A 126,421-nucleotide genomic window follows, 5' to 3' on the forward strand; every position below is an offset into this window, starting at 1 on the left:
CTTATTAAAACTATTCCAAATTGATCTGAAACATTATGCAATTGGCTGACTTGTGGGAAGATTTCAATCCTGTTATATTTGTTATTTTTCTCAATTTCATGATATCTACAAATTTTAAAGCATACCATGTTAGGCTTCTTGTTATTCAGTTGCTAAGTCGTGACCAAATCTTTGTGACTCCATGTACTGCAGCACGCCAGGCTTCCCTGTCCTTCACTGTCTCCCAGAGTTTGCTCAAGCACATGACCAGAGTCAATAATGGTATCCAACCATCTCATCTTCTGCCGCCCCCTTCTCCTCCTGCCCTCCATCTTTCCCATCATCAGGGTCTCTTCCATTGAGTCTACTCTGCATTAGGTGGACAAAGTATTGAAGCTTCAGCTTCAGCATCCATCCTTCCAGTGAATATTCAGGGTTGATTTCCTTAGGATTGATTGGTTTGATCTCTTTGCAGTCCAGGGGACTGTCTAGAGGCTTCTCCAACACCACAGTTCGAAAGCATCAGTTCTTCGGTGCTCAGCTTTCTTTCTGGTCTGGCTCTCACATCCATACATGACTACTGGAAAAGCCATGGCTTTGACTTATATGAACCTTTCTCGGCAAAATGATGTCTCTGTTTTTTTAATACACTTGTCTACTTTTGTCACAGCTTTCTTTCCAAGGAACAAGTGTCTTTTAATTTCATGGCTGCAGTCAGACGGCCTACAGTTAATTTTGGAGCCCAAGAAAATAAAGCCTGTTACTGTTTCCATTTTCCCCCCCATCTATCTGCTATGAAGTGATGGGACTGTATGCCATGATCTTAGTGTTTTGAAAGTTGAGTTTTAAGCCAGATTTTTCACTCTCCTCTTTCACCTTCATCAAAAGGATCTTTAGTTTCTCTTTGCTTTCTGCCATTAGGATGGTATCATCTGCATATCTCAGCTTGTTGATACTTCTCTTGGCAGTCTTGATTCCAGCTTGTGATTCATCCAGCCTGGCATTTCACATGATGTACAAACTCCAGGAAATGGTGAAGGACAGGGAGGCCAGGTGTGCTGCAGTCCATGGGGTCACAAAGAGTCAGACATGACTGGGTGACTGAACAACAACTCTGTATAGAAGTTAAATAAACAGGGTGACAGTATACAGCCTTGACATACTCTTTTCCCAATTTTGAACCAGTCTGTTGTTCCATGTCCAGTTCTAACTTTTGCTTCTTGACCTTCATACAGGTTTCTCAGGAGATAAGTAAGGTGGTCTGGTGTTGCCATCTCTTTTAAGAATTTTCTACAGTTCATTGTGATCCACAGAGTCAAAGGCTTTCGTGTAATGAAGGAAGCAGAAATCAATGTTTTTCTGGAACTCCCTTGCTTTCTCCGTGATCCAACAAATGTTGGCATCTTGATCTCTGGTTCCCCTGCTTCTTTGAAACCAAGCTTGTATTATATACATCTGGGAGTTCTTGGTTCACATGCTGCTGAGGGATTTTGAGCATAACTTCACTAGCATGTGAAATGAGTACAACTCTGTGGTATGTTGAGCATTCTTTGGCACTGCCTTTCTTTGGGATCGGAATGAAAACTGACCTTTTCCAGTCCTGTGGCCACTGCTGAGTTTTCCAAATTTGCTGACATATTGAGTGCAGCACTTGAACAACATCATCTCCTAGGATTTTAAATAGCTCAACTGGAATGCCATCACCTCCACTAGCTTTGTTCATACTAATGACTCCTAAGGCCCACTTGACTTCACACTCTCGGATGTCTGAGATGTAATCACAGATGAAATCCTTAGCCATTTCAAGCTTGTTTCTTCATCTGTGAATGGGGCTGATTATGCTTACTGTGAGGAATGAAGGTGGAGATGTTCACAGAGCAGCCAGTGCAGTTCTTGGAACATTGTATGTATTCAGTGTACTTTAGGTCTTATTAATTACTCACATCACTGACATCAGAGTTCAGCAGGAGTGAGAAAGACAGATACCTGTGTCACATCACTCAAAGCTACTCTCCTAGGTTTATGTATATTCATTAATAATGGTCCTGTTTTTATTTATTTTGCTCACCAAGACTCATTGGAGAACTTATAATTGCCTTTCTTGAGTACACTGTCTGACATTATTTATTTACCTAATTCTTCCCAACTCACCCCCAAAACTTATTTTTTTAGTGATCCATCCATCCAACTTTTTCCAAGACACTTTAACTACCACTCTTATTTCTTTTCAGTTCAGTTCAGTTCAGTTGCTCAGTCGTGTCTGACTCTTTGCGACCCCATGAATCGCCGGGCCTCCCTGTCCATCACCAACTCCCGGAGTTCACTCAGACTCACATCCATCGAGTCAGTGATGCCATCCAGCCATCTCATCCTCTGTTTTCCCCTTTTCCTCCTGCCCCCAATCCCTCCCAGCATCAGTCTTTTCCAATGAGTCAACTCTTCGCATGAGGTAGCCAAAGTACTGGAGTTTCTTTTAAAACCTCAAAATACCTAATGAATTCTACCTGGTAGGTAAGAGCATATGAAGTGATTTATTGATACTGGTTAAGATCCATTATATACAGGTAGAAACCATCAAAATTGTACAGGGAACGATGAAGAATATTGACAAAGACAGTTTTACAGACAAAATAACAACTGGAAAATAGTCTTAACATACACAACATGTAATTATGAAAAAAACGTAGAACACAAATTGTTCCACAAAATAGATTCCAAGGTTATTTAAAAGTCTGCTATGCAAACCTTAAGTTGAAAAATGTTCAATGGGGTTATATTGTTTTAAAAAAATTAAGTATAATGTAAAAATTAAGTTTTTTTTATCCCTTACTGTAAATGGGAGAGGAACTGAGACAACTTTTTACCCCAAATCTATACATTTTGAAAAATAATTTATATGTCTAGCACAAAGAAAGAAAACTGAGAATGTTTACAATTCTGTAAACTATGCCTTTCATGAAATGCAAACTGCATCATTTTTTTAAATTGTGCAATCAGAAATAGACTGTTCCCTTTACGGTACAATTGTACCTCAGTTGGCTTTATACCTGAGCACCAAAGCTGAAGTTCTAAAATGCCGTCTTGGAAAGCTATTCTGAAAATGAGCAAGAAATCAAAACTAGACTGTTACTATCCAGAGAATTAGGCACCAAGAAGGAGAGTGTCTCCTTAGAAAGGCAGTATTAACAACAGAGAAGATTCTGTTAATTAAGCAGCTGACAGATCTCCTTGTGAACACAACAAAGGAAATCCACGTAGGATGATCCTCCATAAAGTCCTTTGTCTTCTACCAGGAACTGTCGGAAAACCATTTCTGGCTGTTCTCGCTGCTTGACTATCGTCAGCTAGGAAGAAAACAACAAGGCAGCTAGTTATAAACATTTCCTGAATGTGGCTCAATTCTGCATGCTTCAGTTCCACCAGAATTACATGTCTGTTGTTTATGAGGCCTTGGAGGAGGATAGGAAAGTGCCTGTTACCCAGAGTGGAGAGAGGCATTGAGTACAAAGCCACAAAAATCAAGACATGTAAGTGGCAACAATGAAACACAAGCAGAATGCTGGAAATGGCTTCACAATGGCAGTGACTCGCGGAACCTTAAAGGACAGGGTAGGATTTCCTTAAGAATGTAGATTTCCTTAAGGATGTGGGAGTATGGTGTTAGCATTCTACTGGGGAACCACATGCCAAATACACAGTCCTGGATGGCAGGTAAATTAGCACACACTTCTAGAAGTCCATGGGAGGTGATGTGTTTCGGTTTTTGTAGGAAATGTGATTCAATGAAGCTGATGAAGAACAACTGGCTATGGTGCATAGCATTCACTAGGGGGATGAGGGAAACTAGACAGGGGGCAGCTGGAAGCATCTAAGGTGGGAGACAGTCAAGACCTGAATGAGGCAGTGTAGCTGCAAAGGAGACAGATGGAAAAGATAATGTTCTTAAACTACTGAAATTAATCTTAAAATATTCAAAATAATTTTATACTGATTACATGTGGAAATGGTAATATTTTGGATAAGTTAAAACCTTATCAAAATTGTTTTTCATTTTAATTGTGGCTGCTACAAAGTATAGAATTAATGTGCAGCTTACATTACTGGACAGTACTGCTCTAGAGGGAGAGACCCATGGGGAGGAAGCCCAGAAAAAGGTAGTTTGTCATGAATTCTCTCAGCTCTTCTGCTGACCCACTTACTCACTTGTATTTCAAGAAGTTAAAGCAAATAATCAGAAAGGTCAGAATTTGATATCTGTTGAGCTGTGTGTGTGGTTAGTGGAGACAGATGTGCAAAACACTGTCTCCATCTACCACCTGTATAATTAAGAAGAACCAGGGCATCATCTCTCACTTCCTTTTGCCTGGTGAAACCACCCAAAGTGCCTGCAGCTACCAGCTTCACACCCGCTACGCCGAGGAAGGCACATTCCGTATCGGCTGGGTGCAGCTACTGTTTCGGGCTGGCTAATTCCACATGGATAACAGACACACGTGACGTCTTGGCTGGTCCGTGCCAGGCCCTGGGAGCTGACACTGCAACAGCAGTGTGCAGAGTCATATTCCATCTGATGAGGGGAAAGAAACTAGCCCCTCCCATGGGAACATCGCCAAGGAGTTGAAAGTGTGCATCCTGGTGAGCCTGAAACCAAGGCAATTTTCTCAAAAAGAGAAATTTACACAAGTAAATTGTCTTCTCCACCTTTCCCCAGGTGCCGCTAGGACTCTACCGTTGTCTGCTATGGGCAACACCAATGTGGGTCTGGCCTCAGTGAGACAGCTCAGGCTGAGACTGGGCAGAATAAAAACACCATGGAGGGAAGGATTTGAGGCCCTAATTTCCTTAGAATTTAATTTTTCTATGGAAATTAATGGAAGTTCATATTGCTCATCTGGGGGTACTGCCATTCATTTATTTAGTTTTTGGTTTACATGTAGTGGTCACTGTAAAACCTTCTCTGATGTGTGCATCTGGCCATAATCTGAAGTAGGAAATAGAAGAGGGGATGAATTTCAACCTTGGAAGAAACTCATCTTTAAGGTAAAGGAATTAATGTCCTGCTCTGGCATTTGAGTCTCTACAAAGCTGGATCACCCAGCACTTGGTGGAAAGTCTCAGGGAACTGCATTTATAGAAGTGGTGGATATGGCGTCTTGACACGCTGGTAGTTTTCTCATGGATACACCACCCACGTCAGAGGAGAAAGTATATTGGGAGGGACTGGGAATCTGTGTGTTATTCCCCTCAGTGTTTCCACAGGGAGGGACACAGCTCTGTGGGGTGGGGTGGGGAGGGGAGAGAACTATAAAATGGTCACTGCTGGTCTCCCCCGCAGGTTCCTGTGTGCCCTCTCCGTGGAAGGATTGGTTAATCCAACTGGTCTAAATGGGATATTCTCTGGGCCATGTTACCAGTGCTTACAGAATTACTGTACTTCAAAATGCATTTTCTTCTTTCACATTGCCTGTTTCACAGGGCACAGATAAATGGCGGCAGTGATCAGGATGGCCCAGAAGGAGTATGCTGAATGAGAGAGCGCCATGGGTATAACTTAGGAGAACGCAACTCGTCCTAAGGGGCAGATGAATGAAGAGAAGCCAAAGGAAAAAGGTCAGTGAGAAAGAATCAGGAGTATGATGTCTTGAAAGCGGACAGAAGAGAAACATTGAGGAAAGTAGTAGTACTCAATCCTGTAAAGGGGTTGAGAATAACATGTCTTTAGCAGTTTGGCAGTTCAGGGAAAACTGGAGCTGGGAAGAAGGAAATTACAAGCAGTTATTAACATTGCAGGAAGCATGGTGGTAAAATGCCTGCTATGTTTCTAGTGTTCAGTACAAAGTTTGTGGGATAAAAAGGAAAAGGGAGCAGCATCTTGGAGAAGCAGCAGCTTCAAAGAAGGAAGATGTGACAACAGCTTGTAAACTGGAAAGGAGCCAGTGGGGAGGGAGTATTCTAGGAAACACAAGAGGAAGGAGAGATATTTTGGAGCCTGGAGAACCATGAGCAGGGCAGGACTAGAATTTCAGTAAAGCATTTGATTTAGGTAATCTGGGAATACACTGTGATAGAAATCTTTTTTTTTTAATTCTCCCACAAATGTAAGACTGTGCCGACAGTGAGCTCTAAGAGGGCTGATTCTCTGAAAAACTAACTAGCATAATCGAGAAGGTAGCAATGCCTTCTCGTTTGATTTTGCTATCCTTGACCCTTTTCTCCTCCTAGTCAATCTGGACTCTTTCAAAGATATAAAGACTCTTTAAGTGTGTTTCCATTTCCTTTGTATGATCCATTTTCAAAGGCTGGAGAAGAAGATGTAAAACCAAGTGCATGGACTGAACAGCCAGGCCGGGCCCGTGTCTGTTGTGACCTAGCTGTGCGCCCTGACCAGGTGAGCGCACTCCTTTTCACGTCTGCTAAGCAGCAACGGCAGCTGAGAGCCTGCGGGGGACCAGGCATCTCCTGGATTCCTTCAGCTCTCACATTTCTGGATTTTAGATTTTCAAATTCTTTGAAACCCTGAAAATGTCAAGGATTTTTTCAAACAGAGATACATTTGCAAGTAGCACATAAAAAAAATCATTTAAGCTAAAATTAGTATTAATATTATATAACTTCTTATATTTTATTTACTTATCATATTTGGCGACTACCTTAGATATTTTAATAACCAAAGCTGACATGACCTTGATAAGCAGATCAGGGAGCAGAGGAGAGGAAAGGGCTTTCTTTTTTCCTGGAAGAAGGGGTTACTGAGCACAGGGGTGATCACCACGTTTAGTCTGGCTCCTTCTCTGCAATTTGGGGCCAGCTGTGGAGATGCAGCCACTAGGACAAGGGTGGATCGTCCTCGCTGTGCATGCTGAACACTAGTTCTGGTCAATCTGTGTGGCATACGACCCTAAGGTTTCATCACATGTCTCCAGGGTGTTCAGAGTGTTGTGTGAAGAACATGTTTAGTTTGAGCCTTCTCTGCCATCTCTAGGTCCTGCCCTAAAACTGAACCCAAGTAGTGATGTAAAAACAGTTCTGGAAAGGTTTTGTTTACCCAGATGTCCTAGAGATTATAAAGCTCTTTATTCAACTTTCCAAAAGTTCTACTAAAGTTGACGTTTGCGTGCACGAGTATCTATCATGGTAAAGAACATTGATATAAACTGACATAATATTTATGTTTCGGGGGAACAATAGCCCCACAATGCCCTGGTTCTTGTAGAGGCCTGCCTGCAGCTGAGTGTCCTGCACAGGAGGTTGTACAGTAATAGACCACTGTCATCTGTACATTCCAGGCAATTCTACTATTGAGCTTCAAAAGGAAGACAGGGGTGAGTACTTGGCACTTAGCAACAAGGCATAATTTTCCTAACAGACATTTTAAATTCTTTTACTCACACTCAAAAAAAGCTTGGAAGGACTAGGATAACAAAATTTTTCAGAGATAATAAATCAAAAGCTGTAAAAGTCAAATTTAACAAATGCTTTTATACTTCTATAATTTTAAGCATTGAAGGAAAAGTCATTTCAAAGACTTAATAATATCAATTGTTTCTAAGTTAATACTTAGTAAGATAATCCATAGTTAATGCATGGTGATAGTTATTTTTGTATGTGTATGGTTGACAGGTAGGTAGGTGTACTCAGAGATTGTGAGTTTTTTATCAGAAATCATGTTATAAAAATATAGGACATGCATTTTAAAGTCTGTAAGGAAATCAAAACACTTGAAGAAAGAAGAAAATCTCATTTTTACCTTCATTGAATATGGCCGCTTTTGTTGGATAATACCCATTATCATTCTGAGTGTTTGTGAGTATGGATTTCCCAACTCAGGCAATAATGTCTAAATTTAAGGAAAATAAAGTTTAAGTTTCAGTACAACTTATAACATTTAGATAGAAGCAGAATGAGATTATTAGAATGTAAAGTTAAAAAACATCCTTCCACGCTGTTGGCTTAATTCATCTACCTAAAAACCAAAAATGTGAAATAAAAATGCATTAAAAATGATTCATACATATCAGCATAATTTGACACAAACAGTATATGATTGTTGCAAAGAATGTCAACTCACCATGATATTAATTCCTTTGCAAGATGGATATTTCAAGGCTGTGTTATGAGAGAAGGATATACCTCATTCCTTCAGTGGATCAGTGGCAGGATCCTAAGGCATTAACCCCAAGTGGAAAATGCCATCCAAATACCACTATCCCAACATTCAGACAAACCACCAAATGCTGACTTCTCAGAGGGAATGTGGCCTCAAATTTCCCTGAAATCTGGGTAATGGTATATAAAAGATAGCACCCACTGCATGCGGCCCCCGGAGGACATGAGAGATCTGGACTTAGATTTCTTTCATTAAGACAGTAAATGTTAATGCTTACTTCTAAGCAAGGAGATACCAAGAGCTAAGACAACATCTGTGAGTTAGTCACTGGAAAAGTGAACTGTCCATTTTACCAAAAAGTCACACATCCCAGGAAAAAATCATAGCCAATATTTTTCACAGGAGTTGTTTAAAAAAAAAAAAAAAGGGCAAGAAATTCATTATTTATATTCACATTCCACACCCTCTATGTATTCTCTTGACATTTAAGACTATTTTTTAATTTTATTTAAAAAACAAACATAAAATAAGTATACTTTACGTATATGTCTCAAAGTGCCAACTGCCTCTAAAAAGAAAGCAATATTTGTTTTTTTGTCTTACTTTTTGAAGAAGGTTGAGAAGAAATATGGAGACATAAGCACAAACCTAGCAATCTGTTGCTTTGTGGTGGACAGACTTTGGCTACTCCATATCTATATTCAACAAATATGCATTAACATTTATATGTGAAATTTAAATTTAATGTGAAATTTAATATTTAATATATGACATAAAAGGAGGCTTCCTTAAATTTTATATAAACATTCTTCATGCTCATAGTTCTTTGCCCACTGAACTTTAATTTTTAAGAAATTGCATTTCTAATCATTCTTAATTTCAACCACATGCAAACATCTTACTATTTCTAAATCTTCATCTTAAAATGAGCCTCTTAATGGATACCTTTAACTTCTTTAAAAAAATATTTTTACATTCATAATAGATATGCAGCTCTTTAAACTGACCACGTTATCTATTTAACCTGAAATTTTAATCCAGACTTCTCCTCCAGATGCTATGTGTCTACCTTCATACCAGAAATTAAAGCCTTAAGCCATCTGCCAAAACATGAGTGAGGACTCAGGGAACAAATTCTCTGCTGCATTCTGCATCTGAATTCATAGGGAATCCAGTCAAGCAGAGGAAGACAACCATCACAGCAGTGGGGCTCACACGATGGTTTGCAAATAAGGTATGCAGTCAGTGATTCTCAGAGTATGCTAGGAAAACCAGAAATTATAGTTTAAGAAGAACATCATTTGTGTTCATTCCACATCAAATCTAAAATCTCTTTTGAAATAAATGAAACAGAAGGGTGTATAACTGTTTTTGTGGGGTGGTCATATCTGTAGCTAAACGTGTACGACAGCTTCCAAATCCTTGTGAATATGTAGTTCAGCACCAGGGACGAGCCCAGAGCCTAAGACCAAACTCACTTCCCACCTCTGCCACTTACTACTGAAAGAACTTGTCTCTACGCCTCTCTGGAGATGTCTAGAAAATGTTGATACTAGTATCTATCTCACCAATTTGTTACAAGAATTAAATGAAATACTGTGTTTAAAGTATTTGGAGCACAGTGACTAACAAATAGGAAATGCTCTGGTAGTGTCAGCAGTCTCTATTAAAGTCATGTAATTTGGTTGTCGGATAATACTTTATACAAACAACTTTATGCTAGCTAAATTGTTATTCATTAAAACATGAAATTCTCTTATATAGAACTACAGACCTTATTGTTTTCTCTATAATACATGGTTGCATATGAACAAAAAGCATTTAAGAATTTATTACTGCAAAGCAAAGAAAAAAAATATACCTACCATATCTGTGTTGACATGTGCAAGAGATGGCACGTTAAAGATTCCTTGAATCAGTTCTGGTGGGCTGCTTACTCCCAACCATAAGAACATGTTTAGACCATTGGCCAAGAGGAAGATTCCTTCTTCTGAAAGACGGGTCTCAGAGCAGCGAATAGCAGCAGGTAACGTGGTGCTCTTGACATCCAAGGTGTGCTGCGAGGCAGAGGCGAGAGTCAGAAGGCCCTCCTGCTTCCTCCTTCCTCTCCTACCTTTTCCCCCTCCTCCCTCCCAGCTCACTTCAATGAGTCCTTGCTCTGCGCCAGGCATTCTAGTCATTAGACAGTTATCCCCACCTTGTATAGCTAACCATGTTTTGGAGGGAAGAAAGGACAGCAGATAACCTAAGTATATAGAAATTTAGAAGGTGTTAAGTGCTGTGAAGCAGGGCAGTGGGATAGAGCACACTGGTGGTGTTAGTTTTAAACAGGGGAGTCAGAGGTTTGCTAAGAAGGTAACATCTGAGCCGGGGGCCGTGGGCATTCCAGATGGGGGGCATCGGGTGTAGAGGGCCTGAGGCGCAGGACTGTCTCAGACGTTCAGGGGTCAGAGAGGAGCCCAGTGTGGCTGGAGTACAGAGAGAGAGAAATAAGATGAGTCAGACAGAAAGCAGGGCGGGGCCCAGGCGGGAAGCAGGTCGGCTTCTCCTGAAGTGGGAAATCCTGAGGTGTTCTGAGGGGCGGAGGGCCATGAACCGACAGTTATTTTAACAGCGTTACTCTAACTTCTGTGCCAAAAAGTGACAGGTGCCAGCAATCAGGCTTGTTAGAAGAGGCGACTCTGCTGGGAGTCTGGGTGGTGACAGTGGGCGTGGAAAGAGTGCTGACGGATGAGATGTGGTGGGTGAGGAAGAAGAGAGCCAAAGGGTGAGCGTGGGCCTTTGGTCCTGAGGAACCGGAAGGAGAGAGGGTGACAGACGCAGGGGGGTAAGACTGCAGGAGAGGAGGCCCACCGCGCTCGGGGGCGATGCCCGTCACAGCTCACGGAGACGGGCCCCAGATGCTCCAGCCAGCGCTGCGGAGCTCAGGGCGGTGCCGGCTGCGGACTGGAGCTGGAGCCTCGGCACAGACTGTGGCTGCTGGCCTAACGCAGGTCAGACCCCCGCAAGGCTGTGTGCGCAGACAGCAGAAGGGTCCCGGGGCCTGAGCCCTGGGGGCCCGCAGGGAAAGCAGAGTAAACCAGCAAAGCCAGCCGCAGGAGAGGCCGGGGAAGCGGGAGAGCAACCCGGGAAGCAGGTGAAGAGGGCGCTCTACAGGGAGAGACTGTCAGATGCCGAGCTCACAGCAGAGGACTGCGAGCTGCCCACGGGGTTTATTGACAGGTTGGGCACCGCGACTTCGGTCGGTCTTAGTGAGACGTCATGTCCGTGTTCCCCAGGGTCCTAGCTTCTCTGGCGGAGTCCAGTTTTATCCGAAAATCAATTATTTAAACGTACGTTAACTCTTCCTAATTGCACTACTACTGAGAGCCTGGGCGTGAGTTTTGATCCAGGAGTCAGAAACCACCCCTCGCTGTCCCAGCTCTGACCCCTCAGCTATAACCTGCTAGGTCTCGCGGGGAAGGAGCCTAGGCACGTCAGGGCTGTCTTCAGTAAAGAAGCAGAGTACATCACCAGGTAAATTCCCTGAGGGCGCCTGCACAAGGCTCATCAGAGCCATTCTGATTAAACGTGGTGACTCTCAATTAATACACTGTCTAAAAACAAACATATCTGTGTTTATCAACGTCCATACAGATATAGCAGTTGCCTTTCATGCCATAGTAGATTTCTTCAACTGAAGCTGGGCTTCCTGACTGTTCAGCCTGCCTAATCCGTCAAAGAGGACCTGTCTGGGCATGAGGGCAGAGACGCAGTCACCCGACAGCTCCGTGAGCTGGAGCGCCCCGCCCCGAGCCCGTCTCAGGCCTGCGAGGCACGTGACACCGAAGTTTCTGGTTAAGAACAAACGATGATTCTCTCCCAGACGTCTCTAGGAAATGCGCCACCACAGCACGCTTCCTACTTACTATGGGCAGAAGCTGTGGGTAAAAGAAGAGCTGCGAGTCGGCCACGCCCATGGTCATGACCAGCTGCCTCTGGTAGGCCCGCTCGTCTGTGGAGATCTCGGGTCTGCCGAGCAGCACGCAGTTCTTCAACAGGCAGTTCATGTACACCGGCAGGACTTTCATGGAATCCGGCAAAATCAGCTGGAAGAGAGAGACACTGGTTTCAGATGCTTGTGCTCTTTGCTGAGAATCAAGGCCCACTGCGCTTTACCTGTAAAAGAGAAACAAGATTTGCTCTCTGAGGTTGCAGAGAGGATGAAACGATAACCCAAGTGCAGCACCTAGAGCAGGGAAAGCAGCACAGGGCAGGTATTCAGAGAGCGGCAGGTGGCTATCATGCTCTCCAGGGCCCTGGAAGCTTGGCACAGCGTTCCTCAGTACAGCTCACCGCGGGGCATGCCTCTTACCAGCTGTATGCCTCGCGAAAACTCCTTATCCTCTCGTTTCCTCCATTTTCTCTTCTAAAATAATAGCACCTCTACTTCACGATCCTGGGGTGGTTAGGAGGATTAAATTGTTTCTGATTTGTGCAGTACTTATAGTAATGCCCAGCACACAGTGTCATACACACGTTTATTAAATGAAATGAAATGTATAAGTTATTTCCTAATCTCTATTACCAGCTTCTTTCTACCTCTTGAGTTCAAGAACAGCATTTCCAGCTACCCCTGCGATCTCTCTTCCTCTGTGCTCTTCCTGCAGCTTAAACTCACAGTCACAGACTCATCAGACACTGAAGGAGGACTGTGTCACAGGTTCTATCAACGCCTCAAGGCCTCTGCAGAGGAATAAGCCACAGTCCACATGCAGATGCCTAATGTGCACTGGGGATGATATGCATACAGACAGATAAACCATAATAAGGGAAATTCAAATTACAATGCCGTTCAATATATACATAGAAATTAAAACAGGAAATGTTTTGTGAATTTATTAGGTATGTCACTAAATGATAAAAGGAAAAAATCAAACTCCTACAATTCTACAAACATGTTTTTCCTCTTATGTTTCCTGTTTTAGATACTAGAGCTACTAGATGAAACCTGATTTCATTTTTTCTTTACCTTCAATTAGAACACAAATTCTCTCCATTCCTTTATAATCCACCTTTATAACCTTTAAAATCCACCTGTACCTTCTTCCTCTCCACCCTCTCTTTGGCTTATGTGAGCTCATTCTGACTTCATTCTAACTGCCTCCAAGTACATACCATAATGCTCCAAATAGTAACACAATTCTAGAAACATGAGTAAAAAAATTACAAATAATTTGCCTGTGTGTTTAACCTTACCAACACAGTTTTACAAATATGGCTAAGAATCAAGACAGACTGTCATTTCTTCCATTTATAGTAGGTCAATGAACAAAATATCCAAAAGAAAAGCATATACAGTAGATAATCTGCAAATATAAATATCTGGTCTATAAATTCATGATTTTTTTTTAGCTTTCTATTTTAATGATGAAAAAAATATTCCCTTAACAGAATACACGCTGAAAAGAAAATTTCCCTTAGGGCTCTGTTATTAATAGTATTTATTCCTCAAATCCCTTTATCATCGCTTCTCATGATCTTCTAAGTAAGGAATATGTAAGACAGAACTTTCTAACTGGTTAAGGAAAATATATTTTAGAAAAATTCTACTTTGCAGTTTGTTTTTCCTCTCAATTTTTATCTCCTTTCAAAAAAACCAAAGACAGATAAACGCATGTTTCCTCATATGAGGAAATGCTCTTAGAATTTCTTCTCTAGCATAAATTTTTTTTTAATTGAGAAATAATGTTTAACATTATATTAGTTTCAGGTATATAACATAATAATTGATACTTGTATATATTGTGAAATGATCACAATTCTAGTTAACATCATCACCATACAAAGTTACAGAGTTTCCCTGTGATGAGAACTTTTTAATATTTACTCTTGGCAACTTTCAAACATGCATTAACTGGAGCAGCTATGCTGTACATCATATCTCCATTACTTCCTTATTTTATAACTGGAAGTTTGTACCTTTTGAGCCCCTTCACCCATTTTGCCCACCCTCCACATCTCCCGGCAGTCACCAGTCTCTTCTCAGTATCTGAGCTAGGTTTTTGTCTTTTAGATTCCCCATACAAGTGAGACCATATGGTATTTATCTTTCTTTGACTTACTTCACTTATTTAGCATAAAGTATTTTTATTTGACAGCATTTGGTACTGGAATATGTTTTCAGCCAAAGAAAATTAGGATTAAAAAAAAAAAAATTACGATCCAAGGATACAGGACACAAACCATGGTCACTGGAGCCAAGTGGCCCCAGGGCTATTTCTGGGCTAATTACCAGTTAGGCATCTTACCTGTTATGGATTAAAAATGTTCTTAGATCCCCATAGAGAAGCATGTATGTACAGTTTTTAAATATTATCTTGCAATTCACTGGCTGTTTCTCATTAATCAGGTCATATTAAGACAGTTTAGAAATTTGTTGCCCTAAATACCACAAAGAGTTGAGCTTGGCCAATGATGACTCTTTCAGGACTAAAAAGTCTGATTAGAGGAGACTACAGAGGGCAGGAGGAACAGAACCAAGAATAAAAGTAAGAAGGAAATTTTGTGATGAAGAAAATTGAGTTAGAGTGAAAGAAAACAGTCAATGTTTTTGAGGTAGGGAAGGAAATGTGGTAATGGATCAGTACTTAAAACCTTTCCTTGCCTCCCTGATCTTCTCCATAAATAGTGAAATTACTCTCGGGAAGAAAAGGTGTGAGTGAGGAGGGAGTGCAAATTCATATGAGTCCAGTTTGAATTTGGAGAATTCTCTGCTTTGGGTTTTGAAGTAACAGATGTGGTAATGGAAAAAAAAAAAAAAAAGGGGGGCAAAAAAAAACTACTACTTTCCAGTTAAGGTGATGCGACTTACCTCCTGAAGTCAGTGTACTCCCATATGATGTAATATATTTAAGTTTGGGACAGTGAGTTGTTATATTTAATAAAAAAGGAAGCTACATTGCTTATGTAAGGTTAAAAGCTTGTTTTAATGTTGTTTTAAATTATATGTCTTAACCCAGCATCTATCCTATGACTTGCAGAATGGGTGCCTCCTTAAATTTTGTGCCTTAAGCTCCTCTTTTGCATCAACCTTGTGCTGGCCCTGGCAATTCAGTAAAAGCCTATCTCCTGAGGTTCAGTACATATAATGAAAGTACACAGCTCCTTAACAGTCTTGCTTGGACTAAGGAAACTTTGGGCTCTGTAGTATTGAATAAAACAGAATTCCTTTACAAATTTCCCCATGGAAATAATTTCTTGCAAGTGAACTATGGAAAGACCACCAAATTTGAAGTTATATTCTCTGAGAAAAACCTCGTCTAGCCATTCTGTTAAATAATGGTGTATTTTTAATATATCATTATTACTAACAGTATTATCATCTCTACATTTTCCCTACTCCCTGATGGGTATAGCTGAAATGTGCTAATGGAGAAAGAAAAATCTCCAGAAGAACAGGAATAATCTTTATCTACTTTTTTCAGAAACAGACTGGCATCAGAATGCCGTCACTCCAGAAATAAACTGTGCAAACAGATGATCTAGTAGTAAAGGCAAAGCTTATAACTTTAAACCAGAAGGAACCGACCAGTTTTATTTCTTCCCTTAAGCAGGCAACAGATTTGTTTTTAATGTAAGGTTTTTTGAATCCAATTGTTGTAGCAAATAAACTTCCTTAGAGCTCACTGGCTGTACCTGTTCTTCTTCAGCAAGTCCTCCTGACGTATGAGACACTCCAGACACAGAGCAATGTTGCCAGAGCTCCGAAACAGTGAGACTGGAGGCTGCAGTGGTCCTCGCTGGCCTGCACCCAGGAGCTCCTGGGAGGCTCTGTGTAGGATGCTCCGAAACGGGACTGACGCTGAGTTTACTGAAGAGGCAAACCCTCTGACTAACAGATCTAAGAGTTGCCTCTGTGATTATCAACAGGAGATGAAAGAATGGATGGCTACTTTAATCCTTCTGGACAGCAAAGGAATTTCTGTAAAAAGTCCAAACTAATAATAGTCTTTTAATTTCCTGCATTACCCAGATTATGAATTTGGCCCCCAGATGTATCTCTACTATTGTTGCTGCTGAAGGGTTGCTTTAGGTGGGGTTTCAGGTGTCACTGTGGACAAGAATTAACCAGAAAGTCTCCCACCTGTTGCTGTCTTCTTTGATTCTGGGTTCAGATGTTCAATACACAGCTATGAAAAATGGCATCTAGCTATGATGGGAAAGATTATAAAGAAGAGAACCGATGCAAAAATAAGTGTGGGCCTGAGGTTCTGCCTATTTTTTTTTTTTTTGTCTTTTATTTTCATGAGTCAGATTTATTTAAAAGGTCTTCTAAAATTTCAAGTTATTAGCCAGTTTTTTCCAAAACTCTTCATATCTATTATTAATTTTTTGTTTTTTGGCTGTGAGCATGGGGGTCTTAGTTCCCCAACCAGGGATCAAACCTATGCCCCCTGCAGTGAAAGCATGGAATCCTAACCACTGGACTGCCAAGGAATCCCCTAGTATTAACTATTAAATACAGAGAATTTCAGAATTTATAAATTTTATGTTTATAAAATATAGATAAATCATTTCTGCCATTAGCTCGTGTCAACTTTGATTGTTAATATATCCAAAAAGTATTTAAGCTTCCCCATTTCACAATGTAATATTCATCATCTACATGCAAAAGAAAACCTGATTTATACTGACATTTCTTACATATAATATTTTTTTGTTTTACGTAATATAGTGGCTGTCAGCACAATATGCACACACATTTTGAGGTTTCTGCATGTTGTAAGGCCACTAAGTTTTTTTCATGTTGGCTGTAAAAATACCATGGGCTTCCCTGGTAGCTCAGCTGGTAAAGAATCCACCTGCAATGCAGGAGAGACCTGGGTTCGATTCCTGGGTTGACAGCATCCCCTGGAAAAGGGAACGGCTGCCCACTCCGGTATTTTCGCCTGGGGAATCCAATGGACAGAGGAGCCTGGCGGGCTACAGCCCATGGGGCTGCAGAGCCTGACATACCTGAGCGACTTTCACACATAAAAATACCATGGTCCCCCAGTGGCACCCCAAGTGTTCTCGGCTGCAGTTCACCAGGCAGCATCTCAGTGCCCAGACAACAGCAGCCTCGGCAGCAGAGCGCGGCGTGAGCAGGTCCCTGAAGACAGCGGGTGACTTACCTGGCTGGCTGCAGAGGGACTAGCACAGTTCTTCCGGTAACAGGCCAACATGTGGGCAGTCTGGTTAACCAGAATTTCCCGAATGACCTTCAAGGGTTGGTGTAGAACGGCTTTAAAAGCTGTTTGCACAAAACAATTAAGAGGGCATAAAAGGTTTAGCTCAGAAATGGATCCCTCCAAATATAATCAAAGAACAAATTGCTATTATCTTCAGACCGCTCAGCCAGGAATAACAGCATTTTAAAATGTTAAAGTCATTGGGTAAGGCTCTCCTCTTGACTAAGTATGATGGTTTAGCCAGTGGAAAACAACAGCCTACCTATAACAAAAGGTGGGAAATCTGTCCAGATTCGTCCTCAGAAGATTAGACACAGGACTCTACTCAGAGAAAAGCAAGACCAGTTCACCATCTCTGATGTTCTGAACTCCTATGGGCTGGACTGCTCTTCCAAAGCTCAGTGTAGAATTTCAGCTGGGGTTTGGGGCAAGGAGGGGAGGAGCAGCCAGGAAACTCCACCTCGGGCCCCTACCACTTCCTAATTATCTCGGTAAGGCTAATCCAGTTCAGTCTCATGTGAGGGACCCTATTCTTCCATTATCTGGATGTGCCACAGGGCACACTCACACACCATCATGAGTCTCAGGATCACCTTCCTCAATTTCAACTCTGTTGCCCTGGGAAGGACTCAGTGTTCTCCTTATTTGTCTAGACTTAGAAATGCTGACTCTTATTCTTTACCTTCTGCTTTTATAAATTCCGAGTTTACCCACCAGAAGGCTACACAATCCCAAGACCTGTTAGCTACTAACTCGGTTTAACCCACAAGGCTGCCTGAACCACTAGGCAAGGTACTCTGCACCCCAGGATTGGCAGAGAGTTACCTGACTTGGCGAAAAAGTTGATGAGGGCGTCTGTCTCGCAACTCTTATACAGATCGGCCAACTGGGAGCTGCAGTTCAAGCCCAGGTTGTGAATCCGAAGTCGTCTCTGACCGCTGACGGTTGTGTAGAGCACGGCACACTGCAGAGGCAACGTGTTTGCTGGTTAGCGTGTCCACCCAAGCTAGCCTGGTCTTACTTACATGCACAGGACAGTGTGCACAGCTCCAAGACCTCTAAACCCCCCAACAGGCTTTTCCTATTACTGCTAAAGACTAAACAGCACATAAGGGAGGAATGATGGCCAGCGATACACTGGGTGTCCATGCAGCATTTCGCTGGTTTAAACTTAGGTTTTAATGGGGCTGTTCACATGCAAATACCTGCTTGCATTTCCACAACAAGGCTACACTTCCTAGCTTAGATTTTATTGCCAGGGATTCAGGTCCAGAAATAATACCTTCACATTATCATAGTCCTACTCCAGGCTCACTTCACCCAAAAAGAAACAGCTAGCTCTGGTGACAGGTTTTATACTAATGATAAACGTATACATTTTGGTAATGCGAACAAGTAACCATTTCCCCATTTCTGTGATTTTAAAGTACACATGAGTTACTAGAGTTCTTCCTCAATTTGATGTCTACCTCTCCCTTCTTTGAGAGTGATACTGTTGTCTGAAAACTGACCATTAGAATTTCTCCTGTTTTATGTCAAAGTCTCCATGGCTTCTAGTTAATCCTACTTGCTACAAAGCCATGTCCTGTGGACACCTGCTTCTGATATGATGACCCGCCTCAGCACGGTGTCCGGCACATGGCAGGGGTGCAGCAAACCCAGGAGGCTGGGGACTGATGCCTGTCATCTGACCTCAAGTCTGCGGGGTCTCATGCAAAGGCTCCATAGACATCATTAGTTAAGAGAAACTGCACAGGAACCAGGGTGTGCAGAATAAACCACAGAGCACTCCAATCTAGTGGCTTCCACCTTCAGAGAAACGGAGCTGGACTTCCTTATGGACAGACTGACACAGCTGATGGTCTTGGGAGTCTCCCCAATGATCACTGTCAGTAACAAATGAAGCAAAAGACAGGAGTCCGTTCTGAGTCACCTGAATCAAGGCTCCAGTGTCCTCACTGAGCTTGTCATCATGCTTGAACTCCACAGTCACGGCCTTGTCACAGTCGATGGCTGCCATCTCTACGTCGGTGGTGTTGTTCATATAAATGCCGCCAAAGAAGTCAGTGGCTCTGAAACCTGAGGAAAAACAGAAATTTTGTTTCTCCTTATTTTACTGTCCTTTTCTTTGTTGGCCTGTTGTTAGTTTCAAGAGGAAGCAATTATACATCAGAGACCTGAAAAACAGTATAAATGAAAAGTACCTGTGCTGGTACGAACCCGCATAATAGCATCAAATCCTATTTTCTTCTCAATATCATTTCTGAGGTCATTCAAAAACTGTTGGCTGTCCAAGTGCATCTAAAAAATAAAGGACGATCATGTCCACCAGGTGGCAGTAAAATACTGAAAACAATTCTTTCTTAAAAAAAAAATTCTGATTAAAACCTAGTTTATCCAGAAATCTTAAGGTTCTGAAAGCCCTTTCAATGTTATTTCATTTGTAATCTTTGATCTTATCCAATCCCTTAGCTAGTTTACAATGTAAGTATGTAGCTATGCAATTAAAAATAACTGCATTCATCAAAATAAAGATGATGAACATCTGTCACATTTGTTGGGGGATCACTCGTTCCCACTCCATGTTTCCATGTGGAGGTATACACATCAGAGGCGCCTCCTCACCCCTTCTCAGGTGAGGGCAGGTGACGTCTGAGTTTGGGACAAGGAGCCGGAGGGCAGAGCTCAGCCTCTTCTGCAGCCTCTGGGTGGGACGGTGGGGGCGGGCAGCCTGCAGGAGGCACGCATTGCCTGGCCCTCAATATTGGAGCTCGCAAGGGTCAGGGTCCACGGGAGACGCTTCTGTCTGCGCCCACCCTGTGCCTGGTGGTGTTTGTCTCACCACCAGAGATAGACACCACCAGATAGACACCATGGAGGGGAAAGGCGTAGCAAGCAAGTCCCACAGACCTGGGTCCCTTCCAGTGCTGACATTCTGATCACCTCTTGACTCAGTTCAGGCTTGGAAGAGGGGGTATAATGAACTGACCCCTTCAAACCATAACAATTTAAAACAAAGCATGGTCACTTTAAAAAACAATCTTAAATATATGGAATATAAAGTTTTATACAACATATAAACATTTAATAGAAAATATTATTTCCCTCCAACAAGGAAGCTTACATTGATATTCAAACCTGAGGCTGAATTGAGCTCAGTCTGTTGCCATAACTTAGGAAGCAGGAAAGCAATTTTTTTTTCTGTAATTTTTTTAAAAATTTCTTTTTGATTGAAGGATAATTGCTTTACAGTATTGTGTTGGTTTCTACCGCACAGCAACCTGAATCAGCCGTAAGTATGCTTACATCCCCTCCATCCTAAGCCTGCATCCCACCCCGTCTAGGTCGTCGCAGAGCCCCGGGCTGAGCTCCCTGGCCGCACCTCAGGTCCCCGCTGGCTAGTGTTTGACACACGGTCGCGTGTGTATGCCAGTGCTACGCTCCCATTTCGTCCCGCCCTCTCCTTCCCAGGAAAGCTATTCTTAACCACCGGTCCATCCTTTTCCATCGGCTCCAGAGTTCACACTTGTCGGTTGCCCACAAGGGGGCGCAGCTCTCTTAAGTTCCGAGAGGCAGGAGGAAACCCGGGGAACAGACAGCGGGCATTTACCTGGAAGCTGTTGTATTTGTAGAGTGTCCCCCCCGTGAGCTGAGGCACGAGCCCCAGGGAGGCCACGTCCACGTACTGACTGGGGAAGAGGAAGAGGGTCACGCAGCAGCCGTGAGCCACGCAGTCTTTGGCCAGAGAGTCGTAGACGTTGGTCTGAGGCTGGAAAAGTATCTGAAGAAAAGGACGCACAGAGGGGGAATGAAACCCACGGAACGTTTCTGTTGTTAGTTTCTACTGCGTTCTCCCGGCCGAGGAAGCAAACCGTGGTGTTCCCCAGGGTAGCGGCTGTGCGTCGAGCGCCTCGTGTGCCAGGCTTGTGCCACGTGAAGTGCACGCATGTGCGTGGTGTCATCTGACCCCCTGATGACTCCAGGGACGCTGACGCCGCTGCCCTCCCTGTACAAGCCGAGATGAGGCAACTTGTCTGGGGTCGCATGGCCTCGGCTGGACACCTGCCTCACGGCTCACCCTGCCCCCTGACTGGGTCCCAGGGCAACACCTCAGAGGGTTTGAGCAAAGCGTATTCTGAGCCCCAGGCACCTCAGGACTGCCGTCCTAGGGGGCTGTCCATCACTTTAACCCTCTACCTGACCTTTCTGCATTTTCTCCCATTTCTCCCATCCCCGTAACAGTCTTACCAACCAGTGTCTTACATGGGTTATACATGAAGAAGCTTGAGATTTTATCTTAATGTAGGTCAGATATCACTTTCCCTAGGAATATACCGTTTCCTAAATTATTTATAATTCACAATCTTCCTTACAATGTACAGTACCCTGGATTTATACATTTAACTTTGCCCCCTTTCCTACACAAATCACACATGCCCTCTCTCTCTATTCTCTTGTAAGAACTGACATGACATTTCAAAGGGCAGCTGTTTACAAATACCTTTTCTTTGTCTGTATTAATCATTTTTTTGTCATCTCTGTTTTTGAGTTTCCCTGGTGCTTCTGCAGTTGGCAAAGAGGAATGGAAGATGAACAGCTTCCCAGGACAGTCTGCTGCCTTTGAAAAATGAGAAAAAAAAAGACTTCAGTGGGAAAGTTTTATTGTAAGGGACTCAGAAAAATAAAATATAAGTCCTTTCTATGAGTCGAGCACTGTATACATCTCATTAATCCTCACAATAACCTTGTTTGTGCCTTATATAGACTGGGAAACGGCTCAGGGAGGCTGAGAGATCTGCTTCAAGTCAAACAACCTGTAAATGAAAGAGACTATAAATATGTACGTATCAGCTGCACTGTGGGGCTTGCAGAACCCACAGCCAGGACAGAAGCCAGGCCCCAAGCACTGACAGCACGGAGTACCAACCCCTGGACCACCGGGAATCCCCAAAGAGCCAACACTTAAATGTAGGTCTCTGTACCATGATGTTTTAAACAGCTGTTAAAATGATGTGTCCAACTAAAAATACTTTCTCCTTTAGGTAACACAAGTCTTTCAGAACTAGGTGAATCCCAAAAGTAGAAGTTTCGATTCCCAGGATCCTGATGGAATAGGAGCTCTTCTTTGAAACTGTCAGTAAACACAGATGACACCCGCAGTGCTACCCGAGGAGGAAGGCGCAAGGATGCAGTGGTGCTGCGGCAACATGAGACAGAGGAACCAGCTTTCAGGCAAGAGGACAGAAGGAAAAAAATGTGGGATCACGATGACCCTGTCGACCTGTAGTCCTTGGGAAGTAACAGAGCCCAGGTGGACGCCATGAACATCGACTCAGCACTGAGATTTAAAATCTTATTTAAGGAGCTGAAGCAGAAGTAGCCTATGAGCAAAGCTTACTGAAAGTAGTTAACGCGGGATACTGCCCCCATGCAGTCCTGCCTCTCTCCAAGTCGCCTGGGCACATCACTGCCTCGAAACGAAGACAGCTGTTCTGATCACAGAGGTGGCTTTTCTCCCTGTGATGCCTGAAGGCTTTCCATTACAGGATAAAGTCCACATCCCTTTATCTGGGCGGGAAGGCCAGGAAACAGTGGGATGTGTTGCATCAACATTTGCTGTGTGCAGCTCTGCCCAGACCTTCACACACATTTCTTATTTCACGCTGACAACCTGGGGAAGAAGGTAGGGCTACATGTTAAGGTCAGGAGAACTGAGGCCCATCCAGTCTGGCCCAGGTCACACAGCATGGAAAAAGAGTTTCAAGGCCCTTTGGAGCTGAGTCTGAATCTGTTTTCCAGTCTAATCTTCTTGCCCTGACCATCCCCTACACTGGAAGTTCTAACCCTTCCTGCTTTCCTGGAGTACACCATTATGCTTTACACACCTCTTTCTCTTTGCACTGTCCCCTCTGGCTGGAATACATCTCTCCCTTTCCGTGACCTGGAGCGGTGTGTGCAAAGATGGGGTTCAGGGGCACAAGCTGGTGTGCCCAGGTCAGCTGCAAAATGTGTTGGGAAGTTATTGCTAATAATAAGGTATGTGGGTTTGTGACTAACTTCCTCAAAAAGCAAATGAAGAGAACTCAAGGTTAGCCCGGTCCTAATGCGTCTCACCACGTGATATTCTGATGTGCTGTGTGGACTGGGTCCCAGCAGGAGGGTCCCCGCTGACGGAGGGGAGGTAACCCAAGCCCCGCCTCATCTTTGCTGTGGGACTCAGTATGAGCAGCAGTTTTACTGTTGCCCGAGACTTCTCTTGGAAATTACTGACAGACACAACATGAATGAGGAGGAGGGAAGGCGTCCTTCTTGTGAAGAGTGACGAGCATGGACAGTGGCCCTCCATGTGCAGACACAGCACAGGAGACGCAAGCTGTCAACACTCCGGCTGAGAGACACACGCTAGTTCCAATAACTGAATCCTAGTAACATTTCCAGTGATACTGATAACAACACATTCAAGGTTTTGAAATTCCATGACTAAATTTTTTTTCATTTTTGCCACTTTTACAAAAGTATTTTTTTGTCTTAATTCAAGTAGCATAAAAGGTATAAAACCTTTCTTAAAAGTCTATCTTTTCCTTGACTTTTCTTGCCTTACCTGCCCAATTTCCCTAAGGAATTTATTATCAAAAATTCTTCTATCCATCTAGATCTTTGCTACCCATGGAAGGATTGTAATTTTATACCACAGGAGTTAAGATCAAGAGTATAGTTCCTATCTGCATGGGTTTAGAATCCCAGCCATTCTATTAGCTAAATGACACTGGGCAAAATATTTAACTTCTCTATGCCTCAATGGGGCTTCCCTTGTGGCTCAGCTATTAAAGAATCCGCCTGCAGTGCAGGAGACCTGGGTTCGATCCCTGGGTTGGGAAGATCCTCTGGAGAAGGGAAAGGTTACCCACTTCAGTATTCTGGCCTGGAGAGTTGCATGGACTGCATAGACCATGGGGTTGCAAAGAGCTGGACACGAATGAGCGACTTTCTCTTTCACTTTCATGCTTCAATTACCTAATTATATGACATAGGAATCATCGTAACTATTATACAAAAATACTGAGAGAATTCAATGATCCAGGACATGGTGTTAATCATAATTACACATACATGATTGCCTAGTTAATATTACCCATTGAGTAAAATTCTGAAGGAAAAAAGATAAAGTATAATATTAGAGAAAAAAATTAAGAAGCCATATTTATCTTTTTTCTTTATATATATAATGGCTACTAATTTCAGACTTATAATTGCATTAATCCTTTAAAAAATCTTTGATAGGTAGCAATAAAAGAAAGAGCTCCTATGGCTTCATATGCTTTATGTCCCCACAAAATGTTATGTTTCTGCCAGAATCTGGTTGTGCTCACATGAGGGTATCATACAGGATTAGACGAGTGACACGTCATTCTCGTTATGATGGAGACAGGTTGAGGAGGGCTGACCTGGAGAACCCACTGTTCAAAACTCAGCTCCAGCGTCCTTTCTTCCGAGAGAGGTTTTCATCGCCTCGGCAGGGCTGCCTGCCTCTTCCTCTCTGCCCCCACTCTGCTTTGTAGGTGAGGCTTTTCTGGAATTCATGACACCTCATGTATTCCGCCGTCGTCCAGGATCTCTGGTCCAGCAGAAGGCAGGCCTGCGGCCCTCCTCGCATGTGTCTTCCCTGGCACAGCGCCCTCCCTGCGCCCACCTCAGGTCTGGCCCCTCACCCCACAGGTGCCCCATGCTTCCTGTGGAGGGCAGCTGGTGACACAGCATCTGGAAACCGAACTGAAGCGCTTATGAAGACGACTGAGGTGATCCCCGCGTCCAACCATGTATTTGAAGCATAACCGCCACTGAAGCGCTTATGAAGACGACTGAGAGGTGATCCCCACATCTAACCATGTATTTGAAGCATAACCGCCAAAGGCCAGTTCCCTCCAACTTTTTGGCTAACTCTGTTTATCTCGTTTTATGGGAAAGTGAAAGCTAACTCAGAAATCTGTTCTGAGGCCAACTTGAAAGACATTGCCAGCAATTCACATACGGTTGGGTTATGAGTGTCAGATTTTAAAATAGGTGCAGATTTTGAAAGATTATATATAAAAAAAAAGACATTAGGAGTGCAAGGGGCAGTCGCCATGGAAGCGTGTACAACAGAAAACAGAACTGGAGTGTGTGTGAGAACGTTCCAACAAGCCCCTTTGTATCTCTGTGACAAATCTGTGCGTGTTTTATGTCCATTTTTGTCTTCCGTCTTTGCTTCAAAAAGTTTATTACAACTAATTATATATAGCTTTGACTTGGCATCTATCCGATTGAAGGTAAAGCTATAATTCAAGCGGGGGAGTCTGGTTCTACAGTGTCTCCACTTGGACACAAGTAACAGGCGGTGCACGGTGCTGTCCTCTCAGCTTCTCCTCCGATCCAGGCGGATGAGATTCCGGGCTCTGGCCTCCTGGGCAGGATACGCTGAGCTGTTCACTGACCTGCCGCAGACCTGGACGCTCTAGAGGTACTCATTGCTCTCCTCCCCCACAGCCTTTTTTTGGGGAATATTAGCAATAAACATCATGTCTTGTATTACAGAGTTACAGCTCTTCTACACACTGTGAGCAACTTAGAAACAGGGACAGTAGTCCTAACACTGTCTCATAAAACACAGGCATCTAGTCCATCTTTGTTGACTGAAAGAACAAGCGAATGAATGATGTAGTCTCTTCAATATTTAGATACTACCCTGCAGGTTCTCAAAACTGTTAGCCTTCAGCCTGATAATGACTTCAAGCAAGAATTTTAGTATCCTTGTATATGTACATACAAATTTAAAGTGAAGTTGCTCAGTCGTGTCCAACTCTTAAACACAAATTTAAGTCTGACTGATTTTTAGCCACATAGGCCCTGAAAGATGATGAGATAATATGACTGTCAGAGGCAGCTGAACTATCATACACACATCAGACATTTACACATTTTTACACAAACACACAACACATTTATCCTATTTTTTCTTCATCCAAACCTGATAAAGTTGCTTGAGGCAGAAAGTATAACCCACAGACAAGCTCCAACTGTACTACAGTAGCTTCTGCTCTTATACAACAAATTATAATCACCTGGAATCTTCCTGGGAGATGCAGAAGAAACATTTTTCATTAATTTGTTATTTATAGCAATAATCTACTTGTAAAAAAACTTTTGAGGAAACAGACAATTAAAGGCACATCATAATAGAATTACTAAGGCACATGTAGAAATCAGTAGAAAGGTCAGGGAAACTAGAACATCCACCCTAAGTAGTAGTAGTATTTTTTATTGTAGTTAAGGCTAAAACTATGAATCAGAATGCTTATCACAACTGACTCTAGGAAACCAGCTAGTGAACCTTTTCTACACGTTAGAGACTGAATAATGTCTCCATTTCTCTACACAAGAAAGAAACCTTCTTCATTGTGTTCTTTCTTAATTTAACCATTAGTTTAAAGCATAGAAGACCTTTTCTGGTATCTCAGTGGTAAAGAATCTGCCTGTTAATATAGGAGACACGGGTTTGATTCCTGGTCCGGGAATATCTTCACATGCTGCGGAGCAACTAAGCCTGTGTTCCACGGCTACTGAGCCTGTGCCCTGGAGCCCATGTGCCACAGTTAGCGAAACTTGGGGTCGGCAACAAGAGAAGCCACTTCAATGAGAGGCCTGCACACCATGAGGGTCGCCCCTGCTCACTGCAACTAGGGCAGCAAAGGCCTAGCACAGCTGAATACACAAATTAAATTAAAAATAAATAAAAGCACAGAATGAGACGTTCAAGCATAGTTCAATGAAAAGCATTCTTAGTCCAAGTGTAATGTGAAGTTGGAAGGGTCAGGTATGCAATTTCCTGGGGAGCTAACTTAATGTGAGGATATTCTGAGAGACTGCAGAATGAGTAGCAATTCTTGATGCTGGTGGTTCCTAAATACAGATAATCAGTAAACTGTGGAGCTGATGAATCAGGATCTCTGGAAGTGGGGCCAAAAAGCTGTAGTTTTAAAAGTACTTGTCCTCTAAACACGTGACTGCACTGATGTGAGGCGGGGCCTGGCTGCCTCGTGGTCCTTCTGCAGCCGCGGAGTCCGTTTCAGGGCTGCGGCTGGGGGACATCCTGCCAGCAGGCACGGGGCAGTAACCGCCACTGACAGCATGTCCAACTCTGTCGTTTTGTAAAGGCAGCTCCTCATTTTCATAGAAAGACAGCTCTTTACCTTCCCCAAAAGGAGCTCATTCTACTTTGTGAGAATAGTGTACTTGTTAACTCTGACTTCTGATTAGTTATATTTAGATGTTTGTTTCTTCTCTTTAAACATCAGTGGAAAGGCATATGTTACTCTAACATTAAAACTGCAAGTATAATATAAAAATAAAAAGGAGATCAGCTGAAATGAATTGGCCTCTGCTAAAGGACAGGCAGCTGAGAACACGGGCAGTGCAGTCAGCGTGGTGCTGAGTGACCTCCAAGAACACCCTGCTCATTAAGAACACAGTGCTTTTCCGTCGTGTATCGTAACAACACACTTTGGACATGTGGAAAGCACGCACACAAACTGCTCCCTACATTTTTCTTTCTAGGATGCTTAGCAGCCTCTAGACCACCTGTGGACTGCAATGTGGAACCCACTGTGACAAGACAGTATTGTTCCCTTTTAGAAAAGATATATGGGGTTGAGCTGGGATGCTGTATGCATATTTTAATGAAGCCTATATTTTCCATTATGGATGAAACTTCCTGTGTGTGTGCACGCCTATCTTTTTAAAAATTTTATTTACTAGCAACTAAAGAAGAGCCACTCTGCTGTCTTAACTAACGATTTACTGGCTTGCGATTCTCCACTCATCTTTCCTCTCAGGCATGCGCATGTGAATATACTGCTACTCCCAGGACGAACTCTTTAGGGTAGAAAGACCTGTAGCGTCATGTATAACTTATCACATATCAGGAAATTTACGTATGAATTTCTAGACACCTTTTTGGAGGAGAGAATAACAACAACTGCAGAACTTTCAAACTGAAACAGATATTTGTCTTTAGCAGTGTGGAATAAAATAGGAATTCCTAAAGTCTTTCTGTAGCCCAAACAATGATCACTGCTGGCTTCCACGGGGTGAAACTTAACATCTCCAAATAGCTTTCGGATATAAAATTTATCTTTAACTTTACATTAAATTAACATGTATTGAGGCTTTTTGAGGGATATCTGCAGGTCTTTGATCTCATCAGTAAATATTATGAAGATCAAAAAACCCAGACAAGCATCTATACTGGAACCAGACTAAAACGTCTGGACACAAAACCTATGTGGAAGTAGTTCATAAACTTAATTCTGTAGGGTTGTTGTTGCTGTTTGTTATTATTGCTAGCCATTTTATTTTAAAAAATTAATTTAAGTGTAACTTTAATAATAAGATTAAAAAACCAATTTCAGGAACTCGCTGTCTAGGCCAAAGGTGACTCCTGTGCTAAGGTAATCATGATTAAGAGTGAAGCACTTTCCAACCATTCCGCCTTCCTAAAATCACTGCCTTTATTACTACGACAATGAGCAGAGTCACTTGGTCCCAGCTTCCCAACCAGAGACGTGCCAGCCCCACACCCGCTGGCATTCGGGAAGGCCCGGCAGCATTTGCTTCTGTCACTGACTGTCACGACTTGGCCCCTGCATGTTTGAAAACCCCAAGGAAGGAGAGAAATGGGGGGTTTTCCTCTTCATATCTGGTAGTTCAGATGTCGTTGCAATAATTTAAAAATAGATCACATAAAGTTCATATGAAAGCCAAAGGGAGGAGCTAAACTGGAAACCCGACAGAATCGGCTGCTCGGATGCTAACAGCACTGGAATGTAAACGCTGGGGGTGAGCTGCGGTCTGGCCATTTCCTCCCGAGATTCGTGGGGAAGTGGGGAACAGCCTCCAGCAAGCTGCATGTTTTAATGAAGGCTGTGTTTTGTTTCATGGATGAAACTTACCGTGTGTGTGTCATTTTTAAAGTTTATTTACTACCAACCAAAAGTGGCTTCTGCTCACCTTTAGGGCTTCCATGCCAGCCTGGATGACAGGGGCAAAGACGGTCTCATTTTCATTAGAGTCTGCAAACATCTCTGGGATCTGATCCAATAAACTGTAAGAAATGAGCAAAAGGCTTTAAATACGTTGCATATTTATAACAAACATCAAGAAGTAACTCACCAACACATCAAGGCTAAAGACATGCAGCGTCTATTTTACACTGAACACCTGGGGGTGAATTTCACAGGTCCCTCCTCAGGATGATATCCTGGCACGGTTTGGCACCAAAATTCATGACTTGGTTGGAAAATTTACAAAAATCACGCTCTTTATAAATGTCACTTTTCTATTTACCACATTTCTGATCTCTTAGACCATGAATTATAGAACAGTGGCTACATCATCAGTGAAAATGCTCACCCATGCACAGGAAATAACTCCTGGGCTGCCTTTCCAGCAAAGAGAAGGGACGGACAGGCTGAGTGTGAGTACTCACACTCACACGGCTGAGTGTGAGAACTAAAACACTCCTCATTTTTAGATACTGGTCTACACTGAGAAGAGACAGACCTAACAGAGAGTTTTATAATCCATGTGTTAAAACCCCCCTTACTAATGACAAAACAAAACATATGTGATTGAATCAAGACATGAACGAACAGACAAGTGATCCAGGTCTAAATTATAAAGCACTTGGTACTTGCTTGTGAATCACAGATTGAGATTCTTGATAGCTGACAAGGAAGCCATCCAACAGAGGAACAAAGACCTCGCTAACGTCGGTCACCACCATCATCTGAGGCTGGGCCAAATTACTCTTCACATTGAAGAAATGCAGCACTTTGTTATACGTGATAAAACCAACTCGAATTGCAGAAGTTTCTTCTTGATCTTCCCTGTGAGAGAGGGGGGAAAAAAAAAGTTTGAGGCTCTTTCATAAATTTATGAGAGAGAGGTTTCTATGAGAAATTCAGTAAGGAATTTAAACTAAATTCAGTAAGGAATTCCATAAAATATATGGAAGATATGTTTAAAGTTTTGTTATCATTTATCAGATGTAGATAATACTGAGTCACAGTGGTGGGGTGGGAGATATTTCAAAACTAAGTAAATTGATAAAGAAAAAAAATTCTCAAAAACCTAGGTAAAAAAAAAAGATAGTGAATTTATTTGTATTTTTCTAACATATTTATTCTCAAGCCATAGCAATTACAAAGTATTCCACCCCCACCATCATAAACAAGCTAGGCTTATTACATTCTTTATAAACAAAGCTCTCAGAAGTCACTAGAGGGTCAGAGTAACAGATGGAATATCTGAAGAGAAACACACATTCAGATGACAAACAAGACAGCTATTTTATCAAGAAAGGACCTGCTCCTCTCCTGTGACTCGTCTTACCCATTCTCAAGACTCAACAGGAGATGGGCTAGATTTTGAAAGTTATATACCATACAATGGAGAAGGAAATGGCAATTCGCTCCACTATTCCTGCCTGGAGAATCCCACGGGCAGAGAAGACTGGCGGGCTACAGTCCTTAGGGTCACAAGAGTTGGACACGACTTGGCGACTAACCCACCATGCCATATAAACAAACACACAGAACAACACGTAAAACAACCACATGTACGGACTGACGATGAAATTACCAGGGAACCGTTTGTGATACTCACAACCAGCCAGTAAAAGCAATACAGGCTACAGAACTGCAACAGAGAGTTTAAAATTTTTGCAGAATCCCAGGACAAGGCTCTGCTCTTCCCGAAAGGAGTATACAGGTATGAATCTTCTCACTCAAGTCTGTACTGAGTAAATTCAGAGTTGAGCGGTCTGGACTCCAGTGTTTTCCTCTTTCTCTTTCCCCCTCCTGCTTCCACACCCCTTTCTAAAATAAGACACCTGGACGCCACTGATGCTCTTACTAATAATCAGCGGTGGACATAACACGGTGCTCAGGGACGGTGTGAAAGCTACAGAACACGGATGCCACTTTCTCTGACCCTTCGATTTCAGTAAAACTTACTCTTCTCAGGGAGCAGCTTGTTTGAAAAAGCTCCTAGTGTGCTCGGTTTGCAAACTTTGCACCTGGCCTGAAGAGTTACTTGAGTCCAAGAGAAAGGGAACTGGAATGATGTGAAGTTCCAGCTGCTGGTCCCACCGTGGACATTCCAGCTTCCTTGATGTTTCAGAAGAGTACAGGCTGACTCTCGACTTTAAACCCTCTTCTATTTTTCTGTTTACTTTGCTGACGGCATTTGCTCTTCACTGTGGCCTTGATAAATGAGGGGGCAGTTGAAATAGATCCTTATAATGTCTTCCAGAAGCACTTGGTAAATGTTTGTATTCTGGACTCTTGCAACATTTTTAGAAATGGGAATCCTTACCTTTTGTAACTACACATACACAGACTCTCTCTCACACACACATCCCCTCCACACCCCAAACTGTATGACCTCAGGCAACCATGACTATACTATGCAGCGTCCATGTTCCCCTCTTCTTTCCCTTTTCGTTAGAATCCTATTCCTCAAGGCCAAGCACAAGTCCTCCTTCCGTGAAACTTCCCCTGACGCCACCAACCAGAACTTAACTTCCTATGACTCCTTCTCAGTTGGCTCTTGGTAGATAGTGTCTTTCAGTTAACATTTCCCGAATCCTTGACTATAAACCAATAAAGGTCAGGGCTCAAGGCTTACGCTCTCTGCTCTGAGGGTCTAGCACACCGTGGGGAATTAGAGGTCTTGTTGAGGACGATTATCATGACGGTGAAACACGTGTTTGGGATGGCAGGTTAGAGCCCAGACTGATAAACTGATTGTATCTTTTCCCAACTTCAGGGGAGTGATGTTGCGTTGGTAGCTTAAAATCAGCCTCCTGGAAGTATTTACACTACAGGAATGAGCAAACAATGCAAATAAAGCCTTTGCTTATTTCAGAGCAGTTTTCCAGCACACCATTGGTTAAGCTCCTATTTCCCAGTGAACCTTGTATTACATAAGAGTAACATGTCCAGCAAATCATGAAGGGTACTTATTCTCTTTTAATAGTTAACTTGGAGTCAGCCAAGGCAAAAGACACAAAAATTATAGAGAAGAATCTGGATTTCTATTCCCCATTGGATTTGGACATTTTTAGTGATGGGAAAAGAGTATCCTGGGATTCATAGGTTCACTTAAATTCTAATTAACATTTTTTATAAATATCTAATCAGGACATCTCACATTATTACAAAATAGTAGGAGTAGTGTTTTTACTGGAACAGTTGTTTTTAAATTTGAGAAACAAAGAACTATGCTAAAATTTTCTTTTTCAGCAGGATAGCTGCCTTGATAAACCATATCCACAAGAAAATGGAATCTGTCTCTCCTTCATATTAATTCTATACAAATTCTGTAAAGTTATAGACAGGATATCATAAAGAACAACGTGGTTTGTTCCCTTTTTCAATGACCCTTTCCCTCAACACTCGCCCCTATTATTATGGAATGAATCTGACAGAGCAACACCGAAGATATCAAGTAACCTGAAGAACTAGAATATTCCAAAATCAAGCATTTTGAACATATTAGCTACACCAGCATTAGACACAAACAACTCAGAAAGAAAGCCAAGAGTTTGGGGTGAATAACAAGTAAAACATTTCAAATCTTTTCTGTCCTTTTCTGGAAAAGTCAGACAGAGAAGTCTGTCACCCTGGCCGTACCAAAGACTCAAATTCAAAGTTCAATAGTAAGGAACGGGCTTTCCCTTCTCAAAAGACTAGCTGAGAGGTGAACATACCTTGGACATTTGTGGTGGTGGTGGTTTAGCTGCTAAGTCACATCCGACTCTTGCAACTCCCTGGACTGTAGCTGCCATGCTCCTCTGTCCGTAGGATTCCCCAGGCAAGAACACTGGAGTGGGTTGCCACTCCCTTCTCCAGGGGATCTTCCTGACCCAGGGATTGAACCCATGTCTCCTGCGTTGCAGGCAGATTCTTTACCACTGAGCCCCCAGGGAAGACCCGACTTAGACATTAACCAAGACTTATTCTAAAGGAGATCAGCCCTGGGATTTCTTTGGAAGGACTGATGCTGAAGCTGAAACTCCAGTACTTTGGCCACCTCATGCGAAGAGTTGACTCATTGGAAAAGAGCCTGATGCTGGGAGGGCTTGGGGGCAGGAGGAGAAGGGGACGACAGAGGATGAGATGGTTGGATGGCATCACTGACTCGATGGATGTGAGTCTGGGTGAACTCCGGGAGCTGGTGATGGACAGGGAGGCCTGGCGTGCTGCGATTCATGGGGTCGCGAAGAGTCGGACACGACTGAACTGAACTGAACTGAATAGTGTAATTTTTTAACTTACATCAATAGGTTATAAGCTTCATATCATTAGTATGCTGAAAAGGCACACGGGGTTGGTGAAGTGACTAGCCATGTGAATAGTCATGTGAGAGTAATTTGAAGCAGTTTGAGAGAAGGGGAGAGAGAGAGACTATTTCCAGAAATCAGAATAGCTTTCACACTCCTCAAGTTTGAAATTCAGATGTAGTATATTAAAGCAGCCCTGTGAGAGGTCTGTGATCAAAGACGTCATTTTCGGCAGAAAGTCCATCCTTGTCAAGTGTCCGTGAGAATGAGGTAACAGAAACTGTAGTCACAACCGCTGGCAGGCAGCAAGGCCTTTTTCTTGCCCCATCTTCATCTTGCTCCAGCTCATTTTTCACTGCAAGATTCAGTTTGAAATCACCTCAGTGTTTTTTTAAACATCCCCACTGCTTTTTCCAAACCATCTTCTTGAGAATATGATGACTTCAGCTTCACAGATACAAACAAAACGACTCCTGGGAGGTCCAGCACCAGCGCTCACTCAGCTGAGCCTCACTCACAGGCACCACAGCCCCAGCCACACGTGGAGCAGAGAGGAGGGGCGCCCGAGCTCTACGGAGCCCTGGGGGCTGTGGACAGCCCAGCCCGCAGAGCACCCTTCCAGGACAGAGGCTGCTGATGTTCAGGGTGTGGGGAGGGGCGGAACAGATTAAGACTGGCGCACACACCAGGTTTCAGACGGTCTTCCACAGCCTCTTTTCTTCCTTAAGCATGCCTTCCTTGCATAAACAAAGGGTTTCTCCCTGCTCCAAGTCTCCTTCCTAGATGCTAGTTCCAATCCTAAACAAGCTAGTTCGCGTACGATAAAACAGTCATGTTTGCTAACACACCTTCCATCCTTCCTTTTATGCACTCCCGCTGCAGTGACAAGACAAGTGATGTTCACTGTGCCCTTAAGTCACAGGTCACAGAGGCAGGAAGGCTGCCGAGGGGCCAGACAGGGAACCAGATGGACAGAAAGAAATTTGACCAAAGAGCCGCAACGGCTGCCATGAGAGGGCAGGCCAGTTTTCCTGTGTCCCTTAGAAATACCTTCCGCACCAGCAACTACCTGTTTCCACCGGAAAATCAGTGTTTTTGAAAAGGGAAAACTGACTGCCACGGCTTTTCCCACCACACTGCTGGGATCTTCCTTACAACTCAGAATGCACTTCTTTAAGATTAGCTGTTGCTTAATTATTCATTTGTTTGTTTGTTTTGGCTGCACCAGGTCTTAGAGACTGCACGTGGGATCTTTGCTCTTTGTTGGGATACATAAGGGCTTTTTTTTCAGTTGCAGCATGCAAACTCTTAGTTGCGACATGTAGTTCCCTGACCAGGGGCTGAACCCGAGCCCCCTGCCTTGGGAACACGGAGTCTTGGTCACTGAGCCACCAGGGAAGTCCCTAGAATGTGTTTTGAATGTTGCTTACTGTGACATTATTTCTTATCAGTTTTGTTTCTTTTTCTTCGTACAAAAGAGCACTCTGACTCTTTAAGAATTATTTGATGCTGTTTAAACAATTATCTAATGTCCCCATTAGCAAAAAATCTCAATGGGCCATTCAGCACTTGTTTGCTGGCCAACAAATTAATTCAGCAATATTGTGTAAGTTACAAAAAGAATGGAAGTTCCCTTACTTTGGAAGTTTCTCCAGCACGGTTTTCAGTTCTTCACATATGAGCTTCACAAGTCCATTCTTGATGTTACTATACGACACATCGATCATGAAGATGAAGGCTGGTGGGTTGGGAGGCTTATTCTTCTACATGAAAGCAAGCAAATCACACACATATAAAGTACATACATTTCATAATCAAATTAAAGCCCCCAGGAACTCTAGAAGGTCATCAGACCTCTCCTTTAATATAACACCTGTGGAATCAAATCACTTTCTGGACCAGTCTCTGCCACTATAAAAAAGATGAAGGCTGTTTATTTTCCAGGCTGTGACCTGAGTCCCACTACTGAAGTAGACAGGATGATGAGAGCTAGCAGAGAAGGCTCACGTTTGCAGGGCTCAGAAGGCCTTACGACCACACCTGCCCAAGGGTGAGTACAGCCTGTGGGGGCCTTGCTTATAACCCTCTCCCTTAGGGGAAGAAACGTGTCTGGAACCCTGGCAAACTGTGCCGTCAACAGTACAAAACTATAATTAGTGTTTGTTTTTGAAACTGAAGTTAAACTTCATAAACTTGTTATATCATCATGTTCAACTCTTCCTTTATAAGCTCTTTAAAGATATGAAATTACATGCAAAAATATAATTGTATACTTAAAAATTTATACTATATTATCAAATACTTACCTGTTCCTTACAGACTTATGGTAAAAAAAAAAAAAGTTTAATACTGGGTCTTTTTTCTATCTGCTTCAAATAATCACTAACATAAAGCAGCTGCTAAATACATTTTGTAGCTTTTGGTCCTTTACTGGCTGGTATTCAAACAGCTCTTAGCAAGGGATTTGTCAGTTGGATTGTACAAAATATTTAGGAAATAGAACCACAGGCAAACGTCTTTTGTGACACTAGAGAATAAAGAATTAAGGCTAATTAAATCTTAACTTTAGGATAAATTAAAAATGTTCTAAATTATATTTTAATTGCTACAATTATAAAATTAGGTGATAATATCTCCCAATTATCTAATTCATCCTATATCCAACTATAGGGTTAGATGTAACATTTCTCTTATAAAAGTCATTTGTTAAAAAAAAAAAGAAGGAAAAAAAATTGCAGGACTTGAAAACTACTAACCTGATTATTTCATAGTTTTGCCACATCCAGAATAAGACCAACAAAGAAATATAAGAACTCTACTGGACTTCCCTGTTTGTAGAGTGGTTAAGAATCTGCCTTGCAGTGCAGATGAGACTAGTTCAATCCCTGGTCGAGGAAGATCCCACGTGCCTCGGGGCAACTAAGGCCGCTCACCGCCGCTGCTGAGCCCAGGCTCCACACGAGAAGGCCGCTCAGCGCAACCAGAGAAAGCCTGACGCCGCAACCAAAACCCAGCATGGCCCCAACTAAAACAAGTCAGAAGAAGAAAGTCACTACTGCTGTCTACGCGAGCAATTTTTATTGCCAGTCTCTCGATTTCCACATAATCTCATTCCTGACATGCTTATGCCAATTTACACAGAATTAAAACAACAGTCATTCCCACTGATTGAACCAAAACCTGTGACCACGCCAAACATGCCCTACCAATTTAACCTTCTCTCCGAAGTTCAGCATCACCAGTTCCCCACTGAATGTCCTCCATTATCTCTAATCTACACATTTCTACGTAATGCATCCCTCTAACTTGTTTTCTGCATCTTCATCTCGGTCACTTTGTGTGTTAGACACTTCAGTCACGTCTGACTCTTTGTGACCCCATGGACTGTGTTCCACCAGGCTCCTCTGTCCATGGGATTCTCCAGGCAAGAGTACTGGAGTGGGTTGCCATGTCCTTCTTCAGGAGATCTTCCCAACCCAGGGATCAAACCCGGTCTCCCACATTGCAGGCAGATTCTTTACCACCTGAGCCGCCTACAGAAAACTAAGACATCACTCCTTTAAGGAACATTGCCTTCCAACAGCTCTATCAATAACATCACTACACATCAACCCAAAGGCTTGGAAACGTGAAATCAGATGTGACACTTCCTTTTCTTTCCATCAAGTTCCATTGATTTATTCTTTCAAAATGCTTCCTTCTCATGTTTTACCCATCCGCCTCTTAGCCACTGGGAAGCATCTCATCTCGGGCCTTAACACCTACACTGGCCCCATCACTGGCTGCCTTCACCCACCACTCCACCTGGGCACCCCGGCGGGCTCTGTCCAGCCAAGCTTAGCAATGGATGAACTCTATAAGCTGGTTTACTGGGTCGTCTTACTAAAACTGCTCTCTTGAAGCTCACAGACCTCCTGGCTGCAAACGACAGTGATCTGAAATAAAATCCAGCTCTCCTCCTCAGTCTCCATCTCTGCAGCTTTCAGCCTGGCAGACCACTTTCCCTTTCTCAGCTGCCGAGGCACAGGGTGTCATTTCCTCTCCCGCTTGTCTGATCTCCTCCTCTGTTTCTCACTTTCTAACCTCCTCCAAAGGACACCTTCCTCGCTCTCCTTATCACATGCTCCAGCACGGAATCTCACTTGCTCATTTTTAAGCAGCACCTATCGGTGACTCACGTTCCCTCCTCAGGGCCTGTTTCCTGAGCTCCCAGCCAGCATTCCAGTCAACTACAGCACAGCACGCCTCCACGGCAAGGCCGCACCAGCACCTTACACTCAAAGTGTAGACAACACTTCTCCCACTCCGGCTAATCTTCCATAAGGAACTTACAGAAAGCATGATCCTCTCAAACAATCTGGGCTTTACATCACTCTTTCTCTCTGGAACTGTCTACCTCCCTTACCAGCCACACGGAGTTAACTGTGAAGCCTCTATGGCTTGTTCTAGTTCCAGTAACCAAATTTGGACCCTCATTTTCTTTCCTTTTAAAATTATTTTCAATAGTGGTAAAACAGAAAATAATCTACCATCTTAACCATCTGGGCTTCCTTGATGGCTCCGTGGTAAAGAATCTGCCTGCTACTGCAGGAGACACTGGAGACTTGGGTTTGATCCCTGGGTGGGGAAGATCCCCTGCAGCAGGAAATGGCACCCCACTCCAGTGTTCTTGCCTGGAAAATTCCATGGACAGAGGAGCCTGGCAGAGTACAGTCGATGGAGTCACAAGAGTTGGACACAGCTTAGCGACTAAACAAGAACAGCCGCCATCTTCAAGTGTGAATTCTGTGCCGTCAGCACACTCACACTGTTGTGCAACTGCCGCCCCCACCCATCTCTAGCACGCGGAACGGAAACTTCATACCACCCCACTCAGGGTGCCGCATTAAACAATCGTTTACCATCCCCCCGCCCCCGTCCCTGTGAACCACTTTTCTACATTTCTAATCTCTGTCTCTATGAGTTGAACTACTCTAGGTAATTCATATAAGTAAAATCATACAGTATTTGTCATTTATGCGACTGGCTTCTCTAAGCATAATGGCCTAAACATTCATCCATGTTAAAGCATGGGTCAGAATTCCCTTTGTTTCTCAGGCTCGCTAATTCTGCATGGTATGTACATACCACATTTCGTTCATCCATTCACCCATCTCTGGATACCTGGGTTGCTTCCAGCTTTTGGCTATTGTGACTAATGCTGTTATGAACACAGATGTACAGATCTCTCTCTGAGACTCTCTTTTCAATTATTTTGGGAATATACCCAGAAGTGGAATTGCTGGACCATTTGGCAGTTCAATTTTTAATTTTTTTTTTTTTTTCTGAGGAACTGCTAAATGACCCTCATTTTCTCTTGCATGTTAACTGGTTAACTACTACATTCACCAATCTCCCTCCTCTCAGGACATGGACTGCTGTCAGAATAAACCACCCAGGCACAATACAAACCCCAGTGCTGCTCCCCTGAGGACAGGCAGCCTACCGAGCCCCCAGTTGGGCACAGAGCCTGGTCGGAAGGGCGCTCAGTGCTGCGCAAAAGGCGTAGATGGGTGGGTGGGTTAACAGCAACAGCTCCCTCTCAGCCTTTGACTGTCTTCATGGCCTACTGAATTAATAAAATTCTTCAATGGCCTGGCATTTGAAACTCCCCATAATACTCATTCAGCAAACACATATAAAAGCCTAAGAGATCAAAGCTATGCCAAGCCTAGTGGAACATAAAAGGACGGTCTGGTCTCAAAACAACTTCCCAGCTTTACTTCCTAACATGCCCCAAAACACATTCCTCCAGTTTAAGTGTTTGCCATTTTCAAAACATTTTCTATCCAGAAGTCACAACCTAGTAGGCCTGGGCCAAGAAAAATATTTCCTTGGCGGGAAAAACTATTTTGTTTGGCATAGTGTTTTTTAAAAATATTTGAATGTGACTGTGTTTTGGGGAACAGAGGAATATACTCTCCAATTATTCTAGTGCCTCTACCAGGGCCCCACTGTTCATCTACAAAGCCCCCCCTCACCCCCAAAAGTGCTAACTGGCTTCAGTCGAGTGGACTCTGTGCGACCCTACGGACTGTAGCCTGCCAGGCTCCTCTCTCCATGGGATTCTCCCAGCAAGCGTGCTGGAGTGGGCTGCCCAAAGGACTTGGAGTGAGCTGCACATACCCCTGAGAAGCTGCTTCTGCTCACCACTTAGCTTCCCCTTCCGTTTTCACATGTCCATCCTCTGCTCAAATGGCACTTACTTTTTAAAGCCCTTCTTCAATCCTCTCCAAATCAGAAATGATTGCTCATCTGTTTTCTCATGGCACTCTGATTATTCTACTCTTGTAGCATTTCCATTTGGATTTATAATTATGTACTTTTCTTATCAGGTCTCTATGCATGGGAAGGACTGAGACTGGGTTCATATCCTTGCTAGTTTTGGAACTACAACCAATGAGCCTTGGACATACTAGGTATAAAACAAATGTCAAAGTGAACAAAAATTAAATGGAGAAACTACATTAAAAAAAACAAAACAACTAGTTTGGAATGAAAGTTTACCTTCCAGATACACTATATGCATAGATAGATATATTCCGTAAACTTTGAGGTAAAAAACTTCCAGTTAAGAGACAGAGCTGGGTCTTTTTTTCTAGCAAAACTCCACGGTGATTTTGGTAAACAGATGCCAACATATCCACAGCACACAGAGAGGGAACAGGGGCTGTGTGGTCACACAGACGTGGTTTCCGGTCTGGCCCCGTCATTTTTTATATGTATGGCCTGAGGTCAGCACTTTTCTCTAAGCCTGTTTCCCCACATCATGGTGGTAACTAACCGCACGAGTTCACTGGAAGAACTACGCAATACAATACAGAGAAAGCACGTAGCACAGAGCATCACATGCGGTGAATGCTCAATGAGCGCTGATTTCATTATCTACAGTTGGCATTAAGATAAACTAAATTGAATAGTAAAAATGTGATTTTGTAATTCTCCTTTAAGTTTGTATGCTGTTAAAAAATACACATACAAATTATAAAGATTTTTTTTTAAATGTGGACCGTTTTTTAACATCTTTATTAACTTTGTTACAATACTGCTTCTGTTTTTTTATGTTTTGGTTTTGGGCCCTGAGGCATGTAGAATCTTTAGCCCCCTTACCAGGAACTGACCCACACACCTCCTGCATTGGAAGGCGAAGTCTTAACCACCGAACCGCCAGGGAAGTCACACACAAATTAAATACGCTCTTTTTCATCATCCAAATTCCTAAGGCACCTCATTATTATACTTCATTTACATTTTAAGTTATAATTAAATTTTAAGATATTAAGAGTATCTTTTTATTATAAAAGGAACATTAAGCTTATTTAAAAAAAAAACCCTTAGAAATGTACAGTTTTTATTTGGTTCCTTGCCTGCTGTGTGAGATTTCCCATCAATTAGATGTCTGGAGCATTTCCACATAGCAGAGTTTGAAGATACTGACTTTTGTTCCCAGAAATAGATTTGACTCCCTGCCTAGGTTTCTACTAAAAAAGCAGAAAATCAAGATAATTTAGCCTTTTTGGCAGAGAACTGGAAACTCGGAGCATAGTTAGATTTATACTCCAGCTGCAAAGATCAGTGAATAAATTTTCTGTCACTAGGTTACAATAGCTTTATTTAATTAGAACTTCAAATGTTTCTGTTCCGCCTAATCCTTTTCCTTCAGTCAGTAACTGTTAAAGGACACATGAACTGTCCAAAAGAAACTGATACTCTAGGACATCTTTTTTGTGTGAAATAAATCATTTGTACCAAAACATGTTTTTACGTTTCCCCTGAATATGTTCCAATGTTACACTTAAAACTAATACAGCATGAACTCTTCTTTGATAACGAGGTCTATGTCATGCAGTGAAAAACTCAGATAACACTAAAATAAATGAAAAAGGCATATTAATTGGAAAACATTTTTAAATTCACTCAGTTGAAAAAACTTCCAGTTAGGAACAATGTTCTTTGTAATTTTTACTCAACACAACGTGGGCTGGCCCCCTAGTGAACATCTAGGGAAGAGGTCTGTGGGTCAGAGGCCGTTTCCTGAGGACTGGGCCCTCGGGAGCACTCCTTTTTGGAAGGGGAAGTAAGTCAGAATGACTCTGTTTCTTCAAGTCTACACATAGCACTTCAGATACAAGCTGAAACTTGAAGTGACATCCAAGAAGATGTTTTCAAACCACTAAAGAATTTTAAAGACCTGCAAGATACCCATCATGATGTCACTATCACTAGGAGGCTGGAGAAGGGAAACAGCTGCTCCTGGGGGTAGGGGCACACTTGCAAATTCCTTTACGCGTCCCCTGACTCACTTGCCCACCCGTCTGCACGCACTGATCAGCTGCCTACCCCGTGGCAGGAACTGCGGTAGCTGCCGTAAAGACAGCTAGGATAGGGCCTACCTGGTGGTCCAGTGGTTAAGAATCCACCTGCCAGGGCAGGGAACCTGGGCTCAATCCCTGGTCTGGGAAGATCCCACATGCCACAAAGCAACTAAACCCGTGTGCCCCAAGCACTGAAGCTCACGTGCCCAGAGCCTGGGCTCGCAACAGAGAAGCCAGCACAGTGAGGAGCCCTCACACCCGGACTGGAGAGTGGCACCCACTCCCCACAACTAGAGAACGCCTGCGAGCAACGAAGACTCAGCGCAGCCAGACATCAATCAATCAAATTCAAAAAAGCTAATATATTAAAAAAAAACAGAGGGAGGACAAGATTCTTGTTCCCAATGATATCAGAATCTAGGAAGAGGGAAAACATAGGAAGATTAAAATTCTATGGGGATAACTGCTAAAACAGATACACGGACCAAATTATGTGGACGACAAATCAGAACATTTAGTAAATAACAACCACGATGAAGTCAGAGGGAGTCAGATGAAGTCAGAGAGACCCTCACATAGAATAAAATTTCAGCCAGAGATTAGAGAATAAGTAGGAATTTGCTGGGTGGGATATGTAGAGCTGTAACAGGAGGATGAAAATGCAGTCAGGTCAAAAGAACATCTTCGATACAAGCATGGAGTTGAGCAGAGGAGTGATCCTTTCAGAGTATGGGAGCCAGAGTTTTGTACAATTGAAGATGCAGCTGAGGTGGGAGCTAATGGTCTTATAAGGAAACAAACTTTTGAATTTAACTTTTTAGACTGAGGCAGTAGGAGGAGTCTCACAGTTATATTTTAAAGCAAGGAAGCCAGAGGACAGGATCCCGGGCTGCTGAAATAATCTAAGGGCGATTCTGAGAGCCTGACTGACTGTGGTGCCAGCGGGAGTGGAGAAGAGAGCCAGAGAAACACGTCAGTAGTCTTGCTGACCATGCTGGCTGACCTTCAGCCTGAGAAGGGAGATTCTCTGGGGATGACTGACAAAGCAAATAGGGCAGAGGTGCTGTAGGGAACTGCTGCATTGAGGACCTAGCATATTCTCTCTTAAAGGGACATAAAAATGAAATTATTATTTTTTTCTTCCTGTCATTGCAGTGGATAGTCTGACTGTTTAATCACATTAACAGCCTAGACGGCTTGATCTGTGTCTTAGGGATTTCTACTTCCCCATGGCACCACTCAAATGCTTTGGTTGTGAATTAAGAGTCAGTTCATTAAACATGAAAGTTATTCACTTGCATCTGATAGCCATATATAAACACTGGAAGTCCTGGGAGCACTTACCCTGCAGTAATCCAAAGTAGCAACATATTCATACGATCCTAGCGATAACTCTGGCTTCTCATAGTGGTCCAGTCTTCTTCCAATGTGGTCCAGATGTTGGAAATAGAATGGTGGAACTAATAAAAACAAAATAGGAAAGGGAATCTTTTGTTTTTACAACACAGACAATTTAGTAAGTTCTCAAAGTTTATTATGGGAGGAAAGGAGTTAGTATGAGGGAAAAAAAGAATTTTAAAGCTGGAATGTAGCATATTCCAAAAATCCACTAGTCTTTCTTTCCAGTCTTGGAAAGAATGAGGGTTTTCTAAAATATCTTCCTGACCCTTCTGCAAGTTACTGATGACAAAGAACATTAATGGTCTGGATCATTACAGAGAAACAGCAGATAAAAGCACGGGAGTTTTTAAATTGTCACAACCAAAAGTTAATTCTCCCTATTTAATTACCTTTTCTCAAAGGAATTCTAACTTTTTAAACTATTTAAATTTTCAATATCCCAGCAAACTTACATTGGTTATTTGGACTATACTATTAGCTCTAATGTTTATTATCTTTTAATCAGAGATGTCTTCAGCCATGGGGAGTTTGCACGGTAATCTTTAACGTCTGGGCTTCAGAGTGGAGACGATTACTGTATTAGGGAAAGACTACACCATGAGATCTCAGCTGAGGAACTCTTAATTTGATTCAAATGTCTAAGAAGGTTAGTTCTGGCAAAGCCCTGGAAGTCATCCAGTAGGACAGGAACACTTATGACTCACACACTGAACTCTTGGACAAATATGGCCTGGTATCTCTGTGCAAACGAACTCTACTGCCTCAAGAAGAACAGGGCTGGCTGTTAAACCACTGACAAAAGAAGTACTTAGAGTAACTAGCTATGCTCTGGTTTTAAGCATTTCATAAAGAAAAACATTTTCATTTGTAAAACCATGTAACTAATGACTTGTTTTAAAACCAATAACTCAGTATTCTTTATTTTTAGTTATGAACTAGCATATGGGTTGGGCTTCCCTGGTGGCTCAGCTGGTAAAGAATCTGTCCCCAATGTGGGAGACCTGGGTTCGATCCCTGGGTTGGGAAGATCCCCTGGAGAAGGGAAAGGCTACCCATTCCAGTATTCTGGCCTGGAGAATTCCATGGACTGTAGAGTCCATGGGGTTGCAAAGAGTCAGACACGACTGAGCGACTTTCACTATCGTTAGCACATGGGTTCCAACAGGACTGTTTTATTAGTTTGGACGTAAGAAAATAGTCACTAAGGCTTGCTTTATTTTTTTCTCTATTTTCTTACTATATTGTGGCCATTTCTTTTTAAACAAGTTTTATAAGATTCACTTGTACATAGGGATCTGTGAACTTGGAAAATTCAGTGTTTTGCAAAGATTGTGGAAGTGGGAAGCTGACAGTCTCAGCTAAGAAGGCTGTGACAGCCTTAAACTGCTCTTTTGTTATGTTTAACATGCTCAGTTACTTAGTCGTGTCCGACTCTTTGAAACCCCGTGGACTGCAGCCTGTCAGGCTCCTCTATCCATGGAATTTTCCAGGCGAGAATAGATGAGATGGATAATGCGGCACCAGCTGTTCCAGGATGTATGGATGGTACTTTCTGTACACTTTCTAGAATTTATTTTTATTCACACATCTACATGTAATTGGTAAAAAAAATTCCCCTTAAAATCAATTAGCTTTGTATTTGTTAGCATTTAATATTATCTGTCATGTTTTATAAACCAGATTCAAGTCCCCCCATAAATTACACACGGCCATGTGACACTCGTCTTCCTGCATGTCTTTGGCCTCAAGTTCTTTTGACTGAGAGAGAATCTCTGACGTTTTGAAAGAAAACAGAGTGAAACCATTTGACCGTGCCTGCAAGGTTCTAACAAACCTTTGCCTTCTCTAAACCTAAATGAAGAATGCAGGTACCAATGACATCTAAGGGGGTCTGGCTTTCTTGCAGAAACAAATATTGGAATCTAGTATTTTTGCCAACAAAGGTCCATATAGTCAAAGCTACAGTTTTTCCAGTAGTCATGTATGGATGTGAGAGTTGGATCATAAAGAAAGCTGACTGCCAAAGAATTTATGCTTTTGAACTGTGGTGTTGAAGAAGACTTGAGAATCCCTTGGACAGCAAGCAGATGAAACCAGTCAGTCCTAAAGGAAATCAACCCTGAGTATTCACTGAAAGGACTGATGCTCAAGCTCTAATGCTGTAGCCACCTGATGCGAAAAGCAGACTCATTGGAAAAGACCCTGATGCTGGGAAAGACTGAAGGCAATAGAAGGGGGTGACAGAGGATGAGATGGTTGGATGGCATCACTGACTCAATGGACCTAAGTCTGAGCAAACTCAAGGAGACAGTGAAGGACAGGCAAGCCTGGCGTGCTGCAGTCCATAGGATCGCAGAGTCAGGCACAACTTAGCATCTGAACAACAACAAGAATATGAACAACCCTATTAGAAAATGAACTCAGCAGCTTCTTAGGAGTGGACACCAGAGGCATTCCCTCGGGTGTAGAAATACAAGAACTTTGTGTGTTTTTCCTCTACCAGGAAGCGGCAGGGCCTTTTAAGGCTTCACGCTGACACTTTGGGATTGAGGCCAGAGAAAACAAAGATCCTACATGCTCTCTCTACGTAGATGGATCCTCGATGGATTTCTGATCACCTTGCGAAGAAAGTTGAGGGCTTGAGTGAACGTGCTGGGAATCCGATGACCTTGTGCAGGCGTGGCGAAAATGCTCCAGGAGAGGCCTCTGCCATCTCCTGACGTTTTCTCCCAACACTAAAGCACTTGGAAGCGTGTGCTCACAGGGTTCCTGAAAAGCAGGTCCCAGGGTTGTGTAGGATTTGGTTGCAGATTTCATGAAGCACGCGCGATGGAATAAGACCTTCCTTAGAAAGAGCAGGAAAGGCAGAGAACCAGCGGAGCCTGCTCGCACTGGTATACCCACTGTGTGCGGGACAGGTGCCACCGCCGCTGCAGGGCGAGAGACCTCCCAGGGGCCAGGGGCCCGTCCTCGAGACTAGGCTGGGAACCAAGATCCCACGCCCCAGCACGGGGCTCTTAAAGGTCTTTTTGAGGAGGCCTCATTCTGTCAGTCTCCTGCACTGGGGGCTGGGCGAAGTCATGGGCTGTGTGAAGGGTGTGAGTGCACAAGGAGGCCAGCGTTGCTCCCCCAGCAGAGCATGCCCTCGAGCCGAGAGGTCATGGAGGTGATGACGCAGGCCGGAAACCGCCGAGGGAGCAGCCGGGCTCTCAGAGCCGCCGCGGGCACCACTCACCGTCATTCACGCAGCTGCAGAAGCCACACTGGTACCTCCGCCCTCCTTCGATGAACTGCATGAACGGGCACATGTAGGCTTTGCACCTGTTGCATCTGACTGGTCCAGCCTCGCCATGGTTTACCAGGTAGAGGGGCGTCTACAGGAAGCAAGCAGAAGTAAAATCACGTGGGCACGGGGTCTCCAGGTTTCTTCAGAAGTCCTACAATTGTAGTCACTGAAATGCGAAAACTCCGGACTCATTAAGGAACTCAACTCAGTGTCCACCAGGGGAGTAAGGACGCCTCTCTTGAGACTGTGTGGAATTCAAGGTAATGCCCAAACAAAAACTACTTTAAATGCATGTCTACTGTATAAATATATTTGTACATTTATGTATATGTGTATTTACCAATGCGTGTGAAGACAGAAAGAGAAAAATAAAACACAGGAATGGTACCCAGAATATTCATTGGAAGAACTGATGATGAAGCTGAAACTCCATCACTTTGGACACCTGATGCAAAGAGCCAACTCATTGGAAAAGACCCAGATGCTGGGAAAGATTGAAGGCAGGAGGAGAAGGGGGCGACAGAAGATTAGATGGTTGGATGGCATCACCGACTCAATGGACATGAGTCTGAGCAAACTCCGGGAGACAGTGAAGTACAGGAAAGCCTGGAGTGCTACAGTCCATGGGGGTGCTAAGAGTTGGACACAACTTAGCGACTAAACAACAATAATGCTTAATAAAGCTTATGTTGAAAACGTCCTGGATACCATGTATCACATATCTTGCTAAGTTTGTTCATTAATTATAAATAAAGAAGGGAACTAGATCTGATTTTAAAATCACTAGTTTGCACATCGGCATACTGCTTAGATAATTCCACCCAATACACAGAATGTTTCTTCAAAACAGCAACTCTCAGAAGAAATCTGCAGTGGTGTTCACTTATTTAGGCAAGGAGGCGGATCCTGCCTTTTCCATTTCTTTATCCCATGATGAGATGTCTCATGAAGGAAGTACTCTTGATGCAGCAGGTCATGCTTTGCCAGAACAAAAAGAATAAATATTTCTACGGCTTCTTCCTTATAAACATGTGTCGAACCCGTTACACGTCCTTTACAGCTTGAAAGCGAAAAAGCTCAGCGTTGGAAGTCTGCCTTATTTCTCAGCACTTCCAGCTTTCAGAACAAAACCACAAAGATTCTTCTTGTTTTTATAAATTTCCTTAAAGATAACATTTCTAGAAAAGCTTGACAATACAGGGTTTGGCACATCAACTAAGTTTTTCTTTAAAGAAACAGATGTAAATAAAGCAGACTTCTGCTTAATGGAGACTTGAAGAGCAGGAAGAAGGTGGCAATGAGGTGAGGTCATAAGGCCATTTTCTGCCATTTTCTTAGAGAAGAAAAGAGAGAGAGAGAAGAGATCTACAGTCTGTCCCTAACCAGATGTCCAATGTGGAAGCTAATCTGCTGAGGTTTCAGAAAGGAGTTTTGAGACCTCAGAGCAGGAAAAAAACAGATGGTATGATACATAAAAGAATCAGGGAAAGGATACAAAATACATTCAGAATCACTAGGCACTGTCCTCTCCCACCTCTTGCTTCAAGGAAGCCAGGAGATGGATTGAATTTTCCTGTTTCTGGTCTCTCCTGGTCTGTAGCATGGGTATGGCTTTGGTGTCCGATTGGTCAGGTTGTGAGAAGGATTCAATGAAGAAAAAGTGAAAGTGTTAGTCTCTCAGTTGTGTCTGACTCTGCCATCCCATGGACTGTAGTCCACCAGGCTCCTCCGTCCAAGGAATCCTCCAGCAAGAATACTTCTCCAGGAGATCTTCCCGACCCAGGGATCGAACCCAGGTGTTCTGCACTGCAGCCAGATTCTTCACCATCTGAGCCACCAGGGAAGCCCCATACAATTAGGAGGCCTTGTGCAATGTAGAGTATTAAGCCTGGCATAAAATTATTGGATAAAAAGTATCTAACTGTTGTTGTTATATCTGTACAGAACAACCTTTCCTCTCTTAAAACCACTCATCTCAAGAGTGTGTGTATATTTAATAGGAGGGTTAGAGTTTGATAAGTTTGAGATAGGCTTGAGTTTCTAAAGGCATTTATTCATAAATATTTAAATTAGCTAATTTGTTACTATGAAATGGTATTGTAAAAATGATTTAGAAGACAGGGAATCCACCTTTCAGGAGATTTTGATACCATCTGATGGTTAAAAAAGTTGAGAGGCACACTAGATTTTTAAATTGTTCTATGAGTTTGATTTGCATACACATGTGCTTTGCTTAGTCACTCATTTCCGACGCTATGCAACCCCACAGTCTGTAGTCTTCCAGGCTCCTCTGTCCATGGGGGTTCTCCAGGCAAGAATGCTGGAGTGGGTCACCATGCCCTCCTCAAGAGGATCTTCCCAACCCAGGGATCAAATCCATGCCTCCTGCATTGCAGGACTCTTTACTATCTGAGCCACCAGGGAAGTCCTTGCAGACACTCAAGGAATGCATACTATATATGCATTCAAACACAGACCCATACAACACTTTCTCATCTACACTGTTTGAAAGGCATAAAGTGATGGATGTGTGTTGTCTTCAACTAGAAATAATAAGAAATAATCTGAGGGGAACAAAAGGGAAGCAAATGAAAATATGACAGACGTACACTTATAGCTGATTCACGCTGTACAGCAGAAACTAACACAACACTGTAAAGCAGTTATACTCCAATTAAAAAAAAAGGTACGGTCGATGAGTGCAGAATCAGAAGTGAAAGACAACAAAAATGTAATGATAAGGTAGCTTTTTTCCAGGTCAAAAACCCAGTCATCAGTCATTCTCTGGGCGCTGCTGAGTTCTACGGCCTCCACCTCAGAGATGAGGAGCTGCTTTCAAGAGTTACACCAGGGTTGAAGCCTGCAACATACATAAACTCCAGCCAAGTGTACTTCTCTCATTCCTTTATCATTTTCAAAGAGTTCAAAGTCTATCATGAATTCGCTGAGACACTTTAGGAAAAGGGTCTTTGCTAGACAAAGCAGAGGTAATGGAAATTAACCTTATTTTTCCTGATGTGATTTACTCAAAGGCAAGCCCAACCAAAAATTACTGTGAAATTGTCGGCAGCTACCATCTAAGCATTCCAGTCCGGGCAGATTCAAACTTGCAGAACTGAAAATGAATGTCTCGTCACAAACTGGAATTGAGTAATGATTGTATCGAGGCTGTGAAACACGCGTGCATTTTTTTTTTCAATTTTCACTCTTTTGGAAACTGAATGATGGATAGGTAAGAGAAGGACTGCAGACAACTGAGGTGACGGTAAAGAATGTTAAAAGCTTTTAGACTGTTTACATTTTCTCTCTGGGCACCGGCACAAGGGTTTCCACATCACACTGTCTTGCTTCATGTCTCTCAGGCTGTGCTGAAAGCCATCAGGGACTTTCTTTGCTTTCTCCAGATGTCTGCTTATCTGCTCTACAGTAGCATGCATGAGCTCATAAACAGCTAATCTCACTTGTATTCTCAGTTCAACTTTAGTGTATACAGCTTAAAAAAATATCAAATTACTTTCCAAAAAGTCCTAAGTTTCTTTTTTCTTCTTCTTAATAAGGACATTATATTACACTTACCTCAGAAATATTTTCAGATTTGCAATTTTGTTTATATGTGTGTTTTTTACTCTTTTGGCCTCTAGTATATTCCTGCCTGCTCTTTCTTTTCTGTTCTTTTCTTAAATGGAAAAAAGTGAAGGGATGGGGAGCCTCACTCGAAAACCCTCATTTGGCTCTTCTTGGCTCTGGTCCTGTGTGGCCTGAGTTTATATAACACGAAACTGATGGTGATGCTGGGGAAAGAAAGACAGAGGAGAATAGTATCTGAACCCCTAGTTTGTCGTTTTGATCTACCAGGGTTATGCCAAATGCTTTATTGGTACTAATTTTAACTAAGATCCTTTAGTTGAATAAAAGGTATCTCCTTTGTATGCATATATAACACCACAGTCCATTTGGACCACAAGAAAGAATATAATTCATGGGGAAGTGAGGTTCAGCGTTAAAAGTTTTGAATACTATTCCATGTAAAAGGAGTAGACAACAAAATGTGTTGATCAAAAACTCCTTGGCACTGCTAGTACAACTTTTAAAGTTTTCCTATATTTATATATCATCAGTTTCCAAGCGTTCCTGCCATTCCCTCTAACATCTGTACGTTCAGTGCCGGGTGTGCGGTGTGCCTTGATGGGGTATACAGGCCAATGTTATTAAACACATAAACGTGTAATTAAAAGAGCAATGCAGAAGCAGAAAGACTACTTGGGAAATCATCATTAATAAAAGCAACATTAAAGTATTCACAGATTGTAACCTAAAACGACAACAACAAAAATAAATGCTCAAAGAAATGAAGCACGACCGAGAAAGATCCAACATGAAGAATTTTGATTAAGTTTATGGCCTAGGTACTTTTGTTTTGGCATCTCTATAACCAAAGTCTGAATACACAAGTCTTTCCATACAGACTCTTTGTTTTAGCAAAGTGATAAATAACAGAAGGTAGCTATTATAGCTGCCTAAACCTTTAAGCTGCCTATGAAAAAGTGAAAGTCACTCAGTCGTGTCTGACTCCTTGCGACCCCGTGAACTATACATATACAGTCCATGGAATTCTCCAGGCCAGTATACTGGAATGGGTTGCCATGCTGTCCTCCAGGGGATCTTCCCGACCCAGGGATCGAATCCAGGTATCTTGCATTGCAGGCAGATTCTTTACCAGCTGAGCCACCAGAGAAGCCCTTGCTGCTGCTGCTGCTGCTAAGTCTCTTCAGTCGTGTCCGACTCTGTGCGACCCCGCAGACGGCAGCCCACCAGCCTCGCCCCTCCCTGGGGTTCTCCAGGCAAGAACACTGGAGTGGGTTGCCGTTGCCTTCTCCAGAGAAGCCCTTAAGCTGCCTATAACTATACCTATAAACTAATTACACCAAACCTGGAAATCTGAAGAAAATACGAAGGTGTTCTTATACCACAGGTCCACTAGGTGGCACTGTACAACTAAAAATTAAAACTATTTCCTCAGGTAATAAAATACTCAAGATAATTATGCTATATACATTTTATGTAGCTATCACCATAATTAACTGAATTCATGTCAGTTGTTACCATCACAAAATTAAGAAACCTGTATTCTTGTTGAGAGAGTCTTTGATAATTGGTAAAAAATATTCTGGTAAAAACAAAATGTGTTTAAAGATGAAATACAGGCTATTTTAAGCATGAATTACATAGAAATTACAGACTGTGCCAAATATACTGAAGATAATAGTTGAGAAAAATCTTTTTTAAAGGTTTCTAATCCTCTCCCAACTTCCATGACTACATGTAGGAAAACGGGGGCCCTGCAGGGACTGGTGGCCCCGGGCATGCAGGATGCTGCTGCCCCGGGGGGGGGCGAGGAAGCCCACGCTCCCGCCGCCCTGCCGGCACCCACCCCACTCCTCACACTTGCTCACACTCACGGTACAAAGCAGCAAGGTAAAGACAGTGAGGTGTGAGGCACGGCGCTCAGCAGCACCTGTGACGGAAGGCTGACCTTCCTGCTGCTGGAACATCCAACCACCGGCAGTGGAGTGGATGGGGGAAGGCACAGCGTGGACAGAGCAGCCAAATAGGGAGATCCAGGAGCGTGCTGGTGTAGGGAGGCTTCCTGCCCGTCTCCCGGACGCTCCTGGGCGAAGACAGCCCCTCTGCCTTCCAGCTAGGTTCTAACACAGGCCATACGCATAACACACAAGCTCACTCTTAACCACCACTTTCCCCCATCTTCCAATGCTTGTTTACTGATTCTGGAAAAAAATACACATTTTGCATTTTCAATATATACTTCTCTTCCTTTTTTTCTCTCCTATTTTCTTCATGAGAAGTCTCCAGGAGAGCAGTCAGTATCCTGGGACTACACAGTTGTCCCCACACAAAGAATACTCAACTTTACTAAGTGCCTGAAGGAAATAGCTCGGCTAAATAACTACTAGTAATGGGAGAGACAGTTTTGCCTACAGTGGCTCCTCAATCAAAATGCAGCATGGTCCTCCAGCTTGATATGGGATCATATTCAATATCAGACTATATTTCCTAGTGCTGCTGCTGCTGCTAAGTCGCGTCAGTCGTGTCCGACTCTGTGCGACCCCATAGACGGCAGCCCATCAGGCTCCCTCATCCCTGGGATTCTCCAGGCAAGTACACTGGAGTGGGTTGCCATTTCCTTCTCCAATGCATGAAAGTGAAAAGTGAAAGTGAAGTAGCTCAGTCGTGTCCGACTCTTCACGACCCCATGGACTGCAGCCTACCAGGCTCCTCCGCCCATTGGATTTTCCAGGCAAGAGTACTGGAGTGGGGTGCCATTGCCTTTTCCAATTCCCTAGTAAATTACTGTAAATATATATATCTCTAGCAGCAAAGATGTATTGTATTGTCAAATGTGATCCTGGCACACAGCTACTTCTTTGGGCCTGGAGCGCTGCTTACAGTTTGGGTCCATCTCAAGACAGTTTCAGTCAGTAATTTGGATTAATCAGGGGATATAAGTGGAAGCATGAAAACGGTATGTGAAAAGATAATCCAGAACTTGTGATGAACAACTACCCTTTAAAAATGTTAACCGTTCAGACTATTAAGCATGCTGAAAGACAAGCAGAGTCGGATTCCCAGAGGATTATGCCCAGCAGCTAAAATGAAGAGAGTCTATATCAACTGTGCTTATTAAAAATATTTCTATAGGAAAGAGAAATGAGAAGCTTGTGTGTGTTTTCTATTTTCGGCTTCACCACATACACCATTTGGTCAGCCTACACCAACAGAAAAGGTACAGGGCATAGGATGCTTATTGCACACACGTTTTCTCAACAGCAGGGCTATTAAAGAATAGTATTTTTTGAATGCCTTTTAAAAATTATTCTTCTAAAAAGAAACTGAGCCTAATAATAAAACACTCAATGTATTGAAATAACTATAAGAATATGTTTACACTTTTTAAAAGTGTTTTTCAGTTCAGTTCAGTTCAGTCACTCAGTCATGTCCAACTCTTTGCAACCCCATGAATCGCAGCACTCCAGGCCTCCCTGTCCATCACCAATTCCCGGAGTTCACTCAGACTCACGTCAGTGATGCCATCCAGCCATCTCATCCTCCGTCATCCCCTTCTCCTCCTGCCCCCAAGCCCTCCCAGCATCAGAGTCTTTTCCAATGAGTCAACTCTTCGCATGAGGTGGCCAAAGTATTGGAGTTTCAGCTTTAGCATCATTCCTTCCAAAGAAATTCCAGGGCTGATCTCCTTTTAGTTGGCCCTAAAACTTTGTGTTTTCGTATTTCTGGAAAATTAACCTCTTGCTAGTTTGTGGTACTCGAGAGATTATTTTCAATTTTTTTCCTCTTCAATAATGCTACTGAGCAGTCATTTATTGGGAAAGATTGAAGGTAAGAAGAGAAGGGGATTACAGAGAATAAGATGGTTGGATGGCATCTCCAACTCAATGGACATGAGCAAACTCCGGGAGATGGTGAAGGACAAGGAAGCCTGGCATGCTGCAGTCCATGGGGTCACAAAGAGTCTGACACGACTAAGCAAATGAACAACAATAACAACAATATAATATTGTATATAATGTTATATAACATTTACTCTTGTTATAACTATATCGAGAACTTATATTGGATTTTAACATGTCTTTAATTTGGAAACTGGTCTTTTTTGGTTTGGAAGGGGGTTGTTTTTTGTGTCTATCCAGCATTGACAAATCCTGATTCAAATTTATAATATATGTAAGATCATAACTATCATCTGTATGATTTGTGGTTTAAAATGCTTTCATGTGTATAAAGATCTCGGGATGCTGAGATGTTAACAACCATGGGTGTGGGAATTATCATCCCGTTGTTGAGAAGGGAATGGACATCGGTGAGGAACAGGGATTCATTCGCCCAATAAACTGCAGAGCAGGAGCTTGAATTCCCGTTCATTTCCTGTGCTATGCATTCAGAAACTGCCTGCAGAGTGCTTTGGTAGAGAAGCACACTGATTCAGAGAAAGCTGCCATCACCCACGGTCCACCACCAAGCCCTCAGTGGTCCCTGGGACCCTTGAAGTGTCTCCTCTCGCTCTCTCTCTACAGGAGCTATTTTATGTCTTTTCGGTTTCACTGAATCCTTCAAATAAGCTCTCCTCCCACCTCCCTCAGCAGATAGCTTCCCCTCCTCGCTCACAAAGGAAAACAATACCTCAGATAGGAACACCCATGAACGTACCAGCACCTACTTAACGTTTCCTTTTCTCCCTCCTGCTACAATGAAAAGAGCGTCCATCTCTCCTCCTGACATGTTCCCAGGGCCTTTATCTAAACCGGGACCAGGTCCCAACCAGCCCCTCAGCACTGGCTCAGGCATTTCAGCTGTGCGTTGCCACTGGGCCTTGCTCCTGACAGCACCCTTCACAGTGCTTTACTTCCGAGCATCACTACCAAATTCTCAGACCCGTGCCTTACAGGCCTAACACCTTTTGTTTGTTTGTTTAATTGGTGTTTCTCCTACAGAGCAATTCCTGAGAGAATGGGCAGTCGACGGCTTTTGAATGAACAAACAAAATATCTACCAGGTACCCGCAAATATGCTGTCCCAAGCCCAGGGCAGTTCATGATAGATGGTAAACCAAAGGCAGAAATAAAAGAAGAAACTGCTCCTTGGGGGAGGGGGGCGGGTAAAGGATTCTTTCACGGTGGGGAGTTACGAGGAGCTGCATTTCCACTGACGACAGAACAGAGAGCGCGGCATGGCTCAGGAAGAAAAGCCTGAGCTGGGGGAAGGTGGTGGCCCGCAGGCAGGAGCCAGGCTGAGCTGAGAAGAAGGAAGATGAACAGGAGGGCTGGAGGGATTCTGGGGAGGATGCTCAAAGCCAGACAGAGCAGCATATCCTGACTGCTCAGGCTTCACTCTCCTCCCCCGCCTCCACTACATTCCTCTCCTCTCTCATCTCAAACCAGTCAGGATCTCACCTTTCACAAAACTAAAACAATGGAATGGGAAGAATGACTGGTACTGGTTCCCAAACCTGCTGATTAGTAAATTCGTTAGAATTACCATGAGGAACTTTTAGAATTTCTGTTTGTTTCATCATCGGCTGTATTTTATTCAATCCCTAAAATCTCTTTTAAAAATAAACATCAAAAGATGTTTGAATATTACTTCTAAATTTCTAACTAAAAAAAGTCCATTCCTTAACTGCTTAAGTAACCTCAGGTTCACCACTGATTCCTAATGGTGCACGTTTCAGAGTAAATTCTCAATAAATACTTGTTGAACGGATGACAAGAAAAACAGGGAGGGAAAAAAGGACAAACAGAATGAAAAAGAAAAATGAAGGAAGAAGGAAAATACAGAAGTCATGCTTGGATATATTTGCCAGTCCTTTCATCACAGAAGGCCAGGTCTGGGTGTGAAAAACCCTAGGATGGTAAGTTGATCCCAAGGTACGCAAAAATAAGCAGACCAGGAGCCTCTTCTCTTGCAATGGCCAACAGCATCATAAAGCCAACATAGCTGTGACTTTCCTCCCAAGGCCCTCCAATAGCACGAGGCTTTTCAGGAGGAAGGTCAAGTCAGACCATATGCTGCAGTCTATGGGGCTGCTCCTGGTGACAGGGCGCCCAGGGATGCAAAGGGAAAACAACTGGCAGTGCAGGTCAGAGAGCACCATCACATCAGTTTCCCTGAATGGAAGTCCTAGTTCATGACAAAATTACAAACCATGAGAAATAACTCTTAGGCAAAAAAAACGGTCTTTTGGGATTGGATTGTGTTGACGTAGTCTTTCAAGTTATGGCTGCTGCTGCTGCTGCTGCTAAGTCGCTTCAGTCGTGTCCAAGTCTGTGCGACCCCATAGAGGGCAGCCCACCAGGCTCCCCCGTCCCTGGGATTCTCCAGGCAAGAACACTGGAGTGGGTTGCCATTTCCTTCTCCAAGGCATGAAAGTGAAAGTGAATGTGAAGTCGCTCAGTCGTGTCCGACTCAGTGACCCCATGGACTGCAGCACACCAGGCTCCTCCGTCCATGGGATTTTCCAGGCCAGAGTACTGGAGCGGGGTGCCACTGCCTTCTCCGTTCAAGTTATGGGTATATTTGCAAAGATCAGTGTTACTGTTCCTACTGGAACACATGTTGAAAACTTGAGGAAGACATTCCATCTCAAGGAGCCATGTTATCCAGGGATTCTATAGTTAAAAGACATTTTCCCACATTTCTTTTAAACTTTGACCTATTATAATTTTTCTTTGGTCCCTAAGGAAGAATCATATTTTGTTGTCTGATCATAGGCCACTGACTGAAGCCATGTTTCATCGCTATAAGAACACAGAGTGGCCCACAGATAATGCAAATATATTGTAGACTTAAAAATCCTATGAATCAAGCTTGTTTCTTCCATAACAAAATAATTGGCAGGTTTTTGTTTCTCAAAAAAATGTAAAATGCTCCACTTTAAAGATGAAAGTGTTAAAGATAATAAGCTCAGAGGCCAACTTCCTTTGTCTTTCTGACAGAATTACAAGTTAGCCAAAGTCTTCCCTCCATGTATCTCACTTCTTTGTGGCTATGGAAACACTTCAAGACAGTCCCCCCTAAGCATGAGCCCAGTCTGTATTCGAATGACACCTTCTCAATCAGGTCTACTGCCCACCCCATGCAATCTGAAGCCTGCCCTCTGCCCCTTCCCCAGGCTGCCCCCATCCCCTGACCTGCTCTACTTTTTCCTTCCTCCATCTGTTCAATAATTTTCTTATTACTAGGTTCGTTGTCTTTCTTCTTTCCATTAAAATGCTAGCTCCATGAGGACAGAGATTTTTTTTGTCTATACTGTTCACTGACATATCCCAGGACCATGAAGAGTATGTGGCACACAATGGGTAAAGAGTAAACGTTTGCTGAATTAAATCCTTGTTGAATAGGATAGAAAGAAAGAAACCCATGCACATATGGTGGCTCAGATAATTAATGCAGTGCAGACCTGAGTTTGATCTTTGGGTTGGGAAGATCTCCCAGAGAAGGGCATGGCAACCCACTCCAGTATTCTTGCCTGGAGAATTCCACAGATGGAAGAGCCTGGTGGGCTACAGTCCATGGGATCGCGAAAGAGTCGGACATGACTGAGCTATTTCAGACCAGACCTAGGGTCAGTTAATCTATGACAAAGGAGGCAAGAATCTACAATGGAGAAAAGATAGTCTTTAATAAACAGTTCTGGGAAAGATGGACAGCTACATGGAAAAGAATGAAATTAGAATATCCTCTAACACCATATACAAAAATGAACTTAAGACAAATTAAAGACCTAAATGTAAGACTGGATACTAAAAATTCCTAGAGGAAAACATAGGCAAAACGCTCTTTGATATATATCACAGCAATATCTTTTTGGCTCTGTCTCCGATAGGAATGAAAATAAAAACAAAAATAAACAAATGGGACCTAATTAAATGCAAAAGCTTTTACACAGCAAAGAAAGCCATAGACAAAATGAAGACAACCCACAGAATGGGATAAAATATTTGCAATGATGCAACCAACAAGGGACTGATTTCCGAAATATACAAACAGCTCATATAACTCAATGTCAAAAAAAAAAAAAAATACAAAAACAAAAAACAATCAAAAAATGGGCAGAAGATCTAAACAGACATTTCTCCAAAAGGCACAAGAAAAGATGCTCAACATTGCTAATTATTAGAGAATGCAAATCAAAACTACAATGAGATTTCACCTCACAGGAGTCAGAATGGCCACTATCAGAAAGTGTACAAATAATAAATGCTGGAGAGGGTGTAAAAAAAAGGAACCCTCCTACCCCGCTGGGAATGCAAATTGAAGAGCGACCATAAAAAACAGTACGGAGGATCCTTTAAAAACCAAAAACAGAGTTACCACATGATCTGACCCTGCAGTCCCACTTCTAGGCATACATCTGGACAAAACTCTAATTTGAAAAGATACATGCACCCCAACTTTCATAGCAGCACTATATGCAATAGCCAAGACATGGAAGCAGCCTAAACGTACATCAAAAGATGACTAGATAAAGATGTGGCACATGTATACAATGGAATATGAGTTACAAAGAAGAATGAAACAATGCCATTTGCAGCAACATGGATAGATTTAGAGATTAGCATCGGAGAAAGCAATGGCAACCCACTCCAGTACTCTTGCCTGGAAAATTCCATGGACGGAAGAGCCTGGTGGGCTACAGTTCATGGGGTCGCTAAGGGTTGGACACGACTGCGCGACTTCACTTTCACTTTTCACTTTCATGCATTGGAGAAGGAAATGGCAACCCACTCCAGTGTTCTTGCCTGAAGAATCCCAGGGACAGAGGAGCCTGGTGGGCTGACATCTATGGGGTCGCACAGACTCGGACATGACTGAAGTGACTTAGCAGCAGCAGCAGCAGAGATTAGCATACTAAGGGAAGTAAGCCACAGACAAATATCAAACTTATGGTTACCAAAGGAGAAAAGTGGAGAAGAGATAAATTAGGAGGTTGGGATTAACATATACATCCTACTATGCATAAAATAGATAACCAATAAGGACCTACTGTTTAGCACAGGAAATTATACTATTTTATAATAACCTCTAAAGGAAAAGAATTTGATAAAAATAGATATATGGGTGCATGCGTGCTAAGTCACTTCAGTCGTGTCTGACTCTCTGAGACCACATGGACTGTAGCCTTCCAGGCTCCTCTGTCCATAGATTCTCCAGGCAAGAATACTGGAGTGGGTTGCCATTTCCTCCAACTCAGGAATCAAACCTATGTCTCCTGAGGCTCCTGCACTGTAGGCAGATTCTTTACTGCTAAACCACCGGGGAAGCCCAGATATATATGTTCAGTTCAGTTTAGTCACTCTTTGCGACCCCATGGACTGCAGCACGCCAGGCCTCCCTGTCCATCACCAAATCCCGGGGCTTACTCAAACCCATGCCCATTGTGTCCGTGATGCCATCCAACCGACTCATCCTCTGTTGTCCCCTTCTCCTCCTGCCTTCAATCTTCCCCAGCATCAGAATCTTTTCCAATGAATCAGTTCTTTGCATCAGGTGGCCAAAGTATTGGAGTTTCAGCTTCACTATCAGTCCTTCCAATGAACACCCAAGACTGATCTCCTTTAGAATGGACTGGTTGGATCTCCTTGCAGTCCAAGGGACTCTCAAGAGTCTTCTCCAACACCACAGTTCAAAAGCATCAATTCTTCGGTGCTCAGCTTTCTTCACAGTCTAACTCTCACATCCATACATGACCACTGGAAAAACCACAGCTTTGACTAGATGGACCTCTGTCAGCAAAGTAATGCCTCTGCTTTTTAATATGCTGTCTAGGTTGGTCATAACTTTTCTTCCAAGGAGTGAGCGTCTTTTATTTCATGACTGCAATCACCATCTGCAGTGATTTTGGAGCCCCCCAAAATAAAGTCTGCCATTGTTTCCACTGTTTCCCCATCCATTTGCCATGAAGTGATGGCACCAGACACCATGATCTTAGTTTTCTGAATGTTCAGCTTTAAGCCAACTTTTTCACTCTCCTCTTTCACTTTCATCAAGAGGCTCTTTATTTCTTCTTCACTTTCTGCCATAAGGGTGGTATCATCTGCATATCTGAGGTTATTGATATTTCTCCCGGCAATCTTGGTTCCAGCTTGTGCTTTATCCAGCCCAGCGTTTCTCATGATGTACTCTGCATATAAGTTAAATAAGCAGGGTGACAATATACAGACTTGACGTACTCCTTTTCCTATTTGGAACCAGTCTGTTTGCTATTCCATATCCAGTTCTAACTGTTGCTTCCTGACCTGCATATAGGTTTCTCAGGAGGCTGGTCAGGTGGTCTGGTATTCCCATCTCTTTCAGAGTTTTCCACAATTTGTTGTGATCCACACAGTCAAAGGCCTTGATATAGTCAATAAAGCAGGAATAGATGTTTTTCTGGAACTCTCTTGCTTTTTCAATGATCCAACGAATGTTGGCAATTAGATCTCTGGTTCCTCTGCCTTTTCTAAAACCAGCTTGAACATCTGGAAGTTCATGGTTCACATATTGTTGAAGCCTGACTTGGAGAATTTTGAGCATTACTTTACTAGCATATGAGATGAGTGCAATTGGGTGGTAGTTTGAGCATTCTCTGGCATTGCCTTTCTTTGAGATTGGGATGAAAACTGACCTTTGCCAGTCCTGTGGCCACTGCTAAGTTTTTCAAATTTGCTGGCATATTGAGTGCAGCACTTTCACAGCATCATCTTTTAGGGTTTGAAACAGCTCAACTGGAATTCCATCACTCCACTAGCTTTGTTCATAGTGATGCTTCCTAAGGTCCACTTGACTTCACATTCCAGGATGTCTGGCTCTAGGTGAGTGATCACACCATCGTGGTTATCTGGGTCATGAAGATCTTTTTTTGTACAGTTCTTCTGTATATTGTTGCCACCTCTTCTTAATATCTTCTGCTTCTGTTAGGTCCATACCATTTCTATCCTTTATTGTGACCACATTTTCATGAAATGTTCCCTTGGCATCTCTAATTTTCTTGAAGAGATCTCTAGTCTTTCCTATTCTGTTGTTTTCCTCTATTTCTTTGCATTGATTGCTGAGGAAGGCTTTCTTATCTCTCCTTGCTCTTCTTTGGAACTCTGCATTCAGATGCTTATATCTTTCCTTTTTTCCTTTGCCTTTAGCATCTCTTCTTTTCTCAGCTATTTGTAAGGCCTCCTCAGACAGCCATTTTGCCTTTTTTTCTTGGATATATATGTATGAATAACTAAATCATTGTTCTGTACACTTCAAACTAACAGAACTTTGTAAATCAACTGTATGTCAATTAAAAAATCCTTGTTGAAATAAATTGATTCTTCATAAAAATGGACACTGCTCATATCACATAACAATGTATTATTGCCCTCATTATGTATAAAACAATTGAAAAATTCCTAAAATCATTATGTTATTATACAATTATATAACTAACTCTGTATATAAGGATATCACAAAAGTCAAATTACCATTTTTCTTTTCACAGTTTACACCTACAGAAGCTCTACATTTATCCAAGATTATCTGAAGCTTTTTGTATGAACTGCTTTTAGAGTGGGGAAAAAACACAGGACTGCAAGAGTCACACAGTCCAACCCGCTGTCAGTGCCCATGGGAGGGCAGCCCCGTGCCCCGGCCGGTCTGCTCCAAGTGATGCGGCCAATCATCTTTTGTGAGTTAATTTGATCTGGGCAAACAGACAAAAGCCATCTGGAGGTAAAACCTGAAAATAGGGTTGTAAAAAAAGTTAAGAAAATTTTAATTTAAAAAATGTATGTGACCAGCTTGAAAGCAACTGGAGAAATAAATACATTTATATATTTATTATGCATGAACAGTGAGCTGGAAGGAGAAGAAAGATGATTCTTAATTTATCAAACAAGTAATAAAAACTGATAAGTATGAGCTAATAGTCTATTCCTTTTTCTATAGGAAAATGAGAAATGTAGATGAAATTGTAAGTTTGTAAGAAGTATTTAGATAAAAGAGTTTTTGAAAACTTTTTAAACTACAGAAGAGAAGACAGTATGGAATGTAGCAAACAAAAAGAAATTTAAATCTCGTTCCCATGTTAAAGACTATGACATATATCAATTCAGTTCTGGATTAAGGAGAGTGAACTCTGCAGATGAATTCCATGATATCTACATTCACTAGAGTTTATTATTATGGCTCTTCTGTTTTACCATACCATATGGCTCTTCTGTTCTCTTTCTGTATTTTGCAGACATATTGTTCAAGAACATTAAACATGCTCTTATTTTCCCAATGAATAACATTTTAAAGATTTTAATCTTCTCTTTTTAACATGTCTCATTTATCCTCCCCCCCAACACACACACACACACACACACACACTTTCACTTTATAGGGAGATGATATGAAAAGAAACACTGGAGGGAGAATAAAGTGAAATCTAAGCTAACCTTATGAAATTTTTTTAAGCAGTTGTTATCCTAGTTGGCACAATTTGGCTCCTGGATTGGCAGCTCCTTCTTAAATTTCCTTGGAACTTGTTTAGTACCAAATGCAGCATTTCTATGTAAAGTAGGTGCTCAGTAAGTGTTTGAGCATAGAAACTCTTGTCACCTCCAAACTGGCACCTGCCATCGACCTCTACAAGAATTAAATTGTGCTGCTGTGGCTGCTGACTTCACCACCCCTGGAAAGGAGTCCAGGGTGCAGAGCAGAAAGGAGGCGCTCGAGCTTTGGGAAAAGCCGGTAGAACAGGTCTTCAGAGAGGTATTTTCAGGAGCCATGAGCTCAATTCTTAGATCTCCTGTATCTAGAAGAGCACTAAAATTCTTTTGGTGATAACTGCTCCACATGACTAGCAGACAGCCTTACTAGACTAGGAGACACCCTCACGACACCAGCAGACACCTTCCCTAGACCAGCAGACACCTTCCCTAGACCAGCAGACACCCTCACGAGACCAGCAGACACCTTCACTAGACCAGCAGACACATTCCCTAGACCAGCAGACACCCTCACGAGACCAGCAGACACCTTCACTAGACCAGCAGACACCTTCATATGACCAGGAGACACCTTCACATGGCCAGCGCACACCCTCACTAGACCAGCAGACACCTTCATATGACCAGTAGACACCTTCACATGCCCAGCAGATACCTTCTTTACAAAAACCTGTGCTTGATTCATGTACTCCCCCTTCTCCAAAATTACATATATACTGACCTTCCTCCCATCTCTTTAAAGCAGTTTCTCTGAGGTATCTGAAATGCTATCTCCCAGGCTATGGTCTTTATTTTGCCCCCAAATAAAACAACTCATAATTCTCATATTGTGCATTTTGTTTAAGTCGGCAAACTCTTCAAATTACCTGGTCTCAAAATTCCAATTTACTTCCATACACTAATGATACCATGTAATGAAACTATCCAATTAAATATTTATTTGGCGCAAAAATTCTCAGGAACTGTTTTAGGTCTTGGGAAACGAAATAGTGGGAAAAAATTACAGGTGGTCCCTACCCTCATGGAATCTAATGGGAGAAAAACAGGAGTCAAAAACAAAAAATACACAATTGCAAACTGTGATACACAGTAATAGAGCTCCAGGGAGTATAATGCGGGGAATTCTCGAAAGCTCTCCTGAGGAGGTGACCTTGAACTGAAATTTAAAAGGTGAACAGCAATTAACTAGGCTAAAAGGGCAGGATAGTGTGAAGGAGGTTGAGGGAAAATTATTCCAGCAAGTGCCCATGAAGCACCTTATGAAGAAACAAAAGCTAAAGACATTTTTATGTAATTGTAATGGTGGGTGTTTTTCATTTGAATAGTAAAAAATAGAAAATAGCAATATAATATCAAATGACAGAGACCACGAAACATTTCTTTTCCAAAACGTAAATGAGTAGCTCTTCCCTTCTTACATGAACACAAGCTGTGGCACCCGTGCCAGTCTGCTCCTTCTTACGTGAGACAGGCATTACAATCACTGGACGGGTTTGGCTGTATCTCTCTTGGGTGTGTACACTGCAGGTGAACGGAAGCTACCCCAGTTTTCATACTTCTCTTCCTTGCACACAGTAGACACCCCAAACCAATGAATGTTGGATTAAATGAAATTTTCCAAAGAAGAATTTAATTCTGTACAGCAAACAGTGGTAACCAATGATACTCATTTCTCATACCAGCTTATTTTTAAATTAAGTGTTAAGTGGTGCAATAATTTTATGAGAGAAGTGAGGTTTAAAAACGCTATGGAAAATTTTTCACAGTCAGTTTGTGCACTCAACTTCATTTGACGCCCAAGCTCCTACCCGTACCACACTGCCCATATGATGCTCATCTCCTGCCAGAGAATCACGCCCCAATCATTCACGCACCAGACAAGCTCGGGTGTCATTTTCAAATATTCCATGAAAGAATTCCAAACTACAGGTTTGCACAGGCTTTCTTTTTCTTCCTTCCTTAAAAATAGGACTTTATTTTAAAAAAATTGTTAAGCCTTTTATTCAGTGAGAACCTGTTGCTCAGGAAACTTTCAAATAAAAATCTTTAAATTTTTTACTTTCTCATACTTTACCACTGAGAAGACACATCAACTATGTAAACTTCAAGTCCCAGTAATTACTACAAAACATAACTGGAGTTAGAAATCATCAAGCAGGGTACACAAATGTATTTCAATGATTCTAAAATCCCATCAAAGCTTCCAACTTATCATGACATAATGCTAAGAAGTCACTGTTAGTAAGACATACTCCTATTTTAGAAATGTTAAAGTGTGAGAAAATGCGGGCCTTAGAATTGATAGTGATAGTGATAAATGATAAAATGATAGTGAGATAAATGATAAAATGATAGTGAGAGGCTCTAAAATACTTCCTCAGCTGCGGTGGCTGTCTGTGGATGCCCACTGTTCCACACCCAGGGAGCCTGGTCTTGGACACTGTACATATGAAGGGAACATTTCACACAAAGATGGGCCCAATCAAGAAAAAGAAACAGTATGGACCCAGGAGAAGCAGAAGAGATTAAGAAGAGGTGGCAAGAATACACAGAACTGGACAAAAAAGGTCTCAATGACTCAGATAACCACCATGGTGTGACCAGTCACCTAGAAGAGACATCCTGGAGTGTGAAGTCCAGTGGGCCTTACTATGAACAAAGACAGTGGGGCTGATGGAATTCCAGCTGGGCTGTTTCAGATATTAAAAGATGATGCTGTGAAAGTGCTGCGCTCAATATGCCAGCAAGTTTGGAAACCTCAGTAGTGGCCACAGGACTGGAAAAGGTCAGTTTTCATCCCAATCCCAAAGAAGGGCAATGCTAAAGAATGTTCAAACTACCACACAATTGTACTCACTTCACATGCTATCAAAGTAATGCTCAAAATCCTTCAAGCCAGGCTTCAATAGTACGTGAAATGAAAATTTCCAGATGTATAAGCTGGATTTAGAAAAGGCAGAGGAACCAGAGATCAAATTGCCAACATTTGCTGGATTATAGAAAATGCAAGACAATTCCAAAGAACATCTACTTCTGCTTCATAGACTACACTAAAGCCTTTGACTGTGTGGATCACAACAAACTGGAAAATTCTTAAAAAGATGGGAATACCAGACCACACTACCTGCCTCCTGAGAAATCTGTATGTAGGTCAAGAAGCAAGAGTCAGACATGAAACAACAGACTGGTTCCAAATCGGGAAAGGAGTACGTCAAGACCGTATCCTGTCAGCCTGCTTATTTAACTTATATGCAGAGTACATCATGTGAAATGCCAGGCTGGATGAAGCACAAGCTGGAATCAAGATTGCTGGGAAAAATATCAATAACCTCAGATATGCAGATGATACCACCTTAATGGCAGAAAGTGAAGAGGAATTGAAGAGCCTCTTGATGAAGGTTTAAGAGGAGAGTGAAAAAGTTGGCTTAAAACTCAACATTCAAAAACCTAAGATCATGGCATCTGGTCCCATCACTTCATGGAAAACAGATGGGGAAACAATGGAAACAGTGGCTGACTTTTATTTTCTTGGGCTCCAAAATCACTGTGGACAGACTGTAGCCATGAAATTAAAAGATGCTTGCTCCTTGGAAGAAAAGTTATGATGAACTTAAACGGTATATTAAAAAGCAGAGACATTACTTTGCCAACAAAGTTCCGTACAGTCACAGCTATGGTTTTTCCAGTAGTCATGTACTGATGTGAGAAGTGGACCATAAAGAAACTGAGTGCCGAAGAACTGATGCTTTTGAACTGTGGTGCTGGAAGAAGGCTCTTGAGAGTAACTTGGACTGCAAGGAGATCAAACAAGCCAATCTTAAAGGAAATCAACCCTGAATATTCACTGGAAGGACTGATGCTGAAGCTGAAGTTCCAATACTTTGCCCACCTGATGAGAAGAGCAGACTCATTGGAAAAGACCCTGGTGGTGGGAAAGATTGACAGCAAGAGGAAAAGGGGGCAACAGATGTTGGATGACATCATCGACTCATGTCCATCATCATGGACATGAGTTTGAGCAAACTCTCAGAGATAGTGAAGGATGGGGAAGCCCGGTGTGCTGCAGTCCATGGGGTTGCAAAACATCGAACACAACTGAGTGACTCAATAACCACAACACTCAGTTGCCAGGCACCAAAGGTCATAAAACCCACTTATGGATTCACTGAAAATCAAACCAAGGAAGAATGCTTTCTCTTTTCTTCTTGTTTCTCCCAACATAATTCTCCATTTAATAAAAGAAATATTTATATGAATAATTTCAAGATTGAAAAAATAAGGTTGGTGTATTTAACTTTCTAAACCGTAACTTAAAATAGGATCCTAACAACCTTTGCCCTGACAAATGTGGCAGCTCTGTGTGTCTGCTGTAACACCATTCTAAAAAGGGATAACATTCTGTTCTCCAGCTGCTGAGCTCTTTTTCATAGTACTTTCTCATAGCAGTATACAAACAGTGGCCAAAATCCTTAAGGGATAAGATTCAGTTTCTAATTTAACTTTATACATTAAATATTTTAAATCTTACGTTCATAATTCTATTTCTACGTGAGTACATAAATCTATGTTTCCAAGTTCTTATGTTAATACTTTTAAAATACTGCATTAAAGCAAACAATTTAAGATTATGATACACATGTTAAAAATAGATTCAGGCTTTTGAAGCATTCATTTTAAAATAATTTAAGATATAAGTCTTTAAGTTCCTTAGGACACAGTCTTATGCAGTAATCAGTTTCACTGCAGAGAATATTTATAACTAAAGCTAGCTAAATCGGGGTTAGATATAAAAATGCCTAGTTTCCCAATCTTTATGTACTTTTTAAGTAAATAATATACTATAGGTTTCTTATACTAAAAGTATAATATTAATGAAACCCCTTTGGGTTGGCTTGAAAATGTTCACATGAATTTCTAATAACATACAGGATGTGTGACAAATACATGGTAATCCATGCTGAAAACCTAAGAAACAGTGGAAAAGGAAGGTAGACATTAGCCTTTGAGATTTACAGAACGTCAGAACAGGCTTCTCCCTCTTGGGAATGGAAGCTTAAGGTCATAATACAAGGTACAGCACAGACCTACATTTCCTGCTTCCTGGCCCAGTGTTCCACATTATGCTTACTATCTACTGTGCTTTGGAGAAAGTAGTCTGTTTTTTAACATGGTTTCTTAAGTACCTTTATATGATCAAAAATTCTTCCTAGGACTTCTCCAGTGGTAGACAGTATAAGAGTCCACCTGCCAATGCAGGGGCCATGGGCTTGATCCCTGGTCCGGGGAGATTCCACATGCCATGGAGCAGCCGAGCTCACGCACCACAACTGCTACGCCTCTGCTCTGGAGCCTGGGAGCTCCAACTACCAAGCCTGTGTAGCTAACAAAGCTCGTGGTGCACTGATAGCCTGCGCTGGGCAACGAGAAGCCCCAGCAGTGAGCAGCCCGCGCTGCAAGGAAGAGCAGACCCCGCTCGTCACAGCTAGAGAAAGAGACCCAGCACAGCCAAAAACTAAAAAAAATATTAACTATTAAAATAGTCTCCCTGCTTACTTTTCTGTTCTGCTCTTTAAAATGAAATATAACCTTTCTCATTAGTATGACAGAATATACAGCTATCACATTAATAGGTGATAGAATACATTGACAACCTCTGAAATGATTTTTTTTTTCTGTATTCACAGAGTTTGTTAGAAGCCTAATATACCTAGAGAACTCAGCTACTGTTCAGCAGTTTGGTCTGTCTTTGCCTTTTAAATGTCTGTCCAGCCCTCAGGAGAATGCATTTGTTCGGCCAGGACCTCTACAGTATGCCCAGCCCACTGCTGCAGTCCAGATGGGCTCTGCCATTAAGGAGCAGTAAGCAGTAACGTGAAATAAAAAGACTTCAAGAAAAGAGGTCTAAGGTGGACATGTCAAGCTAACCCACAAGTTTTCAGGAGCAAAAGATCTCTGCTAACAAGAAAAAAGAATGTTATTTTATGTGTTTAAATAAAACCTCAGTAAGCCAGATATTGCTGAAAGAACTTGGAATTTGGAACCTTGATTTCCACAGCATTACTTATTAGCAATGATTTTACTGTGTGATTTTAATTGCCCCATAACCTGTAGAACTTCTTCATCTATAAAACTCAGATAACACCTTTTTCGCAAGCTGCTGGCTTCCTTTTAAAAAGTTGACACACAAACCATGACCGTGAAGCAGATTTTCTTCCCTTTGATGGATTAAACAGCAGTGGAAACTCTGCCCAAACTCTGCCAACTCACACCAGCAAGACTGGCTGAGACTACTGCATGACCAGGCAGTGCCTTCTGTAGGTGACGGATGTGGATGTAATGTGCTGGTGTTCATTTTTTCTCTGACAGTCTTTCCCTTTTTTGTTAACCCCATCTGTCAGTTCACTGACATCCAACCCTTTTTCTTTCCAATGGCATATTCTTCATATCTACCAAATCTATCAGACTATGAACAATCATGAAGAAAAATAATTTAAACTATTTAATAACAGTACAAATTCCCTTATCCATTAAGTCATACTCAGTTCAGCTCAGTTCAGTCACTCAGTTGTGTCTGACTCCTTGCGACCCCATGGATGGCAGCACATTAGGGCTCCCTGTCCATCACCAACCCCCGGAGTTTACCCAGACTCATGTCCATCGCGTTGGTAATGCCATTCAACCAATTAATCCTCTGTCAGCCCCTTCTCCTCCTGCCCTCAATCTTTCCCAGTATCAGGGTCTTTTCAAATGAGTCAGCTCTTCTCATCAGGTGGCAAAGTATTGGAGTTTCAGTTTCAGCATCAGTCCTTCCAACAAACATTCAGGACCGATCTCCTTTAGGATGGACTGGTTGAATCTCCTTGAAGTCCAAGGGACTCTCAAGAGTTTTCTCCAACATCACAGTTCAAAAGCATCAATTCTTTGGTGCTCAGCTTTCTTTATAGTCCAACTCTCACATCCACATATGACTACTGGAAAAACCATAGCTTTGACTAGACAGACCTTTGTCAGCAAAGTAATGTCTCTGCTTTTTAATGTTCTGTCTAGGTTGGTCATAGCTTTTCTTCCAAGGAGGAAGCGTCTTTTAATTTCACTGCTGCAGTCACCATCTGCAGTGATTTTGGAGCCCAAGAAAAGAAAGTCTCTCACCGTTTCAATTGTTTCCCCATCTATTTGCCATGAAGTGATGGGACCGGATGCCATGATCTTAGTTTTCTGAATGTTGAGATTTAAGCCAACGTTTTCACTCTCCTCTTTCACTTTCATCAAGAGGCTTTTTACTTCCTCTTTGCTTTCTGCCATAAGGGTGGTGTCATCCGCATATCTGAGGTTATCGATATTTCTCCCGGCAATCCTGATTCCAGCTTGTGCTTTATCCAGCCCAGCGGTTTTCTCATGATGTACTCTGCATATAAGTTAAATAAGCCAGGTGGCAATATACAGCCTTGACATACTCCTTTTCCTATTTGGAACCAGTCTGTTTTTCCATGTCCAGTTCTAATTGTTGCTTCTTGACCTGCATACAGATTTCTCAGGAGGCAGGTCAGGTGGTCTAGTATTCCCATCTCTTGAAGAATTTTCCACAGTTTGTGGTGATCTACACAGTCCAAAGGCTTTGGCATAGTCAATAAAGCAGAAATAGATGTTTTTCTGGAACTCTCTTGGTTTTTCGATGATCCAGCAGATGTTGGCAATTTGATCTCTGGTTCCTCTGCCTTTCTAAACCCAGCTTGAACATCTGGAAGTTCACGGTTCACATATTGCCGAAGCCTGACTTGGAGAATTTTGAGCATTACTTTACTAGCGTGTGAGATGAGTGCAATTGTACGGTAGTTTGAGCATGCTTTGGCATTGCCTTTCTTTGGGATTGGAATGAAAACTGACCTTTTCCAGTCCTGTGGCCACTGCTGAGGTTTCCAAATTTGCTGGCATATTGAGTGCAGCACTTTCATAGCATTAAGTCATAACTAAGGTACAATTTCTCTGAACCTAAACTCCAAAGAATAAGATTATTCTCACTTTTTCACACTGTACAAAAATTAGTTATGTCCCAGATTTTCTACCTGTTTTAGACAAGAATAACTGGTCTTGTTTTTCCCTGTGTCCCTAAAGTCCAGCTAAGTTCCTACAGAATTAATAGTTGATTATAAATCAAGTGAAGTTTAAAGTCCTGGATAAAAAAAGTATCTGATTAAATCAATAAGAAAAGAAATTACTTTGACTATTATATCCATTTCTAATCTAAGAAAATTACACAGATATTCCTTAATCTATTCCCAAATGGAGTAAAAGTTTCTGCCATCTGTTTTATAGGTGAAATTACTTAATTTTATGTATAACTAGATGATGTACGTACTTGCCGCAAATGTAAAAATTCCTATTTTAAAGGAAATGAAGAACTAAGTATAATTTTTGCCAGAAATCTACCATTTCTACCTTAGTTCTTAAAATACAACATCAAAAATAAATTCACAGGTTACTAAGCAAAATAGCCTACAAGATAACTGATTACTTTTGCTGAATAAATACCTCATATTTAATTATATTAATATAGTAATGGGTTTCACTTAAAACAAATACCAAAAAAGTTAAAATTTATAGTAAGTAGCATGAAATATTAAACAAAGATGACACAGATATGTCCTTGGAAATAGCGTACATCTCCAAAGCAAATGCTCACAGGGAACATTCTTGGATAGTAATTGCTTGGGTTAGGTTTATTTTTATAGTCTGTTGCTAACACAATGACATGCTTTAAAGGTTCTGTCAAACAACAGAACTGACTTAGAAAAAAAAAAAAAGCTATACTAAATAAATCCTTGTGATAGATGCCAAATCAGGGTATCTTGAAGGATATCTTTTTTAAAATTGCAGCAATAGTGGCAATATAAGGAATAAAATCCTAAACTTTTACTATACCTAAAAATAAGCAAGTCATTTATTCTAGAGGAAAAGAAATTAGGATGCTATTCAGAAGGAGGATAACAGTATTCATGCAATCCATTTTCCTTCAAGAAACAAACTTTAAAACTTATTTCCTTGATTACAGGTTATAAATATAAAATATCAGGAACTCCCTGGTGGTCCAGTGGCTAAGACTCCATGTTCCCAATGCAGGAGGTCCAGGTTTGATCCCTGGTCAGGGAACTAGATCCCACATGCCACGACTAAGATCTGGTGCAGCCAAATAAATATGTTTTAAAAATCAGCATACCCCTTATTCTCTATTATTAACTATAACTGTTTAGCTTTGGGCTTGGATATGTGGAAGAATGAACAGGTTTAGGGTGTAGAGATCAGAAATTCACTTTTGAACATGTTAAGTGTGAGGGTTCTAAGAGGTACCCAAGGAAAGATTCTTGAAAGGCATTTGGGTACGTGAAGGTGGGGCTACAGATACAGGAGTGAATGAAGGACAGCAATAGTACAGTGACTTAGAGTTAAGGACCTGGCTTCTGACCACCTGGCTTGGAATCCCAGCTCTCTTACTTAGTAGCCACTGGTCTTAGGTAACATTTATTAGCTACTGGTCTTCAGATCAGATCAGATCAGATCAGTCGCTCAGTCGTGTCTGACTCTTTGCGACCCCATGAATCGCAGCACGCCAGGCCTCCCTGTCCATCACCAGCTCCCGGAGTTCACTCAGACTCACGTCCATTGAGTCAGTGATGCCATCCAGCCATCTCATCCTCTGTTGTCCCCTTCTCCTCCTGCCCCCAATCCCTCCCAGCATCAGAGTCTTTTCCAATGAGTCAACTCTTCGCATGAGGTGGCCAAAGTACTGGAGTTTCAGCTTTAGCATCATTCCCTCCAAAGAAATCCCAGGGCTGATCTCCTTCAGGATGGACTGGTTGGATCTCCTTGCAGTCCAAGGGATTCTCAAGAGTCTTCTCCAACACCACAGTTCAAAAGCGTCAATTCTTTGGCACTCAGCCTTCTTCACAGCTACTGGTCTTACGAGTTATCTAACTCTGTGCCTCAGTTTCCTTATACCAAAAATGGAACAATAAGTAGGCTATTATGAGAATTAACTAAATGAACATATATTTAAAACATTTCTAACTGTGTTCACTAAGTGCTTTATAAGTTATGACCATTATTATTCTCATCAGTAACTGTTACAGATGATACTTAGTCTTTGGGGGGATATAGAGTCTAAGAGAAAAAAGAGGAGACCCCGAGTTATTTTCAAATATCTTTTGATACGGATTTTTAACATAATTCCATGAGAACAGACTGTATGATTTCAATACCTTTAGACCAAGAAACTTTTGCACTTGTTTTATGTCCCTGGATATACTCCAGTGTCTCCCAGTTTATCCTACCACTGTGTGAAAACTGTATAAATCTTTGTTATGTTGAATTGGTTCATGGTGCTTTTCAGGTCTACTAAATCTTTCTATTTTTCTATATATTCATTCTATTAATTTTTGAGAGTTTGATATTGAAATTCCAACTAAAAATCTTAATTTGTCTACTTAAAAAAATAATTGCAATATATAGTGGAACTATATGTAACTTTGTTCTGTATTTTCCAAGTCTCCTATAAATGTGTTATTATATTTTCATACTTTAAAAAATAAAAAAGAAAGAGAAAAAAAAAAAAAGAGGAAACCCAAAACTCAAGCCTTAATGGGCCCCAGGATTAGAAGTCAGGATGATAACAAAAGGAACTAAAATGCTCCCTTCCTGTGAGACCGGAAAAGATACACCAGGAGGGCGTCATGGAGACCACAAGAGGGAAGGCTGCCAAGAAGGCCTAAGTGCTTGGTGACCCAGACTTTCATCCAGCCAGTGGTGGGGTGGAGTGGTGATAGTATGCTATACTGTCACTTACACATTTATTTTTAAAGGATGGATATTGATATGCTGGTATATGCATACTTATTTCTAGACGGAATCACAAAGAATGAGTAAAAATTGTAAGGGTGGGGCGGAGGGGTATAAAGGAACCTTTTTCACTGTATACCATTTTCATCTTTTGAATGTTTGTATGGTACCTATTTAAAAGTAATCAATTCATTAAAAAGCAAAAAATACTACATATTGTTATAGACACATATATATGAAGTCAAATATATAAAATCCACATGTATAGGAAGGATACACACCTAATTCATTAGTGTTTGTGCCTAGAGTGGGAGGGAAGAAGAGATATCCTACGAAGTTTTAATTCTTAGAAAATTACCTTAGTCAAATATGACAAAACGTTAACATCTGTTAATGACGGTGGCATGTACACTGATGTATTATTCACTAACACTTTAAATTTCATTCAAAGGATCAAGATTAAAATTTAAGAAATCTCTCTCACAGATACTACTATACAGCAGTCAGAACTGCTAAAATTAAAAAGACGACAATACCAAAGGTTGGAGAGAATGCAGAGCAACTGCAACTCTGATACCACGTTGAAAAGACTACAAAATCATATAACCACTTTGGGAAATGGTCTGGCAGTTTGTTATAAACCTAAATAAACATGTATCCCCATTAGCCAGCAATCTACTCACAGGTATTAATCCAAGAGAAATGAATACATGTCCATAGAAACACTTGTACTAGAATATTGATAGAAGCCGCTTTATTCACAAAAGCCAAAAAGCAGAAATAGCCAGATGTCCATCACTAAAAAAGTAGATAAAACTGATGGGGCTTCCTCGGTGGCATAGTGGTAAAGAATTCACCTGCAATGCAGGAGACTCGGGAGATGTGGGTTCGATCCCTGGACCAGGAAGATCCCCTAGAGAAGGAAATGGCAATCTACTCCAGTATTCTTGCCTGGGAAATCCCATGGACAGAGAAGCCTGGCGGCTACAGTCCTGGGGTCACAAAGAGTTGGACATGACTGAGCAACTAACACTTCTACTTCCACTTAGGAGCATTACATTAAATTTCTGGGACCATCACAAAAGACACCATCCCTAAAAGAAGCAAATACTGAATGTACTTCTCAATTTATGAGACCATAACTGCATGTAAGACTGGCTTCCAGGAACAACCCAGTGCCTCTTCTATGCCCAACTCTAACCCAGTTCACTGTGCTCTCAGCGGAGATGGCAGCATTCTGCTGCACCCATAAAAAGACTGAGTGAACACCTCAAAGGGGATGGAAGCCACTGTGCACGCGGACACTGCCTCTCTCCTCCTCCTTCCTTCTCTGAAGGGTCATACAGCAGCCCCCTACCCCTTCCCAGGTCACTTTACCCCCCGTCCCAGCTGGCATGACAGGCCCAAGAAACAGTACAGATTTGTTCTCTCTTAGAGAGGCTCTGGAGAAGGCAATGGCACCCCACTCCAGTACTCTCGCCTGGAGAATCCCATGGACGGAGGAGCCTGGTGGGGTGCAGTCCATGAGGTTGTGAAGAGTCAGACACAACTGAGCGACTTCACTTTCACTTTTCACTTTCATGCACTGGAGAAGGAAATGGCAACCCACTCCATTGTTCTTGCCTGGAGAATCCCAGGGACGGGGGAGCCTGGTGGGCTGCCGTCTATGGGGTCACAAAGAGTCAGGCACGACTGAGCGACTTAGCAGCAGCAGCAGCAGAGAGGCTCTACTTCTTGCTCAGGTGCTACTAGGTAAGCACAGGTCAGCAATCTCAAAGGATCAGAGCCAAGATCAGGTTTAACTTGGGAACAGCATCTATATACTTCAGCTTTTAGCGAGCAAATAGAATCCAGAGCTCAGCCTAATTTACTGGACCACCGCGAGGTTACAGTCACAGCTCCAGTCCGAGTAAGGCTTTCCTTCAGCCCCCACCTGACCGGCTTTGCTACAGGACCTCGTGTCTGTCTCCATGTGCACGTGGGCATCTACCACTCAGGGGCAAAAAAGGAGGAACGGCAGCTACAGAGAGTGGACGTTCTAATCCCAGGACCCACTAACAGCATCCTAATATCAGAGATCTTAAATACACACCACTTAACTTTGTCGCCACTTAACTATAAACTTTGGGCTTCCCAGGCAGATCAGTGATAAAGAATCCACCTGCCAATGCCAGAGACATGGGTTTGATCCCTGGGTCAAGAAGATCCCCTGGAGGAGGAAATGGCAACGTACTCCAGTATTCTTGTCTGGAACACTCCATGAGAGGAGCCTGGTGAGCTACAGGCATGGGGTAGCAAAGAGTCAGACATGACTGAAGCAACCGAGCATAGCATACAGCATAGCAACTATAAATTGGGTACACCTTTCTCAGCTGACAGATACAATTGATCTACCTCATGCTTTCTAATCCTGCTGAGTTTGCTGCTACTGCTGCTAAGTCGCTTCAGTCGTGTCCGACTCTGCGCGACCCCATAGACTGCAGCCCACCAGGCTCCCCCGTCTCTGGGATTCTCCAGGCAAGAACACTGGAGTGGGTTGCCATTTCCTTCTCCAATGCATGAAAGTGAAAAGTGAAAGTGAAGTCGCTCAGTCGTGTTCGACTCTTCGTGACCCCATGGACTGCAGCCAACCAGGCTCCTCCGTCCATGGGATTTTCCAGGCAAGAGTACTGGAGTGGGGTGCCATTGCCTTCTCTGCCTGCTGAGTTTAGACAGGGGCTTATAAGCATCCTGGCCCAGTGATTACTAAAGCAGATGTAGTAAGACCAAGGACCTCAGCCTGCATTACCTTCCTTTTACCAGAGCACCTCGATGCTGCAGTACTGAGCTAGGGCCTAAAGACTTCACAAGAGGTTTGGGCATCTGTCATTTTCTGACAGTCTGTATTTCCTGTATATGTGCATTGCTGTTGTTGTTGCTGAGTCACCAGTTGTGCCCGACTCTTTGCAATCCCATGGACTGAGCATGCCAGGCTTCTCTGTCCCTCACCATCCCCAAAGTCTGCCCAAGTTCATGTCCACTGCATCAGTGATGCCATCAGGCCATCTCATTCTCTGACGCCCTCTTCTCCTTCTGTCCTCAATCTTTCCCAGAACGAGGGACTTTTCCAATGACACAAACCAGGGGCTTCCCTGGTAGCTCAGCTGGTAAAGAATCTGCCTGCAATGCAGGAGACCTGGGTTCGATCCCTGGGTTGGGAAGATCCCCTGGAGAAGGGAACGGCTGGCTACCCACTCCGGTATTCTTCCCTGGAGAATTCCATGGACAGAGGAGTCTCGCAGGCTACAGCTCATGTGCATTGTTACAACAGGCCAAAAAGAGACCTAGCCCATCTGTGTTTGGAATACATGATGCCAAAAAAACACAGTTTATCAGATTTTTTTCTCTTTCTTCTTAGACTTACTTTTTAAAAATTGGAGTTTAGTTGCCTTATAATGTTGTGTTAGCTTCTGTGGTACAGCCAAGTGAGTCAGTTATACATATGTGTATATACACACACCCCCTCGTTTTGGGGTTTTCTTCCCATTTAAATCACCACAGAGCATTAAGCAGAGTTCCCTGTGCTATATGGTCAGTTCTTGGTTTACTTAATGAATTGAATGACTACATGTGTTTCACACTCCAGTTTTCTGTTTATGATACAGAAAAACATACAGGAAAATAATGACAAAAGAGGAATTTTAGAGTTATTAAATTATTGAATTGCTATTTTCATCACTTACCTCATTCGAAGGGATCGTGGCAAAGGGCTTGATGATGGCGGCTAATGGGATCTGAGCTTGCTTGGCCATATCTGACGTGCAGGGAAAACAGTACGTGGTGCAGCGGATGTACCGGGGACTGGCATTGCCTGAAACGGTCAATGGTGTAGACTCACAACCTGCCCTGTATATTTAAATATTTATAAAGGCACGTCTAGGTAATGCATGGAGAAGGCAATGGCACCCCACTCCAGTACTATTGCTTGGAAAATCCCATGGATGGAGGAGCCTGGTGGGCTGCAGTCCATGGGGTCGCTAAGAGTCGGACACGACTGAGCGACTTCACTTTCACTTTTTACTTTCATGCATTGGAGAAAGAAATGGCAACCCACTCCAGTGTTCTTGCCTGGAGAATCCCAGGGATGGGGGAGCCTGGTGGGCTGCCGTCTACGGGGTCACACAGAGTCGGACACGACTGAAGTGACTTAGCATACTTAGCATAGCATAGGTAATGCATTGCCTTATTTGTAAAGCTTTGTGATTTCTAAAAAATAAAAAGGAGCACTGTATAACTTTATGATCTATACTCTAAGCACACTATAGTTTCTTGTAAAATAAGACACTAAATACTGCTGAAAAAATGTAAAAGATTTTAAAGTATTATTTTCCATAAGCAGCGTATTAACATAGCCACTCAGAGATTTGAGAGGTATTTAGATTCAATGGGAAAAGTAAAGCAAAGACACAAAACATAAGAATAAAATTCCTTCTTCATCCTCTCCTATCAACACATCCGTTATGAGAAAGGTAAGCATTTGTATACCATTTCATATCAGCTAGTTATACTGTGTCAAATAGAATTCCATTTGACTATGTTCTCCTCAACTTGTAATTCAATTTAGAAATTAAAATTCTATTTATAATAGAAAAATTTTTTAAAACACCCAAATCTATTTTTAAAATACACCAAGTTTCCTGACCAAATATTTTTTTCACAGCATGCATGAGTATTAAAACAATACCCATGGGAATGGCACTTATGAGCTTATTTGCAGGGCAGGAACAGAGACACACAGAACAGACTTGCGGACCCAGTGAGGGAAGGAGAGGGAGGAGCAGATTTGGAGCGTAGCGCTGGGATACATACATCACTATGCCTGAAACAGATAGCCAGTGGAAAGCTGCCGCATAACACAGGGGCTCACCCCAGTGCTCTGAGAAAACCTAGGGGGTGGGATGGGGGAGTGGGAAGAAGGCGCAACAGGGCGGGGATATATGTATACTTATGGTGGAGAAGGCAATGGCACCCCACTCCAGTACTCTTGCCTGGAGAATCCCATGAATGGAGGAGCCTGGTGGGCTGTAGTCCATGGGGTCGCTAAGAGTCAGACACGACTGAGCGACTTCACTTTCACTTTTCACTTTCATGCATTGGAGAAGGAAATGGCAACCCACTCCAGTGTTCTTGCCTGGAGAATCCCAGGGACGGGGGAACCTCGTGGGCTGCCGTCTATGGGGTCGCACAGAGTCGGACACGACTGAAGTGACTTAGCAGCAGCAGCAGCATGGTAGAAACCAACACAGCATTATAAAGCAATTATCCTCCAATTAAAAAGAAATTAAAGAAACCCAATATCCATGGCATGAATATTTCTAAATCACTAGAATAACTTATCTAAAATAAACTTAACAATTAAATCACAATATATTTTGGCAAAAGAATGTAATTATCAAACAAGTGTGTATTGATTGTCTGCTACTTTTAGATACAGTCCTAGGTGCTCCCTTGTAGAGTTTATGTTCTTGCAGAGGACACGGACAATAACAGATCTAAAAAAAACCAGTAAATTACACAGGACCTTAGAAGATGACAAACGTTATGGGAAAAAAGCACCTCTGGGGGAGGGGTACCACAGTGGGGAAAGACTGCAATTTTAAACAGTTACAGAATTGGTCTTCTTCAAAAGGCATCATTGGAGCAAAGGCCCCAAAGTGGGAAGGGATTTGCCCGCAGGTGTCGGGACAGGGCTAGCCTGGGCTGGCAGAGGAATGTCAGGAGGCTGGTGAGGCTGGATGAGGTGCCTGGGGCAGCTGGGGAGAAATTCAGAGACGTCACAGAGACCAAATCAGCCCGACGCAGGTGACTCTAAAGTTTTCGGCCTGAGGAATCAGAAGCACGAAGTTGCCACGAACTGACCAGAGAAAGGCTCCGGGAATGGAAGGGGTTTTTTTTGAGCCCGTGGGTGGAAACTGGGAATCTGGCTCCAGGCATGTCCATCTGGGAAATCTATTAGGTGATCAAGCAGTGACGCTGAGTAAACAGTCAAACACACAAGGTCTTGGCGCTGGGATGAAAGCTGAGATGGAGAGACACATTTGGGAGTTCTGGGCATATAAACAGTATTCAAAGCCAGGAAACTAGATTAAAAACCACAAAGTGGCCAGAGAAGAGCGGAGTGAGGACTGAGCCCAGAGTCCTCTGACATAAAGAAGCCAGGAGACAAGGAGAAACCAGCAGAAGGACCAAGAAGTGTACAAACGAGGGAGTCTGGGGGTGCTGGAGGTGAAGAAAGTACATCAAGCAAGAGGCAGGACCGTCTGTTAAGGCGCTGACGCCAGGTCAACATGACCGCGGGCTGGAGCGGGGCTGGAGAGCCGGGAGAGAGACTTTTGGTGGGATGGTGGGGTGAGGAGGAGGAGGGTAGGGAGGCTGCTCACAGTGAGTTTAGGAGGGAGAGGCAGGTGCCAAATACGCAATAATCCTTTCAAGGTTTTTAATATATTTACTTTAATTGGCGGATGATTACTTTACAATACCGTGATGATCTCTGCCACAGGTCAATACGAGTCGGCCACAGGTATCCCTGTGCCACCGCGCCCCCAGGCTGCAGAAGGCACGAGCTTGTGTGCTCTCCGTCACACAGCAAAGCCGCACTGCTTATCCATTTCACACGCGGCGATATGTGTGTTTGAACGCTATTCTCTCAAATCATCCCACCCTTTCCTCCCACTGCGTCCAAAGGTCTGTTCTTCACGTCTCTGTCTCCTTTGCTGCCCTGCACGGAGGATCACCCGAGAGCAAAGAAAGGGGGGAGTTGGTAAAGGAGGTGGATCGAGAAAACACTGTTTAAGATAGGGGAAGGCTTTGTAAAAGAAAGAGAAATGTTAAAGACGTAAGAGAGGGGGGGAGACTTAGGGTAGCAGTGCACTTGAGTGGCACACAGTAGGAGATTTCAACTGCAGCACATTTATGGCCAAGAGTCGGAAGGCAGAGCACAAGGACATATGATGAATGGGGGCTGATGCGATGGTGGGACTCCACAGAAGTTCTCTTCTGATTGTGCGCTTTTCTCAGAAAGGAGGACGTAAGCAGCTGAAAGAAGGATGAGCGGTCACTCTGCCGGGTCTGCAACCTCTCATCCTTTCTCTGGCCACTCCTCACTGCACAGGTGGGTCGGGAACGAGGGGAAGGCTGGACCCGAGAAGCTGAGCTTCCTTTCATATTTAATCTATTATTTACACATTTTAATTTTGGGGGGACCAGACAGAAATCTGGGTTTTTACATAAAAATTTTGATTTTTATATAATGGCAACTAATTCAAACAGAAATAAATTATTCTGTATAACAAATTAACATGTCTGTAGGCTGAATCCAGTTTGGGGGCCCTGCTGCAGAGAGTCTGATAAAGGGGAGAAAGGTGGCACTCGCAACAAGGATAATAACAATCAATGCCAATGGTTTAGGCATCATTCTAAGATTGCTATATGTAAATTCATTTTAGTCTCACAATTGCCTGTGACACTGATACCCTATGACCCCATTTTACAGAGGAGTAAACTGAGACACTGGGAGGTTAAGTGACTTACCAAAGTCAAAGGGTTAGAAGTGGCAAAAGGGGTATTAGAACCTATCACAGTCTCTCCTACGTCCCAGACCAGCTGGGTCCAGGTCATGAAGCCGTGAGTTTGGACAAGAGTTCAGACCAATCCTGTTTTCCCTTGGGCAATGAAGGGATGTTTTCCAGCAATGCGTGTGCATGTATGCTCAGCTATGTCCTACTCTTTGTGACCCCATCGTCTGCAGCCTGCCAGGTTCCCCTGTCCATAGGATTTCCCAGGCAAGAACACTGGAGTGGGTTGCCATTTCCTCCTCCAGGGGATCTTCCTGACGCAGGGATCCAACCTGCATCTCCTGTTATTCCTGCATTGGCAGGTGGATTCTTTACCACTGAGCCACTCATATGATCAAATAGATATCCTAAGAAAATTATTCAGAATGTACTAGATAGCTTCTGGGAGCAGGAAGAAAGATCAGAGACAGGTAGAGTCCAACTGAATACTGACATAGGGTAAAACAAGAGTTTTGATATCAGGAATAGAAGAAATATTAGGTAATAAATGTAAAGATGCTTGAACCCTTATTATTGTATATTTCATATAACTTAGATAAAACCTACCTCCTCATTATCACACAATGTTATACATAGCGGGAAATAAGAGTTTCTGAATATTTTAAAGTGTATTTTAATTGTTCATTTGTTCATTGTACTCAACTTTCACTAGTTAACATTTCCAATAATACACTGAATTTGAGCATTTGTTATCTTTAAAAATCTTTTTTTTACTATGAAATATGCATATGAACAAGTTCATGAAGGTGACTAAACAAACTTGTTACAAGAAGCTAATGCACACCAAGAATAAATTTTTAAAAAGCAATGAAGAATTTATTTCTTAAGCAGGTATGCAAAAGTGGGGCATGAAAGGTATGTTTATAGCAGATAATTTAGCAATCTTGGTAATTAAGATCCAAAATCCCTTGACATTCTTAATAAAGAAACTTACGGGATAAACTGACTAAAAAACATTCAGTAATTTATTCATTCAACAAATATTTATGAAGGTAATCCCCAAGTTAGAGGCTTAGAGGCAGGAGAGGGTGAAGCCTCTGGCTTTAAGGTCTGGTAGAAGAGAATGATAAGCAGATAATTGGGGGCATCCCTGGTGACTCAGTGGTAGAGAACCCACCTGCCAATGCAGGAGACACAGATTCAGTCTCTGATGCAGGAGGACCCCATGTGCCACAGAGCCTGTCCTCTAGAGCCCAGGAGCTGCAATTCCCGAGTCCACCTGCCCGACGGCCTGCACTCTACAACAAGAGCGGTCACTGCAGTGAGCAGCCCACGCACTGCACCTGGAGGGTAGCCCCCACTCGCCACAACCAGACAAAAGCCCACACGGCGATGAAGAGCAACAAAGCCAACAATAAACAAATAAAGCAAATAAAGCGGACAATTGCAAAATGGCAGGTAAGAATCACAGAAGACCAAATCGATTACAGAGTGGCCCAAGGGAGGCAATGAGTTTTACACATGGGTCACAGGTGACTAAACAAAGGATGCACTGCTTGAACAGGATCTTGCGGGACAGACAGAAGCACAGAATCAAGGGAGAAATGGAGTCTTAAACTCAGATCCTGCAGCCAAAGGCAAAGAAGTGATATTCTTAAAGCAGGTGCACCTCTTTATTGGCTTCTCTGCTAACCAGCTGTGCAGCCCTGGCCGAATCACTTAAACTACCAGGACCTCAGTGCGCTCACATCTGCAAAGTGAGAGAGCAGGGCAGATGAAGTCCAAGGTTCCTTCAGTCTCAACACTTTACTTATATCTGTGAATTTCTATGTCTCTGAGACCCATGGGCTTCATACTAAAAAGACTACTCATGTCCAGAAATAAAACCACGCACCTAGGGTCAATTTATCTACGACAAAGGAGTCAAGAATATACAATGAAGAAAAGGCAGTCTCTTCAGTAAGTGGTGCTCGGGGAGTTCCCTGGTGGCTCAGTGGTAAAGAACCCACCTGCCAATGCAGGAGACACAGGTTCGATCCCTGGTCTGGGAAGATCCTATGTGCCACAACCAAGCCTGCGCTCTAGAGCCCAGGAGCTGCAACTGCTGATGCCTGTGCACCACAACCAGAGAAGCACGGCAGTGACAAGCCCGCAGACCGCAGCCAGAGAGCAGCCCCCCCATCCCAGCCACAGAGAGAAACCTTGCAGCAATGGAGACCCAGCAGAGCCACAGACCAATCAATAAAAACTGTACCTGAAAAAAAGCCATGCTAGGGAAACTGGACAGCTACATGGAAAAGAATGAAATTAGAACATCCTCTAACACTAAAGAGGAAAATAAACTCAAAAGGGGTTAAAGACCTATCAATAAATATAAGACTGAACACTAACTATAAAACTCCTAGAGGAAAATAAGAGCATAATGCTCTTTGACATAAATCACAGCAATATTTTTTTTGGATCTGTCTCCTACAGTACTGGAAATAAAAACAAAAAGAAACAAATAGAACCTAATTAAACTGAAAAGTTTTTGTACAACAAAGGAACCCATAAACAAAACAAAAAGATAACCTACAGAAAGAAAGAAAATATTTGCAGACGATGCAACCAACAGGGATTAATCTCCAAAATATACAAACCGCTGATACAGCTCAATATCACAAAAACAAACAACCTCATCAAAATATGGGCATAAGATCTAAACAGACATTTCTCCAAAGACAGACAAGTGGCTAAAAGCCCACATGAAAAGATGCTCAACATCACTAATAATTAGAGAAATGCACAACAAAACTATAATGAGGTGTCACCTCACACCAGTCAGAAAGGCCATATTAAAAAGTCTACAAATAATAAATGCTAAAGAGGATGTGGAGAAAAGGGAACCCTCTACTCTGTTGGTGGGAATATAACTGGTACAGTCATTATGGAGAATAGTATGAAGATTCCTTTAAAAACTAAAACTAGAGTTACCACTTGGCCCACTGATGTCCCTCTTGAGTATATATCTGGAAAAGATGAAAACTAATTCAAAAAGATGCATGCACCCCAATGCTCACTGCAGCACTCTTTATAACAGCCAAGACATGGAAGCAACCCAAATGTCCATTAACAGATGAGTGGATAAAGATGTGGTATATATATATATAATGGAATATTACTCGGCCATAAAAAAGAAATGATGCCATTTGCAGCGACATGGATGGACCCAGAGATTATCATATTAAGTGAAGTTAAGTCAGAGACAAATATTATATGATATCACTTATATGTGGAATCTAAAATAGGACACAAGTGAATTTATTTATAAAACAGAAACAGAATCACAGACATAGAAAACAAATGGCTACCAAAGGAGAAAGGGAGTGGCAAGGGATAATTAGGAAGCTGGGAGTAACATATACATACCACTATATATAAAATAATCAGTGAGGACCTACTGTATGGCACAGGGAACTATGCTGAATATTTTGTAATAAACTATAATGGAAAAGAATCTGAAAAAGAATATATATATATATATAACTGAGTCATTCTGCTCTACACTTGGATCTAACATGATACTGTAAATCAATTTAACTTCAATTAAAAAAATAAAATTTTAAAAAGTCTACTAATATGTAACAGCAAATCAGCCAGAGAAAGGGGCTTCACAGCAAACGGGTGTGACTTGCCCAACTGCAGGGCTCTCTCTCCATGCCAGGCAGCTCTCCGTTCTTGCCAAGGGCTGGGCTGTAGGCTGTGGAGAGCTGATGATAATCCAGACCTCGCCACCTCCTTCCTCCTCTTTCCACTCCGTCCTCCTAGCTTCCCCTATATGGACTCTGTGACCCAGCAGTGCCACTCCTAGGCATACACCCGAGAGAGCTGAAGCAGGGACTCACGGAGATGCGTGTACACCAGTGTCGTGGCTACAGCTGTGCACTGGAGTCAAAAGATGGAACAACCCAAATGTCCTTCAAAAGACGAATGGATAAACAAAAGGCAGTATATACATAAGAGTGAGTATCCCTCAGCCTTAAAAAGGAATGAACTTCTGATACACGCTACGACATGGACAAACTTGGACAATATTATGCTAAGTGAGATAAGCCAGACACAAAAGGACAAATATTATATGAATCCACTTACACGAGGCATCTAGACTAGGCAAATTCAGAGACAGAAAGTAAAACATTCAGAGAGACAGAAAGTAAAACAGAAGACCCCAGGGACTGGCAGAGTGGAGGAGTGGGGAGCAGTGGTTTATTGGGTAGAGAGTTTCAGTGTAGACTGATGAAAAAGTTCTGGAAATGGATAATCATGATGGTTGCACAACGCTGTGAACTGTATACTTAAAATTATTAACACAGCAAAGTTTATTTTATGTGTATTTTACTGCAATTTTAAAAAATCACCTCTATGTTAAAAAAAATACAAAAACAAAAAACTCTGCAGGTGTTGCTCCTTAACACATGCACGCTCTTCCACTGCCAGACCTCAGCACAGCCATCTCTGCTGGCTGCCGACCTTCTCCTCTCCCAAGCTCCCCACCTGTGTTCTGGTCCACACCTGCTCACTCGAGGCTCAGCTTAGTTGGCCCCACTCGAGCAGCACAGGCTGGGCTAGTTACTGCATGTCCAAGTTCCCACAGCAAAATTCATTTTATTCTTATAATATTACCATAATATTGTAATGTTAATATTTAGTTATATCTTTTCCCTGCCAGACCGTGCACTCATCTAAGAATAAGACCATGGGGCTTTCCCGGCGGCCCAGAGGTTAAGACTCTGTGCTCCCAGGGCAGGGGGTAGAGGTTTGATCCCAGGTCAGGGAACTGAGATCCTACATGTTGCAGGCACAGCCAAAGAAAGGAAAGAAAAGAACAGCACTGTGTCTCTTACTTCTGAATTGAGGCAGTAGGTGAGTAGTTAAGAGCATGGCTTCTAGCATCAGAATGCTGGGATTCAAATTCTAGCTTTGCTTCCCATTAGCTGAGTATCTTGGTAAATTACCTAAGCATTCTGTGCTTTGGTTTCACATTCTGTAAAATGAAGATGAGATTAATGCCTATCTCAGTAAGTTACCAGAGAAGGCAATGGCACCCCACCCCAGTACTCTTGCCTGGAAAATCCATGGACAAAGGAGCCTAGTAGGCTGCAGTCCATGGGGTCGCTAAGAGTCGGGAACGACTGAGTGACTTCACTTTCACTTTTCACTTTCATGCATTGGAGAAGGAAATGGCAACCCACTCCAGTGTTCTTGCCTGGAGAACCCCAGGGATGGGGAAGCCTGGTGGGCTGCCGTCTCTGGGGTCGCACAGAGTCGGACATGACTGAAGCGACTTAGCAGCAGCAGCAGCAAGTTACAGAGAGGATTAAATGAATTAATATGCATAAAGTATTCAGAAGACATCTTAATGCATAGCAAACACTTAATAAATATTAACCACAATGGTAATAGGTACTGAATATTTGCTGAATGAGTAAGTGAATGAATGAACAAACAAGCATGATCCTGCTCTAAGTAGCTCATAGCCTTGTAGGAAAGATGACCCAAACCACAGTAAAATTTAATGGAACAGGGTTATAATAGGAGTGTCTATGAAGCACTGTGGGGGAAGAAATTAGAGGAGCTTTCTCAGGGAAAATTAGAATGAGTTTGGAAGAACTAAGAATTTCCCAACTAAAAGGGTTAGAGTTATATATACCAAGTACATCTGTTCAATAAATATTTGTTGGGTGACCATTATATTCTAGATACCAGGTGAATTTCTAGAGGTACAATGGTGAACAAAAACAGTACTAATCTGTTGCAGAGATAATAGCACAAAGTGAGAATCGGTGACATGAGGGGAAGGGGGTGAGTTTAGTATGGCTGAGGCAGATGTAAAGAAAGAAACAGGTGAGAGATGAGGCTGTTAAAGAGATTAGGCCTGTAAAGAGCCTCCAACTAAAATATTAAAAAATACTAATGTAACACTTACTACTAGGCTGAAATGAAACTGCCATTTTTGTCGGTCAACAAAACAGAAAAAATCAGCAATTTCATACGGGACGGGGGAGCCTGGTGGGCTGCCGTCTATGGGTTCGTACAGAGTCGGACACGACTGAAGTGACTTAGCAGCAACCTACCAGGTCTTAAGTACTGAATAAATATGAATTCATTTAACAAGTTTGGATAGATTCTATAAGTAATCAGGAACAAATCACTTTTAGTAGAGGAAATTAAGTAATCTGAAGTCTGTTTTAATAGTAGTATCTCTAACAGTAACATCATCTGTAATCTATATCAACCCATTCTACAGGTCAAGACCCCACATACATATAAAGATACTTCCATGTATGCACACCAGTCAGTCCTGAAGGAAATCAATCCTGAATAGTCATTGGAAGGACTGATGCTGAAGCTCCAATACTTTGGCCACCTGATACAAAGAGCTGACTCATTGGAAAAGACCCTGATGCTGGGAAAGATAGAAGGTGGGAGGAGAAGGGGGCACCAGAGGATGAGATGGTTGGATGGCATCATCAACTCAATGGCCATGAGCTTGAGAAAGCTCCAGGAGATGGTGAAGGACAGGGAAGCCTGGTGTGCTGCAGTCCACGGGGTCGCAAAGAGTTGGACACGACTTAGTGGCTGAACAACAACGCAAGGATACAGACACAGACACACGCAGCACACAGAGTCACCCCCAATCCTCACACTGGCCCTGCAGGGCAGGTCTTAGTTCCCACGTCTTACAGAGGGCAACGCTGAGGTTCAAAGAGGTGGGATGAGCAAAGCTCAGGACAGTAAGGAAGAGAACCCGGGTCTGCGTGCAGGCGTGCCAAACTCCCAATCCGAGCTCTTTCTGCCTCACGGTGCTGCAAGCTCCAAAAGGACCATGCTGAAGGCAGAACACAGGATGGACTCACGAAAGGGGAGTCGCACCAGGAGACTGGCTGACTCAGCAACTCTGAGATGAGACGACACGCCTGCTTGTGTACCAATGCTATATTTCTAGAACCGAGTATACACTCCATTAAATTCAGAATCTGAGATGGCACACTGCATCAGGCTGTATTTTAACTTGCCATAAACAGAATAATACATTCCCTGATTAAACCTGGACAAAGTCTAACAGAAATATGAAACTGATAGCAAACCTGGGATAGAGTCAGTAGAGACAGAGCTCAGCCTCTCCTCATCCAGTTTTAAAATGGGAAACCAGAGCCCAAAACATTAAAGGACTTACTTTAAAAATGTCACTGGGGCTAGAACCAAGTCTGCTGGCTTAATTAAGTCAAATATTTAATTCCCTACTGTCTGCTCATGCCATCCTGCCAGGTTCCAACTGTAGTAAATAAACCAAAGTAGGGCATGAACACATTTAAACCCATAAATGAAAATTTTAAATTTTCTTAAACTTGTAGATTTCAACAAGAACTCAGCTGACAGTGCCTTCTCCATATTTGATTAATGACGAATTAGTTCTTGTTACCACCTATAAAGGGGTGGCCCATCAGTGAAACCATTTTTGGAGGGTATCTGTGCATTTGCTTTTAAAAAAAAAAAAAATGTGAGAAATACTAAGAGCTCAATCAGAAAGGTAACTGAGAGAAGAATACCTTGGTCTTGTATCACACAGTCTGTAGTGACCAGTGGAGGGATCTGGCCTCTGGCGTTGGTGGCATAAACCTGTCCCCCTCTGGTGGCTCTGTCACTCTCGATCACCTGGATCTGTAAGTAAGAAGTCAAGGGCAAGTTAAAGTCAGTTTAGACTTGTCAACATTTCCCTCTCCTTATACACACACACGCACGCACAGGCATTTTCTAAATCCTTTCAGCTGATTTCAAATCAAACTCTCACTGAGAATCCATCATATCTTCAGCCTCACTTTTCTTTATTTTCACAACCTTAAGCTAGTAGCTTCCAAATTCTATTCTGTAATACTCTTGAGCTCCAGCTCTGATCTTTCAGGGAAATCTATTTTTATTCAATTTGTTTCTTCAGATCACAGGTAAGAGTTCTTTGGGAAAGGATTCTCACTGGAGAAGAAATTGAAAATAACATTTAAAAAAAAAATAAAATACTTTCTGCAGTTAAAGAAAACTCTAAAAAGCTAAAAATAGTTAAATTCAGAAGAAATGATTTACAATGTATAACTTAAAGAAGCCCTGACTTTTCTCCTCAAATCCCTCTTAATCTTTAATTTGCCTTTCAAGTTTCCCCCACCACATTCCTGCTCCTTGAGACACAAGAAACAAACAATATCAAGTGTTCCCATATGGTTTTTGCCTACCATATAGAGACGAGAAGAAAGAAAAGTCCCCAAGTTTTGTCCTCTACTTTGAAACATCTTGTATTTCTCTACTAAAACATTTATTGATGAAGATATAGGCACAAAATATTGTCCTTCTGTTGTAACTGTCCAGGGACCAGTTGCAAGGAATTCTAATAATAAAAGGATCTTTCTCTTCCTCTTTATCTTCTCCCTGCCCTCACTTCTTTCTTACAGGATAAAAGTGACAAGAAACTAAGAAAAAAAAAAAGGAGTAAAAATTTAGAGGGGAAAGTGGGGAGAAATGAGATGAGCGTTCAGAATGGAATATTTACATTGGAGAACATGCAATTTAAAGACACTATTAGTGTGGGGGAAATCAAGATGGCAGAGTAGAAGGACGTGGAGCTCACCCCCTCCCACACACATCAAAAATACATCTATACGTGGAAGAATTCTCAGAGAGTACTAACTGAAAGCTGGCAGAAGATCTCTTATACAACCAAAGCTGCAGGAACGATCCCCCTTGTAACTCGGTAGTACCAAAGGATGAGGGTTAGGGAGGAGGAGTCAGCACAGGCCCTGTGCCCCTGGGAGGTAAAAGTGTTACTATATGCAGATGACATGATAGGCTATACAGAAAACCCTAAATACTCCATACCAACACTATGAGAACTAACAAATGAACCCAGGAAGGCAGCAGAGTACAAGATTAATATACAGAAATCTGCTACATTTCTTTAACAATGAAACACTAGAAAGACAAAGGGAAATGGAAAGACATCGCATCTCTTGGATTGGAAGAATTACTATTGTTAAAATGGTCATACTACCCAAGGCAATCTACATATTTAATGTGATCCTTATCATATTGCCCATGGCATTTTTCACAGACATAGGAGAAATAATCATAAAATTTATATGGAACCACAAAGGACCCAGAATTACCAAAGGCAATCCTGAGGAAAAAGAACGAAGCAGGAAGCGTAACTCTCTCAGATTTCCGACAACACTATGTAGCTACTATAATCAAAACAGCGTGGTGCTGGCACAAAACCATACCTGGATGAATGGAACAGAATAGACCCAGGAATAAACCCACACACCTACATTCCATTAAATCTTCAAGAAGAGAAGCAAGAATATACAATGAAGAACAGTCAGCCTTCTCAGAAAGTGGTGCTGAGAAAACTGGATGCTGCTGCTGCTGCTGCTAAGTCGCTTCAGTTGTGTCCGACTCTGTGCGACCCCATAGACGGCAGCCCACTAGGCTCCCCCATCCCTGGGATTCTCCAGGCAAGAACACTGGAGTGGGTTGCCATTTCCTTCTCCAATGCATGAAAGTGAAAAGTGAAAGTGAAGTCGCTCAGTCGTGCCATCAATAAAAAGTTAGCACAATTTTTCACACCACATACACAAATAAACTCAAAATAGTTTAAAGACTTAAATATAAGACATGACACCATAAGACTCCTAGAAGAAAACATAGGTAAAACATTCTCAGACATATACTGTAGCAATATTTTCTTAGCTCAGTCTCCCAAGGCAAAATAAATAAAAGCAAAAATAAACAAATGGGGCCTAATCAAATGTAAAAGCTTTTGCACAAAAAAGAAAACCATACATAAAACAAAAAGACAACCTATGGACTGCAAATAATGTGACTGACAAGAGGCTAATTTCCAAAATATCCAAAGAGCTCATACAGCTCAATATTAAAGAAACAGAAAAGCCAATCAAAAAATGGACAGAAGACCTGAATGTTAATAGATATTTCTCCAAAAAAGACACACAGATGACCAACAGGCACATGAAAACATGCTCAACATCACTAGTTATTTACAGAAATGCAAATCAAAACTACAATGAGGTAAATCACCTCACACTTGTCATTATCAAAAAGTATAGCATCATCAAAAAGTCTATATATAATAAGTTCCAGGGAGGGTGTGGAGAAAAGGAACCCTCCTACATGGTTGGTAGAAATATAATTGGTAAGCTACTACGGAAAACAGTGTGGAGGTTCCTCAAAAAACTAAGAAGAGAGCTACCATATGACATGGTAATGCCACTCCTGAGTACATATATCTGGAAGAGATAAAAATGAATTAAAAAGGATACCATGCACTCCAATGTTCATAGCAGCACTATTTACAATAGCTGAGACTACTGGAAACAATCTAAGTGTCTACCAGCAGATGAATGGATAAAGAAGATCTTGTATATACATGTACAACAAAGTATTATTCAGCCATAAAAAAGAATGAACTATTGCCATTTGCAGCAACATGGATAGACTTGGGAGATTATCATACTGAGTGAAGACAGAAAGACAAATATATGATATCACTTAAATGTGGAATGTAAAAAATAATACAAATGAATTTATTTACAAAGCAGAAACGAACTAACAGACACAGAAAACAAATCTATGGTTACCAAAGAGGAAAGGGTAGGAAATAAATTAGGAGTTTGGGATTAACATATATACGTCACTATATATAAAATAGATAAACAACAGGATTTACTGTATAGCACAGGGAACTGTATTCAATGGGAAAAAAAATCTGAAAAATATGTATAACTGAATCACTTTGCTGTATATTTGAAACACAATACTGTAAACCAACTATATTTCAATTAAAAAAAAAAAAACTATTACTAATATGAAAACTGTCAGGTAACTCTGAAACGTTACTGCTCCATTTCCCCTCCCATCTCGTCCAATCCATACCCCAGTTGGCATTGACATCATTGGTTTCTACAACATATCAGAAATAGACTTAGCCTGCTTTTAAATCCACACATTTCTTTTTAATTTCACAGGATTTAAATTCTTATTCAATTAAGGGTATTGAACATGCTCCAAACACAACTACTGTAAGATACAAACGAGACTAAAAGCTACCATGGGCCAAGAAAAGAAGCAAACAGAAAAACCAAAACACTGATCACACTCTATAGTTCAACCACAGGGGTCATCTGGTTTCTTCAAAACTGGAGTAGTTTTTCTATTATCAACACTTACTGTCATTATTTCAACCAATGAAGTGTCAAATATGAAAGTGAGGTAAAAACCACAATAATCTATATGTTGAACATAGATAGCTCTCAGTCTCCAAATAGACTATGCTTCCAGAAAGTTTGTTTTAAATTAGCCATTTGCAACTTACAAAGCACTGCCTCCAAAGAAACAAAAACAAGTGGTAATTATACACTTCTAAATAAATACACGTCTTTGCTAGAATACTACAAAGAGATCAAGAATACTACAAAGACAGTAAGAAATACAACAGCTCTAGTAATTTCTAAATATATAGTTTTTATTGGATTAAGCAATGGTTTCATTTTTTTCTGTTAGGAGATTTTTTTTTTTTAAGTTGAAGCATAGTTGATTTATAATATCATATTAGTTTCAGGTATACAGCAAAGTGATTCATATGTATATATTCTTTTTCTGATTATTAAAAATAGACCTTTTATTTAAACCTCAAATCCATGTTCTCGGAAAACAGCTTAGACATAAAGCACCACAGAGAAATCTCAACAGAGGTTCTGAGTGTGCCTCAGTTCTTCAAGGCTTTCAGCTTGATTGACAGTAACACCTGATAATGCTAATGCCACTTCAAAGTTTATGGATTTCTTTTTCCTCCAGAAGATGTGCCACTAAAATCACTTTCACACTTCTCTGCTATGAATAGAGTATTTTGCTCTCATAAAATAGAATCAGGAAAGAGAAAAAAAAAAGAAAGTGATTTTCCTGAGATAAAGGAACAAGACAGATAAGGGAGGCAAGATAGTAAGATGCATGTGCACCACGAAGGCAGGTGCTTAAAGCAGAACCATGTGCACTCTGGCATGGTTAGAGAAAGAGGGGGACGGGAAGGGCTCAAACTCTGGATAATCCTCCCGCTGATTAGAGAGTGAGGAAGAGTTGATGGTGATACCAGTGTCCTCAACTCCAAAAATGTGGATTAAGACCACCATCCGGAAGTGTAGTGAGCCTTTAGCTCAGGACTGACATGCAACAGATCAGAAAATATGATTTCACATCTTTCTTTCCAGAAGGAAGAATTAATTTAGTTAGCAAAAGCATTCTACTTTGGTAATAAGAATATAAACAGGTTCCATATGGCATTGGTATTTCATTAGTTTTAAGATAAAAATACTATTGGACTGATTTGTATGTGTATATTTTAGGACTCTGAAATAAATCACAACATATACTGCTTATTGCTTTCGTTGTTAACATTCATTCAACAAATACGTGAGTGCATACTCTGTACTAGGCCCTGTTCTGTATGTTAGGGATGCACTAGTGAACAAAACCAAATCCTGGACCTCTTGGAGCTGACATTCTAGTTTGGAAGACAGGAGATAAATGCATAAATCAGATACACCCTATGTAAGGTAATAAGTGCTATGGATACGAGCGACGTGGATAAGGGTGCAAGTGAGCTCAGGGATGAGCAAACAGGACATGAAGGAAACGCAGAACTGAGCCGCGCTCTGCATCTATGTCGGGGAAGAGGTCTAGGCAGAGGGGACAGCATGTGCAAAGACCTAGAGCAGGAGGACATCTGGCTGAGGAATACAAAGGCGGCTGGTGTGACTGACGCGACACAGAAGAGCAGGGAGGGCCTGGGACACAACGGGGTGTGTGTGTGTGTATGTAGCTAGGTCACGGTACCCAGTCACAAACACCAGTCCAGATCTTGCTGTGAAGGTATTTTTTTTAAATATATGATTAGAATTTAATCAGTAGACTTTGAGTGAAGCAGTGGGTGGGCCTCATCCAACCTGTTGAAGGATGAAGAGAAAAAGAGCAAGGTCCCCAGAGGAAGAGAGAATTCTGCTTCCAGACACCTTCAGACTCCAGCTGCAACATCAGCTCTTCCTGTGTCTCCAGCATGCTGGCCAGCCCAGCAGATTTTGGTCTTGCCAGTCCCCGACAATCAAGCAAACCAATTCTTTAAAATAAATTTATTTCCATATAGAGACATATATCCTAGTGGTTGTTTTTGTTTTTGAGAACTCTAATATAGCGAACATTTTCTGGGAGGCTGTTCTTGGAAGGCCGTAAAGGATGGATTCCCGGGCACAAGTGGAGGTGACAGCCCTGGTTAGGAGTATGGACAAGCTTATTCACACTAAGCAGGAAGAGGGGCAAACGGGCACAGACCCGGGGAGACGCGGAAATGAAGCATGCAGAGCATCTCTCTGCATTTCTTCTATTTTCTCAGAAGCAAGGTGATCATTAAAGAGTCAGAATAGGGAAAGGTAGTATCATAAGTTTCAAGAGAGAAGAAATGACAGTCATCCAGGGAAATGGAAGGGGGTCAGCTGAGGTGGGTGATGGGCTCCAAACTTGCTGCACATTAGAATTTATAGAGAAACTTTGAAAAACCCCAAGGCCCAGTACAATTAAATCATAATGTGGCGGGCTGGGAGCAAGGCATCAGCAATTTAAAATGTTCCACCAGTTAGTATTTCACGCAGCCCGGTTTTAGAAAAACACAACTATACGTTCACTTTCGTTTAGTGGTTATGAATTCAAAGTGAGACCAGTAAGCATGGCATGCATCTTTCTCGAGTTGCCGTCACCTAACCAGAGTAGGTGGAAAGTTAGTTTAACAACACCTGGGAATTTTCTAGATGAATCCAGTGGAGGGAGGGGGCAAAGGAATTCAGAGTGGAAGACGCAAGGGATAGATTTATAATTATGGATCACGTAGTCTAAGCTGCATAAGGGAAGTGAGAAGATGAAGGTGATGGGAATCAAGAAAAAGTGGTAGACTGTAAATCCTGGTGGGTGAAGTATTATGGGAGTTTGAGTCCTGAAGGGAATGAGCTGAAAAGATAAGACACAGTGGTTGCAGGATGGGATGTTTTCAACTGAGACTTTGAAGGTACACAGTCCTGGCAATGACAGGAGCCACGGTAAGACTAGATGTGGGGCAGATGAAAAGCACATCGGAAGGAAGGAAGATCAAGAGCTGAGAGACACTGGAGATGGAAGAGTCTACAGACGGATAATAAAATTGCCAATAACTGCAACAGAAACAGTATTGGAGAGATTAACAACAAACCGGGTGTCAAAAGCATCAGAGAATGAAGTGAAACGACCTAGAGAGACTGCAGATGTTACATACAAGCAGAGAAATAAGAAGTTAAACTGCAAATCACACAAATACATGATACTTCTTCAAGTGGAATAATTTAATATTGGGTTGGCCAAAAAGTTCGTTTGGGTTTTTCCATACCATCGTATAGGAAAACCTGAATGAACATTTTGGCCAACCCAATATTAAGCTAGAAAAGTAATGGCTGGAAATATGATCATCAGTAAGGACACTGCATATGGGGCTTTCCCAGGGGCTCAGAAGGTAAAGAATCTGCTGGCAAAACAGAAGACGCAAGTTTGGCCCCCGGGTTGGGAAGATCCCCTGGAGAAGGAAATGGTTACCCATTCCAGTATTCTTGCCTGGAGAGTTCCATGGACAGAGGAGCCTGGTGGGCTACACCCCATGGGGTCACAAAAGAATCGAATACAGCTTACTGACTAAACAACAAAAACTGCACATAGCAAAAGAATTGATCGAATTTAAGAATTTTGAGAGATGATGCTTATTCTAGACTATCTGGTGGATCCTAAGGGGAATCACATGAAACTTACGAGAGAGGCACAAGCAGTTTTGAGACTGACACCTGGAGGAAAAGACACAGAGAAGAGGGAAAGGTGATGTAACCACAGAGGCGAGGACTGGAATGATGAGACAAGCCAAAGAAGGAAGAGACAAGGCTCTCTCACGGAGCTTCTGGAGGGAGCACAGCCCTGCCTACACGCTGACTTCAGACATACCACCTCCAGAACTCAAAGACAAGAGAGTTCTGTTGCTTTAAGCTACTGAGTTCATGGTACTTGGCTACAGCAACCACAGAAAATGCACAGACCATCCTAGACCATCCAGACTCCAGCCGAGCCTCTAGCTGACCCCACATGCACAAAGCAAGCCCAACCAAAATCAGTCAGATCCAGCCCCGATTAGCAAACCTGCCCAGACTCATGAGCATTAATAAATAGCACTTCTGAGCTATTAAGTTTTCTGATGATTTGTTAATACAAAAGTTAGGTTATAAATAATATAAAATATAAACATAATATCTCTTAGTGCTCTTTAGTCTCTTTCTAAATTTTTCTACTCATGTTTATAAAACCACTTCAAAGATGAAAGTTAACTGTAAACGATTTCATTCTTACTCCAAAGGAGTTTACATCCCTGCTCAGAGCCACAAGATGCCCAGTTTCTGAGGCAAACATTTATATCCCTCCACCACTGACGTCAGGCTTTGATATACGACTTGCTTCAGCCAAGGACGTGTGAGTGATTTTGACGTGTGTTACATCTGACTGGAAGCTTTAAGAGCTATTGCACCTTTTAACCAGTTTTCCTCCTTTTCTCCCTTTATCATGATAATACATGTCCCCATTTGGGATGCCCTTTCACTTTGGATTCTGGAGTGATAAGGGCGTATGGAGCAGAATCTAAAATCAAACTGCAGCTAATGCAGCTTACAGGTAACTTAGGTGATAAATAAATCTTTGTGGATATAAGCTAAATTGAGGACTGTATGATATGCAGACTAAACCTAACAAAGCTGACTGATACAGTTACTAAAGAGTATTCTTCTAAAGAAAATCACTTTGGTGGAGGAGAATAAGTTATAGCTCTAATTTTATTTAAACCAGTTTTTAAAAATATGTAAAATACTTTTGGGGAAACAGTGGAAACAGTGTCAGACTTCATTTTTGAGGGCTCCAAAATCACTGCAGATGGTGATTGCAGCCATGAAATTAAGACGCTTACTCCTTGGAAGGAAAGTTATGACCAACCTAGATAGCATATTCAAAAGCAGAGACATTACTTTGCCAACAAAGGTCCGTCTAGTCAAGGCTATGGTTTTTCCAGTGGTCATGTATGGATGTGAGAGTTGGACTGTGAAGAAAGCTGAGTGCCAAAGAATTGATGCTTTTGAACTGTGGTGTTGGAGAAGACTCTTGAGAGTCCCTTGGACTGTGAGGAGATCCAACCAGTCCATTCTGAAGGAGATCAGTCCTGGGTGTTCTTTGGAAGGAATGATGCTAAAGCTGAAAATCCAGTACTTTGGCCACCTCATGCAAAGAGTTGACTCATTGGAAAAGACTCTGATGCTGGGAGGGATTGGGGGCAGGAGGAGAAGGGGACGACAGAGGATGAGATGGCTGAATGGCATCACCGACTCAATGGACGTGAGTTTGAGTGAACTCTGGGAGTTGGTGATGGACAGGGAGGCCTGGCGTGCTGCGATTCATGGGGTCGCAAAGAGTTGGACACGACTGAGCAACTGAACTGAACTGAAAATACTTTGTACTTTCACTCCTATGGGTATCCTGAAAGGATCTTTTAGTTTCTGAAAATAGCATTTTTATATAGATATATTTTTACTACAAATGAATCATTAACTATCAATAAATACTGCTGATGTACATGAGAATAAACATCAGTGGATCCTGCCAAGATTACATGATACCAAACAAGCCCACATAGGCTGCCTCTCTCATGGAGACCTCTGGTATACCATGACGCGCCCTCCCCACCCCGGACATCCACAGAGGGAAGCGAGGCTCACCCACGTGATGGGTGTTGTGCTCGGATGATAAAGGACAGGGTAAACGCTGACAGACTGAAGAGCTTCTGAGAACACTGAATGAAGAGTGGGTTCTTCGTGAGGGAGACGGAGAGCAGAGCACTTACTGGGCTGGGAACGGAGTCGGGATCCAGCTTCTTCTGGGGCTGCGGTGGGCCGGCCATCTGCGCAGGCCCTCCTGGGAATCCTCCCGGGTAGGAGAGCTGTGCACCTGCCACTGGGGGCCCGTAGTTGGCTGCTTGGAAGAAAGTTTAAAAAGAAATGACTATAACCCCAAAACACAGATGGAGGGCTCACTGACAATACTATGCTGTTCAGTCGAGCATGCTGCATTTCTCATATTAAATAAGGCAGGGAATTAAAACAAGCATCTACAGTTCCCCTCTTCTTTTTACTGGTTACACTATTCAAAAATAGTAAGGGATAGATGTCTAGTACGGAGAAGGCAGTGGCACCCCACTCCAGTACTCTTTCCTGGAAAATCCCATGGACAGAGGAGCCTGGAAGGCTGCAGTCCATGGGGCTGCTGAGGGTTGGACACGACTGAGCTTCACTTTCACTTTTCACTTTCATGCACTGGAGAAGGAAATGGCAACCCACTCCAGTGCTCTTGCCTGGAGAATCCCAGGGATGGGGGAGCCTGGTGGGCTGCCATCTGTGGGGTCGCACAGAGTCAGACACGACTGAAGCGACTTAGCAGCAGCAGCAGCAGTAACATAGGAACAAACCTGATTCCCAATTAAGGGTACCCCCAGGTAACCCGAGGCGACCTTACCCTGCTGTGCAGGATATCCAGGGCCCAGGGTCTGTCCTGGGAGAGGTGCAGGCTGGTACTGGGCGTTCGGAGGAGCAGGCCCAGGGAGCCCGTCTGCTCTGTGCGTTGACGGAGGCAAGGGTGAGGCACCGGGACCATTGAGCGCAGTGGGCGGTGGGGGCAGAATCTGAGATCCAGGCTGCAAAATGGACGGTTGTGGAGGCTGTGGAGGCCCCTGGAACGATGCTGCTGACACAGGCCCAGGTGGGCCCTGACCGGGGGGGGCCACCCCTGAACCTAGGAAAAACAGACCAGCCGACCTAAACACCACACCCCACAGCTCTCTCACTTCTACCACATACATACAACAGGGACACTCCTTTTCCTGAGTAAAGCAAGAAGGCACTCTTACAAGTCAACATTTCCCCCACAAGAAGAAATCATCATTTGGAAAGTAACACAAATCCTATTTGGGGTATTTTACACAAGTGAAGAATTTTAAAAGAGCTACATTTATAATGATAGAAAATTAGAGGGATAAATTTTAACTCAGTTGCATCCACTTTTCATGATACATGCCATTAATTATCATGAAAAGTGGACTGGAAGCCTGGCGTGCTGCAGTCCATGGGGTCACAAAGAGTAGGACACAACTAAGCAACTGAACTTTGTCTGGTGCAGAGTATAGAAAACCATACAGAAAAAAATTTTTTACATAACAAGCATTGTTTACTCAGGTCAATAAATTATTTGCATCCTGTGCTTGACTTGATAGAATGGATTTTGGAAGTAGGAAGAGGTAACAAAGGAGAAGGGACTGGCAACAAAAATTCTATCCAGTCATATTTGAAGTTGTAGAACCAGATTATTTTTTCCTTCCTCTGATTATGTGAAACTGAGTTGCTTTGAAGATTTACCCATTTTGAAACCAGTAAAAGGAAATATTCTGAGGGGAGTTTTACTGATACTTTTAAGAAACTAACTATAAGGAATGAAAACATCTGTCATCCAGATCAATGGCTGACCCTGCAGTTGTCCCAGAGAACACGTCCATGGCTCCTAAAATAGACAGCATTTCTACTGATGAACATCTCAGTACTGTAACTGTCTTCTCTATTAATCTTTTCTGCCTCAAAACATTTGAGCTTCCATTCCTCCCATGATCTAAATGCAGAATTTAAAATGCACTGTGAAACTAAGAGTATTATATTTTTGATTTGTGGGCCTCATAATAAACACAGGGTTAAAACTTATATTTCTTAAAGTAATTTCACTGTTCTAATGTTTATTTGTGAAGTCAGTATTTTTTGTTTTTTATCGGTGTAGTGTTGAATGTAAGGCATTCTGCGGGTCCTCCACTTACCTTGAAATAAATGGCAACATAATTTGGAAAAAAAAATTACTGCCATACATAATACAGATAATTTATATGAAAACGTCCAAAATTAGTTCAATATGGTATACCAGAGATATTTCTATTTTGAATCTGAGGGAAAAGTTTCTTACTAAAAATACTCATGAGACAAGGCAGTCAATAATCGTGAAAAATGAAATTGTTACCATAGCTGTTAATGTGCATAGCATTGAGCTGACTGCCCAGCTGGGCGACGGACGAAGTGGACCCTGGACCTGGATATGACGACTGTGTTGAGGGCGAGTATGGTGGGTAGGCGGGGGCCGCGCTGTTGACAGGTGGAGGGCCAGGAAATCTGAGAGAGAAAAGGCGTGTTAATGTCGCATGCAGATGACATACAACAACTTCAAAGTTCAATCAGCCCGTCTAGTGGGCACGAGGAAAACGACTGATACTATATGATACATCTTTACCCTCGACATGAGCTCAAAATCAATCGTGTAGCACCATCCCATATTTATGTTCACATGCTAAAGATAGCAAGACACATGGCCAAAAAAAAAAAATTCTAATGGTAATCACTTAACAAGTTTTGGAAATCAATTTAGGAAGCTGAGTCCATCAGAAATCATCTATACTAGGGCTAATGATCAATAGGACAGAAACCAAGAAAACTAAAATGCTTTGTTTGTTGACTGTAACTTTATGATCACTTAGAATTAAGTTTTTGAGAACTGTGTGAAAGATATGCTTTGTAAATCCATTGCTTCATAAAAAGAAATCATTTCATTTTTTTCAAAAAATTATGCTCTTTGTCTTTTTCTGAAAACTCATTCATGGGGTTTCATAGATAACAGGAACCATCTGCACACAGGCAGAATGTGCGTATGCTACAGAACATGTTAGTGACTAGAGTGAGGTCCAGCAACAGGCTTTGGGCTAACCAGAGAAGGTGGGCAGTATTATTCACTCTTTCGAGAAAAGACATTTCCCTAACATGTTCAGAAATATTTCATAGATGTTAACAATATTTCTTAAATATAAAATCCTGTGAATCACTTTTAAAGAGATAGTACAGATAGGATGAAATACGTTTCAAATAGAAGTAGGACAAGCACCCTCAAGTATTTCAGAACAAAAGGTTAAAGATTTAAAATACAGAATGAGAGACTGAACAACCATTAGCTATTACTTTTTGACCCATAAATGCCAACTTATCATTCACTGCCTAATACATATCCTAGGAGTTAGGCATCAGAAATTCACAAATTTTTTTTCTGACCAACCTAACTCTTAACAGATTGGATTTTTTAAATTAATCAATTTTAATTGGAGGATGATTACAATATTGTGGTGGTTTTGCCATATGTCAACATGAATCAGTCAAGCAATATTATCAACATAAAAGTAAAAATAAAATAGTATTGAAAGGATAACTTTGATTAAATAACTTTTTAATAAACATATTTTTAAAAGCTCTGACATACATATGAAAAGATTAACAAAACATCTTAAACATACAAAGTGGTTTAATATTTTTCAAGTTTCATTACTTTTCAAAATTAGTTTATTCAAGGCCATGTGGATCTCAGAGCTTAGGTGAGAATCCAGGCCCTTGATTCCTAACCTAAAGGCTTGCTGTGTGAACTGGGACAAGCCATGTAATTCCTTGTAGCTCTTAGTTTTCAATCCATAAAAATGGAATGGTCCCTTTCCTGCTCTAAATACAATGAGGTTAGAATTAAAAATCATACAGATTTAAGTATTTCTCATTGATTACTCCATTCAACATGTTTCTTGGTTAAGAAACACTTTTTTTTTTTTTTGCAAAAATGAATTCTATTTCTATATACTAGCAACAAATGAGGAAGTGAAAGTTTAAAATACACCATTTATAATACCATTGAAAAACATACAATATTGGGAATGAATTTAACAAAATAAGTGCAAAACCTCTATATGAGAAGATATAAATTATTGCTAAGAGAAATTAAACTAGACTTAAATAGAGGAATATACTTGTTTATGAATCAAAAGATTCAAAGTTATTAAGATATCAATCCTTTTCAAGTTAAATCTATAGATTTAACACAATTATAATGAAAATTAGAATAGAAAAGCTCCAATTACATATTTTAATTAATTGTTTCATTGACTGTCAGAAGAGGTAATCAAAAAGGACCATAAAGGATTATAACCTGAGGATTAATAAAATATCAGAACTGAGCCTCGGTTTCACCCCAAACCTCTCAAGAGATGACTCAGCTGTCTGTGGTCTGCTCAACCTCAAACACTTTTCATCTTCAAGTTAACAACAAATTGCCTAAGAAGTGCGTGACATGCTGAAGTTTGTTAGAATCTGGAGATAAGGTACCAAATTTTTCAAGATTAGATAGATACAAAATCTAGATTTTTAAATACTAAGCCCAATGAATAAAATAAAAGCTCTGCCAAACCATCATTGCTTTACACATACACACAAAAAAGAAAGAGAAAACAACTATGTGTTCCTCTTATTTTTCTTGTTTTCTGCTTTTCCATTGAAACCAATTTCTTGGTAGATTCACCCTAGTAATAGCTTCAATTTGGGAAGACAAGTCTCTTTCCCACCTTCCCTCTCATGTAATTTCCCATTTCTTGGGTCAAAACAGAACACTTACAATTAAATTTTCCCTTAATAATTAAAAAATGGAACTTTAGGTTATAGATTTTATATAAGAAATTAATCCCACCCAGCAGTAACACACTGTAGAGAACTTTAGTACCATTTACAATTTTAAGACATTTATTTTGCCTCAGCCAAGATAAAAAAGCTAAATGACTAGGTATGATTTTTAAGTTTTAGGAAACTTTGAAATAGCAATATTTAAAAATAAAAATTATAATTTTAAAATCTAAGTCAGCATAATGACTGAATTGATCATGTCTTTATTCAACAGTTTAGATGTGGTAAAAAATGAAAAGACTTCTAGGATGGGTCCTCTCAGGACAAATGACTCCTTGAAGTACTATGATCATCACAAAAAGGCCACGTGTGACCTTTGCTCTCTGACAACCCCTGTCATTAGGCTGGAATGACTCACCAGCACAGTCACTGGGCCCTTTACCCTGCACTGAACTGCAGACACAGAAATGCATCCTCTGAGGCTAGGGAGTCTCAACACAGAGGCTCAGCCTGAACACCAGATCTCTCCTTTTTTTTAACTTTTTAGTTTGTGTTAGGGTATAGCTGATTAACAAAGTTGTGATAGTTTCAGGTGAACAGCAAAGGGACTCAGCCATACATAAACATGTACCCCTTCTCCCCCAGACTACTCCCCTGTCCAGGCTGTCACATAACACTGAGCAGAGTTTCCTGTGGTATACAGTAGGCCCTTCTTTGGTTATCCATGTACAGCAGTGCATACATGTCAATCCCAAGCTCCCTAACTATCCCTTACCCCCATCTTTCCCCACTGTCAGTTTAAGCTGAAGCAATTGAACAGTACAGGAGGAGAAAGAGATGGGGCAAAATCTGTCAGTGTCTCCCTAGGAATCACAATACAGGCAGATTCCTCAACTGAGCTGTGATAGGTAGCTACACTGAGCTAGCAGGCAGGGCAAGCAACAGACCAGAGACTTTCCAAGTCCAGTGAGCTGGTGTCGATAACGGCTAATGCACACTGCCTTTCACGGGCGCTGTGCACAGTGCGAGGTTCTCTGCATGGATTAATGACCAAAATCCTCACCAGCACATCTTTACTGCTACACCTGTGATGAGGAGACCAAGGCACACAGAGGCAGAGCAACTTGTCCAGCCAGAACTGCCTGAGCCACGAGTATCACACACGCCCGACCCTACTGTCTCTGCTACTCATCACGGTGGCAGATGCCGTGCAGAGCGCACAGCCACACAGCCAAGATGGTTCTGATGGCCAAGTCCATGATTTACCTGGGCTTCCCTAGTGGCCCAAAGGAGACCAGGCCCAGTCCCTGGGTTGGAAGGATCCCCTGGGGAGAAGAACGGCAACCCACTCCAGCATTCTTGCCTGGAGAATTCCATGGACAGAGGAGCCCGGGGGGCTACAGTCCACGGGGTTGCAAAGTGTCGGACACGACTGAGTGACTACCACACACACACACACAAGCAACCTAATTCAAGCAAAACAAGTGGAAATAAGCAAAAAGTTCAAAGCAATCTAGGCTATTTCTGGTGACTCAAATTTTAACTTCAAAGTGGCTGTTCTATTTTTGCATTTCTTTAAAAAAATAATCTGACCTGCCTGACAGTTCACAACAATGTACTTCTCCAGAACGTCTCACCTATATTCAGGACTGAGAATTCTATTTCTTCATTTTACAAGTGAGGAAAATGAGCTCTAGAGGCCTAGGAACGTCACCAACATCACAAGGGTAATGAACCAGAGGTAGCGTCTGGGTTCAACCTTTGCGTCCTCCCCGCAGGCCCCACTGCTACAACTGTTGAGACGAGGGGCCCGAGGGGCATGTCCTGAACTGGGGCCTTGGACTTCATGCTCCGTGTTCAAAGCGCAATCCCATGGAAACCAAATTTCTTAGACTCACTCATCCAGTGATCCCTACAATAACCTTCCCTGCATCTCAGAGCTACCGTTTCAATGGAAAATGTTATCAGAACAAGAACCAGGAAATGACAGCCTCACAAATGCCCTGTCAGTGATGATTTAAAATGTGCCAGAGGGGGTTTCCCCATCAACAGGGACTAGGGTCTCCTTGAAAGGGTAACCCAAGGGCCTCACCATCGGCAGGGTCCAGAGCCCTCCAGAGGGCCCACTCCCCCCCTAGCCCCAACCCTGCAGCCTGACAACCTAGGGAAGGGACCTGGGAAACACAGCCTCTGGGTAATCCTTGGACAAATGCCAAAGTAAAGACTGTCTACCACTTAGCACTGGGATTCTCAACAGCAACAGCTCACAGGACACACGGCAATGGGATTCCAGCCGGGAAGGTATGAGGTGGGTTCCCCCCGCAGGGCACAGTCCCAAGGGGCTGCAGGGCTCCCAGCATGTCCCACATCCCACACCCTGGCTTCTCCGGGCCTGCCTCCCACTTCTCCCTTCCTTAATTTATAAACACAGATTGATTTCCTGGGTTGTTTTTAGTATCGCCCTGCCTTTCAAGAGTCCTTCACTGGCATCTGTGTGCCTTCCACATCAAATCCACAGTCCTCACCACTGGCCGCGATCTGATTTAATTTTTTTTAAGTATTTATTCAGTACCTACTGGCATTGAACTCAGTTCTGTAAAGGATTTAACGGAACAGATGATTTAAAATTCCACTGGAGAATATAAAGCACAGACATCTGAAGGAATTAGAGATTAATACAAAGCACTAAGATGAACATGGGCTTCCCTGGTGGCTCAGTGGTAAAGAACCGACCTGCCAACGCAGGAGACGTGGGTTCAGTCCCTGGATTGGGAAGATCCCCTGGAGAAGGAAATTGCAATCCACTCCAGTATTCTTGCCTGAGAAATCCCATGGACTGAGGAGACTGGTGGATAGAGTCCGTGGGGTTGCAGAGTCGGACACAGCTTAGCAACTGAGCACCCATACACGCAAGATGAATACAATTCCAAACTAAAAGCTACTGACACAAGTCATTTTCATTATTTTTTTTTAACAGTATTGGTATTTTATTTATTGGCACTGGCATTTCAATGTCCTAACTTTTTTAAATGCTTTGTTTCCTGACCATTTTCCGATAGATCCTTTCGAGGCATCAAGAGGTCAAAGTTTCAATCGACAAACCTGCACGTCCAAAAGGGACCTGTGAGACAATCTCAGTAGATTACACAGATGGGGGTTAGCCTCTAGCTCACCTTTGTGGAGGAGGACCTTGCGCATGCGCTCCATTCTGGCCAAACTGATGGAGTCCAGGAGGCGGATGGCCCTGGGGCAACATCCCCCCAGGGGGAGCAGCCCCCAGAGGCCCCGCCGGCTTTATCATGCCTGCAAGGGAAGGACAGGAGCTTAGAAGAGTGTGAACGTGCAGGGAGAGAGGACACAAAGGTAACAGGTCAAAAATGGAAAGCAGGAGGGGCAGAACGGGTTAGGACAGGGTCTCCTTCACACTTGCTTTCGCCAGCACAGACTCACCCATGCCAGGCTGCGGCATCACTGACCGCCACAGTGACAGGGGTGTGGACACCACTTTAACCAGAAACTAAAACAGAAGCAAATCTTTGTGTCTGGTAGAGAGGCACCCTGATAGAAATGCACCATCGCATAAAGACTGCCCGAGTACACAGTGAAATGCGCCCACTGGGTATCAGACTGCAAATCGGGGGAGAAAAACAGTATGAGGCCTTGCAAAGCGTAGTAATTCTAACTACAGGGGGAAAGGACCTCTGAAAATGCCTGACTTACAGCATGAGGAAAGTGAATGGAGAAGGGCATCTGTTTCTCCCACGGATCCAGAGCACAGACCTCAGAGTTAATCATTTTTCCAGGATTCCCACGGGCTGGGTGACAAGCAGCTGAGGGCCTGCTCAAGTCATCTCAGTTTCTCATACAAACTACGAGACCACACGTGATGAAGATGCTCCCAGCAGTGCCCGTTTTAACTTACAAGCACCTCTTCTGCAACAGAGATCTTTAAAAGTTTCTTTTTAAAACTGTTCTCAAACATTTTTTCTCTCCTTCTTACAGAGAAATGGTGGTAAAGGAGAAAAATCACTGAGCTTGGGTTAGAGCAGTGTGATGCCCCATCCAGCCAGGCTGGGCAAGAAGTTTACCTCTGTGGGCCTCAGTTTTCCCTCACTGTAGAAGGAAAGGTTCAGACATGATTACCTGTGACACCCCTTTCAGACTTCAGCAAAGAAAAAAGAGAAAAAGTACATTTCTTCTATGTGTTTGTCCCTACTTCCATTCTGCTTGCTTTTGCTCCAGACCATTCAACTTTTCTTCTTCTAATTTTTATTGGAGTATAGTTGGTTTACTATGTTGTGTTAGTTTCAACAGCACAGCAAAGTGAATCGGTTACTATACATACACCCACTCTTTTTTTAGGTACTTTCCCCATATAGACCATTACCGAATACAGTAGAGTTCCCTGTGCTATAGAGTAGATCCTTATTAGTCACCTATTTTATATATAGTAGAGTGTATATGCAGAGAAGGCGATGGCACCCCACTCCAGTACTCTTGCCTGGAAAATCCCATGGACGGAGAAGCCTGGCGGGCTGCAGTCCATGGGGTCGCTAAGAGTCGGGCATGACTGAACAACTTCACTTTCACTTTCCACTTTCATGCATTGGAGAAGGAAATGGCAACCACTCCAGTGTTCTTGCCTGGAGAATCCCAGGGATGGGGGAGCTTGGTGGGCTGCTGTCTATAGGGTCGCACAGAGTCGGACACGACTGAAGTGACTTAGCAGCAGCAGCAGCAGCAGAGTGTATATGTTAGTCCCAATCCCCCAGTTTACCCCGCCTCTGCTCTGCTCCCTGGTAACCACAAGTTTTCTTTCTCTCACTCACTTTACTTTTGACCCCATTCTCCTCTCTGGCACGGTCACCAGTGACCTCCTGGCTGCCTTCTGTGAACTCTTCCATTTGACCTCACAATGGTATTTCATACTCAACATTTCCTTTCTTCTTTCATCTTCCGAGAAAGTTTATTCCCTTAGAGAGTAAGCAAAGTGATTGGATGACCCTACAGTGGCCCAGGAAGAATTTCTTATGTGGTCATAATAACCCTCTGAAGGGCATGCTCTCAGATGCCAGGGTAATCCAGAATGAAACATAGCCAGTGAAGTAGCAGTAGTCATGAATAATATTAGTGAAACTTATACAAAGGTTTCTTTTCTTAAAACTGATTTCCTCAAACTTAAGAAAAAATTTATATTAACTTTACCGTCAGTTTTTTTTAGCCATTTTCCATATACCAAGAACAAAAACAACAAATATTATTCTTATTTTTACATATGGTTTATACCTCAAATCCAGCAGAGTTAGAAAAACATGAGACTCACAGCCACACAGACTGGAGTCTGCATTCTTCCTGTATCACTAAACACCTGTGACCCTAAAAAGATACTTTTTTCTTTCAGAATCTAAACTTTTGACACCGTACCATGGCAACACTGTCCCCTGTCTCTGTGGATCATTCTGAGAATTAAACTAGGTAATGGGCATAGGAGCATCCAGAACAATGCCAGATATATAAAGGGAATCTCCCAAGAAATCTTAGTTTCTTCACCCTGGTCATACCCTTTGTCCCCTTTTTTCCAAATATTTATCAATATAGTCTAACAAGATACATATATCATAATTATATGCACTCTTGTATTTTCATTCTTAAAACATTATTTTGGACAAAAATAGAAAATCTACAATACTAGCACTAATGCAGTAATAATTAAAGGCACTGCAAGAATCCAAAGATATTCTCATTCCTTAAATAGGTATACAAACAGCAGTTTCATCAGCAGCTCTCATACAGCATCAAAAACTAGTTCTCGGAGTTACGCCCTGGTATTTTCATGTGTACATGAGACGCATATATTTATAAACCTGTTTCTAAAAACCAAACCAAACCAAAAACAGTTCTTACACACTCAAGCAGAAATGTCTCACACAAATCTTACTAAAAGATTCTTTCCCTTTTATTTTTGGAAATCAACTCTGTAGCAATGATTCAAATTCATTCTTGTTCAACATACATTCAGTGTGCCTTTGAGGCACTTAGAGCTCTTAGGGAACAGACAAATATGTAAACAAACAGTTACAGCCCCTGGTGACAAGTGTAAAATGCAGAGGAACTACCTAACACCTCCTATGGGAATCAAGAGAAGTTTAGAGAGGAAGGCCTGCTCGTGGTGAATTCTGAACGGGCTGGAGCAGTCTTAGCACAGAGATAGGACAGGGGGTTCCAGGCAGGAGGCAAAGCTTAACTAAAGATCTGAGAGAGCTGGGTGTGATCAGGCAAAAGGCGAAGTGTTGACAGACGGTGGGGAAGTGGCCGGAGCAGAGGCTGTCCAGGTTGGCTGGGGTCAGACTACAAAGTCCCAGGCACCATTTGGACTCTATTCTCGGGGCAAAGGAAACCAGTATCACTGTTATCTGCACAGTCATAGTCTTTGGTCACATACCTGGCATTTTCATAACTGATCAGAGGTAAAGAGGAATCACGTTATGAGAATTTCAGTATGAGAACCTTAATAGGAAAGCAAAACCATACCATGAGAAAGATCTAACTATGCTTATGCCCACTTGATGACGGTGAAAGAAGAAAGTGAAAAAATCTTACTTAAGACTCAACATTCAAAAAACTAAGATCATGGCATCCGGTCCCATCACTTCGTGGCAACTGGATGGAGAGAAAGTGGAAACAGTGACAGACTTTATTTTCTTGGGCTCCAAAATCACTGCAGATGGTGACTGCAGCCATGAAATTAAAAGATGTTTGCTCCTTGGAAGAAAAGCTATGACTAACCTAGACAGCACATTAAAAAGCAGAGACATTACTATGCCAACAAAGGTCTGCCTAGTCAAAGCTATGGTATTTCCAGTAGTCATGCATGGATGTGAGAGTTGGACCATAAAGACGGCTGAGCACCAAAGAACTGATGCTTTCAAATTGTGGAGAAGACTCTTGAGAGTCCCTTGGACAGCAAAGAGATGAAACCAGTCAATCCTAAAGGAAATTGGTCCTGAATATTGCCCGGAAGGATTGAAGCTGAAGCTCCAATACTTTGCCTACCTGATGCAAAAAGCCAGCTCTCTGGAAAAGACCCTGATGCTGGAAAAGATTGAGGGCAAGAGGAGAAGGGGGTGGCAGAGGATTAGATGGTTAGATAGCATCACTGACTCAATGGACATGAGTTTGAGCAAGCTCTGGGAGACAGTGAAGGACAGGGAAGCCTGACGTGCTGCAGTCCATGGGGTTGCAAAGAGTCAGACACGACTGAGTGACTGAACAACAACAATGTCCAAAGAAAAATATCTAAAATCATAAACTGGCCTTTAATGCAATGACATATTTTACAGACTAGCTTATGCAATACCAATTCTAATTCCTTTCTGGCTTGCCTTTACATGTGGTCCTGAGCTGGAAAGATGGAGTCTCCGTTTCCTAGACTCCTTACAGGCTGGGCTGCCGCGTGCTCTAGTGACGGCTCCCGGGTAGAAAGAACGCTTACTGGATGTCGGCTCCGTGACCGCAGAGTCCCAAGCCTGGTTCTCTGACTCTACTATTCTCTTCGCTTCCTGATACCCTTTCACAAATGTCTTTCTGCTAGACTGACCTCTGACCAAGACCACATCCCAGAAAAGCGTATCTTGGATTTGGCCCTGGATCTGACGAACTGAAACCAAAATTAAAAACCATTTGCGAAAGAAAGAAGTTTATCTAAAATAAACAAAGTCCCTATTATACGGGCAGAACCATAATGACTCGTCTCTAAGGTGCTGTGGCTGGTGCTATTCCTACAAAAGTTCACTATTTACTAGAAGCCTCACCACAGCCCCTGGTTCCAGGACATCAACAGTTCCTGCTGCTCAGCTTCTAGACAAGTGGTCCTCCACCAAGGGTGATGCTGCTCCTGAAGGGACACTTGGTAAGGTCTAAGATTTTCGGTTGCGATGGCTTGGGGCCAGGGGTGGGAGTAGAAGGGGGAGCGCTGCTATATGATGATCCATAGAAGCCAAGGATGCTGCTAAAGGCCCTAGGATGCACAGCACGGCCTCCCACACCGAAGAATTAGCTGGCCCCAAACGTCAACAGTGCTGAGGACCCGAAACTGTGCTCCAGAAAGCAGCGTGCCCACTGATTCCCTCCTCACACTCTTTCTAATGTGGAATATAACTAAACAATATACGTGACCCTTCCCCGCTTAAGATGCTTCGCTGCACCCTACTGTCCTTAGAGCCACGGCGAACCCCTTGCACGTCCTCAAAGGTGCCACCTCTCCAACCCCAGTGACCTGCCTCCCTATCTGGCCGACCCTCACTCATCTTTCAGGTCCTTCCTTCCAGGAAGATTCCGTTCGCCTGCAAGCCTTGGTTAGGTGCCCCTGCTATGAGCTTCCATTCCACCCTCTACTTCCTCAAAACGGTGTTTCCCCTGCATTGTCACCATCCATTTCCTTCATGCACGTCCCACTAGACAAGCCTGTGCTATCAGGACGGAGCTTGGGTTCGTTTTATTCATTGCTGCATCGCCACAGGTATTTTGCTCACCCAATAAACCTGCTACATTGTCACTGCATAGCACTAGCATCACATAATAGGCACAAAGGACAGTATGGTATGTAAAATAGAAGCCAAGACTTGGCACTGGCCAGATCTACGGTAGAACAGACAGTTCAAGGAACTACAGCTAAGTTCTCTGAGTCTGTCACAGGAAAAAAAAAGGTACACCAAAAGACTAGAAAAGAAAGTATGTGATGACTGAAGACTAAGAGATCTAAGGTCATTCAGCACAGAGAAAGATAGGCTAGGGTAATTTATTGCCAGTTTTAAGTCATTAAACAAATATGCCACAATTTACAGAAGGGTATGTATAAAGAGAGAGTCTGATAGCCTGGTATCTGAGAACTGATAAGGAGAAAGAGGTTTAAATTAAAGCATGAAGGATCTACTTCAACAAAATGGTGCTTTAGCACTGGTGAACTCCTGAGTACTTGGCTGATGAATGCAGCAGCCGGTCGTACACTCATTTGTTGAACGAACGCTGAGTGAGGACCTTTTGAACTGTTCAGGCACATCTGTGACACACAGTGCGGTAACTGGCAGCAAAGCCACACAGGGGTTGGAGAACACAGGAGGAGAAGGTTTATGAATGAGCTTGAGGAAGAACGGGAAGTGGTCAGAAACGTCAGCAAGCCCCACAGGTGAACTGAGTCTGGAGGAGGAGGGTAGGGCACACCCTGTGGGGAGACGGGCTGGAGGCCCTGACCAGAGGCACAGACCAGCTTCTGGAGGTGCCAGAAAGGCCTGAAGCAGAATAAAGTCAGAATTAGATTTGCAGGCTATAAAAGTCCCTCCAACACAGACCACCTGACCTGCCTCCTGAGAAACCTAAATGCAGGTCAAGAAGCGACAGTTAGAACCGGACAAGGAACAACAGACTGGTTCCAAATTAGAAAAGGAGTACGTCAAGGCTGTATATTGTCACCCTGCTTATTTAACTTATATGCAGAGTACATCATGTAAAATGCCAGGTTGGATGAATCACAAGCTGGAATCAAGATTGCCAGGAGAAATATCAAAAATCTCAGATATGCAGATGACACCTCCCTTATGGCATAAAGGGAAGAGGAAATGAAGAGCCTCTTGACGAAAGTGAAAGAGGAGAGTGAACAAGCTGGCTTAAAACTCAACATTCAGAAAACGAAGATCATGGCATCCGGTCCCATTACTTCATGGCAAATAGATGGGGAAACAGTGACAGACTTTATTTTTTGAGGCTCCAAAATCACTGCAGATGGTGACTGCAGCCATGAAATTAAAAGATGCTTGCTCCTTGGAAGAAAAGCTACGACCAACCTAGACAGCATATTAAAAAACAGAGACATTACTTTGCCAACAAAGGTCTGCCTAGTCAAAGCTATGGTTTTTCCAGTAGTCATATGGATGTGAGAGTTGGACCATAAAGAAAGCTGAGAACCGAAGAATTGATCATTTTGAACTGTGGTGTTGGAGAAGACTCTTGAGAGTCCCTTGGACTGCCAGAAAATCAAACCAGTCAATTGTAAAGAAAATCAGTCTTGAATTTTCATTGGAAGGACTAATGCTGAAGCTGAAACTCCCATACTTTGGCCACCTGATGTGAAGAACTGACTCATTGGAAAAGACCCTGAAGCTGGGAAAGATTGAAGGCAGGAGTAGAAGGGGAAGACAGAGGATGAGATGGTTGGATGGCTTCACTGACTCAGTGGACATGAATGAGTTTGAACAAGCTCCAGGAGTTGGTGATGGACAGGGAGGCCTGGCGTGCTGCAGCCCGTGGTTTCTCAAAGAGTCGGACACGAGGGAGCAACTGAATGAACGAAACACAGGACTGGACTGTTTGGAGAAAGGCTGGAAAGATGTGGTTAGAAGACGTTAGTCATCCAGGTGAGAGGTGAATGGCTGGAGCAAGAATAGTGACTACTGGGTAGAAAGGAGGAAGCAGGAAGAAAAGATTTACAATCACCCCCAAAAGAATTTGGATTATAGAAGGTAAAAGGAGAGATTTTTTCAAACAGTGACAAGTTCTAATTTAGATAGCTGAATGAATGATAGCTGCTCGGTGAGTATGGAATGTCAGAAAAAACATGCTTTGTGAAAAAATATACTAAGTTATTTTGGACATGATGAGTTTAATATGCCCACCTAAACAGGTTGCCAACTGAAAATACAGATCTGGACCTTAAGAAAGTCATCTGGGCTGGAGGAAAAGATCTGAGAGACTAACCCTTCATATGGAATAACAGAGTTAAGGGAAAAATCTACAGAGTGAGAGGGAAATAAGGGTGAAGCCAGAACAAAGAAGCAGAATCAGCACCACTTAAGGGTCATGTGGGGAAGTGGGAACCCCCTTAGAGGAGCTGTCCAGAAAGCCACCAAGAAAACTCAAAGGACAGAGTCATTGAAACCAAAGGAGAAAAGAGTTTTGTACAAACAAAAGCAGTAAACGGTGTCAAATTCAAGAGCACAAGGCAGTGTCTACTGCCTTTGGTAACAGGAGGTCACCAACAACCCTAGTGGGAGAAGGGGAAGGGTGGACGGGGCCCAGGCTATGGAGCAGAGAATACACTGAGCCATGGAGGGCTGCGAGGCAAGGATGGGGCATGAGGGAGTGGACTGAGCACTTAAGAGATGGCTGTGAAGAGCAGGAGGAAAAGTGAGTAACACTGAATGTTTTACTTAGGTGTCTATTCAAGTTTGCTGCCTGTGTTTTCTCAAGGGACTGCGGTGTGAATCCCAGTTACACCACCAGCTCTGTACCTTGGATAAATCATGGTATTTCAGACATCCAGTTTTCATAGCTGCAAAACAGGGCTAATAATCTACTGAACAGCATTGAATGAGGGTTAAATAAAATTATACACATAATTCTTTTAGGGCCAGTTTATGATACATGATAAGCACTCAAAAAAAAAAAAAAGCAATGCATAATGATAATTATATATAAATGCTGAGGGGGAATGAACCACCAGACAGAAAAGAAATTGGAGAAAGATGGGTTAAATGGTTCCTACAGGACCCAGATCAAGAAATGTTATGGGGAGGACTGAACCTAGACAAGATGACGATGCCTCATCTGGAGGTTTTTAAAACCCAGACTAAGTCAGAAGAGCGACTTCCCACAGGAAATTCAGTCTCACAGCATCTTCTGCTGCAACTGTGCGTGGCTGCTACCATCAAGCCTCCCTAGAGGCTTTCCTCACCCCTGGCTGACTCTGCACTCCACACAAGCTACCCAGCAAGGCCTGGATCCTATATCCCTGAGTCAGTCCTAGCAAACCTCCAGAGATACTCAATTATTTATACACAGCCAGTCCCAAGAACTGTCTTTCACAAATATTTTTAGGGAATCTGGGGTAATCAGCACTGAAACAAGCTATTATTAGCCTCCCTGCCAACCCTGAAACTTGGCCCCTCAGGGCAGCCCCTTGAAAATGGGAGGTGATCTTATCATGTCAGCTGCCATCAGAGCAACAGGAGTCCCACTCCATGACTCCTTCTCCCACCTCTGCTCCAAAAACCAAGATTCCTTGCTGGGTACCAAATTTTAGGGCAACCAATATTATTCAATAATGATTTTGAAGCAAGGCCATGTTTTTCTTATTATTATCATCACTGAATAAACTTCAGCATACAAATCTAATGAGATTTTTCCAATATTAGTATATGTATATATTTAACATACATATATTTAGTATATAGTGTATATACATATATATATACACAAATATATGTGTATGTATATATAATTTGTGGGGGTTTTAGTGTTTGTAATAACCTCACACTACTGGTTAATAATAAGAGCAAGTCTAACAGTAAAAACAAGACACTCAGGAAGTGTCTTTGTTTTCATCTATATTTAAAAAATAAACCTCTATGCAAAAACCAAAGTGATAAGGTAGGCTTTTCCAAATAATCCTATAAGCTCAAACCACTGCATTGTCTATAATTAACATTCAACTCTTCCAAAGCTGCTCTTTAAGAATATCTTATGTCCCCGAGCTTGAGATTCAATAATCACACACGCGTCACAATAGTGCACCTTACCTGGTGGAGAACCTGCATGAGACAGGTCCCCATAGTGCCCATAATGCGGTGGAGAAAGGCCAATTCCAGGCTGGGACTGAGAATAGGGAGGTGTAGCCACATAACCTTGCTGGCTCATTTTGAAAATATCATTCCAAGGAACAGTTCTATGAAAGAACCCTGTAACAGAAGGAAAAAGAAAAAACATCAACATGAGAGTTTGAGTCACTGAATGTTATTAAAAATATAAACACTGTTAATAAATGTTTATGATAGTCTGAAGAAAGGTACAGTTATCAAGTACATGAGACAGCTTCATATCAAACAATATTATTTTCCCCAAAAAGGCTCTAACCACAGCTCTATGGAATTCAGTAACTCACTTCCATAGCCCTAGGCAAATGCACAGGCATTAAATCCTGAATAACAGCTGCCAATCCCTTTCTCATTGTAAGCCTAAACTGTGTCACAGAGAGTCTCTCATAAATGTATCTACTATCTTGGTGCCTTTTGTTTCCAGGGCCCTGTTTCAGCATAGAGCGTGTCACTGGCAATAACCACATGTCACTGTCACTGACTGACCAGACTTGCCAGTAGCCTGCAATTGGATGCTCTGACTTGTGTCATTTTAGTGCTATCCTAATTACTAACTTTAACCAGGCAGTTAGGATAAAGGGGGAAAAAAAGTCCAACAGATACAGTAGAAAATAAGTTGATAATGGACTGATTTTATGAGTCATATATTGATGAAGCCAAGTGGCAGCCTACAACTATTTGAGAGTTGTCAGTGGTTTCTCAGGCAAAGACGACAGACTTTCTTTCTGATTTAAATACCACACCTCTAAGAATACATGCATATATATTTAAAGAATGAAGGGGAAAAAGTCCAATTGCACATGTGTTTAAGCACACACACACAGCTCACAAATACAATAGATCCATCTTGATTCTACTCAGAACCAAAACATCAACGTTTTTAAAGCTGACATTTTCTCCAGGTTTCATAAAAGAAGACACATTTCATAGAACTAGTCTTAAAAAGAAAAATTATAACAGAAAAAGCTCTGAATCCCAGCAAGAGAAGTGGGTTTACACTACACATCTGCTCATTCTTAGCTGTGTGACACAGAATAATCTGAAGAACCTCTCTGAGCGTCAGTTCTCTCTTACAAAATAAAGCTTCTAAGGCCTTTCCAGATAAAAAAACAACGGTTCTACAATTTCTTTCCACTTTCTTTACCCAGCATTGGAATATTTTTCCTTTTGCTATTTTACGATGCTATCTTTTAAACTATAAGGTCAGTGAAACCGGCTAAGGTTTGAAACATGTTCAGGAAACTGCATTCATTTGGTTTCAATTTCATGTTAAACTATACGATTCCAAAATGAAAGCAACTCAAGTAAAAATACTGTAAGATCACTTTATTCTCCTTGGGAGGGGAGATCTAAAAAAGAGGAGTGATAGGCCCCTGGGTCCACTGTGTTACTGACAACACATCTTCCCTCCTCCCACTTAGCGGAGAGAGACGTGGCAGCCTGAGCTTGGGTCAAGCTCATCCAACCAAGCGCATTTAGGAAGTCAGCAGGAACACACCTACGCAGCAGCCTGTTGCTGAGTGACAGAAAGGAAAGGCAGGGATGTTCACTCCAAAGAGCAGGAAGCAAGTCGGGTGCCTCTTCAACTGGTCCTGGCAAGGAATTTGCTTTCTCACTCAACCCAGTCTGCCACGTCAAACTTCCTCACACTGGAGCACCAAGTTACAGAAACCTGACTCAGCTTCAAGCGGCAACATGGCAGAAAGCCACTTGGCACGAGCAGGCCGAGCCTCAAAATCTGGGATTCCAAGCCCAGGACAACCCCCAGCCCGCTGTCATTCGCCCGTTCTCACCAGATGCACGTCCTACCCTGGACCCAGCTGGGATTTGGACAAATCAGTTTCACTGTCAGGCTGTCCAGAAGCTTGAGGATACATTTGCCATTATCACAAAATGAGTATTTCCAGCATTCCCTCCCTCCAAGGAAGGGGAAATTAAGTTGATACGGAGATAAGAACACCGCGGGCAGTAATGCTGGAATACCGTGGCTACTGAGGACCCTAACCTGGGAGTTTCAGCATCCCCAGACACAAAGATACGGGCGCGGGGGCGGGTAAAAAATGCCCACGCCCACCCCCACCCCACCACCCCCCACTATTAAACTACACGAAAGGACTGAAGGAGCAAAGCAGGTCTCCTCCGCTGCCCCGCCACAGGTGAGCATCCCGTCTTTCGCCACCGCCCCACTGCACCCCCAGCCTGGCACCGCAACCCCCACAACTGTGTCTGGGGAAGGGTCCCGCCGCAGCGCAGCCAGGCTGGGCGCGGCATTACCTGCTCGGCGGCCGCTCGCCGCCGGGCCTCCGAGAGCCCGCGCTCTGGGGCCGCAGTGCCGGCTGCCCGGGTGACCCTGCTCCCGCGGCGGCCGCTGCTCCCGCCGCGCCGCGCCTCGCCTCGCCCCGCGCCGGCGTCCCCGCAGGCTGGTCTCGCTCGCCGAGTTGCAGCCGGGCTGGGAACTGCCACGTCAAAGCCTCTCCCGGTGGCGCGCCCCCGGGGCCGGGCTCCGACCAGCGGCCGCGCTCCCGGCGGCGCGCGCGCACAGACGCCGGCGGGGCGGGGCGGGGGCGGCTCCAGCCGCCCGGCGCGGCGCGCGCGCTAGCTGAGCGTCCTCCTCTTTTTGCTCTTTCCTCCCCTTCCTGTTTTGTTTGTTGGTTCGTTTCCCTCCAGCAGGTCAAAGATATTAACGCTGTGGCTAAATTAGAGCCACAGTTTCACCGTGGATTCCTGTAGGAAGGAGGGAGTTTGTATTGAGGGTACATTCATTCATTCAACAGGTTGCAGGTTCAGCTGTTCATTCAATACGTATTACTTGAGTCATAATAACATTCACTAGTAACAGTGATGTTTATAATAATAATATTTACTAGGATATTTTGGGTTCTGCACTGCCGACATGGGAAGGTACACGATTCGGGATCTCGAAGAGATTGCAGTCTAGAGGTGAATCTGGCACATGTACGGAGACTTGACTCCGCGAGGCACTACAGAGGAAGCAACGCCCAAGGCAGCTGTCAACGCGGCGCAGAAACCGGGGAAAGGACGTCCCAGCTAAAAGTATGGGAAGGGGGGTCTTCACCAAAGCTAGGATTGCTAGATTTCTGTGTATTCCTTCAAAGAATGTCTGCATATTCATTGTCTGTAAAGTAGAATGACTGATTCCACCCCAAAATAGGGATCGCTCCATGTATAAGCACTCAGTGTTAATGAGAGACAGCTGAGAAAGGTAACCTGTGTGAGACGTGGAGCTTGACCTCTCTCTGTAACCTTAAAATTCAGTGCCATCTGGCTGCTTTCTCGCAACCCTCACTGCTAAATAGGCCTTCAGCCAATCCAAGGCTTGGTGTAGCTACCACTTTGCTCAAACTTAGAAAAGGACCACCAGACCAGTGTTTTGTTCTCAAAATACACTTTCTTCTGGGCAACAAGAAAATGAAAGCGACTTGACAAATTCCTTTTACTGATGATATGTTTAGGTAAAAACTTGCATGAGCATGACGCTTCTGCTGAAATGCTCCATGAGTTTGGCAGGCATTTTATGCTGTTCCAGCCTAGTGAAGACTAATGGTCCCTTTCCCCATTTTTCTTTTGTTAAGATGTTAACATGTGGTTAACCTGGTTGAATCTACCTACGTCCAGTTCCACACTGGTCAGGTTTGAAAAATCTACAATGAAAATTGTTTTACATTAGATTTCTTATATTCTTAATATGATGGAAATATCTGATGGAGTTTAGGAAGCTCTACCTAAGCTGAAGCAGTGCAACTTGAAAAAGCAATTAAAAAAAATAAAATTTTTCATATCATAGCCATGTCACAATGTAGGAAAGAATCACTTGGAATTGGGAACACAGTGATGACTTGGTTAGCTTGCAGCTCCTGTAAAACCACAAAATTTGGATTTGTACATTTGATCTCTCCCCTTGCTCAGGGCAACAGAAAGAAACAATTTGTGGTTTCAGTTCTAAGACAGTTTTGCATTCCTAACTATTTAAAGCTGGGAAGGATTTGAGAGAGATTGATATTCAACCAAATATTCAGTGAGGACTGAATTCAACCCAGTCATTTTGTTGATTAATAAACTGAGGCTCGGGAAATGGAAATGACTTACTAATCTTAGAGTCAGTTGGAAGTCATGCCTTCTGATTCTAATCCCAAAGTTCTTTTCACCACATACTCTCTTCTTTTTGATATTACTCTGAGGTACTATTTTCTATTAACTGGTTCTGCATTTTTCATGTTACTGCTTTATATTTTCAAACTTTCAAACTTTCAAATGACGAAAATAGTAATTAACCACACAAGTCCACCAGTGACTGGAGTTCCTAATCACAAATCTTTTTCCCTATTCTGGTTTCAGTCCCCTTTCCCTTCTCATGGCCCCTAGTGCCCATGGCTTAAGTGACTAACTTCTTAGCTTATTCCTGTGGTTGAGACACTGACCTTCACTAGACCTGAAGGTCAGCCTGGATTCCCAGCCCTCCTGGGTTTCACTTGAGCTATTTCTACCTGAGATCAGCTCTGATGTTCCATATGTAATTAACTTGGTCACTCTGGTAACCATATCATAATTGAAAGGTGAAGTCACAGGGAACATCTGTGTGCTGGTGTTCTGTGTTCTTAAGGTCTTTCTGTTATAACTTTAAAGGGAAAAGAAGGAAGAGAGTCAACTCTGCAAAAGACCACATAGAAAGAAGAAATTTCCTGAGAACAACTCAGAGTTCTGATAGGTGGCCTTTGGAAAGTTAGAATTATCATACTCTAAGTCCTTGGAAGGAAAGTTATGACCAACCTACATAGCATATTCAAAAGCAGAGACATTCCTTTGCCAACAAAGGTCCGTCTAGTCAAGGCTATGGTTTTTCCAGTCATCATGTATGGATGTGAGAGTTGGACTGTGAAGAAAGCTGAGCACCGAAGAATTGATGCTTTTGAACTGTGGTGTTGGAGAAGACTCTTGAGAGCCCCTTGGACTGCAAGGAGATCGGTCCTGGGATTTCTTTGGAAGGACTGATGCTAAAGCTGAAACTCCAGTACTTTGGCCACCTCATGCAAAGAGTTGACTCATTGGAAAAGACTCTGATGCTGGGAGGGATTGGGGGCAGGAGGAGAAGGGGATGACAGAGGATGAGATGGCTGGATGGCATCACCGACTCAATGGACATGAGTTTGGGTGAACTCTGGGAGTTAGTGATGGACAGGGAGGCCTGGCGTGCTACAATTCATGGGGTCGCAAAGAGTCGGACATGACTGAGTGAGTGAACTGAACTGAACTGAAGCATTTATGTCACTTAATAAATTTGGAGATGTCTAATTCCAAAGCTACAATTTGAAGAAGCTTTGTATTTAAAAAAGCTGAAATGGTCAAGATCTGGACTTGTTAAATACATGGAAGCATAGTAAATTAGGCCACGTTAAGTGGCGCTGGGGAAGGGTCCATGGTGGGCTAGCGAACAATAACAGTAACAGGAAAGTCCAGTTGTTCATCAAGCCCCGACACCAAGGTGTTTCTGGAATTATTTTTTAAAAATAAAAGCTTTATTGAGCTATAATTGACTATTACTCATAATTTCTACTGATAGATTTGCCTCTTCTGGACCTTTCATATAAATGGAGTCATATGATATGTAGTCCTTTGTGACAATCATTTTATAAGTTCATTCATGTTGTAGTATGTTTCAGTACTTTTTATTGCCAAATAATAGTCCATTGTCCTCCCATCAATTGATGGACATTTAGGTTTTGTTTTTGTCATTATTTAGTCACTAACTGGTGTCCTACTCTTTTGTGACTCCGTGGACTGTAGCCTGCCGGGCTCCTCTGTCCATGAGATTTCCCAGATAAGAATACTGGAGCAGGTTGCCATTTCCTTCTCCAGGGGATTTTTCTCGACCCAGGGACCAGACTCCTGTTCCTACTTGCATCTCCAGCTATTATGAATAATTCTGCCATGAACATTCATGTAGAAGTTTTTGTTTGGATATATGTTTTCATTTCTCTTGGATTTTTAATTCTCTACACTGTACGTACAAACAAAACAAAACAAAAAAATCCCAGACAGTCTGACTTCAAAGGCTATGCTCTTAGCATATATACAATGTTGTCACTCTATATGAAATTTTATTTTTTAAATAAAATATGCAATGTCACCCCCACAAAAAATTTTACAACTGAAACCAGTTGAGAATGTAACCCACCAAAGCTGATTCAAGAAGAGATAGAAAAAAATGTTAAACCTAGAGTTACCATGTGACCCAGCACTTTCACTCCTAGGTAGAATCGCTTTCTGACTATCTCAGCATCTTGTTCCGAGTGTTCTACATCATTTATGGCGTTGGCCGCAGAGTGGGCAGTGTGACACTACACCGCCAAATCCGCAAGGCTGAGCGGAGGGAAAGCGGGGAAAGTTGTAGGACGGGAGGGTCAAGAGGGGAAGGAGATGGTGCTTTAGGCCATTTGAAAAGAGTTTGGCTTTTATTCTGTTTTTTTTTTTAAGGGGTCATTTCAGGTTTAAAACTGAGGAACGACAGGATGACTTATTCCCACCCCCTTTTTTTTTTACTTATATGGAAGGTAGCAGATCTTCATAGAAAATCTGGTATTTGGCAAACAGTGATTTTACAAAGTCTGTGAGATTTTAGGCCTCAGAAATTTATCCTTCAATCATTTCATTTCTTATAAATTTTCTTGATAATGACTAAGGTTTGAGAGGAAAGCAAATGAAGCTGTAAAAAAACCTACTATAAAAGTAGGAGGAAAACTGGGTTGTGATGACTGCATGGTCCTTACTCATGCCACATTCCTGGTGATTTGATTTTCCAACTGATGAATTAAATGAGATAAGACTCTTTTAATTGCACTGTTTTTATTGCACTGCTTTTCTTGATATAAGCAAAGAAGACAGGAGAACAGGCACTTAAGAGGTGAAAGAAACCTAATTTTTATGTAACAAAATACTTATAAGGAAGGTACTCTCGTCTTCATAACATTAAAAGATTATTATGTGATATTGATGTGACTGGTGATAGAAGCAAGGTCCGATGCTATAAAGAGTAATATTGCATAGGAACCTGGAATGTCAGGTCCATGAATCAAGGCAAATTGGAAGTGGTCAAACAGGAGATGGCAAGAGTGAATGTTGACATTCTACGAATCAGCGAACTAAAATGGACTGGAATGGGTGAATTTAACTCAGATGACCATTATATCTACACTGTGGGCAGGAATCCCTCAGAAGAAATGGAGTAGCCATCATGGTCAACAACAGAGTCCGAAATGCAGTACTTGGATGCAATCTCAAAAACGACAGAATGATCTCTGTTCGTTTCCAAGGCAAACCTTTCAATATCACAGTAATCCAAGTCTATGCCCCAACCAGTAATGCTGGAGAAGCTGAAGTTGAATGGTTCTATGAAGACCTACAAGACCTTTTAGAACTAACACCCCAAAAAGATGTCCTTTTCATTATAGGGGACTGGAATGCAAAAGTAGGAAGTCAAGAAACATCTAGAGTAACAGGCAAATTTGGCCTTGGGATACAGAATGAAGCAGGGCAAAGACTATAGAGTTTTGCCAAGAAAATGCACTGGTCATAGCAAACACCCTCTTCCAACAACATAAGAGAAGACTCTACACATGGACATCACCAGATGGCCAACACCGAAATCAGATTGATTATATTCTTTGCAGCCAAAGATGGAGAAGCTCTACACAGTCAACAAAAACAAGACCAGGAGCTGACTGTGGCTCAGACCATGAACTCCTTATTGCCAAATTCAGACTTAAATTGAAGAAAGTAGGGAAAACCACTAGACCATTCAGGTATGACCTAAATCAAATCCCTTATGATTATACAGTGGAAGTGAGAAATAGATTTAAGGGCCTAGATGTGATAGATAGAGTGCCTGATGAACTATGGAATGAGGTTCGTGACATTGTACAGGAGACAGGGATCAAGACCATCCCCATGGAAAAGAAATGCAAAAAAGCAAAATGGCTGTCTGGGGAGGCCTTACAAATAGCTGTGAAAAGAAGAGAAGCGAAAAGCAAAGGAGAAAAGGAAAGATATAAGCATCTGAATGCAGAGTTCCAAAGAATAGCAGGAAGAGATAAGAAAGCCTTCCTCAACGATCAATGCAAAGAAATAGAGGAAAACAACAGAATGGGAAAGACTAGAGATCTCTTCAACAAAATTAGAGATACCAAGGGAACATTTCATACAAAGATGGGCTCGATAAAGGACAGAAATGGTATGGACCTAACAGAAGCAGAAGATATTAAGAAGAGGTGGCAAGAATACACAGAAGAACTGTACAAAAAAGATCTTCACCACCCAGATAATGATGATGGTGTGATCACTGACATAGAGCCAGACATCCTTGAATGTGAAGTCAAGTGGGCCTTAGAAAGCATCACTACGAACAAAGCTAGTGGAGGTGATGCAATTCCAGTTGAGCTATTTCAAATCCTGAAAGATGATGTTGTGAAAGTGCCGCACTCAATATGCCAGCAAATTTGGAGAAGTCAGCAGTGGCCACAGGACTAGAAAAGGTCAGTTTTCATTCCAATCCCAAAGAAAGGCAATGCCAAAGAATGCTCAAACTACTGCACAATTGCACTCATCTCACATGCTAGTAAAGTAATGCTCAAAATTATCCAAGCCAGGCTTCAGCAATACGTGAACCGTCAACTTCCTGATGTTCAAGCTGGTTTTAGAAAAGGCAGAGGAACCAGAGATCAAATTGCAACATCTGCTGGATCACGGAAAAAGCAAGAGAGTTCCAGAGAAACATCTATTTCTGCTTTATTGACTATGCCAAAGCGTTTGACTGTGTGGATCACAATAAACTGTGGAAAATTTTGAAAGAGATGGGAATACCAGACCACCTGACCTGCCTCTTGAGAAATCTGTATGCAGGTCAGGAAGTAACAGTTAGAACTGGACATGGAACAACAGACTGGTCTATCAAGGCTGTATATTGTCACCCTGCTTATTTAACTTCTATGCAGAGTACATCATGAGAAACGCTGGATTGGAAGAAGCACAAGCTGGAATCAAGATTGCCGGAAGAAATATCAATAACCTCAGATATGCAGATGACACCACCCTTATGGCAGAAAGTGAAGAGGAACTCAAAAGCCTCTTGATAAAAGTGAAAGAGGAGAGTGAAAAAGTTGGCTTAAAGCTCAACATTCAGAAAACGAAGATCATGGCATCTGGTCCCATCACTTCATGGGAAATAGATGGGGAAACAGTGGAAACAGTGTCAGACTTTATGTTTTTGGGCTCCAAAATCACTGCAGATGGTGACTGCAGCCATGAAATTAAAAGACGCTTACTCCTTGGAAGGAAAGTTATGATCAACCTAGACAGCATATTCAAAAGCAGAGACATTACTTTGCCAACAAAGGTCCGTCTAGTCAAGGCTATGGTTTTTCCTGTGGTCATGTATGGATGTGAGAGTTGGACTGTGAAGAAGGCTGAGTGCGAAGAATTGATGCTTTTGAAGTGTGGTGTTGGAGAAGACTCTTGAGAGTCCCTTGGACTGCAAGGAGATCCAACAGTCCATTCTAAAGGAGATCAGCCCTGGGATTTCTTTGGAGGGAATGATGCTGAGGCTGAAACTCCAATACTTAGCCCATCGGATTCAAAGAACTGACTCACTGGAAGAGACCCTGATGCTGGGAAAGACTGAAGGCAGGAGGAGAAGGGGACAACAGAGGATGAAATGGTTTGATGGCATCACCGACTCAGTGCACATGAGTTTGAGTAAACTCCAGGAGTTGGTGAGAGACAGGGAGCCCTGGCGTGCTGCCGTCCATGGTGTTGCAAAGAGTTGAACACAACTGAGTGACTAAGCTGAATTGAACTGAACTGAGAAAATGTGTAGACAATTTGGTGATTCTATTGTTTTAATGGAGTCTAGCATTAAAATCCAAGGGGACAGATGTTTCTATCATTAATCAAAATGGATAGTGTTTTATTGGCCAAGAACTAAGGTGATCATTTTGGGCTGAGGAAGGAGAGGGTTCCCTCTCCACTTTCTCCTAGATCTACAAGTTGAGTCTAGACTGAGACACAGAGGAGTATGCCACTCTGCCAGTGGTGGGGGGGGGCACGGTGGGGCAGGTCTGAGAGCTCATCATGGCTCTCGATGTCCTGTGCTGGGCACAGGTGACACGTGGGGCACAGTGTCCATGACAGAGGAGTCTGTTTGCTCTGGAGCACCCTGCAGCCTATAGGAGCACCTCTGAGTCCCACTCATCTCCACCAACAGGCATCGAGAGCAGAGGTTTAGAGCTGAGGATCTGATTTGATGAACTTTAGATCTGAGAAATTGGAAGCCTTAATACTATTGAGTCATTTCTTCCCAGATTCATCTGTAGAGTTTATGCAGCCTGAATCAAAATCCCAGCAAGGTGTTTTTAGTTTAGGTTAGTTTAGTTAGTTAGTTTGTTTGTTTAGAAATGACTAGCTATTCAAAAATTCTTATGGAAATACAAAATATGTATACTAATGAAGACAGCTTTGGAAAAGAACAAAGTTGGGGACTTATACCATCTGACTTTAAGACTTATTAAAAAGGTACAATAATCAGATCAGTATGGTAGTAGCATCAAAATAGACAAAAACAATAAGGACATAGATTAGAGATTCTAGAAATATTTATATATAAATATAAGTATATATGTATTTCCCTGATGGCTCAGCTGGTAAAGAATCCACCTGCAATGCAGGAGACCTGGGTTCGATTTCTGGGTTGGGAAGATCCCCCGGAGAAGGGGAATCTACCCACTCCTGTATTCTGGCCTGGAGAATTCCATGGATTGTATATTCCATTGGATTGCAAAGAGTTGGACACACCTGAGTGATTTTCACATCACACATAAGCATATATAGTTATTGATTTTCAGCAAAGATGAAAAAGGACAAC

The 126,421-nt window shown here is 42.4% G+C and overlaps 1 protein-coding gene and 1 long non-coding RNA gene across 6 annotated transcripts; one reads left to right on the top strand and one right to left on the bottom strand.

The window, feature by feature from the left end:
- Positions 1-2,491: 2,491 nt before the first annotated feature.
- Positions 2,492-117,970, bottom strand: SEC24D (SEC24 homolog D, COPII coat complex component). 4 transcript variants are annotated; one of them, XM_055588044.1, is made up of 23 exons: positions 117,766-117,961; positions 115,417-115,575; positions 106,021-106,150; positions 100,389-100,537; positions 98,850-99,125; positions 98,182-98,312; positions 88,733-88,844; positions 77,313-77,440; positions 46,667-46,805; positions 43,375-43,490; positions 35,315-35,439; positions 30,027-30,218; positions 29,341-29,434; positions 21,800-21,916; positions 20,909-21,079; positions 19,503-19,599; positions 19,232-19,377; positions 18,124-18,262; positions 17,242-17,360; positions 11,995-12,174; positions 9,952-10,143; positions 7,727-7,816; positions 2,492-3,323 (listed from the first exon to the last, which is right to left on the bottom strand). In XM_055588044.1, exons 2-23 carry the CDS (start codon positions 115,532-115,534, stop codon positions 3,183-3,185), a joined length of 3,102 nt encoding a protein of 1,033 aa, XP_055444019.1. In that variant the 5' UTR covers positions 115,535-115,575; positions 117,766-117,961; the 3' UTR covers positions 2,492-3,182. The 4 variants fall into 4 exon arrangements, with proteins under 4 accessions (XP_055444019.1, XP_055444020.1, XP_055444017.1 ...); XM_055588045.1 differs by having other exon boundaries at positions 98,182-98,309; positions 117,766-117,960; XM_055588042.1 differs by lacking the exon at positions 2,492-3,323 and adding an exon at positions 5,591-6,495 and having other exon boundaries at positions 117,766-117,970.
- LOC129657666 (uncharacterized) lies at positions 4,524-6,418 on the top strand. 2 transcript variants are annotated; one of them, XR_008716960.1, is made up of 3 exons: positions 4,524-4,614; positions 5,455-5,589; positions 6,278-6,418. It is a non-coding gene; the product is annotated as an uncharacterized LOC129657666 (long non-coding RNA). The 2 variants fall into 2 exon arrangements; XR_008716959.1 differs by lacking the exon at positions 4,524-4,614 and adding an exon at positions 4,924-5,019.
- Positions 117,971-126,421: the final 8,451 nt, after the last annotated feature.

Source organism: Bubalus kerabau, chromosome 7 (assembly GCF_029407905.1).
Source record: "Bubalus kerabau isolate K-KA32 ecotype Philippines breed swamp buffalo chromosome 7, PCC_UOA_SB_1v2, whole genome shotgun sequence".
Taxonomy (NCBI): domain Eukaryota; kingdom Metazoa; phylum Chordata; class Mammalia; order Artiodactyla; family Bovidae; genus Bubalus; species Bubalus kerabau.

Bases quoted from the DNA above. Each gene is read 5' to 3' on its own strand.
- SEC24D (XM_055588042.1), bottom strand. From the start codon at position 115,534: ATGAGCCAGCAAGGTTATGTGGCTACACCTCCCTATTCTCAGTCCCAG. The intron at 30,219-35,314 runs GTAAGGGAACTT...CCTCTCTCACAG, and splicing joins GTGCTGGAGAAACTTCCAAA to GGAAGATCAAGAAGAAACTT. The intron at 21,917-29,340 runs GTGAGCAGAAGC...CATTTTTCAAAG, and splicing joins CTGGCATGGAAGCCCTAAAG to GCAGCAGACTGTCCTGGGAA.